This window comes from Adiantum capillus-veneris, chromosome 7, assembly GCF_014529385.1.
Source record: "Adiantum capillus-veneris isolate H3 chromosome 7, ASM1452938v2, whole genome shotgun sequence".
Taxonomy (NCBI): domain Eukaryota; kingdom Viridiplantae; phylum Streptophyta; class Polypodiopsida; order Polypodiales; family Pteridaceae; genus Adiantum; species Adiantum capillus-veneris.
The window spans coordinates 10,150,290-10,294,468 of NC_140937.1; the positions used below are offsets into that span (position 1 = coordinate 10,150,290).

Below are 144,179 nucleotides of genomic sequence, written 5' to 3' on the forward strand. Positions count from 1 at the left end.
GAGCATATTGAGGGTGCCTCTGTTCATACGGACACCCATTACCCATCCACGATAAGCTCTAGACCCTCAGCGGGGACACAAGGTAGCACCACCCAAGACCCTAAAATAGCCGCTAGTGATTCCTCCTCCGACTCAGAAATCATGGAAGCATACCCTACCCAAAACACTGAGAGAGAAGGCCATGCACCTCCTAAAGCTCCACAGCCTAGTACTAGTATGTTTAGCCGTTTCATGGAAACATTAGGTAGAGCTACTCGCTCGGAACCTGATGCAAATGAAGCACACGAAGGGGGTGGGGAAGTGGAATCTCCTTTCACATCGCACGTGGACCCCACACCCCCAAAGAGTGTCCATGTGGATATCCTACCAACTTCTTACCAAGAAGGCCCTGTTGAGCTGCCTCCTTCAGAAGTTCCCTCTAGAGTACCGTTGGTGACAAGTAAAACCACGGGGAGCAACACTGCTTCTACCTCACAAGAAACCGTTAACACGTCGACTCTAGAAGGATTGTTCATGAACGATCATTGGACATACGACCTCCACACTGAGGTGTTGACGGATCTACACTCTGGCCACGCCTACCATGTAGGATGGATAGAGATTGTACAATCCACCTCTAGTGCCACGAGCATCGAAGATCAATAGAAAATGATCTGTAATGTTATCCATGGCATTATTCAATCCGAAAGGCAAAACCGAGGGGTAAATATACTCTCAACTGGCCCCATGAGATTTCTGGATACAAGCAAGGCTCAACAGCCTACTCTATCACAAATGGAGACTCCTCTAATGAGCCCCATGGACCCATCTTACGTCATTTCACCTGGGGTCTCTATGCAATCTGAGCCTCCGAGCGAAAACTTTAGCTTCCCTAACTTGGCTCAACCCTCTATCAAGGAAAACACAGTGCTCACTCCAGGGATAAGCCTGACAGAGAATGTACCGATGACATCTACGGTTAGCGCAGTGCCACTACCTAGTGTCGTAGTACCTAATATGGGGCCTCGACCGTATGTGCCTCTAGCCCCATATGCACACATGGCCCCCACACCTCCAATTGTACCACTTGCTTATGCTCCTCGAGTGCCGCTCCCTAGCTCTTATCCGAGTGGACCTATGCCCGGCTATGTTCCATATCCTGCATCATCCACACATATGCCAAGACCGGTACCCGTCCCTCTCCCACATATGATTCCAAGAGTACCTCCACCGGCCCTGCCTCCTCACATAGGTGACTTGGCAGCGTTTGCTCAAACCATAGGTCGATCTATCGCGGAAAATATGCGTCACGCATCTGATAGAGAGCCTAGAAGTAAGGCAGTACAAATTGCCAAACTCACGCAAAAATTCAATGGGGACAAAGATACTAGAAAACACATTGAAGTGTTTGAACAAGTATGTGATTCCTTAGGGGAACGCAACGAACTACATAAGTGCAATGCCTTAAGCTTGACATTAAGTGGGAAGGTTGGAGATTGGTATAGGACCCTAAGGGTGGACGAGAAAACAATCTACCCTACCCTTCGAAGGTTGTTTCTAAAGGAGTACATACGAGAAGGTGTGCTTTGGGGTGTAGCATCTCAGCTACAGAAGGCCGAACGTAAGGAAGGAGAGTCAGTAAGGGACTTCATTAGTCGTCTAAAGCACTTAAACTCTCGCTGCCCTGTAAATGAGCGCTTCAACAATAACCAACTGCTTGATCGATTCATTCGAGGGTTGAAGAATGAAGGAATCTATAATGGACTAGTGATTAGAGGTATCACAACCTGGGAAGATGTCACTGCCAATGCAATCCAATTAGAGGACAACTTGATGATAGCAGGCATGAGGGTGTCTACTGACACGAGATCCACTAGCTCACAAGCCATTGAGTATGAACCCATGACTTCAAAGCCCATTGCCAATGAGCCAAAGGTATTTGAGACATTCTTGACAGACCTCATCAAGGCAATCCAAGAGTCTCTTAAGGATAATCGACCCCCTCAAAATAGTCACATGTATCCAAGAAGGGAGCAACAATGGTGTTCCATTTGCTTAGGTCCACATAGCACTAGTGAGTGCCCTACGTTTAGAGTAAAATTTAATGGAACTTGCAACGCATGTGGTAGGTATGGTCACCAAGCTAAGGATTGTTTAATGATCAAACGTATGATGGCAAATAGACCACCTGTAGCCTGGACGGATGCGCCTCGAGCTCCAGTATTGATGCCTACTCCACCTGTTGAGCAACTACCGCAACACATGGTCCCTAGATCTCAAAATGTTGTACAAGCTACACCGTTACCACCTCCTGTGCTAGGACCGCAGCCCCCGCATCCAAGAGTCGCCCCTATGAACCAAGTGGGTTGCGAGCCATCAAATGCTTATCCAAATGGCTGTGAGGAGGAAATAGACACTAGTATTGCATACGGACTTGATACATTGGAAGAGTGTCGTATATACTACATGGAAGATTGTTGGGGGCAAGTCAAGCCGGTTTATCAAGCTGCTGCTCTCGCATCTAGAGGTCAAAATATCAACACCCAGGCTAGGAGGCCACCTCTTCAATGCTACGAGTGTGGTGGACCACATCGAGCAGCGGAGTGCCCTATTAGGCTGCAAAAGAATGCTGCACAGATGCAAATGAATAAAGGGAGCACGTCTGCAATGCCAATACTCACATGTAATCGTTGTGGCATAGATCACTTGATTACCCAATGCCCCTATAACCCAAATGCGCCTAAAATCACACCCCTGAATTTGGTCGAAATTGCTAGTGTGACATCGCCAATACCACCCGTTGCACCCGCTTATGCGATTACACGGTCCATGCTTCAAGGGCCAGGCCATATCCTCGAAGAGAGAGATACCGCGTCAGTTATCCAAGCAAAGAAAAAGAAGACACGAAGGAAGAAGTCGCAGAATACGGAAAATTCAAAGCCAAGTTCCAAAACAAACATAGGAACAGGAGATGACCCCGTGTATATGAATGACCTCGAGGATGATTCAGATTCAGTCGAGACAATGGAGACTAGAACCAATACCACAAAGAGAAAGACCGACAAAGAAAACCGTAACATGGAACCAAATGAAAACCGAATAAGAGAAAACCATAAGGAGCCTCTGAAAACACCACAAGTGTTTCCAAATCCAATCCAAGACCCCCAAGATAAACCGCAGGGGCAAAAAGGGAAGAATCGTAAAAAGAAGATTGGGACGTACCCAAACCCAGTAGACGAGATTGAGCAGGTGAAACATCTAAGAGGTTTAGTGGAGGAGACTCAAGGGAAACTAGAACCAGAACCCATGCATGTCAAAATTCATGACACAGTGTTTCCCACGCAAGTTCATCCACCCCACATGAACCATAGACCGTTGGCCATATCTAGTATCATCCAAGAAGGGAGTGAGGACGGAACATCAGAAAGTGAGCATACACCCTTCTTGTTGGAAAGGATGTTTAACGAAGGAATACCTGATCCCATTGAGGAATATGAGATTCCATCCTCACCAGTTCCTAGTCAAGGACCTACACCCTGCAAAACGCCAATGAATGTTGCCAAACTAGTGGACTTCATGTCTTCTGAGGTCCGAACCACGATCATAGCAAAGCTGTATGGAGATCCTGAGTTATTCCTTGCACTTCGAGCATTCCTTAACGGAGAGCTACGAATGGGATTACCGCAGTTTGCGCAACCAAATAGGCCTGACTCGATTATGATTGATGAGGAAAATCATGTGCAATCACTTGACTTAGATGGACACGAGTTTGTGATCGAGGTACCCATTAACGAATTAGGGCAGTATTTTGAAGGCGACGAGTCTAATGCGACCCTACCCATCACTACCAAGGGATTAACTATAAAGGGAATTCTTGATGGTGGTGCGGGAGTTAGCATCGTTACAAAAGATTGTTGGGAATCCATGGGAAAACCCCGCCTCAGTGTTACTAACATTGTGGTAAAGATGGCAAATGGTACCATAGCCAAACCTATGGGGATGCTCAAGGATCTTAAGATCAAAGTTCTAGGACACAAGGTACGACATACGTTCATTGCAATGGATTTCTCTAAACACGTTATGTCATATGAAATGATTTTAGGACGACCATTCATGAGGGAAGCACAAATGGTTCACGATTGGTCTAAAAATCATGTCTATTTGCAATTCCAAGACTCTGTCCTTAGAGTGGATTTGGTGACTGGTAAGGTACACCCCTTAGGGAGTAAAACCATTATTGATCATCGCTCTGACACCACAGTTCACTCGGCCCCACTACAATATTGTTACACTTGTAAGAAGGATACAGACATTGGCCAAGATTCTCCTTATATGGATATCCTACCTGGGATGACTGAGTCGGACAATGTGGATTGGGTCCACCTAGCATCAACTATAGACACTTGGGGAAATAGGGGGACGACCTGGGTAACACCTGAGGGGGATGAAATGCCTATACCCTTAAATATGCTACAAGCAATGCATATCGCTTCCGACAAGACTCATCCTAATATAACAGAGAAAACATACAAGTGGGTCCCTAAAGCTTCTTTAGTGACCATAGCTAGTGCTAAAAAACAGAAGCCTTGTAAGAAACGTACCACTCGCTCCAAGAAAAGTAAGAAAATGTTGCGATGGATCCCTAAACGACTATTGGAAGCCCAAGGCTACTATCAAGGAAATTATCAAATCTGGGTGCCGAAACGTAGATTGTGCTCTTACCTAACACCTGATCCAAGTGAGCCCAATCCCGTAGCTCCAAAACGAATCAATGATCGTGGAAAGAAAAAAATCACAGAATGCTACACACCCGCTCCCGAGCTAGTTTGGGTACCAAAGAAAGAACGATTTGTTCCACCTAGCTCAGGAAGGGGGGAGTCCCATGAAGCTTCTAGCTCCTCATGTAATACATCCATAGAGGTAAAAGCTTCTACACAGCCTCCATCTATAGTAGTGGACCCCCATGAAGCTACAAAAGAATCCACACCTCCCAGTGATCAAGAATCACCTGATGAACCACTTCAAGTTCGATCCTGGGAGAGTACCTTACCACCCTTGCAACTTGACGAGGCACCTAGGGTAATAGAAAACTACTGGCAAAAATCCTCACCTATTACCAACTGGAACAATTGGTTTCAAAGGGTGACAAGCTCATTTCAAACGGTATGATTTACCCAAGGAAGGGGGGAGTGTTTGCTGACTGTCATCATTCATTTGTTTCCCTCTCAACCTTTCTCCCTGACCTCTTAATCTCCGATCTTAGGGAATGTACATATAAAGCTTTATACTCACAAAAAAAAAAACAAAACAAAACAAAACAAAAAAATAAAGAGCAAGAGCAATTAGCAAACGAGTATGCACATAAAAGTCAAAACATTGACTCAGACCTACACATGTCACATCTGGTACAGTGAAACAGAAACCTATGCCATAAAACACCTTTGATCCTCATCACTTGAGTGATGGAGGGTAGGTAAGATTAGTACGATAGGAGTGTTTCTGTTTTAGAGTTGAGAGATTAGCGAAGTCTCTTTTCCCACTAATGTGCCTCCTGGAGGTATTCCTTTTGTTTCCTAGTGTGTACAGGAGCGTGTTGCTATTGATAGGATTTGGACCTTCATGGAACCTTTCTCTCGTTCACACTTCAGATCAAGCGCGACCATCAACACAAACAGGTGTTTCTTGTCCATTAGCATTGCCCTTATCTTTTTGCATCCATGTTTGTCTGCTTTGATTGTGATTGGTAGCCTAATACTCAGCGCATTTGCTTACTATCAAACATTTAATTCAATGTAATGTTTTGTCATAATCACTTGTTTAGGTGTAAAAATCAAGCAGTCCGACTAAGCTAGTTTGACCAAGCTAGGTATTAGAAATCTTCTCTTAATACCATGGGGAATGCCTTCCTAATAAGCAATGGTTACTTAGGTTCTTAATCCGATTTAGGCAGCATTGTATGAAATGTACTAGGGCTTTCTAGTGGGCTTAACCCTAGTGACCTTTAGCTTAAGTATTATAAAGGGAGTTTACTAATGTGATGAGCCTGGGGAGGGTAACAATGTTATATGACCCCCCAAAGTTACAAAATTTAAATGCTGAAAATGAACAAACAAAAAATCAAAGTGCCACAATGTAAAATTTTAAGCTGGAAGAGAAATCTCAGCTTGAATTGGTACTTCACTCACATGTATCGCCTATGGTACTAGAGCCCTAGAGGTTCCCAGTGTGGGCGCTTTTCCTTGAAAAGCAAAAAACCCAAGGCATACAAAATAAGCACACACATCATAATTGAATCAATGTGAAAAGACTTTGGGGGGTCAAAGAAAAAGTAATCAGTCAGGCGATGATTTCATGAGAAATTCCTTTTATGGTAGCTTAACTACAAGGTTTTCTAGATATAGCCTCTAGTCAGCTCTCGAACATCAATACTTGGCTCTCGCGATTAAACAACTTAATTGACCACAGATAATTAAGAAGCTTACCCATGGTATTAATATTCGATCTCTAGTGCCTTTCGACCGTCAAATTAGCGACCCCAGACTTGTTTAATTTTCTACCTTTACATCTGTTTATGCATTTGATTACATTGCAATTTAATGTTCATTGCTACCAAATTGTTTGAAATTATTTTACCAATCAATTTGTCTACCTAAAACTGCATATGCTTTTTAAGAGAATGCAATTACTGTGCCAATGCTGTTTGATTTTGCACTGACTGAAGAAGGCTAAGGACATTCATCTCAAATGCTCTTCCACCTCGACGAACCAACTTCAACTCAATAGCTTCCGAGGACGGAATCTACATCAAGAAGGGGGGCATGTTAACCCTCACGGCACACGGACACCCTATGATCTATAAACGTTGTATTATTTAGAGTCAGGTACCGGGCTTGTCGGACCAATAGGAAAAGGGTAAGAGTGATCGCCGATGAGAGGCGCACTCTAACTGGGACATTCAAGGGATTAGTTGGTTAAGTATGGGCGCCCAAGTGTGAATGGGGTGAGCTCCTATAAAAGCCAACTAAACCTAATTTTTACTCATTCTCTCATTTGTGCAATAGAAGGGTGCTCTTGCTCCATCTCCATCTTCTTCTTCTTCTTCACCTCCTCGTGTGTGTGTGTGTGAGAGAGAGAGAGAGAGGGAGAGTGTGTGTGCGATCGAGCATTACGAAGGCACGACGGCGGCGAAGCGGTTGAGCGCGGCACGACTACAGCTTCTTCTTCATCGCGGCGAGGAATCCACCACGAAGGCGAGCGTAAAGCGGTGAGTGACACACCCTTTGTTCTCTTGAGCTTGCTAGTTTAGGCTTGTTGTGTGCTTGGAGCCGTTTGTGGCTCGCATACGGTGTATTGGCAAGTCCCTTGCTTCGATAGTGCGGCAAGGAGCGCACAACTGGTTCTAGATCCCTTTGGGTATCTTCTACCAAACTCCTTAATTGCTTAACTCGCTCGATCTCCTCTGTAGGGTTTGGATAAGTTCCTATCTTCTTCTTGGATCCCTGCCATTGTGGCTCATGAAGATCTTCCTTGTTGGTTTCTATCTTAGTGGTTGTTTTGGTCTCCATGGTTTCACCTGAATCAGAATCTTCTTCAGTGTCGTTCATATATACGGGGTCGTCACCAGTCCCTATGTTGGTCTTTGAATTGGGGTCTGACTTCGCTGCTTTTTGCGATCTCTTCCTTCGTGTTTTCTTCTTTTTCTGAGATTGGGAAATTGATGCCGTGTCTCTTTCCTCAAGAATATAATTTTGTTTTTGGAGCATCGATCGTGTGAGTACGTTTACCGGTACCACAGGTGTACTTTGTGATGGCTCCTCGGTAACTTCAATCAAGTTTAATGGCGTGACCTTTGGTGCATTTGGCTTGGGCTTGGGTCTGGGAGATATTCTCGATCCCAGTCCTACCTTTAATTTTTATTTTATTTTTAATTATTTTTTTTGGGATAAGGTCGCCGCGGCCTGCGCGCAAGCACACACACACTCTACCTACCTACTTGCAACTAATACACCTAATGTTACACACTAACACACTTCATTAGCTCTCATAGATCTACTTCCTACTTATTGTACTTTGAATTACACAGAACTAACAACCTTAATACTAACACCTTACACAGAGAAAAAACATAGTACCTTTGAAAACTCCATTAACAAATAAATACACAGTAGCAACACAAAATCTTTCTTCGCAACACACATCGCTCGACCCCATTGCAGTATTGTTACACGTGTAAAATGGACACTGATGTGGGGAAAGATTCTCTTTATATGGATGTTCTACCTGGGATAACTGAGTCTAACGATGTGGATTAGATCCACCTAGCAGCAACCATAGACACTTGGGGAAATAGGATAATAACCTAGGTAACACCTGAGGGGGATGAAATGCCACCACTTGTACCTTTAAATATGATAGGAGCAATGCATATAGCTTCTGATGACCTACCACATGAAGGCTTGATGGACATTGGAACCAGTAGCATCTAAAAAGACTAGAGCCCACGAGTCATTATCATCAATTGAAATTGACTCTAAGGACGAAGAATTTGAGTTAAATCTTGCTGCAAATGTGAGGACAAACCATTCAGGGCCTAGTGGTACCCGAGATGAAAATCTATCCGGGAAAGGAGAAGACACGAGTAGCAATTCATCTAGTGACTCTTCACTAGAGGAAGGTTGTAATTGAAAATAAGACAAGAAGAGTAAGAGATATAAGAGGCGAGGATATCAAGAAAATGTCCATGCTAGAGCAACAACACCCCACAGACTTACACCTTGCACCTGATCATTTCAAATCCTACACCACAGAGGAACGTAAGGTGGTGTATACAAAAGCCCAGAGAACACCTATCGACGGGAGCAATGGAGTCTATGATGATCCAACGATACTTAAGGAAATAGAGTTAGCAGACCCAAGTGAGGAGTCCAAACCTATTTTCATTGCCCAAGATATGACCGAGACTGAGGAATATGTACTCAAAAAGCTTCTCAAGGAATTCAAGGATATATTTGCTTGGACATATCATGATATGAAAGATGTTCCACCTTCTGTGGTGCAACACACAATTCCCATGAATAGCATGGCTAAACTAGTCCAGCAATGATCCTACCCAATGAATCCTAAGTATGCAAAGATTGTTCAAGGAGAGATGGAAAAGCTTGTCAAATGTGGATTCATATACCCTATTGAGCACTCCGAATGGGTGTCTCCAATATTTTGTGCCAAAAAAGAATGGGAAACTCAGAGTGTGCTTGGATCTCAAGAAGGTCAATGTCGCCACTAGGAGGGACCATTACCCCTTGCCATATTTTGAACTTGTTATTGAAAGAGTTGCAGGGAAGGAAGCTTATAGCTTTTTAGATGGGTACTCTGACTACAATCAAATCACAATTTCACTAGAGGACCAAGCTAAAACGGCTTTTATAAAAGAATTTGGAGTATTCGTATTTCGTGTTATGGCTTTTGGCTTAACCAATGCCCCTGCTACCTTCCAAAGATTGATAAACACTTCTTTTAGAGAATATTTGAGGGAGTTTTATGAAGCTTTCTTAGATGACCTTTGTGTTTATTCTTCTTGGAAGGAATATCTATCATGTTTACGAAAAGTGTTTGAAAAGTGCAGATTGTACCGCATCTCATTAAACCCTTTCAAATGCCAATTTTGGATTAAACATGGAGTCATTTTAGGACATATAGTGCCCAAAAATGGGATTTCCACAGATAAGAGCAAAATTAAAGCCATTTTCAATTTTCCACCACCTACAAACTATAAAGGAGTTCAAAGGTTCATGGGCCATGTTGATTATTACAAGCGGTTTATTTTAAACTTTGTCAAGATAGCTCGCCCTTTGTACAAGTTTCTTATTGAGTTCCATTGGACCGCGGAGTGTGACCATGCTTATGAGTCATTGAAAAAGACCTTGACCAATGCTCCCATTCTACGAGTGCCCGATTGGAATGTGATTTTCCATTTGCATATTGATGCATCTCAACATTTGCTATTGGGTATGTTCTAGCTCAACCAAGAGAATATAATTTGGACTACCCCATTAGCTTTGCAAGTCATCAATTAAATGATGCTGAGAGAAACTACACCACTACAGAGAGGGAAGGTTTAACTATGATTGATGCAGTGAAGAAATTTCTCTACAACCTTCTTGCCAACAAGTTTGTTTTCTATGTTGATCATAAAAAAGTATGGTATCTAGTAAATAAACCTTGTTCCACGGGAAGAATTATACGATGGTTGTTAGTTCTTCTTGAGTTTGATTTTATCGTTGTGGTCAGACTCGATAAAAGACATGATCATTTGTCTCGCATACCCAATGGTGAAGCCCCTATAGGAATCAATGATGAATTGACCGATACTTCCGTGTTCCTAGTAGAGACCATGCCTGAATGGAGTGAGAAGATTGTGAACTTTATAGTTCGGTTTTCCACCCAAGGAGCTTCGTAAGGATATAGCTCAAAAACTGTTAAAAGAATGTGAACCTTATTCTCTAATTGCAGGAACTCTCTACAAGATAGGGAAGGACAACATTCTTAGACGTTGTACTCGTGAGGATGAGTATTTATACATACTGCAAGAAGCCCACATGGGTATAGCCGAAGGACATTTCTCAGGGGAACTAATTGCTAGAAAGGTGTTGCAATCAGGCTATTTGGTGGCCTACCTTATTCAAGGATGCTTCACTTTTTGCAAAAGGATGTGATGAATGCCAACATTACAAGATCACACAACGAAAGGATAAGATGCCCTTACATCCTATTAACGTGACTCAACCATTTGAAAAATGGGGTTTAGACTTTATAGACCCAATCAGTCCGGCATTTCCTAACACTCAATCTCGATATATTATTGTTGCCACTGACTATGTGACAAAGTGGACGAAAGCCAGGGCGACACGCAAGGCTGATGCAAGGTCAACTACTAAGTTTTTCTTTGAGAACATTATTACAAGATTTGGTTGTCCCTTTGAAATTATGAGTGACAATGGTACTCATGGAGTGATAAAGGAACTCACAACAAACTTCGTGATAGCTCACCATAAGTCCACACTTTATTATCCACAAGCAAATGGCCAAGTTGAGAGCACTAACAAGACCTTAATTTCTATCTCGACCAAAATAGTGGAATCTCATTGCATAGATTGGGATTTGAAGCTCACTTCAGCTCTATGGGCTTATCGTACTTCTTACAAAGTGGCTATTAATTGTACACCATTCAAAATGGTGTATGGCCAAGAAGCAGTTATGCCATGGGAGTTTGTAATTCCTAATCTACGGGTAGCTTCACAAGAAGGTTGGGATGGTAACCTGTTTGTTGAATGTTTATACATCCTTTAGAGGTTAGATGAAGAAAGACAATTGGCTATGCAAAATGCACTTGTGGAGAAAGATAGGAGAAAAGGGAAAAGGACCATATAGAGTGTGCAAAATCACCCCACAAGGTACCATTCGTGTGGAAAGTCTTGATGGAGTTGAAACCATTGGATTCCTCAATGGAAGCAAATTTAAAAGATATTATGATCCTTTAAGCCAAGAGGAGATACGTGCCATCCATTAAAAAAAGGCAGCCAAGGCACAAGCAGAACTGAAGAAGATACAAGCTCAAGCTGAGGCTAAGGAGCGACAACAATGTATAAGATGCCAATGAGAGGCCAACCTTGGAGCTACACATGCATTCCACGTTGAAACAGAGGATGATTGGTTGGACTCTGACACACCTTTATGATACCCTATCGAGCTAAATAGCGCCTGTGGAAAAGTGCTATATAACACCTTATTGGACACGGGTGCTAAATGTAATATGCCATCATATGGGGTGTGGTGTCAATTAGGAAAGCCATCTCTATCTGAGAGTACTATCCAAGTCAAGGGTGTCGACAAGAAAAAAACTACGATTTTTGAAATCTGGCACACTTCTGTCAGTTATGACAACAGGGTTGTGGCTCAAGACTTTTTGGTCATGCCTGCTGGAGCTATGGAAGGCAATATAAACCTAGGACGTGCGTGGATGATAGCCACCAAATGCACTATTGATTGGGGGACTAGGAGTGTCACAACACAAAAACCAACTCTTAGCCCTGCCACTCAAGCGATAGTCCCTAAGATATCGAGTCTTGAGAAAATACAACCCAAAACAATGCATTTCCACGAGGTTGAACCATATGTCCCTATAGCCCAACTCTCTAGAGCTTCAACTTCTGTAGTTGAAACAAAAAATGAGTCACACAAGACCCATCACAATATAACTAAGAAAGCATACAAATGGGTCCCTAAAGTTTCTTTAGCGCCAATTTCTGATGCTAAAAAATAGGAGCATTGTAAGAGACGCCCCACTGACTCCAAGAAATGTAAGAAAACGTTGTGTTGGATTCCTAAAAGACTATTGAAAGCCCACGGCTACTATGAAGGGAATGATCAAATGTGGGTGCCAAAGGTAAATTGTGTTCTCACCTGTCACCTTACCCATGTGAGTCGAATCCTGTAACGATAAAGCCGATTGAAGGTCATGAGAAGGGAAAGATCACAAAACACACCGGATTCGGAGCTAGTATGGTTACCCAAGCAATAAAGGCTTGTTTTGCTCAATTCAAAAATAGAAAAAACAAATGAAGCTTCTTGCTCTTCATGTCGTTCATATACAAAAATAAAAGCTTCGACACAACCTCCACATACCATTGTACATATCCATACAAACAAGAAAGAATTTGCACCTCCCGTTGTAAGTTCACCACCTACAACAACATTGCAAATAAAATCATGGGAGAGTACCTTACCACCCTTGCAACTAGATGAAACACCTAGGGTGATTGAAAACTATTGGTCAAAGTCTTCACCCATAACAATTTGGAACAATTGGTTTCAAAAAGTGACGACATCGTTCCAAAAGGTATGATCTACCCAAGAAAGGGGGGAGTATTTGCTGACATCCATCATTCACTTGCACCCCTCTTAACCTTTCTCCCTAACCTCTCAATCTTTCAATCTTAGGGAATGTATATATATAGTATTATACTCACAAAAACAAAAAATAAAAAAGTAAAATAGCAAGAGCCACCAAACAAAAATCTAAAAACCTACAAATTCCAGTACATGACCCAAAATCATAAAAACACATTATGCACAAGGACACAACATTTTGACATGACCCTATAATATTTGCACTCTAACCATCATCTATATGTGTGTACAAATCTGGCTAGTATGCTAGAGTCATCCACTCCTACCTTGGGTGAGAGGTACCCTCTTTACTTTTCACAAGTGTTTCACATAGTCTACCCGGTGCTTGCCCATGAATAAGATTTGGTAGATACGCTAGCGTGTGAGAAGAATTTTGAGGAACTAGAATGGTTGATACATCTCTTGACCATGACTGATCCCTACTTAGTAGAGAGCGTCTCGGGCACAAGATTCTTCACAACGAAAGCATTGAGCGGTAAGTGACACATCCCTACCCCTTTGAGCTTGCTAGGATCTTCTAGTTGTGTGCTTGCAGCCTTTTGAGGCTCGCACACAGTGCACAAGCAAGTTCCCAGCCTCCAACACATGCGGCAAAGCGCACAATTGTGTCCGAAACAAAATCACCAAAAAACCCTTGAGGCTGACAAGTTTTTGGGCAAACTCAAAAAACATAGCAAAAAACAACTGAAAGACAAAAGTTGATGTTAAAAAATGAATGCAATAGTGAATACCATAATTCAAGACAAACGATTGTGGTGGAGAAACCAATGCGAGAGCCGAAAGAACCTAGGACATCATATAATGGGCCTGGAAATGTGAAGAGCGTTGATATGGTGGAACGTGGGGAAGAACCGAGACCAGCTTACATAGCCACATATCTCATCGAGGAAGAAGAGTAGTTGTTGATAGCTACCCTCAAGCAATATAGATATGTGTTTGTTTGGTCGTACATAGCTCTTAAGGGGGTATATCCAAGTATCTGCCAACACATTATATCTCTCAAGAGTGATGCTAAACCGCACTTACAACGTCCCTCCACCTATAATGAGACATTTGCGAGGAAAATCAAAGAAGAGATAGACACGCTTAAAGAGATCAATTTTAGCTATGAGATTGAACACACAAAGTGGGTGTCACCAATTGTAGTGGTGCCCAAAAAGAATGGTAAATCATGAGTGTGCATAAATCTAAAACAGGTGAACGATGCTACAATTCGAGACAACTATCCCTTGCTCATTACCCACCATGTGATTGAAAGAGTCGCTGTAAAGGAAGCCTACATCTTTTTCAATGATTTTTTGGGACATAACCCAGCTCACGATCAAGTTGGAAGATCAATACAAAACGGCCTTTGCAACATAATGAGGCATATTTTACATATTGGGTGGTGCCATTTGGTCTAACCAATGCACCTACCACATTCCAAAGGCTGATGAGTCATGCATTTAAGGAGTATCTAAGGAAATCTTAGAGATTCATGTGGATGACCTAGGTGTGCATTCTCTTCGTGTAGAAATGAACATGTCAAACACCTAAACAAGGTCTTTAAGAAATGTTGAACATATCGTATTTTTCAAAACCCTGAAAAATGTGTTTTTGTGGTAAGACAAAGAAAGATTCTGGGGCATATTGTGTCCAATATGGAATTCTTACTGATCTTGAGAAGATACAAATGATTGTTGCTCTCCGACATCAACCAAGTTAGAGAGGTGCAATCTTTTATGGGGCATTGTGGATATTATGGCAGATTTATCTACATGTATGCGGTACTTCCAAAACCTCTCTACGCATTCATCACTGAGTTTGAATGGAATGAGGAATGTGAGAAAGTGGTTCAATAATGGAAGCATACTTATTTTTCTTTGATTTTAAAAGCTCCTGACTGGAATAAGATTTTTCATGTCCATGTTGATGCATCAACTTATGCTATTGGATGTATCTTGGCTCAACCTGCGGAACACAAAATGGATTTCCCAATATGTTACTCCAATAGACAACTCAATAGCATAGAACGGAATTACACGACCACAGAAAGAGAGAGCTTGGGAATGATCTGTTCTATAGTTTAGACATTACCTTCTAGCAAACAAGTTCATATTCTTTGTGGATCATCAAGCGCTATTACTTAGTGAACAAACCATGCAACACGGGCCGCATCGTTCAATGGTTCCTAATATTGCTGAATTTGATTTCTAGTGGTCAAGAAAGGGACTACACATGGTCAATGCTAGGAGTAGACACAAGCATGGATATGTATGTTGATAGGTGCATAGCAGAGTGCTTCTTTACATTCTTTATAAATCTATTTCTTCTAAATTGAGAGTGTTAGGACCATTGATTGCAAAAACTTGTCTATCCTTGTTGCCCAACTTGGTTCCATTGCCATCATGTGAGCAATCTATTTGTCGAAAGCAAGCCCATCCCTCCATTCCTCAAGCTTGAAGATCTTCTATCTAACTTGGACTAGTTGAGTCTCAATCTACAAGCTACCTCTCTCATATCCATTAAAGAAAGTCCAAACCCCTCCTCTTTTGTTGCTCATGCTCTCAAACCTAAACAATTTGGTAAGGAAACTATTTTGAAAGACTCCGTGTTATATGGCAAAACATACACACATAGTATGTATGTGTTTGTGTGTGTGTGTGTGTTTCCTCTCTCTTATCTAAAAATGTGTGGGTGCATGTGCTTTATAGAAGAGAGATAGAGAGAGCATACACACACTATATATTTGTCTCGTGCTCTCTCTCTCTCTTTGTGAGTATACTATTAGACAAGTTTTGATTTTTGAAGACACAATTTGCATACTCTAGAGAGAGAGAGAGAGAGAGAGAGAGAGAGAGAGAGAGAGAGAGAGTATGCAAATTGCGTCTTCAAAAATCAAAACTTGTCTAATAGTCCTTCTATGTATATGTATACATAGAGAGAGAGAGTATGCAAATTGTGTCTTCAAAAATCAAAACTTGTCTAATAGTCCTTCTCAATAATAGAGAAGCGATCATATTTAAACATGTGGCAACCATGGGCAATGTGCAATTGGCATTGTTATGATTTTTAGAAAGACACTATCACTCATAGAACAAAGCAATGAGACAATTACACCAACGTTAGCCGAGAGATCTAGAAAGTGTGTGCATGAGAGAGAAATGATATATTCTTGGAGAGAATCATCATTTTGAGCTACAAAAATTGTACACAACAATCAAATAACCTATGACAATGTTGATACATAGCTAGCCGCTTCTCACATCTCTTGTGATCGAGCATGTATCCTCCTCTACTACCATCCTAGCATCTTGTAGCCATCCTTGTACATCTCCTTCATACAAGTGCTAGATCCTTTTTCCATTGGTGTGGAGAATAAGAGTAAGGGAGGAAGTAACAAGCTTGCATGGTCTCATTTATATTTGGCTCTCATCCATTGCAGTAGCTAACAAACATGCAATTATCATTTAGCAAATGCTACTTTCTTCTTTTTGACAGATGATAAATATGCAATCAAAAAATTGTGATTGGTACTCCCGTGCATCTTTCATCAAATTATAATCTTTCTTCTTGTGGCTACCATCTTTCCAACGTTTGGTTGACAAGTGAGGAAAGTTCTCTATTTTTGACAACACGAACACCTCTTGGAAAGGAAAGAGGACACATCTTCTCTACAATTTTTGGAGATCAAGACACCTATCAAAGGCAAATTTGGAGAAGGGAAAGGAATGTTTTTTGGGCATTGTTTAAGACCACCAAAGTGAAACACACAGAATATGAATGCATGTGACTAGAGCTCAAGAAGGGGTATCTTGTTTTCACACATTTGTCTCTTACATTTCTATGAGTCTGGTATGTGAAGATACTACTCTGTTAGAGGAATTGACTCACAAAACATTGAGCTTTATCAAGTGTCAGTTATTTCAAGGATATGCATATTGATGTAGTAGCCCAATCTCTCTCTCTCTCTCTCTCTCTCTCTCTCTCTCTCTCTCTCTCTCTCTCTCTCTCTCTCTCTCTCTCTCTCTCTCTCGTGTCTATCTAGATAACATACAATTATTTAGATGGAAATATTTTAATTTTGCACAATGAATTCACGCATCATGAAATCATGACCCTTCTTACCATTTTCTATTGGTAAAAAGAGGGAAAGAAAAAATAATTTATGTATTTAATTTTAATACTCAAAAGCATGGGTTTTTTTGAGCACTAACAACCATTTTTGATTTGTTTACTTGCCAACAATTTTCATTCTACTTTTAGGCTTCCTTTAGTAGGGTTAGTGTATCCTCAACCATATATATTAAAACTACATATTGAAAGTGAACAAAATAAAATGCCACAATGCCCTAAATAGAGGGTTGGTTGGAGCCACTACTCAATGTTCCTCTTTAAAATAACAAAACAAATGCCAACTATCTCTAGGAAAGGTGTATATACACATAGTAATGTGAGGCAAGGGTGTGTGGAACCCGATACTCCACCTAGACTACTTGTCTACTTTTATAGACATCCCCCATCCTAGTCCACACCTGGTCCTCGGCCTCACATTACTTCCCCCTCAGAGAAGTGTTTTCATCCTCAAAAACAAAAAGTAGGGTACTCTTTTTAAGAATACCAAGTGGCACCTTCTTCAGGTCTATCCACTTATCTAAAGCTTGACGCCGCACAAGATGATGAGTTCATAAATCATGGTAGTCAAGAATGCACTCGAGTTTATGCAACTGGGCTGGAGGTTAAATGTAATTGACCAAAACCTGATGGGTTGATTACGTTATCATTCCTATGCAAGCGTTTACATAAACGACTTACATGAAAAATCAGATGAATACAAGAATTTGCAGGTAGAAAAATTTTGTATGCCATATCACCAACTTGGGTGAACACGTAAGAATACCTCTTCTCCTTCCATGAAGGCTACTTGCTGATGTTTCTCATCAGCATATTTTTTGTATCGATCTTGTGCTTTGTCAAACATGTTGACGAGCAATTTTCAGCATATCCATATGATCTTAGATGAAGTCTTTGAGTTGCTCAAATTTTTCAGTAGCCAACCCCACTATAACTGGTGATCTAGGTTGAAACCCATACATAAGCATGAAATGACTAAAGCATGTTGCATCATGCTTAGCACTATTATAAGCAAAATTCAAAAGAGAGAGGTAATCTTCCCAATCAGATTCCTTCTTGCTAATGTATGCTTGTAGCATATCCTCTAGCACTCGGTGTGCGCTCCTTGTCGCACTGTCGAAGCAAGGGACTTGCCAATACACCGTATGCGAGCCACAAACGGCTCCAAGCACACAACAAGCCTAAACTAGCAAGCTCAAGAAAACAAAGGGTGTGTCACTCACCGCTCTACGCTCGCCTTCATGGTGGATTCCTCGCCGCGATGAAGAACAAGCTGCAGTCGTGCCGCGCTCAACCGCTTCGCCGCCGTCGTGCCTTCGTAATGCTCGATCGCACACACACTCTCCCTCTCTCTCTCTCTCTCACACACACACACACAAGGAGGTGAAGAAGAAGAAGATGGAGATGGAGCAAGAGCACTCTTCAATTGCACAAATGAGAGAATGAGTAAAAATTAGGTTTAGTTGGCTTTTATAGGAGCTCACCCCATTCACACTTGGGCGCCCATGCTTAACCAACTAATCCCTTGAATGTCCAAGTTAAAGTGCGCCTCTCATCGGCGATCACTCTACCTTTCCCTATTGGACCGACAAGCCCGGTACCTGACTCTACCAAATACATAATACGCGTCCATCGTAGGTGATGGGTGTCCGTGAGCCGTGAGGGTTAACATGCCCCCCTTCCTGATGTAGATTCCGTCCTCGGAAGCTATTGAGTTGAAGCTGGTTCGTCGAGGTGGAAGAGCATTTGAGATGAATGTCCTTAGCCTTCTTCAGCCACTGCAAAATCAAACAACATTGGCACAGTAATTGCATTCTCTTAAAAAGCATATGCAGTTTTAGGTAGACAAATTGATTGGTAAAAGAATTTCAAACAATTTGGTAGCAATGAACATTAAATTGCAATGTAATCAAATGCATAAACAGATGTAAAGGTAGAAAATTAAACAAGTATGGGGTCGCTAATTTGACGGTCGAAAAGCACTAGAGATCGAATATTAATACCATGGGTAAGCTTCTTAATTTTCTGTGGTCAATTAAGTTGTTTAATCGCGAGAGCCAAGTATTCATGTTCGAGGGCTGACTAGAGGCTATATCTAGAAAACTTTGTAGTTAAGCTACCATAAAAGGAATTTCTCATGAAATCATCGCCTGTCTGATTACTTTTTTCTTTGACCCCCCAAGGTCTTTTCACAGTGATTCAATTATGATGTGTGTGCTTATTTTGTATGCCTTGGGTTTTTTGCTTTTCAAGGAAAAGCGCCCACACTGGGAACCTCTAGGGCTCTAGTACCATAGGCGATACATGTGAGTGAAGTACCAAATCAAGCTGAGATTTCTCTTCCAGCGTAAGATTTTACATTGTGGCACTTTGATTTTTTGTTTGTTCATTTTCAACATTTAAATTTTGTAACTTTGGGGGGTCATATAACACTGTTACATTCCCCAGGCTCATCACATTAGTAAACTCCCTTTATAATACTTAAGCTAAAGGTCGATAGGGTTAAGCCCACTAGAAAGCCCTAGTACATTTCATACAATGCTGCCTAAATCGGATTAAGAACCTAAGTAACCATTGTTTATTAGGAAGGCATTCCCCATGGTATTAAGAGAAGATTTCTAATACCTAGCTTGGTCAAACTAGCTTAGTCGGACTGCTTGATTTTTACACCTAAACAAGTGATTATGACAAAACATTACATTGAATTAAATGTTGGATACTAAGCCAATGCACTGAATAGTATGCTACCAATCACAATCAAAGCAGACAAACATGGATGCAAAAAGATAAGGCCAATGCTAATGGACAAGAAACACCTGTTTGTGTTGATGGTCGCGCTTGATTTGAAGTGTGAACGAGAGAAAGGTTCCATGAAGGTCCAAATCCTATCAATAGCAACACGCTCCTATACACACTAGGAAACAAAAGGAATACCTCCAGGAGGCACATTAGTGGGAAAAGAGAACTTTGCTAATCTCTCAACTCTAAAACAGTAACACTCCTATCGTACTAATCTTACCTACCCTCCATCACTCAAGTGATGAGGATCAAAGGTTTTTTATGGCATAGGTTTCTGTTTCACTGTACCAGATGTGACATGTGTAGGTCTGAGTCAATGTTTTGACTTTTAAGGTGCATACTCGCTTGCTAATTGCTCTTGCTCTTTTTTTTTTTTTTGTGAGTATAAAGCTTTATATGTACATTCCCTAAGATTGGAATTGAGAGGTCAGGGAAAAAGGTTGAGAGGGAAGCAAGTGAATGATGACTGTCAGCAAACACTCCCCCCTTCCTTGGGTAGATCATACCGTTTGAAATGAGCTTGTCACCCTTTGAAACCAATTGTTCCAGTTGGTAATAGGTGAGGATTTTTGCCAGTAGTTTGTTATTACCCTAGGTGCCTTGTCAAGCTGCAAGGGTTGTAAGGTACTCTCCCAGGATCGAACTTGAAGTGGTTCATTAGGTGATTCTTGAACACTGGGAGGTGTGGATTCTTTTGTAGCTTCATGGAGGTCCACTACTATAGATGGAGGCTGTGTAGAAGCTTTTACCTCTATGGATGTATTACATGAGGAGCTAGAATCTTCATGGGACTCCCCCCTTCCTGAGCTAGGTGGAACAAATCGTTCTTTCTTTGGTACCCAAACTAGCTCGGGAGCGGGTGTGTAGCATTCTGTGATTTTTTTCTTTCCACGATCATTGATTCGTTTTGGAGCTACGGGATTGGGCTCACTTGGGTCAGGTGTTAGGTAAGAGCACAATCTACGTTTTGGCACCCAGATTTGATCATTTCCTTGATATATTCTTGGGCTTCCAATAGTCGTTTAGGGATCCATCGCAACATTTTCTTACTTTTCTTGGAGCGAGTGGTACGTTTCTTACAAGGCTTCTGTTTTTTAGCACTAGCTATGGTCACTAAAGAAGCTTTAGGGACCCACTTGTATGTTTTCTTCGTGACATTAGGATGAGTCTTGTCGGAAGCGATATGCATTGCTTGTAGCATATTTAAGGGTACAGGAATTTCATCCCCCTCAGGTGTTACCCAGGTCGTCCCCCTATTTCCCCAAGTGTCTATGGTTGATGCTAGGTGGACCCAGTCTACATTGTCTGATTCCGTCATACCCGGTAACACATCCATGTAAGGAGAATCTTGGCCAATGTCTGTATCCTTCTTACAAGTGTAACAATATTGTAGTGGGGCCGAGTGAACTGTGGTGTCAGAGCAATGATCAATAATGGTTTTACTCCCTAAGGGGTGTACCTTACCAGTCACCAAATCCACTCTAAGGACAGAGTCTTGGAATTGCAAATAGACATGATTTTTAGACCAATCCTAAACCATTTGTGCTTCCCTCATGAATGGTCGTCCTAAAATCATTTCATATGACATAAGGTGTTTAGAGAAATCCATTACAATGAACGTATGTCATACCTTGTGTCCTAGAACTTTGATCTTAAGATCCTTGAGCATCCCCATAGGTTTGGCTATGGTACCATTTGCCATCTTTACCACAATGTTAGTAACACTGAGGCGGGGTTTTCCCATGGATTCCCAACAATCTTTTGTAACGATGCTAACTCCCGCACCACCATCAAGAATTCCCTTTATAGTTAATCCCTTGGTAGTGATGGGTAGGGTCGCATTAGACTCGTCGCCTTCAAAATACTGCCCTAATTCGTTAATGGGTACCACGATCACAGACTCGTGTCCATCTAAGTCAAGTGATTGCACATGATTTTCCTCATCAATCATAATCGAGTCAGGCCTATTTGGTTGCGCAAACTGCGGTAATCTCGTTCGTAGCTCTCCGTTAAGGAATGCTCGAAGTGCAAGGAATAACTCAGGATCTCCATACAGCTTTGCTATGATCGTGGTTCGGACCTCAGAAGACATGAAGTCCACTAGTTTGGCAACATTCATTGGCGTTTTGCAGGGTGTAGGTCCTTGACTAGGAACTGGTGAGGATGGAATCTCATATTCCTCAATGGGATCAGGTATTCCTTCGTTAAACATCCTTTCCAACAAGAAGGGTGTATGCTCACTTTCTGATGTCCCGTCCTCACTCCCTTCTTGGATGATACTAGATATGGCTAACGGTCGATGGTTCATGTGGGGTGGATGAACTTGCGTGGGAAACACTGTGTCATGAATTTTGACATGCATGGGTTCTGGTTCTAGTTTCCTTTGAGTCTCCTCCACTAAACCTCTTAGATGTTTCACCTGCTTAATCTCGTCTACAGGGTTTGGGTACGTCCCAATCTTCTTTTTACGATTCTTCCCTTTTTGCCCCTGCGGTTTATCTTGGGGGTCTTGGATTGGATTTGGAAACACTTGTGGTGTTTTCAGAGGCTCTTTATGGTTTTCTCTTATTCGGTTTTCATTTGGTTCCATGTTACGGTTTTCTTTGTCGGTCTTTCCCTTTGTGGTATTGGTTCTAGTCTCCATTGTCTCGACTGAATCTGAATCATCCTCGAGGTCATTCATATACACGGGGTCATCTCCTGTTCCTATGTTTGTTTTGGAACTTGGCTTTGAATTTTCCGTATTCTGCGACTTCTTCCTTCGTGTCTTCTTTTTCTTTGCTTGGATAACTGACGTGGTATCTCTCTCTTCGAGGATATGGCCTGGCCCTTGAAGCATGGACCGTGTAATCGCATAAGCGGGTGCGACGGGTAGTATTGGCGATGTCACACTAGCAATTTCGACCAAATTCAGGGGTGTGATTTTAGGCGCATTTGGGTTATAGGGGCATTGGGCAATCAAGTGATCTATGCCGCAATGATTACATGTGAGTATTGGCATTGCAGACGTGCTCCCTTGATTCACTTGCATCTGTGCAGCATTCTTTTGCAGCCTAATAGGGCACTCCGCTACTCGATGTGGTCCACCACACTCGTAGCATTGAAGAGGTGGCCTCCTAGCCTGGGTGTTGATATTTTGACCTCTGGATGCGAGAGCAGCAGCTTGATAAACCGGCTTGACTTGCCCCCAACAATCTTCCATGTAGTATATAGGACACTCTTCCAATGTATCAAGTCCGTAGGCAATACTAGTGTCTATTTCCTCCTCACAGCCATCTGGATAAGCATTTGATGGCTCGCAACCCACTTGGTTCATAGGGGCGACTCTTGGATGCGGGGGCTGCGGTCCTAGCACAGGAGGTGGTAGCGGTGTAGCTTGTACAACATTTTGGGATCTAGGGACCATGTGTTGCGGTAGTTGCTCAACAGGTGGAGTAGGCATCAATACAGGAGCTCGAGGCGCATCCGTCCAGGCTACAGGTGGTGTATTTGCCATCACACGTTTGATCATTAAACAATCCTTAGCTTGGTGACCATACCTACCACATGCATTGCAAGTTCCATTAAATTTTACTCTAAACGTAGGGCACTCACTAGTGCTATGTGGACCTAAGCAAATGGAACACCATTGTTGCTCCCTTCTTGGATACATGTGACTATTTTGAGGGGGTCGATTATCCTTAAGAGACTCTTGGATTGCCTTGGTGAGGTCTGTCAAGAATGTCTCAAATACCTTTGGCTCATTGGCAATGGGCTTTGTAGTCATGGGTTCATACTCAATGGCTTGTGAGCTAGTGGATCTCGTGTCAGTAGACACCCTCATGCCTGCTATCATCAAGTTGTCCTCTAGTTGGATTGCATTGGCAGTGACATCTTCCCAGGTTGTGATACCTCTAATCACTAGTCCATTATAGATTCCTTCATTCCTCAACCCTCGAATGAATCGATCAAGTAGTTGGTTATTGTTGAAGCGCTCATTTACAGGGCAGCGAGAGTTTAAGTGCTTTAGACGACTAATGAAGTCCCTTACTGACTCTCCTTCCTTACGTTCGGCCTTCTGTAGCTGAGATGCTACACCCCAAAGCACACCTTCTCGTATGTACTCCTTTAGAAACAACCTTCGAAGGGTAGGGTAGATTGTTTTCTCGTCCACCCTTAGGGTCCTATACCAATCTCCAGCCTTCCCACTTAATGTCAAGCTTAAGGCATTGCACTTATGTAGTTCGTTGCGTTCCCCTAAGGAATCACATACTTGTTCAAACACTTCAATGTGTTTCCTAGCATCTTCGTCCCCATTGAATTTTTGCGTGAGTTTGGCAATTTGTACTGCCTTAATTCTAGGCTCTCTATCAAATGCATGACGCATATTTTCCGCGATAGATCGACCTATGGTTTGAGCAAACGCTGCCAAGTCACCTATGTGAGGAGGTAGGGCCGGTGGAGGTACTCTTGGAATCATATGTGGGAGAGGAACGGGTACCGGTCTTGGCATATGTGTAGATGATGCAGGATATGGAACATAACCGGGCATAGGTCCACTCGGATAAGAGCTAGGGAGCGGCACTCGAGGAGCATAAGCAAGTGGTACAATTGGAGGTGTGGGGGCCATGTGTGCATAAGGGGCTAGAGGCACATATGGTCGAGGCCCCATATTAGGTACTACGACACTAGGTAGTGGCACTGCGCTAACCGTAGATGTCATCGGTACATTCTTTGTCAGGCTTATCCCTGGAGTTAGCACTGGGTTTTCCTTAATAGAGGGTTGAGCCAAGTTAGGGAAGCTAAAGTTTTTGCTCGGAGGCTCAGATTGCATAGAGACCCCAGGTGAAATGACGTAAGATGGGTCCATGGGACTCATTAGAGGAGTCTCCATTTGTGATAGAGTAGGCTGTTGAGCCTTGCTCGTATCCAAAAATCTCATGGGGCCAGTTTAGAGTATATTTACCCCTCGGTTTTGCCTTTCTGATTGAATAATGCCATGGATAACATTACATATCATTTTCTGTTGATCTTCGATGCTCGTGGCACTAGAGGTGGATTGTACAATCTCTATCCATCCTACATGGTAGGCGTGGCCAGAGTGTAGATCCGTCAACACCTCAGTGTGGAGGTCGTATGTCCAATGATCATTAATGAACAATCCTTCTAGAGTCGACGTGTTAACGGTTTCTTGTGAGGTAGAAGCAATGTTGCTCCCCGTGGTTTTACTTGTCACCAACGGTACTCTAGAGGGAACTTCTGAAGGAGGCAGCTCAACAGGGCCTTCTTGGTAAGAAGTTGGTAGGATATCCACATGGACACTCTTTGGGGGTGTGGGGTCCACGTGCGATGTGAAAGGAGATTCCACTTCCCCACCCCCTTCGTGTGCTTCATTTGCATCAGGTTCCGAGCGAGTAGCTCTACCTAATGTTTCCATGAAACGGCTAAACATACTAGTACTAGGCTGTGGAGCTTCGGGAGGTGCATGGCCTTCTCTCTCAGTGTTTTGGGTAGGGTATGCTTCCATTATTTCTGAGTCGGAGGAGGAATCACTAGCGGCTATTTTAGGGTCTTGGTGGTGCTACCTTGTGTCCCCGCTGAGGGTCTAGAGCTTATCGTGGATGGGTAATGGGTGTCCGTATGAACAGAGGCACCCTCAATATGCTCGTGTTCTAACACTCGCCCAGAGCGTAAGTGCATGTGCTTTTGATACCCTAAGGTGTCAAAAAGCTGCTCTAGGAGGCCTTGTGACTAGTTTTTAGCGTGTTTTTTGTTTGTTTTTTTGCTAGATTTTTTAGAGCGTGTCGTGGAATGGGCCGTGTGATAGCTCGAAACGAGCGTATCGGTCAGAGGGTCGTGCCGTGCTTTACAGCCCTCCGTTTGGTCACTCTATGCCCTCGGAATCCCTAAAACTGTCAATTTCCAGTAGGGAACTAGGCCCAAACTAGAAAGTCTAAGGGTGCAAGTGGGAAGAGAAAGGAGGAGAGTGAAGGACTTGTCCCACATGCTCTCATTCTCTCTTGAGGGAGTAGGGTATATATATAAGAGTGAGTCTAGTATATATCATAGGACTGAGGCCTGGGCCTGGGCCTGGGCCTGGGCCTGGGCTTGGGCTTGGGCTTGGGAAAATGATCCCGATCCCGATCTATCTTTTATACAAACCAACCCGTACGTTTTAAGAGTCACGTTTTTTATTTTCGAAAAATTTCGCTCGCGTTTTTAATTTCCGATTTTTTTTATTTTATTTTTTTTTGGGTGCAGAAAATACAGAAATTGGAAAAACGCAGATATGCAGAAAATTGAAAAACGCAGAAATGCAGAAATTGCGAAAATTGCAGAAATTTAAAGAAACACAGAAATGCAGAAAACTGCAGAAATTGAAAACGCCGAACTTGAAAATGCAGAAATTGCGGAAATTGAAAAAACGCAGACAATAGCAGAAATTGAAACTTGACAGCAAACGCAGAAAACGCAAAAAACAGAAATCTCCACACACTCCTTCCCTGCCTTTCCTATGATAGAAATTGCACCACAAGGAAGCGTAAAGTGCTAACCGAGCTTAGTGTAGGGCATATCCCCGGCAACGGCGCCAAAAATGTGCGCTCCTTGCCGCACTGTCGAAGCAAGGGACTTACCAATACACCGTATGCGAGCCACAAACGGCTCCAAGCACACAACAAGCCTAAACTAGCAAGCTCAAGAAAACAAAGGGTGTGTCACTCACCGCTCTACGCTCGCCTTCGTGGTGGATTCCTCGCCGCGATGAAGAAGAAGCTGCAGTCGTGCCGCGCTCAACCGCTTCGCCGCCGTCGTGCCTTCGTAATGCTCGATCGCACACACACTCTCCCTCTCTCTCTCTCTCTCTCACACACACACACACACACAAGGAGGTGAAGAAGAAGAAGATGGAGATGGAGCAAGAGCACTCTTCAATTGCACAAATGAGAGAATGAGTAAAAATTAGGTTTAGTTGGCTTTTATAGGAGCTCACCCCATTCACACTTGGGCGCCCATGCTTAACCAACTAATCCCTTGAATGTCCAAGTTAAAGTGCGCCTCTCATCGGCGATCACTCTACCTTTCCCTATTGGACCGACAAGCCCGGTACTTGACTCTACCAAATACATAATACGCGTCCATCGTAGGTGATGGGTGTCCGTGAGCCGTGAGGGTTAACACTCGGTTAACTCATTTATTCATCTCTGCAATATTGATATTGTGTTGTGTTCCCATGCATTTTAAAACAGCCCTCCAAATGTGACTATTACTTCCCAATCAGATTCCTTCTTGCTAATGTATGCTTGTAGCATATCCTCTAGCACTCGGTTAACTCATTTATTCATCTCTGCAATATTGATATTGTGTTGTGTTCCCATGCATTTTAAAACAGCCCTCCAAATGTGACTATTAAATTTGGGATTACGATCACTGACAATGTTGTTGGGATTATCAACAAATAGTTTGGCTAATTCTAGAATTTTAATAGTGGAATTGGTGAGAATAAACTTACAAAATTTAGTTAACCTGTCTCTAACCACCCATACTGCGTCATGACCTTGGACAATAAAATACATAGAGATACTCTCCCATTTACCATTGGGAACCTCCAAAGGATGTAAGATACCTCTTGCCTTTAGGCGCTCTGCTTTATTAACTTGATATTTTTTGCAATGCAAGACATAGCCTTGAATATACCCATGTAAACTTGGCCAGTAAAACTGTCATGGTACAAGCGTATATGTTTTATTTATTCTTGGGTGGCCTGCACTGGAACTATCATGACATTCATAAAGATTTTGGCACCGAATGTCTGCATTTGTTGGTACACAAACTCTCCCCTTGTGGAGTAGGTATCCATCATCGATGGGAAAATTCTTCCATCTTTGCAGCTAATCACTCAAAAGAGGAGAATTGGGTGTGGAGGTAGTAGACACACTGCCAACATTAGAGTGAGAAGGATTCCTCCTTTCGACATGGCTCCACATCGTGGAGTATGCATCATCATGCTCATGCTGATAGTTGCAAAGTAATGAGGACCCCAAACCATGCGACCACTCACGAGTCAAAACCACATCTACCCTATCCATATTCATATCTTGAAAACAAGGATGTCTCATACCCCTAGATCTCAAGTGCGACCCCCTTGACTTGTGTATCCCACACCTCAACATCGTGTTTGTTTATTAGAGCTACCCTGTAGCGGTGGGTACTAGAGGTTTGCAATAGATTCAGACATGTCACTAGCTGATAGTTAATGAAATTGTGAGATGCACCATCACCTACAAGGATTCTCACCTTGTAACCCTTGAAAGACCCAAGAATTTGTGCAAGCTCATATGGAGAAAAAGTTGGTTGCCACATAGAGGCCATGATACAACACTCATGCACCGCTTCGGTGTGTGCTGTTTCCACCTTGGAATAGTGAAAAGAGGGCTCTAGACGAATTAATTGCACCATGTGCACATCTTTCTCTTTGCCTTGGACAACACATTTCCCCTTGGCACTTCCCAAGCAATTAAAACACAACTTATTTTTATAGTTTTTTCAAATTCCGACAGATGGCCGTGAGGCCCCTTGGAATTTTTAGACGCATCAAATGAGGCTACCACAAATTTTCTCTTATTATGATTCTGAGATGCACTTGCATTTTTAGTGTCATGTATGTGCATGCTGTGCAAATTTTTCTCATCTGGTCATCATGGATATGAGCTGCACTATCACTTCCTTGAGCGTTTTGAGATCCTGTGTTTTAACGTGCTTCATAAGCTTAGGATCTAGCCCAAAGATGAATCCTCTCACTTGTTAGAAGGGATCTAACCCCCAATTTTGAAAATAACATATATATAGTGCAAAATGTATTGAAGTAGTGTCTTATGCTTATGCATAGAACACTTATCCCATGTTGTCCAATTTTTTGTTCTTCTCATTAGTGGGAAAATTTTCTTTTCTAAGCACATCCTCAAAGGCAACCCATGAACGTGGCACGATGCCCTTCTCCTTGAGCAACATCCGCCACTTATAAGCTTCACCTTCTAGTGTGAGACTAGTTGCAGTGCCTTGACTACATATGGAGTTCGACACATATCATGAATACCATCGCAATTACTTAGAAAGAGATTCATTGCATCCTTGTTGTGTTCTTTTTCCTCCCCACAAAAGGTTGGTGGTTTCAAGTCTTTCAACATTCATCCACCTCTTTCTAGGTAAGAACAAATAAGGAATTGGGGTTGGAACCTTGCTTAAGAATGCCAGGGGTAGGCATAGAGCCTAAGGGACCCCCAGACCACTCACTAATAGGGCCCTTGGCCTATTGATACAAAAAATTCACTACAAAATCAGTAAGCTTTGTGACATTTCCATTCAATCATGCAAAATTTGTTTTGAGCAGCGAGACAGGAGCAATGAGAGGGTTAATGATGCTAGGATGGATGTGTTAGTGTAGCATTCATAGTTTGACTAGTACGTTAATTAATACTAATAATCAATTAGAGTGACTGAATGCTATTAACATAAGAGGTAGACAAAGTTATCAAGTTCTCATTGCATTAGGCTAGCATGTAGCTACAAAGGGTAGAGTGTGTTACAAATGCTCATAGAGAGGGCTCATTATATGAGAGAAGGAGTGGCATCTTGGGTGACATCATGTGTGAGGTGTGGTAGCAACTAGGGTTCATGCATTTGGGAGAAATTCTAGGGAAAATCTCGTATACACATTTTTAGGGCTACTTTTGACCTACTAAATGTGCATGTGTAGAGGGGCTAGAAAGCTCCATGGGTCACGGATATATCACAAGGCATCCTTCTATATCATCAAATCATCATGCAGAGCTAGGAAGAGGCTCTATATGGCTACCTAGGGTAATCTAGGGTTATCCCCAACATACACCCTCCTAAGCTTATATTAGTGATCATGTTATGGTGTCATAGTGTTTAGGTCTCTTGTTGAATACATCTACAAGGTTCTTGTGATATGTTGTGTCAGTTCTCATAGAATTTAACATTTCATGATTATCAATTGGATACATTGTGGTGATTCTCAGTGGATTCATCGACAATGGTTCGATCGAATACAACATGTAGGGTCTCATGAGATCCTACGTCTCATACAAAATTTCATATCAACGTCTCATGTGAAGAGGGAAGTGTCTCCTCTTCTCGTGTATCATGTCGTTGATGATGCCAGCCATGCTGTAGTCATCATCTTCATATTCATTGTTGTGGTTGATCTTCATATATGTCTTCATGGTTTTTGATTTCTTCATCTTCATTGTCCATAGCTTTATGTTGGTTGTCTTCTTTGTCTTCATGATTCTTCATATGCTCTTTCAAGTCAATGAACTCCTCTATGGTCATATAGTGGCCCTTGTAATCCTTATCCTCCTTCGTTAGGTGATTGATCTCAACTCCAAAGTTGTGGCTTATGTGAGTGCTCATTAGGTGTATGTGAAAGGTAGGTCTTGCCCTTGATCGGGTTGTGTCTAAATCTCTATGTGTAATTACAATGAGCATATAATCTTTGTCTTCATTATGAAGACACATTGTATACATATTGGTCAAAATGCAAAGATTTATATGGCTTAAAAGAGCAAAAAATTACTACTATGGAAGGCTCCTCTAAGTACTTGTGTGTGTGAAACTACCCTTGGGCACAAAAGAGTGCTAGAGGCTTTTGAGCTCAAAGGTGACCCGTGGGAAGTTTGGCTTTGCAAGATTCGAGACGGCTACGTGTGTGAGGGCGCAATTATCACATGCTTGCCTCAAAAGAACCAAAAATGGCATCAGCATGTGAAATCCTCTTATGGACCTGCCATATGCCATAGGCTACACATTGCATAGATTTGAAATCCGCCTTGTTGCCCAAAACTAGGGCATTCAATTCGACCCCACAACCTCCCACTACAAGGAATGAGGTGATTTGCGTAGACAATGCCGCCAATCTTATTTGCTTATCGAAAGTGCGACATCTTTAGGATCTATCCTCACTGCAATAGTGAGACAAAGAGCTTATGGGCTCAAATGAGCTCCAAATTGAGCTCAAGTGGGCTCAACTGGAAGATATTTTTGGGACTATTTTATGCACACACGAAAAACCTATGGTAATGGGCAATGAGAATGAGCTTAAACACACAATGCTATGAAGAGCTAATCTAAATGCAATGCGAGGAGTAATACAATTGCTCAATTGTTGAGCTTCTTGAGGCATACAAATGAAAATGCAAAGAAGGTTTGATTCAACCTCCAGGGCAAGAGAGAGAACCCTAATGAGCTAGCCTAGAAGGAGATTTATAGGCCAAGGTATGGAACATCGACTTTGGTGAGGGTTGATGATGCTAGGGTGGATGTGCTAGTGGAACATTCACGGTGACAAGTGATTAATGCTAATGACAAACAATAATGTAGGGTGGATGTGCTAGTGTAGCATTCATGGCGACTAATGCTAATGACAAACAATAGGCAAAGCAAGAGTATTAATGCAAAAATGAAATTCTCTTTGATATTTTATTTTGTAAAAGAGTCATTTCATTTAAGAGCCTCTTATGGTCATTTCATTAAATTGTTTTAGAATGTCAATATGACTCTTCACCTTGTACTTTTTATAGAATCATGTTTTGTTACAATGTCATTTGTCACATAATATCCAACATAACTTACGTAGAAGTCCTTCGATTGGTGTCTCTCTTACAAGAACAAGGAAGAAACAAGAAGGCTTGCAGGAGTTAAAGGGGATGAGAGATGTGGGGAGTAGGTATGAATGCGTGCCTCCAATCACTTGCCTTTTTTGTTGTGTTTTGATATAACAATGTATTATCCATTATACACACCATAGTCACAAATGCTTTATGTGCTGAGAAGGGCCTCACCTAAACAACAAGGTGAAAAGCTCACATTTGGCATTCTCACACAAGAATAAAACCAATAAAATAAATGAACCCATTGACAAACTTTTAATGCTTTCATAAGAAAAGATCGGTTTAATAAGCATAAAAAATAATAAAACAATTTAATGAAATGGACCGTGATGAAGTCCCCCTTAAATGAAGATTCTTTCACAAATTAAAAATATCAAAGAAAATTTCAACGTGTCAATATAACACATTATGTAATTAAACTCCTATGAATGCAATCCATTGTTCTCTGAGGCCTTTTTGAGCAAGCCAAGAAGGTTTGCCAATATCGTTAGCTTTTCATGTGTCACTCGTTGCAAAGCTTTATCCATGGTCCACAATTGCTCCCAAAAATTCCATGCTTTATTGAAGCCTTATGTAGCCCCAAAAGTTTGCCCTCACTACTTGCCATGTGGCACTATCTCGCCAATATTTATGCAATAGTCGTTTAATGCTTTACTAAGGCCTTATGTAGGCCAAAAAGTTATGTTGGCAATAAAGTTTGCTTGTTTGGACAATTAATGTATGATATCTTTCTTCGAGAGAATACATTAATTAATTAGATGACTAGATTCCCTTTCCCTTCGAATCTATCAATTTAAAAGCAAAACCTTGCTTTCTTCTTCTGCACCCCAGCGTCCCCTCGCCGCCATATCTATCTTCCTCTCTCTTCGTCTGCCATATCTGCCTCTCTGCCCATTCGGCCTCACATATTGCATATCATACACATTCTCCCTCATGGCCTTTGGACTAGCAGCTTGGCGCAAAGTGAAGCACTAATGATCCCCTTGCGAACCTGCACTAGTGAGAGGCTCTATCCGTGCACGCCTGAGAGAGAGAGAGAGATAGAGAGAGAGAGAGAGAGTGCGCAGTCCGAACCTCTAGTAGCGCACGCCTGAGAGAGAGAGAGAGAGACAGAGACAACAACCCTACGCACTATTGCGCTCTTGTCCTATTCGCGTCAGCTACTCGTCCTCCTACCCTATCCGCACCCTGTTGATCCTCACCTCCGTGTCAGTGCGCGCTTCCCAACTCTGCGAAACATCTCTCCCTTCGCGCTCTCTCCCTCCTCCATGTGTCGCTGTCAATTTGGGAAAATTCATTTTTGCACACACACAATTCCTTTCTTTGAACTTGTGAAGATCTCCAAAGCCTATGAAATTCTATTTTTAGCATTTTGGGAAAAATACCCCTCTAATTTGTGGAAATTCCCATAATACCCTTCAAATTTCAAAAATTCCCAAACACGTTCAATAAATTCCCAAAATGCCCTTCAAATTTTCCAAATTTCCCAAAAACCTCTGGTTGTGAAATTAAATTTCTCCAAAGTTTAAAAAATTTGTAGCTTTTCATAAGAAGACTCATTGCTTATCAATATAAGATGCTAAAGCCAGAACTTGAGTCAATCATGTAGGCCTTGAGTCAATCATGTAGGCTTTGGAGATGAATTGCTTCGTTATCTTTAGACATAATTGCCTTTTTTTGCGAGGTAATTTTGCGAATTTTTGAAATTTGAGGGGTATTTTGGTAATTTTCCCTAGCATTTTCTATTGATAGACAATCAATCTTCTCGTGAAAATATTTAATGTCACAAGCCGGGGCATTTTGGAAATTCATGAGAAAACAACGGGAATTTTTGAGATTTGAGGGATATTTCGGGAATTTTCACATATTAGAGGGATATTTTGTAAAATTTTCCTTTATAAAATCAAGCTTACTTTTTGGATTTTCACACTATTTTTCTCCTTTCCCCCTTGCGATCGATCAGTATTTTGGAAATTGAAAACAACATGATATTAAGCTGACACATTTTTCTCGAGCACTACTGCCCTCGGAAAAAATTTACTGCTTCTCTTTTGAACCCAGAGAAAATCTCTCTCTTTCCCTCTCTCTATTGAGTCAACACGCCATGTCCATGTGACAATCCCCCCCCCCCCCCCTTTCACTTCCTTTTGCTTTCATCCAAACTTTTAGAAAAGCATCTTCGTTGATTCTTATGAAAAGAAATGAAAAAAGGATTGTGGGACATTATACTCAATCAAAACTTTTGAAGTCAACGCCCTCCTCATGCTCAATACCCTTTTGCTAGAGACAAGACGCAAGGAAAACAGAAGAAGAATGGCGAATCATTGTATGCAATTATCATTAATAAAAAGTAAAATAGCTATTGCTGTTTTTGGATAAATAATCATCGAATTGTCTATTAATCTTTAAAGGGAATCTTCCCCATGCTTGCCAGCTATTGGCCAAAAGAAGACTAGTCTTTCTTAAGGTGGAAGGTGTAGGGAATGGTCGCCTACTGACCATTCCCGTTAATCATGGGCGATCGGCGGAGGCCGGGAGCCTTGATTATGGGAATGGTCAGCAAGCCACCATTCTCGGCCGTCAATGGTCGAGAGAAGGGGGGCCAATGATTATAGCGTGGTGAGTCACACAGTTGCACAGTCGCTTAGAGCTCACTCAGAGCTCGTGGCTAGTTTACGACGCCATTGATTGGCTGCATGATTATTGTTATGCAAGCTGAGGTGTCAACACCTCACAACATTCCGAGTGCTGACCTGTTGTTGCCCCATTGGAGGCTCACAGCTTGGATTCCGTGTGATGATGTGTCGTGCATCTGACGGCTGCAATAGAAATTTCGGGCCAGAATGACGTGCAGATGAACGATACAGATCAGCTGCCCCCCGACTCTCGACCTTGACGGTGATGGGGAGGGCTTGCCAACAACTTTTTCCTAACTAGAGAAAAAAGGGAACACCTTAGATGTCTCCCAATTAGGTTGGAATTTGAAGGATTTCTCGGTTTTCACTCAAGGATTTGTAAAATTTTACCAATTTTTTTTCAAAATAGGCTTAGAATCTAGCCTAGAGTTTGCAATTTTTGTTGGAAAGCCAACAAATAATGTCCTTCATGAGCACAATTGTTTTGAGGAAAAGGGAGAGAGAGAAGAAGATTCTAGATTGATTACACAGTATCATTGGAGTTTGCAGACTTGTCCAAATAATGGTGGTCAAAATTTGTATGGTGGGTAGGCTACAACATGCTACTACCGGGAAGAAATGAAGCAAAATTTGGGCTTCGTGCTCTCATTGGCTGTTAGCATATACCTAGAGAACACCATATTTTGGCAAGCTTAGACTCTTGTCCAAATCAATCTTACACACCATAAGAGAAAGACCTTCGACACATGTTTGATTCCTGTAATGGATAACCTTCTTGGAGAGGATGTAGACGCAAGTGTCTCCTAGCTTATTTGTCCGAGAAAAATACAAGTTTATATTAAAAGAAATGAAGCAAAATTTAGGTTTCATGTTCTCATTGGCTATTAACATATAGCACAAAGAACGCCATATTTGGGCGAGCTTAGACCCCTGTCTAGTTTTGTCTTGCATATGGCATTAATCTCGAATACAAAAAGGGAATGTTGTGCAGTGAAAATAACTGTGTAAACGTCGCGCTATCCATTCCTTACATCGTTTTTTTCTCACGTAAGCACTTCTTGTACGGGTTGGGTACACACTTTGGTGTGTAACCAACTTTAATGTCGTTGGACCACTCCAAAGAGGCCTATCGAGTCTTGAACTCAACACTTGTTACTCGAACAAAATGGGATGAGAAGTCTCACACGAGAGAGAGAGAGAGAGAGAGAGAGAGAGAGAGAGTTTTAACAAGTCCCTCTCTAGCTTTTAGAAACAACACAACATTTCGTAACTGTTTTGGCATTGCTCCAACTCCAAGCACAGATTTTCGTTCTTTCCTTCTGGAAGAGACTTGGATTTGGTCCTTGGGAAGCTCGAGAGGAAAACGGCGATGGTGCGATCGGTTCTGGTTCTCAACTCTGGGAGCTCGTCCCTCAAGTAACTCTCTCTCTCTCTCTCTCTCTCCAGAATTTCTTAACACTCTCAGGGTTTCATTTTCTGCTCTCCTTGTGCGTATACGTTTTGAATGAATAGCCCGTGTCTTACTTGGTGTGCTTAAGCACATTCTGCACAGCTTCCTGGAAATAGTTTGTGGGCATGCTATTTGCAGTGAGAAGACATCGAAGGGTTTTCCAGGTTGAAATGAACAGCATTTCACTCCTTGGTATTCCAAACTCTGCAACTTTGTACAGGCAAACAGATCAATTTCAAGTCACATCCGGCTGCATTCACTCTTTCCCAGTTTCAATCTTTTTCCTCTGCTTTACCATCTTTATTCCACCATTTGCACTTGCTCTGACTAAAGTGAGCTTCTTTGGTAGAGCATGATCAAGAGCACCTTATGTGTCTCCATTTAAGCATTTTAATAAGCCAATTCTGATTGTATAGGATTTTTGTTCACAATTTAGGGCATTTAATGTATCAGCTTCATTTGTAGGTTGCTGTATGGCTAACCAGAAAGCAATATTAACACATCAAGCATGTCTCAAAGGTGCATTACAGTGAATTGATGTTGACTGAAATCGCTTTGTTGTGCATCGGTCATGTTATTGGGTTGACTACTTGTCTTAATTTCATGGCTCTTAAAGCATGGTGCCCCTTTTCTTCATGAGCTTTGCGCAAGGTTGGCCCTCTCAGTGTGCTTTTTTTGATTGTAAGCACAGAATCATCTTTTCGTGCTGAAGTTTTGGCTCTTTGTACGGTGTAAAGCAACAGCATTTAGGGAGGTTCCTGAGTTATTTTCTGAAATGATGAAGGCTCTTTATTGTTTTTACTTCATTTGAAGAACATAGCCGGTTAGTTAATTGTAGTTGAGACACAAGAAGTGAGTTCTGGGTTGTTTAGACCGCATGCCACCAACTAACACGGTCTTTTGAAAGAAATTATACCTTCGTTTAAACTTTCTTGCTGTGTAGGTATGCTTTGTACAATCTCAAACAAAGTGCAATTTGCATATCCAAGGGAGTTATTGAGGGTATAGGCTCATCAAGATGCTCTATTTCTCATAAGAATTTGCAAGTTGGGCAGAATGTAAAGATGCAGGTGAGTCTTCTACTTTAGACATTTTTATGGTGTGGTTGTATTATGCTGGTGAATTGCATGAATGCTACTTGTCTTGAAGGTTAACTACATTGTGCATGAGTTTTTATTCATGTTTCATCTTCTCACATTGGATTGTGGCTTATTGTAGAACTAGTTGACCTGCCTTGGCCCTATACAAATGATGGTGTCCTGTTTTACTTGTGTTATAGTGTGTGCTTGACCATTATTAGCCACTCTCTTTCGTCTTCTTTTATGCATGCTCCTAGCATAGGACTCCCGTGTTTGGATTATTTCTACGAATGGTTCTTTCTCTCTCACTCATTGGGTGCTTCTTTTTTACCAAAGATGGTTCTTTTTTTTCTCATTGATTGGGTGTTTCAAATTTACACCAAAGAGTTCCTCACATCTTTCTAACGTGGCAGCATACCACAAAATGGTGATGTGGCATGCCTTGCCTGATTGGACAAAGTAGAGCCCACCACGAGCAAGATGGAAGCAGAATCCAGAGCCAAGTTTGAGCGTTGCTACCCGCGCAATTCATGACAGTTGTATGTGTCACAGGCTTGGCACCCCAAGTTGGGAATCTAACACGACACGAGAAAATCACTTAAAATACTTCACAACTTTAAAATCACAGTTCAATTTGGTCAACAAAACCGACGTAGTTCCATGGCCAGAGGTATTGGCCCCAAAGTTTGGCACCCTTTCGGTATTTCTCTTATATTAATGCTTGATCGAAGTACAGCTTCCGCGGGTCCTCGGATCTGAGGCTGTGCGTCCAGATGCCCTCAAGAGTGAGGCCCTTGGGCTCCTTCTATTCTTACGAGGGATGCCAAAAGTAGAGTCCCAAAAGCAGTTAAACTTAAAAGCTGGTCCTAAAAAAATGCCAAAAAAGCACGAGCACAAGTTGCGGAAATTCGTAAGGCTGCCACGTCATCAGCCAGCGCAAAAAGCGAGATTCCGTACAGTTTGCCACGTCAGCATGCCAACGCGATTTGTGGGGATCCGTACTGCTGCCACGTGGCATTTCTGTCGCAGGGTCACTGTGTGTGTCCAGGTGGGGTTGCCACGTCATCATTTTGTGACATACCCCTCTCTTGAAAGAATTGTAATCGCCCTCGATTACGCCTGCAAAATCAGACAGAAGCCATAAACCAGTTCAGTAGACACTGACTCTAAGAACTGATGCACTAGACGACACAAATCCAGCACATGTACAAAGACGACTATCACGCCACATCACATCACATGACAGATCAAATCAATCACAAAAAAATTCATTCCGAATCTCAGACCATGACTGCCAACAACGATCCATCCCGGACCTCACTGATGTCGAATTAACTAATCCTTATTGCGATCATGTCTATAGAGATTCCACTCATGCACTGTCGTGTGCGAGTTGTCATTTGCCTCAAGCACTGTCGTGTGCGAGTAATTATTTCCAGGAATCTGTCACGAGGATGTGGCAATGGCTAATTACTGTCACGAGGACGTGGCAATTGCTTGTTAAAGTCGGCGATGTGGAAGCGTAGAGACCAAGGGGAGTGAGCACGAGAGAGAGAGAGAGAGAGAGAGAGAGAGAGAGAGAGAGAGAGAGAGAGAGAGAGAGAGAGAGAGAGAGAGAGAGAGAGAGAGAGAGAGAGAGAGAGAGAGAGAGAGAGATTGATTTTATTTACGTCTTCAAAAGGCCAAAGAAAACTGGCCTATGAGAAAGATCCATGTACAAAAATGTGAATATCCTCTGGATATCTGGTATGTGCAAAATGATTGGGTAATAATGGCATCCGGTGTACAAAGTGTAGTGTGGTAAGTGACCGGGTCATAACAAAGCATCCGGTGTGTAGACGTGGGGGTGACCAAGTAATAACAAAACATCCGGTGTACATAAAGAGGCATGTATGTGTGTAGTGAGAGTGAGGGGAGGAGGGAGGGGGGTGGTGTGGTACATCAGCTCCATCTAGTAGTGATGTCAGGGTGTAGTATCTGGTACATCCATGAGCCTGATGTGAGGACTCTGCTTATGCCCGCCATGTCTAGTGTCTGCTCTGCCCTCTGAATATATGCTGTATGTCGATCCCTGATAGTCTGGACCTCTTGTTTGTGTCACTGAGAGGCCCTGGAGCGATATCCTGTTAGTCGTGGTCTCCGCCTAGCTTTGGCCTCCTCAGCTCGTATCAAAGTCATCCCCTGGTGTGTGGATGACTGTGGCTGCATGGGTACTCTAGCCTGGAAGTAGTCTGTAAGGTGTGTCTGCCTGTCCGATCCTCCACCTTCCCCCGTTTGGAGGGCTCTCTCTCTATGCTGGTGCATCTCCACCAAGAGTCTCCCAAGTAGTCTCTGATCTAATGATGTCATCACTGTCTGTAATGAGACCTCTGGCCTGTCAAATAGAGTGGGGTACCGTGATCTGATCTCCTCATAGTGAGGGCATCTGCATAAGAAGTGGCTCTCACACTCTACCTCATGCTTGCATAATCTGCATATCCTGGCCTCACGTGGGACCCGTGCTGCTCTGCCGGTCTCAATCTCAAGATGGTGGGATGATACTCTAAGCTGTCCGATGGCTACCCTCTTGCGATGTGGTAGATATATATCCATGTAGTGGGGCCTCTGTATGAACCTGTCCTCTGTGAGCATAAGGAAATGATCTCTGTAATATGCCATCTTCGTGGCCAATGGTCACGAAAGTGTGAGCCAAGTCTGCTCTACATGCCTCTGTATGAGCTCATATCTGATAACTGTGTTCCTTTCAGTGTGTGAGAGGGCCTGGCGTGGTGCATCTAGATCATACTGTGAGGGAGGCAATCTGTCCATAGAGTAGCCGTATGTCTGAAGCCCATCTAGTCACACTTGCGTACCATGATCTCTCATCCCAGAGTCTGCTAGTCCGCGGGAGGCCTCGAGCAAGGCGAGGTAGTCTATCTGCCCTCATGTCTCGCAGCTTGTGGAGGTGTCCCACTGTCTGAAATAGCGCCTCCACTACCATGGGTGGGGCACCGAACTCTGATCTCACAATATCATGTGGGATTGATGGCTTGCTCCGGATCATCCGGGCAAGCAGCAATATCTGTGGCCTCTCGAGTCTGCTCCAAGCCTGCTCTGATAATCCTGGGGCCCACACTGGGGCAGCGTATAGAAGAGCTGGTGTCACCAAAGTGTCAAATAGCCAACTCTTCGTGCGGGGCTTGTGGAAATGTGTCTGATGGCATCCCCTGCTGCATACGCTCGTGTGGTGCGATCTCGGGCTGCCTGTGCCTTAGAGAAGCAGCCAATCCTAGCTGTAAAGGTGATGCCCAAGTATACATATGACTCTACGTTGGTCTTGCCAAGGTTCACTGTCACTCCTCTCTTTGTACAAAATAAGTCTAGAGCTTGTATGTGGAGCTGGAGATCCTCTTGTGACTCTGCGAGTAAAATAATGTCATCAGCATATAGCATAATATGTACCTGAGTGCCTGATAGGTCGGCCCCTGCTCCTCCTCTCTGTCGGATGTAGGTCTCCATCTCATCTATGTACAGACCAAATAGAGTAGGGGAGAGTGGACACCCCTGCGTCACCCCGATGGTGCTAGTGATGCTATCTGATAGTCCTCCTGGGCATCTGACCTTGCCTGACACTCTCTCATACAAAGCATATATGGCCCATATCATGTCCGGGGGTATCCCAAGAGATATGAGTCGCTGTAGTAGTCTCTCTCTTTGGGACTGTGTCAAAGGCTTTGCGGAAGTCCACAAAGCAACAGTAGAGGCGTCTCCCTCGGCTCCGTGATTGCTCTATCAGGCATCTGAGAGTTAAGATGTGGTCCACAGTAGAGAATGGCGTTTGAAGCTTGCCTGTTCGGAGGCGCGTAGCCCCTCGGTCTCTGCATATCTGCTCAACTTTGACTCTAAAACTGCTCCATAAATCTTGGCCATCATATGACCAATCATGATAGTCCTGTAGTTGGCTGGATCCATGCGGTCTCCAGCCTTATGTAAAGGCACAATAGTATGCATAGTCCAGCTCTCTGGAAATCCCTCTGCCAATGCCTTGTTGAACAGGTGTGCAATCAATGGAGCAAAGTGTGTGTAGCGTATATAAAATGCTCACCCTGAAGCTCGGTGTGGTCCGTGGCTCGGCGGTGCTGTAGACTCTGAATGCCTCGTCTCACCATATCTATGGTAAAGAGAGTGGGAGCTGTAGATCGGGGAGCCACCGGGTGTGGAAGGGGGGGCTGAGCCGGCACCTGATAGAGTGTCTCTGCATATGCAAGGGAGGTGGTGTCGGTAAACTGGTCTTGAGAGAGAGGCTGAGATATGTATGATCCGCGCCGATGGGCCGTGGTGGTATGGTAAAGGAGCGTACAATATCCATGGCCCCTGTGGAGCCTAAGATGTAGTCCACTGTGCTCTGGCCTTTCCTGCCTCCCTGTCCTGTCTTGCCTCCCTTCTGGAAGCAAGTGTATCCACCTGACATCGGTCAACGGGACATCCCGTTGTAGATCAGGAGGTGGTGCGCTGATCCTAGTGCCAGTAAGTGTGATCCGTATCTGGTAGAGTCACTCCCTCTGTCCTCTGATGTCCTCCCTAGTCCCACATCCTCCGCCACTATGGTATGGAGTAGGGTGGAATCATCTCATCAAAGTCATACATCTCGCACTGTCGGATCTGTGTGCGGGCATTGAAATCACCTACAAGTAGGATCTCTCCCAATGCCGCGTAGTGTAGGAGGTCCTCCGAGAGGACCGAAAAGGGTGACTGTGACTGTGGTCCCTCCTCCTCCTCCTCTACCATACTCTCATCGGCATCCTCCTCTGGTGGCTCCTCCTCTGTCGTAGATGCTTGTCGTATCTCTGTATGGTCTGCGAAATGTGACCCGCGTGGGGGGAAGTAGCACAGTGCAACATGTATGATTTGTCTGGGGCTAGCTGTACCCTCACCCACATGAAGCGGGCCTCTACATCTCTGCTCACTACTGTGACCCTGTTTTGTAGCTCTCTCCTCACTAAAAGAGCAATCCCCCCTGATCCTCGTGATGTCCCCTGCCTCCCTGTGGATCGCCTGTATGTGGACTCCCAGTGATAGCCCCGGACATGTGGTAGATCTCTCTCCTGGCTCTCATGTGTCTCTGTCAGCATCACAATGTCTCTCCCCTCCATCACCTCCTCGAGTCTGCCTGGCTGAGTCCATAGGCATCCGTCACAATTCCATACTCTGAGTGTGATCTCATGTCGTGTCGCCTCCGTAGTGGTCTCTGTAGTCTCATAGGCCGCGAATCCCTATGCGATGGGTTTTCCATCTATGAAGATTGGCCCATCTCTATAGAAAGCCTTCTTGCCCTCTTTCCTTGCTTGCATGATTTTGGGCATACAAAGCTTTCGATGCTCCACTTGTGTCTTGGTGAGATCCTCATCAATGTAAATGGGGGCTCCTCCTAATCCTCTCAATGCAATCCTCTTCTTTAGGAAGGTGATTTTGTCCATGAGGTCTTTGAATTGTAGCATGAGCATCCTCTTTTGAGGGTCTTTCCCTACCTTCCATACTTTGGTGAAAGGGGTGTTGGTGTACCCAAGTTTGGCACACAATGTTCTCCCGTCACTTTCCGGTGATGATCCGTGCTCCTCTTTGATACCACTTACTCTTACATTGAGCATACGGGCTTCTCTCATCTTCTTCACCTCGAGGGTGGCATGCATCCATAGTGTCTCTTCATGCCGCTTCTCTTCCTTTACTTCCTTTGTGATTTTTTTACGCACGACATCCACCCATCCTTCCTTGGTGGCCTCCATCTTGACCTCCATGGCTTTGGTGAGCTCCTTGGTCATTTCCTCCTTGATGGCTTCCTTATCGGCCTCATGTATCTCCCCTTCTTCCTTGAGGTCTTTTGATGCCGCCACTTCTCCCTTCAAGACGTTGACCTCCTCTTTGAGTCCCATGATTTGCTTCTCTAGTTGCTTCCGCTCTTCCTCCATTTGCTTTATCTTCTCCACCATCTTGCGTACCTCGGCATTCAATGCCTTGTCGGCCTCCTTCTTGGCTTGTGTGACCGCCTTTGCAATCATCTCCTCCACTTCTCTCTTATCGAGAGGCGCCATGTCCGGTTTTTCTGTGTTGGCTTCCGGCAATTGTGTCCTGGTTGTCCCAAAGTCGTGAGAAAAAGCAGGGGGTGGAATCACTTCTTTCTCCCCATTGATTGCTAGGTCTGTTGCGGGTGTTAGGAGGGGGGCTCCACTACATCATCAGCTGGCTGTTACAGGCAGCAGTGATAGACCTGTTGAGGTGGGGTGGGGGGGTTTTGGGTTGAGCAACAGCACAACAGATGTGTGGGCTGGCGCAGGCAGGGTGGAGGGCAATCGGCAGGGGTGCCCTGTGTGCGATGATGGTGGACTACTGTGAGCTGCCCAATGATGGTTGGGGGGGGGGGGGGGGGGGGTTGAGGTGCTACGTGATGGTGGAGGCTGGGTGATGGTTGGCGGCAGGTGCTGCGCGAGCAGGCAGGGTGGCGGGCAGAGGCTACTCGATGGTGGAGGTTGGGCGATGGCTTGTGGGGGGGAGAGAGTAAGGTGCAGCGGAAGTGAATGTTGAACTTTGCTCAAGATGAGTGCTCCGAACTGTGCTCAAGGGTTCCTTTTACTTACGGAAGGGAGAGCCTGCTGTTCCTTTAGTGAGAGTGCAATGGACACAAACAAAGTGATGAACACTGTGAATGAAGGTGCTGAGACTGAGAGATAGAGAGAAAAATACGACACCAGAATGTTGTCAAACCCCTCCTTCGAAGGCCCCACTCTCTATGGCGAGAGCGGTCTACTATTGGTTGCACAAATCTCTACAATGCTTGGACTGGCCGACGACGTCGACGACGAGACGGGCTGAAACCTGAAATTGAAATGGCTGAAATTTGCAAATTTTGTATCTGCTGATTCTAACTCTATGTCAGCGACGATGTTGATGGCGACAATGCGACGATGCGTTTAAAATGCAGATGCTGAAATCTGCGTTTTCCGGGCTGAATTTGCAAACTATGCTGGATTTGACGGTGCGACGAGGATCTATTGCGGGATGGTGAGATTTGCGAGGTTATGGGACTTCTTCTGCGATGTCTGACTGCTGAAAACTGAAAACTCTGATGCTTCTTGGCGTTCCGTCGTGGTGAATCTGCAAAACGCTATGCTGATGCAAAAACGCTAGGGCTGAAAACTGTTATGCTGCGGGGAATTTGCTAACGCTAGGGCTGTTCTGTGGTCTTGCTGTCGCCAGGCTGCTGCAATGCAAAACGCTGGGCTGATCTTGGTCTTGTTGCAAAAATGCTAGGCTTTGCAGCTGGTGCAAAAACGCTAGGTCTGCTGGGGGGTTCCTGCTGAGAAGTTGCTTGTTGAACCGAAGTTCCTGCTGCCTCTTCTGCCAAAAAGTGCTAGCGCTGGGTTTCTTATGTCCTTGCTTATCAAAATTGCCCTACCTAGTTCCCAACAAAAGTCACTTAAAAATAATAAGTGAAAATTGGCTAAAATAGGGAAAATAGGTCTATGCATTGTAAATATGCTCCTGATGGGTTTTGATGGAAATCTGATGGTCATGCTGTGTGCAACTAGAGGATATGCATCTACTCTAAGTGTTTGGACATGCATGGTCTGCGAACAAACTCACAAAAGTGCCAGATCACTTCCTAATCTAACTGAACTGAACTGAACCCTTGTCATGAAGTAGCTTGTCTACGTACACATAGGGTTAGATGTGCACGTGACATCCCCTCCTTTTCAAAGTGAGGTACTCGTACTGAACTGTATGGCGTCGAGGGAGATCGCCAACAATGTCTTGATGAATCCTGGGAAAGACTCTTCACCGGCCCACTTTGATGTGTGGGTCGTGCGATACTTGAACTTCATAAAGGTCTGCAACGCTTGCTTCTTTGGGCCGCGCCGAAAGCGACACAAAGTCATGTGTGGCTCCTTCAATGCTTCAACTTCGTCCATAATCATGCGTCTACCTTCTTCAAGAATCTCCGAGGATGAAAATTCTTGAAACTACTCCTAACACAACAACATGAACATAACCATTTCATGTAAAGTGACTGGAAAAATATTATTCCTTTGAAAAAACTGTGCATGCAATGCAGATGAGCAGAGAACGGAGTGCCAAACCGTTTATCAAACACACGCAAACAATAGGGTCGAATCTTGACTTTCTGATTCAGATCAATCAACTATGGCAAATCACAGTGGAAATGCCTATGCTTGATGCTCAATCTTTCTTGTGCTCTTTCGGATACTGTGTCATGCCAAGGAAGAGACATGGAATGTGAATTCCTTGGGTGCAAACATTTCATCTTTTCATGAGGATTCCGCATACATCCGTGCTCATTCATGAGTGAATTGTGTTCATCGTACAATATGTCATGCCTATGAAAAGGGATCACATAAGGACGGTGACTAAAATACAGGAAAGCATCATGAATGAAACACTCGAACAATGTGTGCTGACTAATCATTCGTACACATAATACTTTCTGTGGGGATTCTTTGGACCTCGACTCGACAGTCAAGATCGGTTCTTCGTGATCAATCGAATCTGCAATGAGGTTAGTTTGACTAGACAAAGTATCAACTAAACCATCATCCTTGTGAACAATCACATCTTTTTCCTGCAAATCGTCATGCTTGTGAGTAATCACATCTTGATCATGATTCATGCAAATCATCATGCTTATCATTATCATGCAAATCATGTGTGTTATGCTTTGGAAAAGAAGAGACTGAGAGTTTCTCCTTCTCCTGATCCTTTGCAATTTGTGCGTGCACATTAGCAAAAAGTCGGAACAACTCTTGCATGTGTTGGGCTCTCTGTTTGGCCGCCAAGCGCGCTTGCTCGCGCTCACGATCCAATTCGGCTCTTCTTTCTTTGTGTTCACGTGCTATGGCTGCCATTCTTTCGTTGTGTTCTGCCTTTCTTTCTACTTTTCTTACTTCGCGCTCTAACTTCCTGTCCATCATCATCTTGTCGAAAAGCTCCATAGGAGTTAGTGCAATCCTTGGCGTAGATGGGAAAGGGGGAGGGTCAGAAAAACCTCCTGGTGGGGAAAACTCTTCTTTACCTTCTTCATGCTCATCACCTTCATGCAAAGTATCCATTCAGCTTCGGGTGATGACCATACACTGAGAGCTTTGGTTCTTAAGTTCACGAGGAACTTGGGTTCTTGTGGGTCTTGGGTTCTTGGGTTCTTGAGTTCTTGAGGTTCTTGAGGGTCTTGAGGTTCTGAGGTTCTTGAGGTTCTGGAGTCTTGAATTTCTTAAGATTGATGTTCAGCTTGTAATTTGTGTTAGAGAAGGATCTTCTCTTCACCCGAGCTTTACTCGTTCCGCGGGCGCACCCCTTGGCGGCCTTGCGCTCACACTAAGGTTGCTTTTCTCACCTCACGTCGATTGGTTGGCCGCTAAGTGCACGGTCCGCTCTCAATGAGTGAAAAGAGGCACAAGGGGAGGCTGGACAAGCCCTTCTTTCTTGGGTTTCCTGTCACTCTTCAAAAACACGACTAGGAATCGACACGCCCAAGAGGACTTGGGTTACGTGAGACCGCAACAAGTAAAAAAAATTCTTGTGGTTCTTTCCTTGAGTGATACAGAACACTGCCAAAGCTCAAATACCAATGTAAGGTGCAACAGAAGTGAATGTTGAACTTTGTTCAAGATGACTGCCCCGAACTGTGCTCAAGGGTTCCTTTTACTTACAGAAGGGAGAGCCTGCCGTTCCTTTAGTGAGAGAGTGCAATGGACACAAACAAAGTGATGAACACTGTGAAGGAAGGTGTTGAGACTAAGAGATAGAGAGAGAAGAATACGACATTAGAATGTTGTCAAACCCCTCCTCCGAAGGCCCCACTCTCTATGGCGAGAGCGGTCTACTATTGATTGCACAAACCTCTACAATGCTTGGACTTGCCGACGATGTCGACGACGATGACGAGACGGGCTGAAATCTGAAAACGCTAATGGCTGAAATCTGCAAATCTTGTCTCTGCTGAATTCTAACTCTATGTCGGTGACGATGTCGATGGTGACGATGCGATGACGACGCACTGAAAAGCAGATGCTGAAATCTGCGTTTTTCGGGTTGAATTTGCAACCTACGTTGGATCTGACCGTGCGACGAGGATCTGCTGCGGGATGGCGAGATCTGCGCGGTGTGGGACTTCTTCTGTGATGTCTGACTGCTGAAAACTGAAAACGTTGATGCTTCTTGGTGTTTTGTCGCGGTGAATCTGCAGAACGCTATGCTGATGCAAAAACGCTAGGGCTGTTCTGTGGTCTTGCAGTCGCCAGGCTGTTGCAATGCAAAAACACTGGGCTGATCTTGGTCTTGGTGCAAAAACGCTAGGGCTGTTCTGTGGTCTTGCCGTCGCCAGGCTGCTGCAATGCAAAAACACTGGGCTGATCTTGGTCTTGGTGCAAAAACGCTAGGTCTGCTGGGGGTGTTCTTGCTGAGAAGTTCCCTGTTGAACCGAAGTTTCTGCTGCCTCTTCTGCCAGAAAGTGCTAGCACTGGGTTTCTTATGTACTTGCTTATCAAAATCGCCCTACCTAGTTCCCAACAAGTCACTTAAAAATAATAAGTGAAAATTGGCTAAAATAGGGCAAATAGGTCTATGCACTATAAAAATGCTTCTGATGGGTTTTGATGGAAATCTGATGGTCATGTTGTGTGCAACCAGAGAATATGCATCTACTCTAAGTGTCTGGACATGCATGGTCTGCGAACAGACTCACAAAAGTGCCAGATCACTTCCTAATCTAACTGAATTGAACTGAACCCTTGTCATGAAGTAGCTTGTCCACGTACACAGGGTTAGAGAGAGAGAGAGAGAGAGAGAGAGAGAGAGAGAGAGAGAGAGAGAGAGAGAGAGAGAGAGAGAGAGAGAGAGAGAGAGTCTCCTGAACCAATCAACCTTGGCAATGAATAATTGAATATGTATACAATGGAGGCAAGGGGTTGCTTATATAGCAATCCTAGTAAATTGCCCTACCCAAGACTTTGACAAATAAGCAAAATAAATACCTAAAAGGCAAACTCAATAAATGGATCACATTGGGTAGTTCACTTGAGATGCCTAAACTTTAACACCCTCTACGTAGCTTATAGTGGACATCATTAGTGAAACCAAGTCGATGAAGAAGCTACCATGGACACCACAGTAGTAGCCACCAACTGGATACACCTCGGGGGTGTTGCTCTCCTCAACTTTGTACCTGAAAGTAATGCCATCTTGAGCATCGGTTGCCTTTATAGAAACTTTGAACTGTAGACCATACCACGTTCAATAATCCCCATTCGTGAACTATAAACTCATCACGTCCAAAATATAGAACTCCAAGATAATGAACTGTTGGAACACATCCTGTCCATAATCTGACCTACAACAATGGATTGGTGCACTCATCCAGAGTGTTTTTGTCACAAGACGGGCACCACGTGCCAATAGAAAAGAACAGACTGAATAGACTTTTAGCACTTCAATAACAACTGAATTGAAAGAGAGAGAGAGACGACACGCGACACGGAGTGGTGGAATTCCACCCCAGAGAGTATTGGCCCCAAAACCTTGGCGCCCCTTTCGGTATTTCTTTATATTGCATCAACATAGTACAAACCGGTACTCCAGACTCTGCATGTTAGGTGCAGCGGAATGAATGTCATATCTCAAGATTAGTGATCTTTATTGCTCAAGGTTCCTTTTAGTTCTTAGGGAAAGAGAGAGCTTTCCGTCTTATGGAGAGTGCTATGATCACGAACAAAGTGAGTGGATTGTGCGTGCAAGTGAATGAGAGTGAGAGAAAGAGAGAGAAGAGATACGATACCGAGAGGTTGTAAAAACCTCCTCCGAAGGCCCCACTCTTGTCGGCGAGAGTGGTCTACTTTGATTGCACAAAGGTGTACAATGCGAATGCAATGGACTGATGCAATGGGACTATGCCGATGACGACGACGATTCGATGGCTGAAATCTGAGATCTTCTAATCGCTGAATTTCGGGACTGTTTCGGTGGCTGAAAATGACTGTTTTGACTGCGTTTTTCGAGGCTAAACTTGGGGGTACTTTTGCAACTGAATGGGGGTTGATCTGCTATTGTTCTACTGCTGAAAACCTGCGTTTTCCAATGGCTGAACTGCAGATTCCCTAGCATTAGTAGATGGGGCTGAAAACGCTGGAGAAGCTGAAGGTCTTGCTGGCGTTTTTGCATCAAAAACGCTGGCTGAAAGTGGGGTGTCTTGGCAATGAAAACGCTGGCTGAATGGCCTGTGGGAAAGTCGCTAGGCAATGCCAATCGACGGCGAGATTGAATGCTGTGGAGAAAACGCCAAGGGAGGGATGGGGATGGCGAGGGTCTACTGCGGGGGGGGGGGGGGGGGGGGGGGAGGGGGGGTACTGCTGAGAAGTTGCCCGTTGAGCGGGAAGCTCCTGCTGCCTCTTCTGCCAGAAAGTGCTAACTTGGGTTTGCTTATATATTAACTTAGCAAAATTGCCCTACCTACTTTTGTTGGAAAGTCACTTAAAAATAATAAGTGAAAATACCAATAAATAGGAAATAGGCTAAATGCACTGGAAAATTCCCTTAACTGATGCTAATGGATTTTGATGGGAATTCCGATGATCATGTTGTGTGCAACCGGAGGATATGCATCTATGCTAAGTGACTGGGCATGCACGGTCTACGAATAGACTCACAAAAGTGCCAGATCACTGCTAATCTAGACTTGACTGAACTGATTGAACCCTGTTGTGGTGTAGATTGTCCACGGACACATAGGGTTGGGATGTGTCATGTGACATCCCCTCCTTTTCAAAGTGAGGTACTGGTACCGAACTGTATGGCGTCGAGGGAGATCGCCAATAGCATCTGGAATCCTGGAAGGGACTCTTCGCCGGCCCACTCTGATGTGTGGGTCGTGCGGTACTTGAACTTCATAAAGGTCTGCAACGCTTGCTTCTTTGGGCCGCGCCGAAAGCGACACGAAGTCGTTTGAATCTCCTTTCTTGCGTCAATTGCGTCTAGAGTCCTGCTTCTACCGTCTTCAAGAATCTCCATGGCTGAAAATTCTTGAAACCATCTCCAACACAAAACCATGAACATACCCATTCCATGTAAAGCGAAGGAAAAAAATCTCGTCTTTGCTAAAGACTGTGTATGCAATGTAGATGAACATAGAGACGGAGTGACAAACCGTTCATCAAATACATGCAAACAATGAGATCGAATCTTTTCTGTTTGATCGAAATCAATCAACTGTGGCAAATCACAATGGAAATGTCCATGCTTGGTGCTCATACTATCATGTGCTCTTTCGGAAACTGCGTCATGCCAAGGAAGAGACATGGAATGCGACTTCCTTACATACAAACTTTTCAGCTTTTCATGAACAATCCGCATACATTCGTGCTCATCCATGATAGAAACGTGCTGAACATACAATATGTCATGCCTAGGAAAAGGGATCACATAATGATGTTGACTAAAATACAGGAAATCGTCACGAATGAAACACTCGAACAATGCGTGCGTATCAATCATGCGAACACACAATACTTCTTGTGATGGTTTTTTGGACCAAGTCTCGAGAGCCAAGATCGGTGCTTCGAGATCTATCGAATTGTCTTGTGGGGAATCTGTGGACCTCGACTCGAAAGCCAAGATCGATTCTTGGTGATTGATCGAACCTACAACGAGGTTAGCTTCGCTAGAAAAAGCATCAACTAACACATCATCCTTGTAAACAATCACATCATCTTCATGCAACTCATCATGCTTGTGAGAAATCACATCTTGATCATGCAAATCATCATGCTTGTGAGAAATCACATCTTGATCATGCAAATCATCATGCTTGTCATTGTCATCCAAATCATTACGCAAATCATTGTCATCCAAATCATCATGCTTATCCTTGTCATTCAAATCATCATGCAAGTCATTGTCAATCCAATCATCATCATGCTTCACACAATCATGCAAATCCTGTGTGTCATGCTTGGGAGAAGAAGAGACTGAGCATCTGTGCGTGCATTCGAGAAAAGAGTCGCAACATCTCTTGCCTTATTGCTTTGTTCTCGCGATCAAACTTGGCTTGCATTTCTTTGTTCTCTCGATCAAATTCTGCTTCTCTTGCTTTGGCTTCCAAGAGTGCTTGCTCGCTCTCATGCGCTATGGCTGCCATTCTTTCTTGGTATTGGCGCTCTATGGCTGCCATGTCTTCTTCGTAGGCTTTTCTTTTGGCTTCTCTTTCTTGGTCTAACTCCTCCATAGGAGTTCGTGCAATCTTTGTCGTAGATGGAGAAGGGTCGGAAAAACCTCCTGGTGAGGAAAATTCTTCTTTGCCTCTCTCATGCTCGTCACCTCCAAGCGAAGTATCCATTCCGCTTCGAGTGATGACCATTCTGCAATCGTGGGTTCTTGTGGGTTCTTGTGGGATCTTGGGGGTCTTAGGTTCTTAAGTTCACGAGGAACTTGGGTTCTTGAGGGTCTTGAGGTTCTTGAGGTCCTTGATTCGTGAGAATCTTGGGTTCTTGAGGTTCTTGATTCGTGAGAATCTGAGGTTCTTGAGGTGTTCTTTCGCTTGCAAATCGCGTAGGAGAAGGATCTTCTCTTCACCCGAGTTCTACTCCTTTCTGTGGGCGCACCCCTTGGCGGCCTTGCGCTCACACCAAGGTTGCTTTTTCCCACCTCACGTCGATTGGCCGGCCGCTAAGTGCACGGTCCGCTCTCAATGAGTGAAAAGGGACACAAGGGGAGGCTGGACAAGCCCTTCTTTCTTGGGATTCCTGTCACTCTTCAACAAAACACGATTAGGGATCGCCATGCCCAAGTAAACTTGGGTTCGTGCGATCGCAACAAGCAAAAAAATTCTTGTGGTTCTTTCCTTGAGTAATGCAAAACACTTCCAAAGCTCTGATACCAATGTAAGGTGCAACGGAATGAATGTTATATTTTCTCAGGATTAGTGATCTTTATTGCTCAAGGTTCCTTTTAGTTCTTAGGGAAAGAGAGAGCTTTCCGTCTTATGGAGAGTGCTATGATCACGAACAAAGTGAGTGGATTGTGCGTGCAAGTGAATGAGAGTGAGAGAAAGAGAGAGAAGAGATACGACACCGAGAGGTTGTAAAACCCTCCCAGAAGGCCCCACTCTCGTCGGCGAGAGTGGTCTACTTTGATTGCACAAAGGTGTACAATGCGAATGCAATGGACTGATGCAATGGGACTATGCCAATGACGACGACGACGATGACGACGACTCGATGGCTGAAATCTGAGGTCTTCTAATCGCTGAATTTCGGGACTGTTTCGGTGGCTGAAAATGACTGTTTTGGCTGCGTTTTTCGAGGCTAAACTTGGGGGTACTTCTGCAACTGAATGGGGGTTGATCTGCTACTGTTCTACTGCTGAAAACCTGCGTTTTCCAATGGCTGAACTGCAGATTCCCTAGCGTTAGTAGATGGGGCTGAAAACGCTGGAGAAGCTGAAGGTCTTGCTGGCGTTTTTGCATCAAAAACGCTGGCTGAAAGTGGGGAGTCTTGGCAATGCAAACGTTGGCTGAATGGCATGTGGGAAAGTCGCTAGGCAATGCCAATCGACGGCGAGGCTGAATGCTGAGAAAACGCCAAGGGAGGGATGGGGATGGCGAGGGTCTACTGGGGGGGGGGGGGGGGGGGGGGGGGGGGGTCTGCTGAGAAGTTGCTTGTTGAGCGGGAAGCTCCTGCTGCTTCTTCTGCCAAAAAGTGCTAACTTGGGTTTGCTTATATATTAACTTAGCAAAATTGCCCTACCTACTTTTGTTGGAAAGTCACTTAAAAATAACAAGTGAAAATACCAATAAATAGGAAATAGGCTAAATGCATTGGAAAATTCCCTTAACTGATGCTAATGGATTTTGATGGGAATTCCGATGATCATGCTGTGTGCAATTGGAGGATATGCATCTATGCTAAGTGACTGGGCATGCACGATCTACGAATAGACTCACAAAAGTGCCAGATCACTGCTAATCTAGACTTGACTGAACTGATTGAACCCTGTTGTGGTGTAGCTTGTCCACGGACACATAGGGTTGGGATGTGTCACGTGACACTGCACCTTCTCTAAGAAGCATGCCAGAGAATGAGCCCTAAGCTCATATTTAAAGCATAGTTACCCGGAACGGGAACGAGAGGGTCCGGAACGGGACGCGAACAGGAGGAGGGGGGGGGGGGGGGGGGCGGAACGGGAACGGGGCCGGAACGGTCCACCTAGAGTAAGGCTTGAATTACCTCCATTCAACTTAGTCCCAAATAAACTCCTAAACAACCCCAAAACTGCCCCCAAATATGCCCGCTAACCTGCCCTCAAACTGCACCAAAAATGTTCCCCGAACAGCCCCAAATCTGTCCCCAAAAGCCCACTTTTTTTTCCCCAAATACCTACTTTTGCCCGTTCCGTCCCACGTTTGCCGTTACGCCTCATGTTCTACCTCGTTCCCCCCATTGTGGAACACCGTGGGAACACTGTTCCGGTTACACCCCGTTTCGGAATGAATTCCGTTCCCATCTCCGTTTCGGGAACGGGACTCGTCCGGAACGCCGTTTGGAACGTTTGGGTTGTGTTCCCCCCGTTCCCTGTTACACTGATTTAAAGGCCCTTGGCCTAAAAAGCAGTTTACAGTAAAAAGCCAAAAAGCTGCCAGCGTAATTTATGAAAATCCGTACAGCTTGCCACATTATCAGCCAACGCAAAACGCGGAATTCCGTACAGCTTGCCACGTCATCCTGCCAGCGCAATTTTCGAAAATCTGCTACGTCATCAGTTTTTTTGCGTGTGTGCGGGTCGTGCTTTATTTTAATCCTTTATGTCACTTGGGGCCCCATCGGACGGGGTCCCCATAAGTTGGGAGGACTTCTTCTATTACTTGTTCTTCTTAGGGTTAAGGCCCCTCGGCCGGCATCTGTAAGTTGGCTCCATTCTTTAGGCTTTGACACGTTAGCAGTTTGTGACAGTTTTAGACGTCTGATTGGGTCTCTGCCAGATGCATGTGCATTGAACTCCGACCTACGGGTCCAAACACCAATAACTTGAACTCCAACACAAGGGTCCAAATTAATTATAGGGAGCATTGCTTGCCCCTCTCTGCTACTCACAAGCCTCTCTCTGGCTGAAGCTAGTGTTGACATCGATCTTCGTGTGACTAGAAGGCAAGATTTTGTGCCAGTGTAGTCACCACCACACTAGCAGCCTCCTTGGTGTCCTTTGAGTCACTATCATTGCTTTCCTCCTGTTGCTTGCTTTTACCTTTGTCCTTTGTAGAATCTCTGTCTTTGCCTTTGGATTTGCAATCCTTGGCCAAATGACCACGCTTTCCACATTTGTAACAACGGTACTTTGTCCTCTTTCTAGAATCCGAAGCAGCAAGTGCTTCACCATGTGCTTTCATTGTCTCAAAAATCTGAATTTTGCCTTGAGTTACCAACACGTGTAAGGTGCAGCGGAATGAATGTTGAACTTTACTCAAGATGAGTGCTCCGATCTGTGCTCAAGGTTCCTTTTTCTTAGGGAAGGGAGAGCCTTCCGTTCTTTAATGAGAGAGTGCAATGGACACAAACAAAGTGAATGGACACTGTGCGTGAAGATGCATGAGACTGAGAGATAGAGAAGAGAGTACGACACCAGAGACGTTATAAAACCCTCCTCCAAGGGCCTCACTCTCCAGGGCGAGAGCGGTCTACTTATGATTGCACAAATCTCTACAATGCTTTGGACTTGCCGACGATGTCGACGACGATGAGGATGACGACGAGACGGGCTGAAATCTGAAAACTCTAAGGGCTGAAATCTGCAAATCTTTATCTGCTGAATTCTGACTCTATGTCGGTGACGATGTCGATGGCGACGATGCGACGACGACGCGCTGAAAACGCAGATGTTGAAATCTGCGTTTTCCGGGCTGAATCTGTAAACCTTGCGGAATCTGACCGTGCGGCGAGGATCTGCTACGGGAAGGTGAGATCTGCGAGGTTCGGGGAGTGCTAAAGGCTGAAAACTGAAAACGCTGGTCCTATGGCTGATTTTGTCGCGATGATCTGCAAAAACGCTAGGGTTGTTCTGCAAACCAAAAATGCTAGGGCTGAAAACTGACCTTATGGGGAAATGTGTTAACGCTAGGAAATCTGCTGTGTTGCTGTGGGAATCTGCTAACGCTAGGGCTGATCTGCTGTATACTGTCACCAGGAATCTGCAAGTGCAAAAACGCTGGCTGATCTGGTGCAAAAACGCTAGGCCTTCTATTGAGAGAAAACGCTAGAGTTGTCGCGGGGGTTGGTCTTGCTGAGAAGTTACCTGTTGAGCAAGGTGCTCTTGCTTGTGCTTCTGCCGCCTCTTCTACTAGAAAGTGCTAGCGCTAGGTTTGCTTATATACAAACTTAGCAAAATTGCCCTACCTACTTTCCAACAAAAGCCACTTAAAAATAATAAGTGAAAAATGTCAAAAATAGGGAAAATAGGTCTATGCACTATAAAAATGGTACTGATGGTTTCTGACTGGAATCTGATGGTCATGTTGTGTGCAACCAAAGGATATGCATCTAATCTAAGTGTTTGGACATGCACGGTCTATGAACAGACTCACAAAAGTGCCAAAACACTTCCTATTCTAGACTGACTTGACTGAACTAAACCCTGATCATGCTATAGCTTGTCCATGGACACATAGGGTTGGATGTGTCTAAGTGACATTCCCTCCTTTTCAAAGTGAGGTACTGGTACCAAACTGTATGGCGTCGAGGAAGATTGCCAACAGGGTCTGGAATCCTGGAAAGGACTCTTCGCCGGCCCACTCTGATGTGTGGGTCGTGCGATACTTGAACTTCATAAAGGTCTGCAACGCTTTCTTCTTTGGGTGCGTTGAAAGCGGCACAAAATCTTCTGAGTCTCCTTCCTTGCTTCAACTTCGTCTATGGACGTAGGTCCACCTTCTTCAAGAATCTCCAAGGCTGAAAATTCTTGAAACCACTTTCAACACAAAAACATGAACATACCTATTCCATGTAAAGTGAGTGGAAAAATTCTTGTCTTCTCTAAAGACTGTGCATGCAATGTAACATAGAGACGGAGTGTCCAACCGTTCATCAAACTCATGCAAACAATTAGATCGAATCTTTTCTTGCTGAAACGAACAAGGGGAATGAATCTCCTAGCTACAAGGACCGCCTACAGATACACGTCGGACGAACCACCCGACCATAGCCACCATCCGACAGCTCCCCCGTGCTTGGGCCAGTGTCTGAGGACGTAGGCGTGCACCTGTAAGACCGAGCGTCCCATACCATCCAGCCTCACCTCCTTGAGGTGACCTCGCGCACTCCTAGCCTCGCGGGCTAACCAGTGGCACTCTGCCAGTGGAGGTCGATAATTGTAAATGAGGCCTTGGCCTCCCTTTTATAATAATGGCCGGCCACACTGGCTGTGTTCACATTATGTCCGCCCGGACACTGGACGCCCATCTCGACGGTATCTGGGCTAGATCCCCTCTCCTGTGAGCGGGACATAACATACTTCCCCCCTTAAGAACCATTGATGTCCTTATCAATGAAGTGGGGATACTGAGCCTTCAAAGCTCTAACAGGTTCCCAAGTAGCAAACCTTTCAAATTGACCCTTCCATTTAATTAAGTACTCGTCATAAGCCTTTTGACGCGAATGACGGGTACGATGATCTAAAACGGCTTCTGGTTCTCGAGGAATATACTCAGTTTGCATATCTTGCCATACATTTTCCTCGATAGACACAACAACGTCGGCTTCGCCCAATTTCACTTTAAGGCGGCTGACATGAAACACTGGATGTACACTAACATCCGATGGAAGAGCCAGTTTGTAGGCAACTTGGCCAATTTTCTTTGTGATCAAGAACGGACCACAATATCTAGCTGAAAGCTTATAATGCTTTCCTGTTCGCATAGTCTTGGAATCCTTGGGTATCTTCAGATAGACCCATTGTCCCACATCTAGACTCCTTGGAGACCTCTTTTGATTAGCATAAGTAGTGACTCGATCACGAGCCGTTCTTATACTATCCTTTTGCCTTGTGTCAGAAAAGTTACATAGAGACATTACTATGTAAGTTTGGACTTGAGGATTGCAAACCTATTGCACTCCCATGGAAACAAGTTTGAAGTTGAGTCTACATGATGTTGGCAATCCTGCTGATGTCACTCTTTACCAAACTGCTGTTGGCTGCCTCATTTATGTATGCAACACGAGGCCAGATATTCAGTTTGCAGTCTCATAGGTCAGTAGATTCATGCATAGCCCAGGGTCTAAGCATTGGCAGGCTGTCAAGAGGATTTTCCGCTACCTTAGTGGCACTTTACACCTTGGCTTGTTTTATCCCAAGGGGGGATCATTCCCGCCAAACTTACATGCTTCTTCGGTGGAAGATACCTTTCCCAATCAGATTGCTTATGAGAGACATAGGCTCTTAACATGTCCTCTAACGTCTGATTCATCCTCTCAGTTTGTTCGTCGGACTCAGGATGGTTAGAAGACGACATACTCAACTTCATCTGAAGATGAGCAAACACATCTCGCCAAAATCAGCCAGTGAACTTAGTATCTCGATCACTGACGATATCCTCTGGCAGACCATACAACTTATAAAGCTGATCGACAAATAAAACCGCCAACTCATGGCTTTTTATTGTGGACTTCGTTGGTATAAACTTCGCCATTTTTGTGAGTCTATCGACCACAACCCAAATAGCGTCATTGCCCCGACTAGTATTTGGCAAACCAACGATGAAGTCCATGGAAATACGCTGCCACTTGGCATCTGGGATTTCCAATGGATGTAGTAGGCCAGCTTTCCTAAGGCGCTCTGCCTTATTGACCTGACACTGAGTGCATCTCTTCACATACTTCTCTATGCAAGAGCGCATTCTTAGCCAATAGAAATATCACTTGACCAAAGCCAAAGTTCTCTGGATGCCTGGGTGCCCAGCGCTAGGAACATCGTGGCATTCACACAAAATCCTTTGTCGAATTTCATTGATTTCCGGCACGCAGACTTTACCATTTCTGAACAATAGTCCACCTCTAATGGAATATTGTCGCTGTCTCGTCTCTCCAGCATGACTCACTTGGGTCTCCGGACCACACAAGCCTGTATGCGAGTCATGCTCCGCTTCGACCTCGTTCCATATCTTGCCAAAATGGCCATCGGAACGACATAGCCCTCGGAGAGAGATAGAAATCCGTCGAGATTTCAGCCATAGACAAGGCATTAACCTCAGGAATCCTGCTGAGTGCATCGACAACTCGATTGCTGGATCCTTTTCTATAACGGATCTCAAAGTCAAACTCTTGCATCAGCTCAACCCATCTAGCCTTCCGGCCTCTGAGATCACCCTGATCACAGATATAGCGCAAGGAATGATGATCTGTCCATGCAACAAACGTAGAGCTATACAAGTAGTGCCGCCATTTCCTCAGGGCGTGGACTACAACGTAAAGCTCCTTTTCATATGTTGGATAACGCATTTCAGCGTCGGAAAGCTTCTTACTTTCAAACGCAACAGGACGTCCATCCTGGTATAACGCCGCACCAATAGCATAATCACTAGCATCCGTTTCAACCACAAACGGTTTGCTAGGATCCACAATGTGCAATATTGGCGCAGTAGTCACCAAGTGCTTTAGTGTCCGAAAGCTCTCGTCGAGACGCTCATTCCAGACAACAGGGGGATTACCTTTACGATGAGGATCCGAAGTCTTCGGCCCTTTCACCCCTCCTTTTAAAAGTTGCGTAAGCGGAGCAGCAACTTTAGAGTAATCCTTGATAAACTTGCGAAAGAATCCAGTAAAGCCCAAAAAGGACTTTACTTGGCGTATATTCCTCAGAATGGGCCAATTTCGCACTTTATCCAACTTTTCAGGGTCAACGCGAATTCCATCGCGAGTAATGACGTGACCCAAGTACAGAAGTTCTTTCTTAAAGAATTCACACTTAGAAGCCTTAGCATAAAGCCTCTCAGTTCTCAGTACTTTGAGAATAGTGCGTATATGCACTAGGTGCTCAGACAAACTTCGGCTGTAGATCAAGATATCATCGAGAAATACAACAACAAAGTTGCCGAAAAATGGTCTCAGCATATCATTCATCAACTGCTGGAACGTAGCTGGAGCATTGGTCAAACCGAAAGGCAAGTCCAAAAACTCGTAGTGACCATAACGCGTATGGAAGCCTGTCTTAGGAATATCTTCCAGTTTGATCCGTATCTGATGATAACTTGATCGTAGGTCTATCTTTGTAAAATACAACGCTCCATGGAGCCGATCTATCAAATCGTCCATGCGCGGGAGCGGATACTTGTTCTTGACAGTGAGCTTATTCAACCCCTTGTAATCCACGCAGAAGCGCATAGTGTTATCCTTCTTTCGAGAAAGTAGCATTGGCGCTCCCCACCGGGATTTGCTAGGCCGAACAAAACCCCTGTCGAGATAATCCTTCAGCTGTCGTTGAATCTCGTCCTCCTCGGTTTCACTAAACCGATAGGGTTGCTTTGAGAAGGGCTGACTACCAGCCACCAACTCAATGCCATGATCTACTCCTCTCGAAGGTGGCAAGCCAGGAGGTAGATCATTAGGAAAAACATCCGTGAAATCAGTCATGATTTCTTAGATAAGATTGGATTCGTCGGAATCCCCAAGTTCAACATAAGAACATGAAACATTTCTTCGAAATTCAGTGACAGAAGTACTAAGCACTAATGAATCAAACCAAGGAGATGGTACACATTGATAAAAGTCAACATCAGAAGACTTTATTTCTTTATACATTTCCAAAGTAGTAACAACTGGTATTGCAAAACCATTATTTACAGACTTCTGATTACAAAGCGACACAGATACATGAGGCATGTTCTGCTTAACAAAAACAAGAGAGTAATGTACATAGTCTATATACAATGAGTCTTGTTTATCATAAAACCATGGAATCCTAAAATAACATCTGCTCTGTCTAGGCGCATGATGTGGAAATCCAGGTTCTCTTTGTAATCAGCTAGCTCGAGCGACAAGTCTGGAACCATCCGATTCTATACATCCGTATCCACGCCACGAGCCATCTTCACGCGATACTCATGGTCACTGTCCCGCGTGTGTAGGCTCAGTTTCTGCACCAATTTTGCATCCACAAAATTGTGTGAGCTTCCATTATCAAGGATACGGTCACGTCGTGACCATTGATCTTCCCGGGGAAACAGAGAAGATCGTGCTTATCAAACACTTTGGTGCTAAAAGTACAATTAGTGCATGAACTGTGCGCTAAATGATGGATTTCAACTTGAACAATATCAGAGTTACCTGAGATCTCGTGAATCTGAACCGAAGGATGACCTTGCGGTTTCTGCGTCTTCTTCTTCTTGGGGCAATCCCTGATTTGGTGACCCGTCTGACCACATCTGAAGGCTTTCTTCTTTTCCTGAGAAGATCTCGGCGGTGATTTGCACTTATGCTGGAATCGGGGTCGCTTCCTCGAAGCACCCTCACCGGATTGATGGTTTGCAATTCTTTTCTTTTTATAATTCGCTCCATTTATTAAATGTAACGTCTTGGCTTTTGCCACTGCATCCTCGACGTCAGTCGGGGCTTTATCCTTAATTAAGGCCCAACGGTAATCCTCATGCAATAAGGATAAAGGCCCAACGGTAATCCTCATGCAATCCCAACAGATACATGTGCACAACATGCATAGAATCCACCTTGCAGAAGGTGAGCGCCTCTTTGAAAGCTGTCGTATATTTATCAAAAGACAGAGTTTTCATCGAAAGACTCTGCAGTTTGGCATAAGCTTTCAAAGGGTCCATTTTGGCGAAACCCCTCTTGAATTTCACACAAAAGTCAGCCCACGTCGTAGACTTCTCTGTCATGTCACGCCACCAGGTAAGTGCCTTACTGCGCAGATAGAGAGGAATCGTCTGAATCCTCCGGTCATCATGCTCCCCATGGAGATCAAAGTACATGGTCCACTGGTGCAACCAATTATTTACGGCCAATTCCGTACACTCCTTCTCTTCACCTGAGAAATTTGTAGTTTTGTACGGAATTGTGGCAGTCGGACCACCCTGCGAACGCCCAAAAGCAGCAACTTGCATCCGCAATTGTTGGAGATGGGTTTCCCCCTCGGAAATACGTGCAGTCGTTGACTGGGCCATATTTTCGAGAGTGGAAAATTTGGAACTGAGTCCGTGCACGACCCCTTCGAGAGAGGCCAAGTGAAGGTTCGTTTGAACATTCGCGTTTTCCAGAGAGGTAACACGTTGGTCGAAACTCTGGAAAGTAGTTGTAATCCATGTATAGAGAGCATGCGTGAATGGAATTTGGATGTTACTTGGCGCGTCGTCACGCTGCACATTTGAGCTGGAGGAATCCATGTCAAAGTGCGTGAAAAACTAGAATTTTCACACGAAACCGGGCCTTTTCTGCACTTTTCGGTCGCGAAAAAGTGAAGTTCGAGGAGCTCCACGCGTCGGCGTGAGCGTCTGAAGGCGAGCAGGTGATGGCGGGAGCGCGGGAGTGCGAGCAGGTGGGAGAGAGCAGGCTCGGGAGAGAAGTAGGAGAGTCTAAAAACTCAATTCTCTGCAACTTACAGGTCTTTGTAAGTGAGTTTTTTAATATAACACAGGTTTCAAACTATACTTAAAAAAGTCTTGGCCATTTATATAAAAGGCCACTTGATTTAAATAAACCAGGCTTTAGTGACATAAAAAGAAAACCTCCAGCGTTGAATTAAAAAAAACGTTCGCTGATCTGCCAATAGGTGCCGCGTGGAGCGTGGGAGAGAGCACACGCACGTGAATGTGGGCAACTTGCGCTCGCATGAGTTGGGCACACGCTATGCTGCCAATTGGCACCACGTTGGAAAAAAAAAGCTACGCAACTTCCATTGCAGACTCAAGGCCCGCACAGAGAGTGGTAGTTCTCTCTCTTTCTCTCTCTCTCTCTCTCTTTCTCTCTCTTTCTCTCTCTCTGTGCTTCGCACAGAGAGACTTACAGAGAGATTTGAAAGCATACCATATGCTGAATTTTAATCATAAATCAGTAAATTAACAAAGAACTCCCTGATTTTCAGCATTCCCGCCTGTCAGGTTGCCGAATTTTATCGAAAAACAGCAAAGAAACATTAATTTTCACCTGCACGCACACTCATGAGAAGAAAAACGATTAATTAAATAACTTGTTCATTAAAAATTGCATGAAACAGATATTATCCGACTTAAATCAGTCTGTAGGTGTGCACACAGTCCTTCGTGCAGCCAAGCCGGCTCTGATACCATGAAATGAACAAGGGGAATGGATCTCACAGCTACAAGGACCGCCTATAGATACACGTCGGACGAACCACCCGACCATAGCCACCATCCGGCAGCTCCCCCGTGCTGAAGCCAGCGTCTGAGGACGCAGGCGTGCACCTGTAGGACCGAGCGTCCCATACCACCCAGCCTCACCTCCTCGAGGTGACCTCGCGCACTCCTAGCCTCGCGGGCTAACCATTGGCACTCTGCCAGTGGGGGTCGATAACTGTAAATGAGGCATTGGCCTCCCTTTTATAATAATGGCCGGCCACACTGGCCATGTTCACACTATGTCCGCCCGGCCACTGGACGCCCATCCCGATGGTATCTGGGCTAGATCCCCTCTCCTGTGAGCGGGACATAACACTTGCTGATCTAAATCAATCAATTGTTGCAATTCACAACACTCGAACAATGCGTGCTGACTAATCATTCGAACACATAATACTTCTTGTGGGGGTTCTCTGGACCTAGGCTCGAGAGCCAAGATCGGTTCTTCTTGAGGGATCGAAACTTCCTGAGGGGGTTCTTTGGACCTCGACTCGAGAGCCAAGATCGATTCTTCGTGATTGATCGAAACTGCAATCAGGTTAGCTTTACTAGAAAAAGTATCGACTAAACCATCATCCTTGTGAACAATCACGTCATCTTTCTGCAAATCATCATGCTTGTGATTGTCATCCATATCATCATGCTTATTCATCATTCAAATCATCATGCAAATCATGTGTGTCATGCTTTGGAGAAGAAGAGATTGAGAGAGTCTCCTTTTCTCGAATCTCTTGCATCTGTGCCTGCACTTGAGAAAAGAATCGGAACAAGGCGGCTTTTCTTTCGTTGTGCTCATGCTCTATGGCTGCCTCTTCGTGTTGACGTTGTATTGCTGCTTTTCTTTTTGCGGCCTCCAAGCGTGCTTGCTCGCACTCACGCTCAAAGTTGGCCTTTCTTTCTGCTTTTCGTGCTTCGCGTTCTAACTTCCTGTCCATCATCATCGTGTCGAAAGCCTCCATAGGAGTTAGTGCAATCCTTGTCGTAGATGGGGAAGGGGGAGGTCGGAAAAACCTCCTGGTGGGGAAAACTCTTCTTCGCCACTCCCATGCTCACCACCTCCATGCGAAGTATCCATTCCACTTCGGGTGATGACCATCCACTGAAGTCTTGGGTTCTTAAGTTCACGAGGAACTTGGGTTCTTGTGGGTCTTGGGTTCTTGAGGTTCTTGGGGTTCTTGAGTTCTTGAGGCTCTTCTTTCGCTTGCAATCTGTGTTAGAGAAGGATCTTCTCTTCACCCGAGTTCTGCTCTTTCCGCGGGCGCACCCCTTGGCGTCCTTCCGCTCACACCAAGGTTGCTTTTTCCCACCTCACGTCGATTGGCCGGCCGCTAAGTGCACGGTCCGCTCTCAATGAGTGAAAAGAGGCACAAGGGGAGGCTGGACAAGTCCTTCTTTCTTGGGTTTCCTGTCACACTTCAAAAACACGATTCGGAATCGACACGCCCAAGAGATCTGGGTTACATGCGACCTCAACAAGCACAAAAATTTTGTGGTTCTTTCCTTAAGTGATACAGAACACTGCCAAAGCTCTGATACCAATGTAAGGTGCAACGGAAATGAATATTGAACTTTGCTCAAGATGAGTGCTCTGAACTGTGCTCAAGGTTCCTTTTTCTTAGGGAAGGGAGACCCTTCCGTTCTTATCATTTTTCACTTATTATTTTTCACTTACCTACTTTCCAACAAAAGTCATTAAAAAATAATAAGTGAAAAATGTCAAAAATAGGAAAAATAGGTCTATGCAATGTAAAAATGCTACTGATGGTTTTTGACTTGAATCTGATGTTCATGTTGTGTGTAACCAGAGGATATGCATCTAATCTAAGCCAGAACACTTCCTATTCTAGACTGACTTGACTGAACTGAACCTTGATCATGCTGTAGCTTGTCCATGGACACATCGGGGTGGATGTGTCACGTGACAACACGACTTCCTCCTCAATGAGAAAAGAGATGAGATCATCAAATTCCAGCTTTTCTTTTGTGACTTTTAGTCGAAGTGTCCTAGCCACTGTTTCATACTCTTGAGGCAACTTCGTGAGAACCAAAGCAGCTAACTGTGTACTCGTCAGTGCACTCTTCATAGCCAATAGTTGATCATGAATAACTTTAGTCTTCATAAGAAATGCTTGCATGGAACTTTCGGGGAAAGTGGATGGCAAACAACTGTCCAAGAATGGTGACTGCTCGCATCGTAGAATCCCGATCAAACATACATACGAGCTTGAACCACATTTCGTTGGCAGTCTTCAAGGTCTGAATAGCTGGAGATAGGTCCTTTGTAAGAGATTCTGCAATGGCCGACATTGCATTCGCATTAGCCGCATCCCAATCGACACACTATTTGGTGTGCTCGTCATCTTGAAGGCGGGTGTACCTGTTGTGGGGATTCCTCGTGGGACGAGGCTCCGAGCCGTCGACGATATCCCATAACCCTTTCCGAGTAAACCAAAGCCGCATAATCAAATTCCAATGAGCGTAGTTGCCGCCGTTCAATTTGTCGTTGGCGCTCGAGCAAGGGGGAGCCATTGTGAAGTTGCGAAACTTGGTAAGCTCGTACCTTCTCGCACTCCAATAGGCCGCAGAAAAATAAAATAAAATCCCCAAGCCGCACAAATCTCCAAACTATCCCCCTCCACACCTCCCAAGCCGCTCCAAGCCTGGGCTCCGAAACCTTGTCTGCACCTTGGTTGACCATGCCGGAAAATGCACCTGCTGGCCAAGGGGAATTGTCCCCTAACCTCCTTTAAACAGTGTTAAAAAAAAACTCAAAACGCTGGTTCTGTGGGCTGCCTTGGCGTAGTGTTTCAAAACGCTCGAGGCTGGGGGGAGGGGCTGAGGGCACCACTGTCATTGGTGTCTCAAAACGCAGCAGGGCGGAGAGGTGGTCAGTAGTGGGAGCGTTTCAAAACGCAGGTGCAGTGTCCGTGCAGGTAGAGGCAGCAAGCAACATTTCAAAACGCTGCCAGCTCTGATGGTGCCGGCGAGATTGACTGGGGCAGTGCATGTAGGGCTGGAGAACACCTAGTGTTTTTGAAGACGCTGGGGCAGCGAGGTGTTTCTTGTGACAAGTTGGACAAGCGGGGTGGGGGGGCGATGGGTGCGTCCTCTTCTTCTTTGCTCCTCTGGGACAGTTCCTTCACCAAGGTCTTCGGTAGCCTTGTTCTGAATACCATGTCAAAGTCGGCGATGCGGAAGCGGGGAGAGAGAGAGAGAGAGAGAGAGAGAGAGAGAGAGAGAGAGAGAGTCTCTCCTGAACCAATCAACCTTGGCAATGAATAACTGAATATGTATACAATGGAGGCAAGGGGTTGCTTGTATAGCAATCCTAGTCCGAGAGAGGTCTATGCTATAGAATGCACAAATCTAGTACAATGGTCTAGATGCGATGGACTTGCCTACGATGTCGACGACAATGATGACGACGACAAGGACGGGCTGAAAACTGAAAACGCCAGGGCTGATCTGCTGAATTTTTGAAAACGCTGACTTTCTGTGTCACGTGACACAGCCAACCCTATGTGTCCGTGGACAAGCTACAATATGATCAGGGTTTAGTAGGATCAAGTCAGTCTAGAATAGGAATTGATCTGGCACTTTTGTGAGTCTGTTCGCAGACCGTGCATGTCCAGACACTTAGTGTAGATGCATATCCTCTAGTTGCACACAGCATGATCATAAGCATTCCCATCAGAATCCATCAGGATCCTTTAGGGGAATTTTCCAATGCATTTAGCCTATTTTACCTATTTTTGACATTTTTCACTTATTATTTTTAAGTGACTTTTGTTGGAAAGTAGGTAGGGCAAATTGAGTAAGCTTGTATATAAGCAAACCTAGACTAGCACTAAATGGCAGAAGAGGCAATAGGAGCCAAGCTCAGCAGGCAACTTCTCAACAAGACCCCTTGGCAGTTTCCCCCTCCAAGCAAGAAGAACCATCAGCATCCCCTTCCACAAGCATCCCTAGCATTTTGGATCATCATCGCCGTCGCTTCAAGCCATTGGCGTTTTCAACAAGAAGGTCATCGCCACAGAAGCTCAGCAACCTAGTGTTTTGGAAACCCATCCGCTAGCGTTTTTGGAAAGCTGCATCAGCATGGCGTTTTTGCCTCAGCATCATCGCCACAGAAACCCCATTAGCTAGCGTTTTTGCAAGCTACTCCCCTAGCATTTTTGCATATCCCAGCGTTTGTAGATTTGCAGCGTTTTCAGCCAGCGTTTTTCAGCCATGAAGTACCTGCAAGTTTAGCCCTAAAAGAGTAGCAGATTCAGCCCAGAAAGACCATCAGTTTTCAGCCCTTAAGAACCTCAGTTTTCAGCCCTAAACATGCAGATTTTCAGCGACAAAGACCCAGAGAAACAGCCCCCCAAATCAGCGTTTTTGGATTGTAGCAGATTTCAGCCCATAGCGTTTTTGGACAGCAGATACAAGATTGCAGATTTCAGCCCTTAGGTCGGTCTCGTCGTCCCCGTCGTCATCGCTGACATAGCCTAGACTTGTATCAGTCACATGCATTCAGTTTGTACCAGTTTGTGCAATCATAAGTAGACCACTCTCGCCGACGAGAGTGGGGCCTTCGGAGGAGGGTTTTTACAATGTCTCTGGTGTCGTATCTCTCTTCTCTCTCTCTCTTAGTCTCATACACTTGCACGCATAGTTATCATTCACTTTGTTTGTGATCATAGCACTCTCTCATTAAGAACGGAAGTCTCTACCTTCCATAAGAACAAAAGGAACCTTGAGCACAGTTCGGAGCACTCATCTTGAGCAAAGCGCAAACATTCATTCCGTTGCATCTTACATTGGTATCAGAGCTTTGGCAGTGTTCTGTATCACTCAAGGAAAGAACCACAAGAATCACAAGAATTTTTTTTGCTTGTTGAGGTTGCACGAAACCAAGTTCGCTTGGGCGTGTCGATTCCTAATCGTGTTTTTGAAGAGTGACAAGAATCCCAAGAAAGAAGGGCTTGTCCAGCCTCCCCTTGTGTCTCTTTTCACTCATTGGGAGCGGACCGTGCACTTAGCAGCCGGCCAATCGACGTGAGGTGGGAAAAAGCAACCTTGGTATGAGCGCAAGGCCGCCAAGAGGTGCGCTCGTGGAAAGGAGTAGAACTCGGGTGAAGGAAAGATCCTTCTCAAACACGGTTTGCAAGCGAAAGAAAACCTCAAGAACCTCAAGACCCTCAAGAACCTCAAGACCCTCAAGAACCCAAGTTCCTCGTGAACTTAAGAACCCAAGACCACAAGAAGCCACGACTTTAGAATGGTCATCACTCGAAGCGGGATGGATACTTCGCTTGGAGGTGATGAGCATGAGAGAGACGAAGAAGAATTTTACCCACTAGGAGGTTTTTCCGACCCTCCCCCTTCCCCATCTGCGCCAAGGGTTGCACTAACTCCTATGGAGGAGTTGAAGCAGTCGTTTATGGAAAGGAAGTTAGAACGCGAAGAAAGAGAAGCAGAAAGAAAGGCCGACGAAGAAGAAATGGCAGCCGTAGATCGTGACTACGAAGAAGAAATGGCAGCCATAGAGCGTCAGTACGACTTGGAAGAAAAAGAAAGTCAAGCAAGATTTGATCGCGAGAACAAAGCAAGAATGCAAGAGATGTTGCGACTCTTTTCTCAAGTGTAGGCACAGATGCAAGAGATTTAGGAAAAGGAGACTCTCTCAGTCTCGTCTGCTTCTTGAAAGCAAGACATACATGATTTGCATGATGATTTGAATGACAATGATTTGCATGGTGATTTGAATGATAATGATGAGCATGATGATTTGGATGACAATGACAAGCACGATGATTTGCATGATCAAGAGGTGGTTTCTTACAAGCATGATGAGTTGCATGAAGATATGTGATTGTTCACAAGGATGATGTGTTAGCGGATGCTTTTTCTAGCGAAGCTAACCTCGTTGTAGATTCGATCAATCACGAAGAACAGATCTCGGCTTTCGAGTCGAGGTCCAAAGAACCCCCTCAGGAAGAACCGATCTTGGCTCTCGAGCCTAGGGCTCAAGAACCCTCACAAGAAGTATTATGTGTTCGCATGATTGATACGCACGCATTGTTCGAGTGTTTCATTCGTGATCGTTTCTTGTATTTTATTCAACGTCTTTATGTGATCCCTTTTCCTAGGCATGACATATTGTACGTTGAGCACGTTTCACTCATGAATGAGCACGGATGTATGCGGATTGTTCATGAAAAGCTGAAAAGTATACATTCAAGAAAGTCGCATTCCATGTCTCTTCCTTGGCACGACACATTCGTAGAACGAACACATGAAAGTATGAGCACGAAGCATGGGCATTTCCGTTGTGAATTGCCAAAGTTGATTGATTTAAATTAGAAGAGAAAGATTCGATCTCATTGTTTGCGTGTGTGTGGTGAACCGTTTGGCACTCCGTCTATTTGTTCATCTACATTGCATGCACAGTCTTTGAGGAAGACAATATTTTTTCCAGTCACTTTACATGGAATAGGTATATTCATGTTTTTGTGTCGGAAGTGGTTTCAGGAATTTTCAGCCATGGAGATTCTTGAAGAAGAAAGAAGCATGACTCTCGACTAAGTTGAAGCATTGAAGGAGCCACAAAAGACTTTGTGTCGCTTTCGGCACGGCCCAAAGAAGCAAGCATTGTAGACCTTTATGAAGTTCAAGTACCGCACGACCCACACATCAGAGTGGGCCGGCGAAGAGTCTCTTCCAGGATTTTGGATGTTGTTGGCGATCTCTCTCGACGCAATACAGTTCGGTACCAGTACCTCACTTTGAAAAGGAGGGGGTGTCACGTGACACATCCAACCCTATGTGTCCGTGGACAAGCTACAACATGATCAGGGTTCAGTACGGTCAAGTTAGTCTAGAATAGGAAGTGATCTTGCACTTTTGTGAGTCTGTTCGCAGACCGTGCATGTCCAGACGCTTAGTGTAGATGCATATCCTCTGGTTGCACACAACATGATCATAAGCATTCCCATCAGAATCCATCAGAATCCTTCAGGGGAATTTTCCAGTGCATTTAGCCTATTTTACCTATTTTTGACATTTTTCACTTGTTATTTTTAAGTGACTTTTGTTGGAAAGTAGGTAGGGCAAATTGAGTAAGTTTGTATATAAGCAAACCTAAACTAGCACTAAATGGCAGAAGAGGCAACAGGAGCCAAGCTCAGCAGGCAACTTCTCAACAAGACCCGTTGGTGGTTTCCCCTCCAAGCAAGAAGAATCATCAGCATCCCCTAGCGTTTTCCTTCCACAAGCATCCCTAGATTTTGGATCATCATCGTCGTCGCTTCAAGCCATTGGCGTTTTCAACAAGAAGGTCATCGCCACAGAAGCTCAACAACCTAGCGTTTTGGAAACCCATCAGCTAGCGTTTTTGGAAAGCTTCATCATCCTGGCGTTTTTGCCTCAGCATCATCGCCACAGAAACCCCATTAGCTAGCGTTTTTGCAAGCTACTCCCCTAGCGTTTTTGCATATCCAAGCGTTTGTAGATTTGCAGCGTTTTCAGCCACAACAGTGCAACATTTTTCAGCCATGAAGTACCTGCAAGTTTAGCCCTAAAAGAGTAGCAGATTCAGCCTGGAAAGACCATCAGTTTTCAGCCCTTAAGAACCTTAGTTTTCAGCCCTAAACCTGTAGATTTTCAGCGACAAAGACCCAGAGAAACAGCCCCCCAAATCAGCGTTTTTGGATTGTAGCAGATTTCAGCCCATAGCGTTTTTGGACAGCAGATACAAGATAGCGTTTTTGGACAGCAGATACAAGATTGCAGATTTCAGCCCTTAGGTCGGTCTCGTCGTCCCTGTTGTTATCGCCGACATAGCCTAGACTTGCATCAGTCACATGCATTCAGTTTGTACCAGTTTGTGCAATCATAAGTAGACCACTCTCGCCGACGAGAGTGGGGCCTTTGGAGGAGGGTTTTTACAATGTCTCTGGTGTCGTATCTCTCTTCTCTCTCTATATGTCTTAGTCTCATACACTTGCACGCATAGTTATCATTCACTTTGTTTGTGATCATAGCACTCTCTCATTAAGAACGGAAGTCTCTACCTTCCATACAAACAAAAGGAACCTTGAGCACAGTTTGGAGCACTCATCTTGAGCAAAGCGCAAACATTCATTCCGCTGCACCTAACACTCTGCTGAAAACTGACACTATGTTGGCGAGGACGGCGATGGCGACGACGATGCGCCGAAAGCGCAGATACTGAAATCTGCAGACAGCGGGCTGAATTTGAAAACGTTGGCTAATCTGACTGTGAGGCGAGGATCTGCTGCGAGCAGGTGAAATCTGCGAAGCTAAGGGTTGGATCTGTAATGGCTAAGGCCTGAAAACTGAAAACGCAACTTGATCTGGCTGATTTGGTGAGGGAAAATGCAAAACGTTAGGAGGAACTGTTGGTGGAAATGTTGGGGCTGATCTGTAATTGAAAACGCTAGATGCTCTATAAGGATCCAAAAACGCTAGCTGTCCTAGCTGAAAACGCTAGGTCTTCTGCCGTCTTGCTGAGGAGAGAACACTGTAAGCCTGAGTTGCCCCCCCCCCCCCCCCCCCCCCCCCCCTCTACTTATATACCTGCCTCTACTTATATACCTGAACCGGGCTGGGGTGAGCAGTCTCCCCAATAGCCCATGACCTCATAGAATGGCATAATAAATAAATAAATAAAATAAAATGTGTGGAAAATGTTGTGTCCCAAAACTGACCGGAATTTGGACATGCTGCTTGGACAATGCATATGCTGGGTGGTACTGGGTTGTGCAATCAGAGGATATGCAACTACTCTAAGTGCTTGGACATGCACGGCTTGCTGTCACAAACTGCCGACGTGTCAAAGCCCTGAAGAATGGAGCCAATTTGTAGATCCCGGCCGAAGGGTCTAAACCCTAAAAAGAACAAGTAACAGAAGAAGAAATCCTACCAACTTATGGGGACCCTGTCTGATGGGGCCCGAGTGACATAAAGGAGTTAAAAAGTAGGACCCACACACAGACACCAAGAATTATGCAAAAGCTGATGACGTGGCAGCTATACGGACGCTCCAGATTTTTCGTTGACATGATGATGTGGCACTGTACGGATTTCCATGTTTTGTGTTGATTATTGACGTGACAGTTGTACGGAACTTCGTGATTTATGCTCGTCGCTGGTAGCTTTTTGGCATTGCTTTTTGGACTAAAAGCTTTTGAGTTTGAAGGCTTTTCATGTAAAACTGCTTTTGGGACCTAGGGCCTTTAAATATGAGTCCATGGGCTCATTCTCTGGCATGCTGCCTGGAGAAGGGGCAGAGTCTTGGAGTTTCCGCCACTCCGTGTCGCGTGTCGTCTCTCTCTCTCTCTCAGTTCATATGTTATTGAAGTGCTAAAAGTCTGTTCAGTCTGTTCTTTTGTATTTGACACGTGGTGCCCGTCTTGTGACAGTGGTATCAGAGCATCAGGCGTTTGCTTTTCTGAAAGCACACCGGTCTTACCAAAGAGCAGATAGAGCAAGATCGCATTTCCAAAGTTCATTGGAAATCTTAGCTTCGTACTCCGACCCCGGACTTATTAGCCAATCCCACCCTTCAACGCGCATCGGGTGTGCTCCCGTCTTCACCGCTCATGTCTTATAGGGCATAAGCCAAAAAGATCACTTGCAAGAGAAGGATCCAAGATTTGTTTGGAGTCACTGTTTTTCTCAAAAGTAGTGCCATGCAGATGTTGATGTCTATAGCTACCAAGCCGCACACTCCAAGGACTTGGCAAGCTTTCAAGAAAATTTTTTTCCCCGAAGTTATATGGTTTTTGACATCTTTCTTCGGAGTGCAACTTCTGGCAGAGTGGAGCAGATTATAACTTGAAATTTCTCGACATCCCTCACCAGGTGTCTCTTCTCAAGATGATAACCTTGGAGGTCCGGTGCGATTGTTGTCTTGGGACTACCATCGCCGCCAGAGGAACACTGTCTATCCAAGAGCTGATGGACCATGCTGTGGTTGTCTACGACCTTATGGAAGGAACCTAACCCTAATTTTTGGTGTAGATTTGAGGATGGAAAGTCAGCCGACTTTTCGAGCTCGACTTCGAGATTGCTTTTCAAGTTTGAGTTCTGTTTAAACTTGTTTGGTGATCCTGTTTGGAATTTGTTTGAAATAGATGGTATTTGTTTTGAACCTGTTTTGGTGCCGATTTGAAATGCTTGACTCTGGTTTTAATACTGGTTTCAATGATGGGTGATTTTACTCCCGAGTGTAGTAGTGAGAAATACTGTTTTGGTATTGTTTGAAAACCTCGGAACGACGCAGGCCGATGTCTAAGGAGCGTTCTGTTGTATGCTAGAAACCCTCCGAACGACGCTGGCCGATGCTTGGGGAGCGTTTGGTTATATGCTTGAAAAATATTGTTGTTGTTGCTCTCGGCCGACCTGGATGGTTATGCGGGAGGAGTATTAAGAAGTCTGAGCAGTGGTTACTCTCAGCACCTCCAAACGACGCTGGCTACGGTTTGGGGGGCGTTTGGTTGTAAAAGGCGTCTATATCTCCCGGCCCGGACCTTTTTTAGGTTATGCCAGAGGACTGATGAGGGAGTCGTTGAATATCTCCCGGCCCGGACCTTGTTAGGTTATGTGGGAGGAGTGTCCATCGGCGACTTTATGTTTCTATGTCTTGTAACATGCATATGTGAGCATTTGTGTTGCATTGTGATGTGCCAACCACTGAATATTCCTAATTGGATGAGATTGCTTGGGTATGTAATTTTAGTGCATCAAGACACCCGTGGAAGATCAGTGCGGTCTGGGTGTGATGGCTAATTTTACTACGCCGGAATATCAAGAGTTCCGATCTGGACGAAAGAAGAAGCGAACTCCTTGATCAAAAGAGGCGAAAGGAGAAGCCAACTCCTTAACAACAAAAAAGAGCAAATAGATTGTCCCTCGGAAATTTTTTGAGCTAACTTGAGTTGTTTTGCAGATATACTGTAATCGTGGACGATTACTTTCTTTCAAGAAGAGGGCATGTGTCACAAAGTGATGACGTGGCTGCCCGCTCTGTTGAAACCCTAATCCTAAAAATCTAAAACCCTAATTCTGTTGAAACCCTAACCCTAAAATCAGAAACCCTAATTCTGCCCTAATCCTAACCCTGACCTAACCTTAATCCTGAATTTTGCTGACGTGGCAGTTGTATGGATCTCCGTGATTTGAGGCGTGAATTGCGCTAGTAGCTTTTTGACAGTTTTTGAGCCATGCTTTTTCCACGCAATTGTTGAGAGAGAAAGAGGGAACCTCTTTGCTTTAATTGACTAAGCAAGAGAGAGAGAAAGAGAAAAGCCTCTTTGCTTTATTTTAGCAAGAGAAAGAGAAACTGCTTTATTTTTGCAAAGCTTTTGAGCTTTTGATTTTCAGCTTTTGGGGCTCTGCTTTTGGCATCCCTTGTACTCTTTAAATAAGTGGGTAGGCCACTCACAATTGAGAGCATCTGGACGCGGAGTCTGAGTGTGAGCGCCTGCCCGCACTCTTGTACTTTGAACTCAGATAAATACAAAAAGAAATACCAAAAGGGGGCACCGGTCATTGGGGCCAAAAGCTCTAGGCACCGAACTCCGCCGGGCCAGTGTCGAATTAAATTGTAACTGTAACTGTTTTGAAGTGGTTATTTGGTGCTGTCATGGTAGATTCTTGACTTGGAGTGTCCAAGTCTGTTACAGTGGTATCAGAGCACGGTCGATTTCTCTCCTACGGGAAATTCGATCCCAATTTTTTTCCGCGGCACCTATGGCTTCAAGCAAGGATCAGTCGACTCCCTCTGTATCCGGAGATGCGGCAAGGGATCACAACGAAGATTCCGGCAAGGAGTATGGCCTGCCTCGGCCTGCTCAGGTGGAGCGTCGAGAGATGGAGCATCATCAATTGATCAGCGATGCAACAAAGATGATGCTCAATTTTGCGAAGGACCCAAAATTTGGAAAATATATGAGCGAGACTTCTTTTCAAGAAGTGCATGCGCAGTGGCAGAAAACCACACCACCACCCCCAAAACCGGTTCTCATGGAACCTTCTGCTCACAAGAAATATTCAGAGAAGGAATTAGAAGAGGTGGTTGATGCACGGATTGCTCAGCTTTTTGACGAGCAAAACCCGTCTAAAAAGCACGGCAAAAAGCAGAAGAAAGGCACTGACTTCCGGGGCTGTTTGGGTCGTCAGTCGACATTTGAAAAGGCAAAGAAACAGAAGAAGCGTGTTCGATTTGAAGAAGTACCCAATTCTTCTTTTTCTTCTTCTTCTTAGACAGTTCTTCTAGCTCATTTGACTCGAGCGAAGAAGACCGCAAAGGCAAAAAGCGAAGCAAGAAACAACGCTTCGGAAAGGGCAAGAAAAAGGCAAAGAAGTAGTCTAAATCTCTGTTAGGTGCAGCGGAATGATTGTTTGCGCTTTGCTCAAGATGAGTGCTCCGAACTGTGCTCAAGGTTCCTTTTTGTTCTTATGGAAGGTAGAGCCTTCCGTTCTTAATGAGAGAATGCTATGATTACAAACAAAGTGAATGGACATTGTGCGTGCAAGTGTATGAGACTGAGAGATAGAGAGAGAAGAGAGATATGACACCAAAGACGTAAAACCCTCCTCCGAAGGCCCCACTCTCGTCCGCGAGAGTGGTCTACTATTGATTGCACAAACTGGTACAAACTGAATGCATGTGACTGATGCAAGTATAGGCTATGTCGACGATCACGACGGTGATGACGAAGTCGACCTAAGGGCTGAAATCTGCAATCTTTCTACTGCTGTCCAAAAACGCTATGGGCTGAAATCTGCTAATCTTCTATCTGCTGAATTCTAACTCTATGCCGGTGACGACGTCGATGACGACGATGCGACGACGACGCGCTGAAAACGCAGATGCTGAAATCTGCGTTTTCCGGGCTGAAACTGTAAACCTTGCGGAAATTGACCATGCGGCGAGGAACTGCTGCGGGAAGGTGAGATCTACGAGGTTTGGGACTTGATCTGCGAAGTCCTAACTGCTGAAAACTGAAAACGCTGATGGTTCCGGAGTTTCCGTCGCGATGATGGTACAAAACGCCAGGGCTGATCTGCAACCAAAAACGCTAGGACTGAATTCTGGTGTTTCTGTCTCGCCGGGATTCTGCAGATGCAAAAACGCTAGGCCGATCTGCTGTGGTCCTGTCGTCGTGGCTCTGCAAATGCAAAACGCTGGCTGGTCTGCGGTGGTTTGATCCAAAAACGCTAGACTGTTGCTTGGGGGCAAAAACGCTAGGTCACTTGGGGGGTTTTGCGGGGGTTTTGTTGAGAAGGTGTCTATTGAGCATGTGCTCCTGCTCCCTCTTCTACCATTTAGTGCTAACTTGGGTTTGCTGATATATTAACTTAGCAAAATTGCCCTACCTACTTTTGTTGGAAAGTCACTTAAAAATAATAAGTGAAAAATGTCAAAAATAGGAAAAATAGGCTAAATGCACTGGAAAATTCCCCTGATTGATTCTAATGGATTCTGATGATCATGCTGTGTGCAACCAGAGGATATGCATGTACACTAAGTGATTGGGCATGCACGGTCTACGAATAGACTCACAAAAGTGCCAGATCACTTCTAATCTAGACTGACTAGATTGACTGAACCCTGATGATGCTGTAGCTTGTCCATGGACACATAGGGCTGGATGTGCCATGTGACATCCCCTCCTTTTCAAAGTGAGGTACTGGTACCGAACTGTATGGCGTCGAGGGAGATCGCCAATAGCCATCCGGAATCCTGGAAGGGACTCTTCGCCGGCCCACTCTGATGTGTGGGTCGTGCGGTACTTGAACTTCATAAAGGTCTGCAACGCTTGCTTCTTTGGGCCGCGCCGAAAGCTACACAAAGTCTTTTGTGGCTCCTTCGATGCTTCAACTTCGTCGAGTGTCATGCTTCTTTCTTCTTCAAGAATCTCCATGGCTGAAAATTCTTGAAACCACTTCCAACACAAAACCATGAACATACCCATTCCATGTAAAGCGAAGGGAAAAATCTTGTCTTCTCTAAAGACTGTGCATGCAATATAGATGAACAAATAGACGGAGTACCAAACTGCTCACCACACACACGCAAACAATTAGAGCGAATCTTTCTCTTCTGATCTAAAGCAATCAACTGTGGCAATTCACAATGGAAATGCCCATGCTTGGTGCTCATACTTTTATGTGTTGTTTCTTCAAATGTGTCGTGCCAAGGAAGAGACATGGAATGTGACTTCCTTACACGTATACTTTTCATCTTTTCATGAAAAATCTGCATACCTTTGTGCTCATCCATGAGAGAAACGTGCTCAACATACAATATGTCATGCCTAGGAAAAGGGATCACATAACGATGCTGACTAAAATACAGGAAACGATCACGAATGAAACACTCAAACAATGCGTGTTGGTCAATCATGCGAACACATAATACTTCCTGTGAGGGATCCTTGGACCTAGGCTCGAGAGCCAAGATCGGTTCTTCCCGAGTGATCGAATCGTCCTGTGGGGGTTCTTTGGACCTCGACTCGAAAGCCAAGATCGGTTCTTTGTGATTGATTGAATCTATAATGAGGTTAGCTTCGCTAGAAAAAGCATTCACTAACACATCATCCTTGTGAACAATCACATCATCTTCATGCAACTCATCATGCTTGTGAGAATTCACATCTTGATCATGCAAATCATCATGCTTGTCATTGGCATCCAAATCATCATGCTTATCTTTGTCATCCAAATCATCATGCTTATCATCATCATTCAAATCATTGTGCTTATCATTGTCAATCAAAACATCATGCAAATCATTGTCAATCAAAACATCATGCAAATCATTGTCAATCAATTCATCATCATGCTTCACACAATCATGCAAATCCTGTGTGTCTTGCTTTGGAGAAGAAGAGACTGAGAGAGTCGCCTTTTCCCGATCCTGTTGAATCTCTGCCTACATTTGAGAAAAGAGTCGCAACATCGCTTGCATTCTTGCTGTGGTCTCGCGGTCATATTCTGCTTGTCTTGCTTTGGCTTCCAAGCATGCTTGCTGGCTCTCACGCGCTATGGCTGCCATTCTTTCTTGGTATTGGCGCTCTATGGCTGCCATGTCTTCTTCGTAGGCTTTTCTTTCTGCCTATCGTTCGGCATCTCTTGCTTTGTCTTATAACTTCTTGGCCATCATCCTCTTGTCGAAAGCCTTCATAGGAGTTAGTGCAATCGGTGTCGTAGATGTGGAAAGGGGAGGGTCGGAAAAACCTCCCGGTGGGGAAAATTCTTCTTCGTCTCTCTCATGCTCATCACGTCCAAGCGAAGTATCCATGCCGCTTCGAGTGATGACCATTCTGAAGTCGTGGGTTCTTGAGATCTTGGGTTCTCAACTTCATGAGGAACTTGGGTTCTTGCGGTTCTTGAGGTTCTTGAGGTTTTCTTTCGCTTGCAAATCGTGTTGGAGAAGGATCTTCTCTTCACCCGAGCTCTACTCGTTCCTGCGGGCGCACCCCTTAGCGGCCTTGCGCTCGCACCAAGGTTGCTTTTTCCCACCTCATGTCGATTGGCCGGCTGCTAAGTGCACGGTCCGCTCTCAATGAGTGAAAAGAGACACAAGGGGAGGCTGGACAAGCCCTTCTTTCTTGGGTTCCTGTCACTCTTCAACAAAACACGATTAGGAATTGAAACGCCCAAGCGAACTTGGGTTCGTGCGACCTCAACAGTCAAAAAAAAATCTTGTGCTTCTTTCCGTGAGTGATACAGAACATTGCCAAAGCTTTGATACCAATGTTAGGTCTGCGGAATGATTGTTTGGGCTTTGCTCAAGATGAGTGCTCCAAACTGTGCTCAAGGTTCCTTTTTGTTCTTATGGAAGGTAGAGCCTTCCGTTCTTAATGAGAGAATGCTATGATTGCAAACAAAGTGAATGGACATTGTGCGTGCAAGTGTATGAGATTGAGAGATAGAGAGAGAAGAGAGATACGACACCAGAGACGTTGTAAAACCCTCCTCCGAAGGCCCCACTCCCGTCGGCAAGAGTGGTCTACTATTGATTGCACAAACTGGTACAAACTGAATGCATGTGACTGATGCAAGTCTAGGCTATGTCGACGATGACGCCGGTGATGATGAAGTCGACCTAAGGGCTGAAATCTGCAATCTTTCTACTGCTTTCCAAAAACGCTATGGGCTGAAATCTGCTAGTCTTCTATTTGCTGAATTCTGACTCTATGTCGGTGACGATGTCGATGACGACGATGCGACGACGACGCGCTGAAAACGCAGATGCTGAAATCTGCGTTTTGCGGGCTGAAACTGTAAACCTTGCGGAAACTGACCGTGCTGCGAGGAACTGCTGCGGGAAGGTGAGATCTGCGAGGTTCGGGACTTGATCTGCGAAGTCTAACTGCTGAAAACTGAAAACGCTGATGGTTTTGGGGTTTCCGTCGCGATGATGGTACAAAACGCCGGGGCTGATCTGCAACCAAAAACTCTAGGGCTGAATTCTGGTGTTTCTGTCTCGTCGGGATTCTGCAGATGCAAAAACGCTAGGCTGACCTGCTGTGGTCTTGTCGCCGTGGCTCTGCAAATGCAAAACGCTGGCTGGTCTGCGGTGGTTTGATCCAAAAATGCTAGGCTGTTGCTTGGGGGCAAAAACGCTAGGGGTTTTGCAGGGGTTTTGCTGAGAAGGTGCCTGTTGAGCATGTGCTCCTGATGCCTCTTCTGCCATTTAGTGCTAACTTGGGTTTGCTTATATATTAACTTAGCAAAATTGCCCTACCTACTTTTGTTGGAAAGTCACTTAAAAATAAGAAGTGAAAAATGTCAAAAATAGGAAAAATAGGCTAAATGCATCGGAAAATTCCCCTGACTGATTCTATAATGGATTCTGATGGGAATTCTGATGATCATGCTGCGTGCAACCAGAGGATATGCATCTACACTAAGTGACTGGGCATGCACGGTCTACAAATAGACTCACAAAAGTGCCAGATCACTTCTAATCTAGACTGCCTGGACTGACTGAATCCTGATCATGCTGTAGCTTGTCCACGGACACATAGGGCTGGATGTGTCACGTGACAATCTCGCCCAGTGAGAGACAGTTTTACAGAGGACTCGTCTATAGACAGTTCAGACTCTGACGACAGCAACTTTTATGCAAAGAAGAAGAATTTTTATAAAGCCAACCAGTATGACTTTCTAGAAGACAAAAGCAAGAAAGTTCGATAGTTTAAGGAAGGTGGACAATCAATTAAATTTGACATGTTTTCGGGATATAGAGATGCTTCGAAGGCTTTGTCTTTTGTACAGCAGTTTGACATCGCTTTCGTGGGAGGACGCTACTCAGAGCACTCTAAGGTTTGGAGAGCTGCCTCTTACTTTAAGGGGAAATTTAAGAAGCTTTTTATTTCTTCTTGGCTGACTTGAGAGTATGAAAGCTTTTTAACAAGACTGCGCCAGTTAAATGGCTGAAATTTAAGAAGCTTTTTATTTCTTCTTGGCTGACTTGAGAGTATGAACGCGATATTCGAGCTGGATGACCAAGAAAGATTCAGTGGACGCTTATTGCGAGAGATTTCGGAGCTCTTTTCTACCCGCCTCTTCATTCAAGAAGATCTCGTTCAAAGAACAGATTGAGCGGTTTACCTTGGGTCTACCTACAGAGATCCGAGATCACTGATTGGAACAGAAGTCAGCTTCTATTCAGGAGTTGATGAGTCATGCGAAACGAGGTTTTGCCATTCACTCTGGCAGTCTGACCTACCCCACCGATGAGGTCATGACACAAAGAGCCGAACAGACTTCAGCAAATGGAAGTAGAAAGAGAAAGGACAACCCAGAAAAGAAGGATACATGACCCCAGCTTACTCCTTAGGAGCGGGCTCGCTTCATTAGGGAAGGGAAGTGCTTTGGATGCGGGGAAACAAGACTTATCTCTGCGAAGTGCCCTAAAATGGCACAGAAAGAACATAACAACAAGGATGACGAAAGGCCTGAGAGTTGGAGAGCAGCTAAGGAACGTGGAAGAAAAGGCAAGATGAAAATAGGACTGGTTCCAGATTGTGGGGGTACCGATCCCAGCACGATGGATGAGAGTACAGAACTTTGCCGAGCTTGGGGCAAAGTAGCCTTGATCTTCTTTGATGGAGAAGCCAAGGCCAACTTCATTTCACTGGAATTGGCGGCACGGCTCGAGATCACTCCCGATCGGATGGGACCAATTGCGGAGGCAGTTCTAGCGGCACCGGGCAGGGACGTAGACATTACACCTGTCATTGGCAAACTTCGGTTGCATTGTCAGGGGTATTTGGGGCATGAGGACTTTTTACATAATGCCTTTGGAAGGTTTTGATGTTCTCTTGGGAATTCCCTGGTACCACAAGAACAATGCCGTGGTTGACTATCGGGCGAGGAAAGCGACATTGACCACAGAGAAGGGCAGAACCATTGTACTTGACATTAAACTGAAGGGCGAGCTTGTCCCTATTGTATCGGCTTCGGCTATTTCTAAATTAATGAAATCCAGTTTGTTTATGTACTCGATCTTTATGAAAGAGTTGAGTGATGAGGATAGGACAAATATGTTTGAACTTGATAAAGAACGCCAAGATTTTCTCCACTCTCATGCCGATTGCTTCTCAGAGGGCCTCCCAGGCGAGTTACCACCTGCTCGTCCCGAAGGTCACACCATTGATCTGATTCCTGGAAGCACACCACCGAACCGGCCACCTTACCGTGTGAGCCTTGCACAAAATGAAGAGATTATGAACCACGTGAAAGACCTCTTGGAAAGGGTCTTGTCCAGCCTAGTACGTCACCGTATTGCTCTCCAATTTTGTTGGTTTTGAAGAAAGACGGATCTTGGAGAATGTGCATCGATTATAGAGCTCTCAACAAAATCACCATCAAGAACAGATTTCCGATTCCTAAATCGATGATATACTTGACAGATTACAGGGATCCTCGTGCTTTAAAGCACAGGGACTGTTACAGCCTTTGCCCATACCTTTCAGATTACATGGCATGCCTGAGACGATTGTCTCCGATAGGGACCCCAGATTTACGAGTTTGTTTTGGAAGGCAATTTGGGAGAACATTGGCACGCGGTTGCAGTTCTCGTCATCGTTCCGACCGCAGACGGATGGGCAATCTGAGATTGCCAATTCAGTGGTTTTAGATTTATTGAAGTCTTATATCTCGGATCAGAAGACTCAATGGGAAAAGTATCTACCTTTGGTGGAATTTGCCTACAATAACACGATACACTCTTCAATGGGGAAGGCGCCATTTGAGATTGTTGAATCCACCCTTCCTAAGCACGAAAGATAAGATTTTTGAAGCGGATGAGTATATGCTCGACTAGGACACGGTTTTTGCCAAGGTCCGCGAGGCTTTGCAGAAATCTCAAGAATAACAGAAAAAGGAAGCAGATCGCCATCGTCGCGATTTGAAATTGAAGGAGGATGATTGGGTGCTCTTACGTTTTGAGAAGGCACGCCTAAGAAAGAAAAAGGGAAAGGAGAGGCTTTTTCCAAAGCTTAGTATGAGATACTACGGACCTTTCCATGTCTCCGAAAAGATCAATGATGTCTCCTTCCGATTGAAACTGCTTGACACTTGGAGGATTCACAATGCATTTCATGTGAGTCTCTTGAAACCTTTTAAAGGTGATGTGCATGATGATGGGGAGCTCGATGAGCAACCCGAAGTGGAAGAAAACGAGGAGATCCTTGTTCCTGAACAGATTTTGGCACATAAGGACACAAAGAATAAAGGTAAAGTCCGAAGGCGGTTCTTGGTTAAACTCAAGAACTATCCTGCATTGGATGCAAAGTGGATGGAGGAGAAGGACCTAGCAGATACTCCTCAAATTGTGAAACTTTACCTCGAAGCTTTTGGTTTAGCATAGTCTATTCCAAATGGAACCCAGAATTCAGCTTGGCCGGAGATCTGGTGCAGTGGGATGCACAAGAGGGGAGTTACTCCGCTCCTTTGTCAACAGATGCCTTGAGTTTAGAATACTAGAGTCGTTGATGTCTCTTTGAGCCTTAGGGATATTGAGAGCCGATAGTATTCTATTGTATGACACTATGAAATGGAATTCCGGAATATGAAACTGATTTGTTCTTGACTTGTTTTAAAGTCGTGAACTGATAGACGAAATGACTGTAGCATTTTGGTCTAATTGATCTCGAATAGACATGGTTGCAATAGGGGTTAGTCAATCGGACATCTATGAGGTCCCGACTAGATCTAGATGCGATTGCTAGCTCATTCCCGCGGGCGCACCCCTTGGCGGCCTTGCGCTCACACCAAGGTTTCTTTTCCCAACCTCACGTCGATTGGCCGGCCCCTAAGTGCACGGTCCGCTCTCAATGAGTGAAAAGAGACACAAGGGGAGGGTGGACAAGCCCTTCTTTCCTGGGATTCCTATCACTCTTCAAAAACACGATTAGGAATCGACACGCCCAAGCGAACTTGGGTTCGTGCGACCGCAACAAGCAAAAAAAATTCTTGTGGTTCTTGTGGTTCTTTCCTTGAGTAATGCAGAACACTTCCAAAGCTCTGATACCAATGTAAGGTGCAGCGGAATGAATGTTTGAACTTTGCTCAAGATGAGTGCTCCGAACTGTGCTCAAGGATTCCTTTTACTTACGGAAGGGAGAGCCTTCCGTCCCTTTAGTGAGAGAGTGCAGTGGACACAAACAAAGTGAATGGACACTGTGAATGGAAATGCATGAGACTAAGAGATAGAGAAGAGAATATGACACCAGAGACGTTGTAAAACCCTTCTCCGAAGGTCCCACTCTCTATGGCGAGAGCGGTCTACTTATGATTGCACAAATCTCTACAATGCTTGGACTCGTCGATGATGAGGACGACGACGAGATGGGCTGAAATCTGAAAACGCTAAGGGCTGAAATCTGCAAATCTTGTATCTACTGAATTTTGACTCTATGTCGATGACGATGTCGATGGCGATGATGCGACGCCGACCCGCTGAAAACGCAGATGCTGAAATCTGCGTTTTCCGGGCTGAAACTGTAAACCTTGCGAAAACTGACTGTGCGGCGAGGAACTGCTGCGGGAAGGTGAGATTTGCGAGGTTCGGGACTTGATCTGCGGTGTCTAAGGGCTGAAAACTGAAAACTTGATCTGTGGTGTCTAAGGGCTGAAAACTGAAAACGCTGGTGGTTCGTGATGTTCCGTTGCGATGATCTGCAAAAACACTGAGATTGTGATGCAAACCAAAAACGCTAGGGCTGAAATTGTCTCCTGCTGTCGCCGGGTTGATGCAGCTACAAAAACGTTGGCTGATCCTTGATCTTGTCCAAAAAACGCTAGCTTGCTGCAGTGATGCAAAAACGCTAGGCCTCTTGGGTTCTATTGAGAAGTTGCCTGTTGAGCTTGTGCTCCTGCTGCCTCTTCTGCCAGAAAGTGCTAGCTCTGGTTTGCTTATATACAAACTTACTCAATTTGCCCTACCTACTTTCCAACAAACGTCACTTAAAAATAATAAGTGAAAAATGTCAAAAATAGGAAAAATAGGTTAAATGCACTGGAAAATTCCCTTGAAGGATTTTGATGGGAATGCTTATGATCATGCTGTGTGCAACCAGAGGATATGCATCTACACTAAGTGTCTGGGCATGCACGGTCTGCGAACATACTCACAAAAGTGCCATATCACTTGCTAATCTAGATTGACTGGACTGACGGAACCCTTGTTATGAAGTAGCTTGTCCACGGACCCATAGGGTTGGATGTGTCATGTGACATCCCCTCCTTTTCAAAGTGAGGTACTGGTACCGAACTATATGGTGTCGACGGAGATCGCCAATAATATCCGGAATCCTGGAAGGGACTCTTTGCCGGCCCACTCTGATGTGTGGGTTGTGCGGTACTTGAACTTCATAAAGGTCTGCAATGCTTGCTTCTTTGGGCCACGCCAAAAGCGACACAAAGTTTCCTGTGGCTCTTTCAATGCTTCAACTTCGTCTAGAGTCATGCTTCTTTCTTCTTCAAGAATCTCCATGGCTGAAATTCCTGAACCCATTTCCAACACAAAACCATGAACATACCTATTCCATGTAAAGTGAGTGGAAAAAATCTTGTCTTCCTAAAAGACCGTGCATGCAATGTAGATGAACAAAGAGACGGAGTGCCAAGCCATTCATCCAAGACATGCAAACAATGAGATCGAATCTTTTCTTTCTGATCTAAATCAATCAACTGTGGCAATTCACAACGGAAATGCCCATGCTTGGTGCTCATACTTTCATGTGCTCTCTCTACAACTGTGTCATGCCAAGGAAGAGACATGGAAGGTGACTCCCTTGAATGCATACTTTGCAGCTTTTCATGGACAATCCGCATACATTCGTGCTCATCCATGAGTGAAACGGGCTCAACGTACAATATGTCATGCCTAGGAAAAGGGATCACATAAAGGTGCTGACGAAAATACAGGAAACGATCACGAATGAAACACTCGATCAATGCGTGCGTACTAATCATGCGAACACATAATATTTCCTGTAAGGGTTCTTTGGACCTAGGCTTGAGAGCCAAGATCGGAGCTTCGTGATTGATCGTCTCTGCAATGAGGTTAGCTTCACTAGGGAAAGTATCAACTAACACATTATCCTTGTGAACAATCACATCATCTTCATGCAAATCATCATGCTTGTGAGAAATCACATCTTGATCATGCAAATCATCATGCTCATCGTTAACCTCCAAATCATCATGCTTATCATTGTCATTCAAATCAACATCATGCAAATCATGTGTGTCATGCTTGGGAGAAGAAGAGACTGAGAGAGTCTCCTTCTCCTGAATCCGTTCAATCTTCGCCTGCACATTAGCAGTGAGAGATGGAGAATGAACAACTTGCTCTCTACGATGACAATGGGAGAGTCACTTTTGGCATTGAAAATGAACGCATTTTCCGCCCAATCAATGAGGGGGTTATGCTCACGAAACCATCGAGTGCCCAAAATCATCACATCCCGAGAGAGGAGAGACAAAAAATTTTCTATGGAAAGCAGCTTGTTGAACTGTAAACAACACATCAAGGCACTCTTTCGTGATGAGAGAGTCCATATCTGGAGCAAAGCCAGAGACCTGGAGAGGAGATTTTTGACTATCCTCTAGGCGGCTTTCTCAACAAGAAAGGGACTGATCACACCATGCATACTGCCTGGGTCAAACAATATGACAAAACGTTGCCCCGTCATATGACCATAACATTTAATGAGAGACTCATCAATGGGAGGGTCAAGAGAAACTTGGGGCACACTCGTGTGGTCATTGATTGCATTGACAGAGGAAGTGGGTTCTGTGGATTCTGTAGATGCATTAGAGTCAAGCTTAGGACATGTTCTTTTTATGTGACCCTTAATTTGACAATGAAAACAACGACCTTCCTTAGAATAAGTGCTTTGCTCTTTCGACGTGATGTATCCTCCTAAAATTCCTTGTGCTACCTTTTCATCTGGAGTAAGCTTAGGTTTAGCAATTGTGTTAGCCTTACCCTTAGGTTCATTGGAATAGTTCTTTTCTGAGAGACTGTTGGAAGATTGGTTAGAAGAGTTACCGTTCTTACCATTCTGAGGATTCTGAGAAATCTGGGAGGTACTTGTCGAAGTCTTGTTCTCCTTAGGCTTTCCCTTGTTGTGCTTCATCTCCTGGGCGAGAGCAATCGCTACCGCCTTGTTGAGATCGATTGGATCGAGTACCTCGACATCGTACTTGATATACTCGTTCAATTCATAAAGGAATGCCTCCTTGCGCTCATCATCCGACTTGCGTAATTGGGTGCCTAGCTGCAAAACACGATTAGAGAAAGACATAACTGGCATACCATTTTGCTTGAGAGTGCGCCAATTGTCCTTCAATCGTGCGAGGTACTGAGGTGGCATAAACCGCGCCTTAAGCTTGTCTTGGAAATCACTCCAATTGAAGGAAAGGGGCGTGAATTCGTTGGCTTCCTCTAGGTGCGCGGCTAACTGTGCCTCTTGCCATGCGTGGTACCAATTGATGGCATCACCGACAAGGTACATAACTGCCGTCAAAACCTTGCTATTGCCTGTCTTCTTAGTTGTCGCAAAACAAGCATTAAATTGATGCAACCAAGAATGAATAACCGTAGCATCCATCTTACCATCATACTTACTGAAAGTCAACTTCTCTGTGACTGGGTTGTTGAAGTCCGCATCCCGGCTTGCGCCACTTGAGGAACTACCAACATCTTTGGCTGGTTCAGACTTTGAGGCAAGAACTTGTCGAACCAATTCTTGAGTGCGGAGGTCCCTTTGAACCTCTCGATCGGCCTCGAAGGCCGCTCGTCTTGCTTCGGCTTCCAAGCACATTTGCTCACGCTCACGCTCCATAGCCGCTTTTCTGTCTGCTTTTCTTTCTTTGCGTTCATCGCGCTCGCGTTCCCTGTCCATGCGATTCGCTTCTTGTCGTGCCATCATGTCCAACATCGACTTGACTATCGCCTCCATAGGATTTGATACAACTCGTGGCGTAGATGGAGAAGGGAGAGGGTCGGAAAAACCTCCTGGTGGGAAAAATTCTTCGTCGCCTCTCTCATGCTCATCACCTGTATACAATGTATCCATTCCGCTTCGGGTGATGACCATGCACTATGATCTTTGGTACTTAAGTTCACGAGGAACTTGGGTTCTTGCGGGTCTTGGGTTCTTGGGTTCTTCAGGGTCTTGAGGTCTTGAGGTTCTTCTTTTTGCTTGCAATTCGTGTTAGAGAAGGATCTTCTCTTCACCCGAGTTCTGCTTTTTCCCACCTCACGTTGATTGGCCGGCCGCTAAGTGCACGGTCCGCTCTCAATGAGTGAAAAGAGACACAAGGGAGGGCTGGACAAGCCCTTCTTTCCTGGGATTCCTGTCACTCTTCAAAAACACGATTAGGAATCGACACGCCCAAGCGAACTTGGGTTCGTGTGACCGCAACACGCAAATGGTACCAATGTAAGGTGTAGCGGAATGAATGTTTGAACTTTGCTCAAGATGAGTGCTCCGAACTGTGCTCAAGGATTCCTTTTACTTACGGAAGGGAGAGCCTTCCGTCCCTTTAGTGAGAGAGTGCAATGGACACAAACAAAGTGAATGGACACTGTGAATGGAAGTGCATGAGACTAAGAGATAGAGAAGAGAATACGACACCAGAGACGTTGTAAAACCCTTCTCCGAAGGTCCCACTCTCTATGGCGAGAGCGGTCTACTTATGATTGCACAAATCTCTACAATGCTTGGACTCGTCGCGATGAGGATGACGACGAGACGGGCTGAAATCTGAAAACGCTAAGGTCTGAAATCTGCAAACCTTGTATCTGCTGAATTCTGACTCTATGTCGATGACGATGTCGATGGCGACGATGCGACGCCGACGCGCTGAAAACGCAGATGCTGAAATCTGCGTTTTCTGGGCTGAAACTGTGAACCTTGCAGAAACTGACCGTGCGGCGAGGAACTACTGCAGGAAGGTGAGATCTGCGAGGTTCGGGACTTGATCTGCGGTGTCTAAGGGCTGAAAACTGAAAACGCTGGTGGTTCTTGATGTTCCGTTGCGACGATCTACAAAAACAGTGAGATTGTGACGCAAACCAAAAACGCTAGGGCTGAAATTGTCTCCTGCTGTCGCCGGGTTGATGCAGATACAAAAACGTTGGCTGATCCTTGATCTTGTCCAAAAAACGCTAGCTTGCTGCAGTGATGCAAAAACGCTAGGCCTCTTGGGTTCTGCTGAGAAGTTGCCTGTTGAGCTTATGCTCCTGTTGCCTCTTCTGCCAGAAAGTGCTAGCTCTGGTTTGCTTATATTGACTTTACACGGGATTTCTCATGCGGAAAGAGTGATTCAAGCCTCACGTGTACAAGTCAAACAGCATGATACAGTGGATTATGAAACGAATATGATCCCCGATGCAGATGCAGATATTATTATTAATGGATTTTTGAATTCATTAAATTCTCCCGAATCAATTGATGAAAACAAAGATAAAGATATAGTTGCAGATTCCGAGTCTGAAGACGACTATGCTTTCTTTGATTCTTTACTGGATAATGATATGCCAATTACAAGTCATGAAGTTACAGTTCTAGAAGATGATTCTGAAGAATTTTGGGATTCATTATTGGAAGATGATTACAGTCTTAAGCCAAAATCCTCTCTAGTGATTCATAAAGTTGAAGTTACCCCATCTGAAGAGTACCTTGAGAAGATTTCCTATTCCCCAAATATTTCACAGTTATTGGAAGATTTTGAACCAGAAGGCTTACATCACACGCAGGATTTTGAAGATCAACCTTTTGTTGCAGTCAACCTAATTAAGCCAGATTCCTCTAAAAAGTCTTTGAACAATGCAATGATATGGGACTTAGCAGTCAAAGCAAAAAGGTTTCGCAAGAAACAAAGGTTCAAGACAAAGGTTTCCGATAACTCAAAGATTGAAGATTTTCGAAGATTCAATGCTTTTCCAGAGTTCTATCAACACAGAAGTCATTTCTTTGACATGGGCTCTCATTTTAAATGGGAGGGAATGTCACGATTGTGACTATGTTAACAACAATACATCTACTCCTAGTTGCAGATACGCGAAGTGCCATGCCAAGGAGGACTATGTTAACAGCAATACATCTACTCCTAGTTGCAGATACGCGAAGTGCCATGCCAAGGAGGACCCCTGCGCTTGGATGGTCACACCCCTTCACCCAAAGGACGTGTCTCTTCGCCAAAAACCACACTCCTTCGACGACTGGTCACACCCCTTCGCGCCCAATTGTTGCAGCTCTTCGCCGAAAGGATGTGTCTTTATGTCTAAAGTCGTGTCTCTTCACAAAGAGACGTGTCTTTTCATTTATGTCTCTTCGTCTCCTATATAAGGAGCCCTTGTATCACACATTCAATCAATCAAACAGAGAGTCTTCTAAGTCTTGTCTCGAGTACAATTCAAGTTTCTTAAGTCTTAATCATGAGTTTAAGTACTTAATTAAGGATTAGCATCTAGAATCCTTACACAGCCCTCAATTACGTAGCCATCACATCTAGATCTCACCGATCTCTAACAGATGTCTAGATGTACTAAATTCAAATCATTCATCAGACAAAATGTTGCAGATATTTCATCTTTCTCTTCATGTCTCTAACAATACACACATGAAAGAGCACATGTTTTTAGTTCAATCAAGGAAATTTCCAATTCAGTTCACATAGTTCATAAAGTCATTCCACAAAATATTGTCAGCCCGTTAGTACCCTAAAATCTCTGTAATATTTTTTTAGCTACGGCTATATATAAATGAAAAAGATTTTTGTGGACGCAGAATGAATTTATGAATTTATTGGTACCAATTATGAACGGGTAAATTTTCCGATGCAATGCGCTATCTGGAAATTTATCCGTGTCCGGATAGTATAATGGTCAGACGTAATGCATAATAGTTTAGAAAAAGCACGTGAATATGATGGTGTCCCCAGTTTGTTGAGAAAAGCTATAATTTATTAGTTTTGCGATGACCGCCCAAGAAAGTGGCCGATTGGACACAGTGGAAATACGACCCTGCGGGAGGTGGTAGATTGAGTTGGGAATGACATGAAGTGGGGCGGGTTACTTACGCTCCAGATTGTTCAAAAAACAGGTTTTAATATCCGTTTTGAAGTGTAAAGGTTAAAAACCTTTTAAACTCAATGACCGGCCAGTTTGAACACGACCATAATTAAGGAGCCCTATAAGGAGGCCGGCTTTGAACAAACACGTGGATACCTGCTGCAGCTCAATAGGAGCACTATAGTGAATAGAAAGGAGGAGAGAATGCTGGCTCTCGCGAGAGTAGGGGGGCTTAAACTGGCTGATAGTTACATGCGCGGACACAGCATTTGCACGCTGTGCTCCCAATTAGAGAGTCGTTCGCTTTCGCATTTGCTGATGAGTTGTTCGGCGGTAGATGAAGCTAGGGGTCGCTGGCTAAACCGATTCAACTCCACCTTCAACGTAATCGACCCTTCGTTGGACCCTGAAGAAAGGACCGTTATCCTCCTTGGTGGGGAGGCTTGTAGGAAGCGGATGCCCTTCTGGGTACGCCGTGATCCGCACTCGAGGGACGGAACCGCAGGGCATGTGCCTGTGGCTAAGTTCCTCGGTGAAGTTGTACCCCGGTATTTGGGTGCTCTGCATAGGCGGATGGGGAGATAATGCTCCTAACAGTTCAGAAATTAATAAACATCTCCTTAAGGGGGGGGGGGATCAGCCCATCTTCTAGTCCCTAGTGCTGTGACGATTTTCTGCATTGTTTTTCTCAATTTTATGTTGTGCATAATTCCACGTGAAATAGTAAAATAGTTTTAAAGTATGAAGTACACGCTTCCGTTTCTGTGACAGTGGTATCAAAGCAAGGTCCTCTCATTTCTTTCCTTTAGGAGAGATGGTCCTTGGCAGAAAAAAAATACCCGTCATGGAAGGGCAAATGTCACGTGCTCACTTTTTTTGCGCCACGTGGACATGCTTCTACCATAGTCTAGCGTGAGTCTTAGCGTAGGACCTAGCTTGGCACGTTGTGAGCCTCTAGTAGGACGTGCATGCCTAGGCCGGTCACACTTGCATACCCTCTCTTGCACAATACAGTCATTTCAGCATGAGCATTTTCTATCGCGTGAACCACCTCTTATATGTCATATATTTATAAGTGACTTTTGGAATTCTTTTTAAAAATCACGAGTTTGTTGGAAAAGTAGGTAGGGTAAATTGCTAAAGAGCTATAAAAGAAACCATTGGGCACTCTGTAGAAGTAGAAGAAGTAGGACACAGAAGAGCAGGCATGCACCCACAGGTTCCAGCATTTTCTCAAGGATCAGCCCAGCGTTCTCAGCCTCCAGCAATCAGCGTTTTCAGCCATCAGCCACCAGCGTTTTCAGTTTCAGCCCTTAGCCTCGCGAGAACCCGCTCCCACTCGGTTGCAGATCCTCGCCAGATTCCTCATCTACATGCAGATCAGCCTAGCGTTTTCAGAATTCAGTTGATCAGCCAGTGTTTTCAGATTTCAGCCAAGACAGCGTGGCGTTTTTGCATTTCAGCATTAGTGCGACTCGGCGGTTGTAGATCCAAGCCGCAGTGCCGTAGCAGTAGCAGATCCCCATCAGAAAGTCTAGAGTTTTCAGTTTTCAGCCTTGACGCCGTCGTCGTCATCGACATCATCATCGTCATCACAGATCCCTATCTTGACGACGACACCTTCGTCATCGTCATTGCACATCTCTATCTTGACAGATCCCTATCTTGACGACGACACCTTCGTCATCGTCATCGCAGATCTCTATCTTGACGACGACACCTTCGTCATCGTCATCGCAATCCCGGACTTGACGATGATACCATCGTCGTCATCGTCATAGTCACCATCGTCGTCGTCGTCGACATCATCGTCGTCGACATAGACCAACAGTAGCTGTCGTCGACTTCATCATCTTCGACACAGTACCGTCGTCGACAAAGACCCTTAGTACCTCGTCGTCGACTTCATCATCTTCGACATAGACCTCGTCGTCGACCTCATCGTCTTCGACATAGACCCCTTCAGTACCTCAGTATCATCAGTACTCTTGAACATCAGCATCATTGTAGTCCCATTTGTGCAAGAATAAAGAAAGTACTTGCTCTGGCAACAGAGCAAGGGGGCCCTTGAGGGTTGGGACCTAACATCCGTGTGTCATCTCTTTTCTCTCTCTCTCGTCTCTCTTTCTTTCAGTTCAGTTCAGTTCTTTCAAGTGAAGTAAAGTTTCCCTTGTGTTTGTGTGCGGGGCGGAGTACTAGATCCGAGCAAATCCTTATTCTCTTCCGTTGCACCTGATAGCAAACAGAAGAGCTTGAGCGGCTTAGACAACAGATGGCAAAATTGCGAGCTGCTCTTGCTCAGCCAGAAATGTAGGAAGTGCTTAAGACCCTTGAAAAAGGGAAGCAAAGATGATGGAAGAGACACCTTAGAACCCCCTAGTACCACCTCAGGGAATACTTTAGACTGGGGCTCCGACACGGTCTCATAGGGATCATGCAGTAGGAACGTCTTGACAACACGAAGAAGAAGAAATCCCTCTGCCGAATTACTCTTTCATGAAGAACGTGGATAATATCATTTTTGATGAGGAACTTGAGTTGCCCCCAGACGAGGCTGTAGATGAACCACCAAAAGCAGAAAAGCAAGACAAGGATCATAGGAAGAGTCGGCACAGAATTCCGGTGGACAAGGATTTCAAAGCCATCTCCAAGAAGCGGTCCTGACACCACAAGAAGAAGTAGAAGACGTTCGAAGCTGGAGATAAAGATGTTAAATTCGAATGTTATAATGGAAACAGGATTGATATGAAGGCTCTCGCTTTTATTTGACAATGCGAGGTGGCCTTTGTAGAAGGTAATTTCTCAGATGCCCCCATCTGCCATAGTTTTGTAGTGGTAGAGTGTCCAGGATATGCGTTAGTACATGCATTTTTGCAGCTGCACATTCAGCCATCAGGATCTGCAGGTCTCAGACCCCAGATCTGAGTTAGAAGAGTAGCCTCAAGAACCTTTCACAAAAAAGATGAGCCCAGTAGGTCTCTGTTTTCAGCTGATTGCGAGGGCATTTTAAGTCAGGTAGTAGTAAGTACCCGGGAGGCTGACACTCGTCTCACTTAGCCTGGCTACAAAGTTGGTTTAGTGTTCATGTGAGTGCGTGCTTCATCTTCCTCCATGTTCCTCTGTATGTAGCTTGTACATAGCTTGAAGGGCAGTGCAGCATTCTATGAGAAGGTGATGGAGTTCATGGGCCGTCCACCTCTGTGCTCGACCATCCCCAAACCTTGTGTGTACTACAATACAATCTTGGTCCTTCTAGTTTGATACTAATTTGGCTCCCTTTCACACGCAAGGCTGAGCCCTGGCCGCTATGTGCTTTCTCAGTTCATTAGTATAGCAGAGTATATTCTTGTTCAACTTGCCTTGATTGGAGATTGATCATTGCTGGAACCTGTGCTAGGACTCGTACATGGTGTTTCAGGATTGTGCTGGACTTCAAAGCTTTGGTCTCCTTCCCCGTAAATTGATACACCATAAATTGTGCACTAGTCCAATGCTCTGACCAATGCCAAACCAACAATCTAATTTGTACGGGCTCTATGCCACCAGTGCATCAGAGAACTTACTAAGACGTGCTTAGCTTATTAACTATGGAGTTTGTTGACTTGTTTACGAGAACAGTTGTTGTCAATATCGTCTTTTTTAATTCATTCTAGATTGTGCATAAGAACAATCTAGAATGTGTAATTTTCTAACCTTAAAAGACTAATTTTACTCAGGGTAAAGGGTGAGAAACACTGCAGGGAAATGCTGTTGTGGATCATTCGAGTGGTTTGAAGAAAGTATTGGAACTACTTCATCTGGACAAGGGCCACACAGACAATGTTTATGCTGTTGGTCACAGAGTTGTTCATGGCGGGGAGCAGCTCACAAAGCCAGTGCTTGTTACTAATGATGTAAAGAAAGCAATTGAAAAGGCTGTTCCTCTTGCTCCCCTTCATAATCCTTCCAACCTTGAGGTCTGTCAGCTTCTCATTCTTAAGTTGTTTTTGTGTTTCATTTCTGTTTTTTAAGGGTGACTTTGCATTGATGTTTACCTGTAGGGCATTCGAGTAGCTGAGGAGCTATTAGCATGTCCTCAAGTTGCGGTTTTTGATACAGCATTTCATTCTACTCTTCCTCCTCATGCTTACATGTATGCCCTTCCTTACAGCTACTACAAAGAGTTGGGCCTCAGGAGGTATGGATTTCATGGAACTAACTACGACTATATTCTGGGTCAAGTGGCTGAGCACCTCGCAAAGCCAAAGGGGGAGCTCAATGTCATTGCTTGCCACCTTGGGGCTGGGGCCAGCTTAGCTGCGATCAAAGATGGTGCTTGCATTGACACGTCAATGGGTGTTACACCTCTAGAGGGCTTGGTAATGGCGACACGGTCTGGTGACATAGATCCGGCTATTTTTGAGATTCTTGAGTCTTCCAAGGGCATGAGTATAAGCCAAATAAGCAATATGTTGAACAAGGAAAGTGGGATTTATGGCATTTGTGGGGAGAAGGATATGAGAACGGTGATAGAGCTCTCAGAGGCAGGTAGTGAAAAGCACAAATTGGCTCTGCAGGTGTATGTACATCGCATCAGGAAGTATCTAGGAGCTTATTATCTCAATCTTGGTGGTAGAGTTGATGCTCTCCTCTTCAGTGGAGGAGTCGGAGAAAAGTCCTCAAGTGTGCGACAGATGGTTTGTTCCGATCTTGAGATGCTAGGCTTGATTGTTGATCAAAGCTTGAATCAGGCTGGGGGGAATGGCCTGCGAGAGATACAAGCAGAAACCTCAAGGATTAAGGTGTTGATAGTGCCAGCAGATGAAGAGTTGGCCATTGCGCAACAAACTCTGGAAGTCGTGCAAGGATCTACTTTAGCTAAAGATGGAAAGAGAGAAAACACAGCACCAGCATCGAGCTAACGTTGTTTTCTTGAACACGACTTGAGAATCAGAGTGTGTAAATACTTTTACGAGGTGTGTGCATTGTTCTTTGCCAAATATAGCAGTTTTTTTGGGCGCCTTTTTGCTGTACACCTTCAGGGTTGCATGCTTGTAGTGCTTTGTTTGTATCTGAGCAAGCCTTAGTAGGTGGTGGGTTGTTCCATTTGTGGGCCTTTGTGAGGCAGAAATAAGTACACATTTACTATTGTGTTCATATGTTAGTGTCACTATTATGTCCTTGTTTGACTCACATCGGAAAAGTTTATATCACAAATGGGAGTCCTAAAAGTTTTACGTGGAACCTGCTCAATTAAACCTGCAGGACCTGTTGGAGCTGCTCATACATTTTTGAGGTTTTGGATCTCTTCCTTCAAAACATTTGTGTTCTTTTCGAATCCTTTGTGTAAAAGATTATAAAGATGTATAAAAAGTTGTTTGTTAGGAATCTCTAGTTAGGCTTGTCAAAGACACCTCTGCAAATAAATTACTATGATTCTTCAACCTGTACGATTCTAATTAAAGAGTGTCAAAATGCTTGTGGTGATCATTCTGGTGCTTTTCGTTTGTAGCTAATGTGAAGGTATTTACTGTGTTTTGTGCCCAAAAGAAGTGAGGGCTTAAGTAAGAGTGGATTAAGTTCAAGTGTCCTCTTTGATGCAGTGTTTATACATACATATGTGTATGTGGGTGTACGAGATGCTTGCGGTGGGTGCTCTAGAGGGCGTGGAGAGTACACCACACATGTTGTACTCCAAATCGTGGAAAATGGGTGGCTCATGTTGAAACTGCTTTGGAATTTGTTTGGTTTGGCACATCATTAAGATAGTTTGGATTTGGGACTAAATACTTGAAATGCAAAGATTGTTTAACCCAAGGGAAGCCTAAGAAATCTCCTTATGAGAAACCTAAGGAAGCCCTTTGTAACAAGCCTAAGGAAGCCTTTTTGGTGGTGGAAGACAATGCATGCTTGCAATGGTGAATGCTCACTGTATCAGACTTGGTGCTCTCAAGTGTATGCAATGGTGAATGTGGCTACAATCAAGGGGAAAGTAGAGCTCAGTGAAGACAAAACTTAGTGAAAGTGTCTTTGGCCTTGAAGATTTTTGCTCCATGGTATAAACTCTGTTATTTTGTAATTTTAGTAAGTACCTGCAAAGGTCGAATTTTAGGCCCTGGTTGCATTACTTACAAAGATATTCTTTCAAAAATTGCTAAAACTAGCTTTGAGGGCTCTAAACGACTTGGCTTACTTCCAAACTATACGGTTTGGGGTAGAGTCTAAACATTTACAAATGCAGGTCATCACTTCCTTTAGGAAACTATGGGCTTCATTTCCTATGCATTAACTTCCTTGCTTTTTGAGAGTCTAGAGGATTCTGATGGTGGTGCACATTCTTGATTCGCATTAGGTGCAGCCATCACTTCCCTTAGGAAACTATGGGCTTCATTTCCTATGCATTAACTTCCTTCCCTTTTGAGAATCTAGAGGATTTTGATGGTGGTGCACATTCTTGATCTGTATTAGGTGCATATACATCATGGAAGCACATTTTGAGTATGTGCGTGATGATATTGGTGCTTTGATTATAGGGTGGTCTTACCAAAAGATATGGTTTGTTCTCACCGTGAGTGTAAGCTACATGCTTACCTCAGCATATGATTCGTGCGTGCATGTGTGCGTGCGTGTGTGTGTGTGTGTGTGTGTGTGTGTGTGAGAGAGAGAGAGAGAGAGAGAGAGAGAGAGAGAGATGTTCCACACTATTTGGGTTACAAAGCAATGTCACTACATACCACGCGGTCTTAATGACCCCAAGATGGTGGGATCAATGGTGTATGACTTCCATGCGCACGGATCTCAAGGTTGATAAGCTCTTCAAAAAGAAGTCAATGGGTTGATCATCTGCTCGTGCTCGGGTTTTGAATCCACAACCTCACGCTTAGCAAGCTGCTGCTGTAACCACATGCTTACATGGAATTCCATGCTCCTTAAGCCACTTCACTTAGTAATAAAGTAAAGCCAGAGAGGAAGGGGGGGGGGGGGGGGGGGGGGGGGGGGTAATATGACCAAATGGCATTCGAGCTTTATGAAAAATTTGCTCGACTTTAGCATCGTCGATCCCATAGCCTAGAATTCATTCAATACTTTGTGGTATTTAGTCGTGAGGGTTGCAAAGTGCCCCCCCAAGAGTGGGGTAGATGAAACAATAGGTGGGCTCACATATGGAAAAAGCAAGATAACCTACCTAGTCACCATGGCCTATGTAAGATAATGCGTAGTTAGTGCGCCTTAAATGCCCAAGTTAATAAAACGAAAGGAAAAAGGGAAATGGCACAAACTATAGACCATATATAGTGAGTGTCATACAAAACTTTCCACAATGAATACAAGGATTTTTGTTGAAGTAGTGCTCGATTTGATGATTGTTGCGCCCACAGATTGCATAAGGTCTAGTGCTGATAGTAGGTCTGGTTGAAACTGCAGTCGAAGTGTAACCGCTGGCCACATATGTAGTGGGAAGTGTGGCAGAACTAGAGCCTGGTACTTGTTTCTCTTCTTCCTGCAATGAATTAACAATACCGTCTACAGATGGCAACGAATCCTTCTCCTGTAAAATAGTTACAATTTGACAAATTTTTTTAGGTAAGCTAGTAAGGAAAGTAGCTATAAGATTTTCATATGGAACAAGGGCCTCAACATGCTTTCATCATCACGCATGGTAAGAGAATATAACTCCACTTTAAGGCTCATTTTTGAGTATTTTTCTTTGGGACAAAAAACTTCTACTAATTCGATCATCCAAGTAATGAATAAGGTCATCTTCCGGAGATGTGAGAATAATACCTAATGCTTGCTCGTCCCGCGTTGTTGCTTGGAAGATAACACTTTGGTAATTGCTGCCGATGTGCCTGGTGCCTCGATTTAAAGGGGTTTCACGACACTCTACAAATTCTTCCGCATAAGATAGCCTTTTACATTTATTTACCAAGTATGGAAGTCGGTTCCATTGAACTTGTTGACTTTCAATGCCATATTGAATCCTTTAATGAAGGTTATTGTTGGTTACCGTCTTTGTCTTCGTCTTTGTGTTGCACATGTAGCTCAAAAGGAGGGCGTTTCAATATGCACAAAAATTACCAACAAGCTCAACCAACTGCCAGTACAGTTTGGATATGATGTTCTATGCTTATGCAGCACCCACTCTCGTGTATGAATGCAACCCTTATCGTCGTCCACCATACCTAGCATCGTTTTGAGATGCCATTCGACAACTTGCAACCTTGCTGGCCATTTGCGTCAAGTAGCATTTTGAAACGCTCTATCTACTGCATCACCATGGCGAAGCTGCATCAAGCGGAGTTTTGAAACAATATCTTGCCTAGGAGACCTAGGAGTTGCCTGCCTGCCTACAATGCCTATCTCCTGCAATGACCGATTGGGGCTCTATGACGACAACATTTTAGAATGCTGCAACCAACGTTTGGGGCTGATACCAGTGTTGGGGTATGCAAGGCTATGGAGGATGGAAGCGAGGAGCCATGGTGACCTTACAGAGGTGGGTGCAGAGCAAGAGGAAAAGGTGAAAGAGAGAGAGAGAGAGAGAGAGAGAGAGAGAGAGAGAGAGAGAGAGAGAGAGAGAGAGAGAGAGAGAGAGAGAGAGAGAGAATCGACACACTCAGAGAAATGACGCTATTACTTTTTGATTGATTCAAAAAACTTAGCATATATAGGAAAAAGTTGCCATGCAAGACTCCACTAAACTAGAGGTAGCTCTACATGCTTCACGAGCAATCTCCCACGAGTACAACTTACTAAACCAGACTTAATTTCCAATGCTCGAAGTTTGAACCATCAAACATCGTACGGAAATGCATAAACTTCAACAATGATGTACTTGCCAAATCCATGTGATAACCTGTGAACAAGATCAAGCACAAATCGATCAATTGACAATAAACAAAGCTTGGCTAACTCATACATCAAGCAAGTCAAAGTAAAACATACATTTAGGTATAAGATGTCCAAGAGAACCATCAGCAAATATGGAGATCAATGTAATGAGACAAGTGAGCAAATCCGCTCAAATGATGCCAAAAACCTGCTCTAAAAAAATCACATCATTCATGAGTATTGTATGCCATAGTGAAATCATTCCAAATGAGCATAGCATTAGGTGGACCATATTTGAGCAAATGTTTAGGCAAAAGCCTAGGTAAAAGCCAAAGCCTAGGTAAAAGCCAGATTTTGGATGAGCTCAACCTTAGGTAGACTATATTAGAGCTTAGTGTCAAAAATTTTTAAGACCACTAGAGTAGATTGGAGTTAGCACAATAGGAAGGTCAAAATGGAGCAAGTGACATACATACAACACAATCCTCTAATCCAAGAGCACTATGCAATAATGGATGAATCTATCATCAACAATCTCCCTCCTAAAGAGATTACCGCATGCATGTCAAATGACATAATCCACCAGTGAGAAAACACTCTCACAATGTGATGCCAAAATATGATGGCAAAGCAACCACCGAGTGCCAAAATGCAATCAAATGCACTGCAAACCATGCACATGAACACACAAAAGTACAAAAAAAATCCGACAGAGTTTTGGCAATATTCCGGCTATCTAACCATAATAACCATACATGCCATAAACATGCTCAAAACCATGAGCAAATCAAGCGTAAAATCCGCACTCAAGTATACATGAGTTGCCCTAAAGTCTCAACTCTTTGAACCTAGAAAACAATCCTGTAATACGAAACACAAAGTGCATCAACCACACTCTCTGCAATCGAGGCAATGACTAGCAAGAATTTGGATACAAAAACAAGCTAAAATATGACACAAATTGATGCTAAAAAACAATTGAAAATCAAGCCACAAAGTGCATCCGAATCAGCTAAAAAATCATCTCACAATCATGCCAAAATTCTTGCAATTTTTTTTTGCAAATTTGTGCATCACACTCTCTAAAATCGGCTCATTCACACATTTCAATGCGCATAACCTGTGATGAATCCACTCTTGAATCCTAAGTGTCCACAAGGGTGCTTACATCCACCAAATATTCTCAACTTATGCACATAAATTTGCTGAAATTTTCAGCCCACACTCTCTTCACAAAGAGAAACCCATAAATGCACAAAGCAAAGAGAATAACCAAGCTCAATCCGACCTCTCCGGATGTAGAAAATCAGCTAAAAAAGCACTCTAAATCATCACAATATACATAGATCATATGCATATTAACCTACAAGTGTATATCTGAATATGCATATAGGTACACACGCTAAAAGAAACTCCTGCAATGCAAAGGACTTGTATGCAAAAGAACCTACAAAAGTAGTCCACCTTGCTGTTTGAAGTAGATAACTCCCAAACCTTGTGGAATTTGCAAAAATTTCCTTTTGCAAAGTTGTAGAGCACGCAAAAACAGTTTGTAAGTTTGAGAATTGACCTGAAACACGGATTCTAACAAGGAGAAATCTAATTTGCAAAATCTACAGTCTGTCCCTACACGACCTTCAGTCAGTCTAAGCGGCGTAGCTCAAAATCAGTGAGAATTCTGAGAATTTTTTTTTTGCAAAGTCAAAGAGCACAAAAAAGTGGTCAAGAATTGTGGGAATCAGCATGAACAGAAACCTCTTGATAGACCAAAATAGATCTGCAAAAACATTGTCCTGTAGCTCTGCTTCCATGTTAAGAAAAAGACTAAAGGGATGCAAGTTAAGCTTCTTTGAAGCCTATGTGTTTATTGATCAGTGATCAGGGCTTGATAACAAGCCAGGTCAATGCTAAATGTATGTTAGATGCGGATTTAAAGGGCCAAATACTGTCTTGTTGATGCTGAAATTTAAGTGTTATTATAGCTGTTTACTTGGTGTAGTGCATCTGGTCTATTTTTTTTTTCCCCATAGTGAGTATCCCGATGCTGACCGGCTCACCTCGTTACCCCATTATCCCCCACAATGTGTTCAATTTTTTGTTGCTTCCCCGCTTACTTTCCTATCGAGCTCCAATGGTGCTCTCCAATCCTGAAGCTCTGATACCAGTTGAAGTGCACGAGCTACAGCATGTATGTGTGTGTGTGCATCAATGAAGAAGAGAGAAGAAGAGGAGACCTATGTTTGCAAGGGCAACAACTCACTATGAATATGTGAGCCCCCTTATTCTATTATGTATATAATGAATAAGTATAGTGGGTGAGCGCCTGGCCTAATCGGCCACATGGGGCTTTACCCCAACACCAATCACAAGGCATACCATGTTGAAGTGCAACGTTGAACATATCACACATCCAGTGATGTGATGACTCTTCATCCATTTAATCAAATTTTGTGGCTTGATACCTTGAAGATCTCCAACTTTGGGAGTGACTAACATTTTATGTCTACCGCATATATCTTCAATACTAAAAGAGTGCATACATGGGAGTGAACCACAAAATTGCATCTTTCCTGCATTTGATTGCTCAAATAGTTGCTTTATCCATAACACTCAAGCTACCAAAACTCTCAATCCGCTTGCTCGTTGGGTTTCAACAAAATCTTCCACCTACACCTCCTTTTCTTGGACTATAAAAAGTTGCTGATTGATGTCCTATCTTCTTCTCTTATTTTGAATTAGTGCCTTGTATGCAGGCAAATGACCTTGATGGTTATCTTTGTTCTTAGCTACATCTAGCTTTCTCAGGAACTTTTGAGCAGCTTGACAGTCTTTATCAAACCACCTCTTGCATTATCTACCATTCCTGAAAACTTTGACATGCTTTAATATGTATCTCAAACGAGCTCTTTTAATAATTGGTGCATAGTCTCTATCACCACCACAACCACCTGGCACCTTGCTCTAGTTAACTATGTGTGTGTGTGTGTGTGTGTGTGTGTGTGAGAGAGAGAGAGAGAGAGAGAGAGAGAGAGAGAGAGAGAGAGAGAGAGAGAGAGAGAGAGAGAGAGAGAGAGAGAGAGAGTTATGTACCCATGTTTAAAGAAATGGATAGTTCATGGTTTGTACTAGCTAATCCATCTAGTTAGACTTTTTTCTATTTCAATATTTCATAATGTCTATTCTCAAAAGATAAATTGTAGGGATGCTAACGATTTTCTTAGATCAATAAAGCACAAAGGAAAGATAGCTTGGCACACACAAATAAATAGGATAAAGTGATATATACCAATGAGAGAATGATAAAATGTACTGAGTCTCTACTTAGCTCATCAAGAAAAGAAGAAAAGATACAACTTTGAGATTTATGGCCATAGACAACAATGTGAGATGGGGTGGGCGAGCACATGGGGTACAATTGGGGGTTCAATCATTTTAGATCTTGTGAGATCATAGAGTCAACCTCATACCTCTCTATTATGTGTGTCTACATTTGTACATGTGGATGTGTCAGAGATCTAATGCATACTTTTAGATTCATGGGAATTTAACTATGAAAGGAGAGAGTCTTCCTCAAGAGAAAGATAGCAAGGAGATTATAGGTTGTGTCAGGTTGATTCTTTACACAATTAAGCATTAAAAACACCATAATCATGCATATAATTCAATGAGAATACCCAATTAAGATTGAAAACTCATGAATATCAGATTTTCTTGGAGCCGGTCTCCCCTCCAAAAAGACTTGTATTATAATCCTCTCAAAAGAGAGGTTTGTTACAATACATATTTGTTCTCTTGTATAGATTTTCTTGAATCAAGAAGATAGTGTTCTGCAAGATTGCATGGTATAACCCTCCTTCCCAAACTCTGAATACCCCATCAGGGAGAAAAGAACTGCGGGGAAAGAGGAAGATGAGGGCAAAATGAAGTATTTTTCAAGGAAGATAATTCATACTCTAGGTACGTTTTCTCATGGAAAAACTCTTAGCATAGCTTATATAGTAGAATAGTAGAGATAGAGAAGAAGAAACTTTCATGGGCTTAGATTTGCATCCGTAGCCAAGAGCTTGAGCATAGAGTTTGTCTCTAGAGCTCCCATGAGAGAGGGAGAGGTGAGGGAGAGAGAGATTTATTTGCTATCTTGGGCACTTGAGAGAGCGTGTGAGAGGAGGAAGAGAGCCAAAAATCCAACGAGCCCCTCCTTATATGCTTGTGCAAGTGTGCAACTAGTCTTCAATTAGAATGCCTAGCCAAGCTTAGTAAACAAAGACTAGAGTCAAATTACAAAATGAGGAAGGAATGATATAACCTTAGTCTTTAGATTTTCCCTCTCATTTATTAAAAACCATAAACTTACCCTTTTATTAATTTGCTGGGGTGTAGACCTTTGCACAAATCTTGGAGACTTATGAAGCTGACCCAAGGCTACAACCAACCCTGCTAATTTAAGGTTTGCTTTAGGATAAACTTTAGTAAACATAAAACTCACCCTTTGGGCTTTAAAACTTTCACCTCCTGTGAAAAACCTTAGCACAATGCTTTGGAGGTGCCGCCAAGCTGCTCCCAAAACTTGCTAGATTTAGACCTACTAAATTTTAGAAGTTCATCCTAAGGATTTCCAAACTTCATACTGGGAGTCTAAAGAGTTATTTTAATGACTTGAGCTTAGCCAAGTCATTTTATATTTTTAGACTCCTATAATTGCTCTCAATCATTTTTTTTGTCCTATCCCTTTGATCAAAGTTGCTCGGGATACATTTATCCTTCCTTGACCTGGACCTATGACTGAGTTAACTAGCTAGCAATTATTCTTGCTCTTTTTCCCTTTTGGTCCCAAGCCTTGACTTGTTGGTCATTAGCACTTAATCAATTTTACTTGTTCTCTTTCTATTTTTTCTTGACTTTAGTAGCCAATTTAAGTTGGAAAATACTTTTAAAAGGTTAGAAATTAATATTCATGACATTACCTCTCCCTTGAAATCATGGTCGTCCTCAACTTTGAGGTGGAGAAAGTAAAGTCATAGCTAGTCTTGTAGCTTTGGATAGAATATCCCTTTTTACTCATCGACATTCTTCCATAGTGATGGCTAACTCCACTTGGTGCTTAGAAGGCTTAGCTATTGCAAGTATGCATTTACTTAGCCCTAATCACCTTTCATAGTAGATCGGCAAGGTATACAGATGATTGAGAGACTACACTGCCGCAAGCTTGATTCTTGGTATACATACAATTAAAACCTATGAACATTAAAAATAAATCTAAGAGTAAAAACAAGACAAAATTCTTTAGAGGATATACTTGTTCATACCTGATTCTTACCTTTAACATGAGTCATTGTAAGTGTTTACATGGATTACCTTATCCTTTAGCTGGATGTCTTGCATCCACCGTGCATCTTCAAAAGGATAATTCTTAAATTTGACAGGATATTGTCATATAGTCTTATCACTTAAAACCTTGTCTTCATGTTGTAGGATGCTTTCTGCTTGCAAAATCTCTTCTTGTCCCTCAAACTCATGTGGTTCTTCAATTATTATTGGGGGTGACCTACCCTTGTAAGGTTTCAAGAGGCTCACATGAAAGGCATTATGAATGAGCAAGGTACTTGGAAACCTTAATTTATAAGCTACTTCATTAATAGTCTTAAGAATTTAGAATGGGCCATAATATCTTTTTGCTAACTTAGCATAATATTTCTGGTGACCCATTGGGCGTCCTTGTGTTCCATTGCCCGTGGTGTAGCTTAGGAGTGCTTCTGGAAACTTGAGAAATACCCAATCATTTTCTTTGAAGGTCAAGACTTGTATATGCGTATTAGTAGTAGCCTTTTGCTTCTGTCGCGTGATGGACATAGCTTCTTTGATCTTTTGAAAAGATTCTTTAAGATCTTTGCTATACTCATAAAAAGAATATATGTTCCCAAGTGTCTTGACTATCAAAGGGAGCTTGGGTCTTCCTTCAATTGCCTCAAAGGGTGCCTTTCCTATAAAAGTATGGACACTGGTATTGTACGCATACTCTACTAGGGTTTAATACTTTTTGCATTGATCTTTTTTATCTACTTTTGTAACATAGTGTGCACTTTTCCGAACGTGTCGAAGGCTGGGAACTTGCCTATGCACTGTGTGCGAGCCACGAATGGCTGCAAGCACACAACTAGAAGATCCTAGCAAGCTCAAAGGGGCAAATGTGTGTCACTCACCGCTCAATGCTTCCGTCGTGAAGGATCCTGTGCCGCAACGAAGAAGGAGCCGCCGCTGTCGTCGCTGCACTCAACCGCCTTACCGCCGTTGATGCTGCCGCAATGCTCGATCACACATACACACACACACTCTCTCTCTCTCTCTCTCTCTCTCTCTCTCTCTCAAGCATACATACATATACACACATACACATGTGAGCACACGAAGGAGGAGAAGATAGAGATGGAGCAAGAGCACTTCTTAGTTTACACCTCAGAGAAAGAGGATTTTTAGGTCAAATGGACCTTTTATAAGAGTTTAACCCATTCACACATGGGCGCCCACAGTGGCCGGTCGTTGCAAAACCACTGTAAAAATAAGATAAGTGGTGCACCTCTCATCGGTGATCACCTACACACCTATTGGACCGACAAGCCCAGTCCATAGATCAATCAAATAAATAATAAGGTGTCTGTCAAAGGTGATAGGGTGTCTGTGAGGGTTAACATGCTCCCCTTCCTAATTTAGATTCCGTCTTGGAAAGCTATCAAGATGAAGCCCATTCATCGAGGTGGAAGAGCATCCGAGATTGAATGTCCTCAGCCTTCTTCAATCACTGCAAAATCAATCAAAATTGGCACAATAATTGCATTCTCATATACAATTAAAAAGAATATGCAATTGTAGGTATACAAATTGATTGGTAATAGGATATTAAACAATTTGTCAGCAGTAAACATTAAACTGTAATATAATCAAATGCATAAGCAATTGTGAAGGTTAAAAACTAAAGAAGTCTGGGGTCACTAATTTAACGATCGAAAGGCACTAGAGGTCAACTATTAATACCATGGGCAAGCTCTCAATTCTCTCTGGTCATTTAAGTTGTTTAATCGCGAGAGCAAAATATTTCATGTCCGAAGGCTGACTAGAGGCTATACCTAGAAGACTTTTTAGTTAAGCTACAATAAAAGGAATTTCTTATGAAATCATCGCCTGGATTATTCCCTTTGTTTGCCCCCCCAAAATTTTTTCACATTGATTGAATTTTGATGTGTGTGCTTATTTTGTATGCCTTGGGCTTTTGCTTTTCAAGAAAAAGCACCCACACTGGGAACCTTTAGGGCTCTAGTACCATAGGCAATACATGTGAGTGAAGTACCAAATCAAGCTGGGATTTCTCTTCCAACTTAAGATTTTACATTGTGACACTTTTGATTTTTTTGTTTGTTCATTTTCAGTATTTCACTTTTGTAACTTTGGGGGGTCATATGACACTATTACCCTCCCCAGGCTTTAGAAACTCCCTTTATAATAGTTAAGCTAAAGGTCAATAGGGACTAAGCCCTCTAAAAACCCCTAGTACATTGCACACAATGCTGCCTAAACATTGATTATTAGGAAGGCATTTCCCATGGTATTAATAGAAGGTCTCTAATGCCTAACTTGGTCAAGCTAGCTTAGTTAGACTGCTTGATTCTTAAACCTAAACAAGGGATTATGATAGAAAATTATATTGAATCGAATTTTTAATTGAAGCAAATGTGCTAAATATTGTGTTACCAATCACATTTACAGCAGACAAACATGGATGCAAAAAAAGACAAGAGGCAATGCTAATGGACAAGAAACACCTGCTCGTGTTGATGATTGCACACGATTTAAAGAGTGAACAAGAGAAAGATTCGATGAATTTCAAAATCCTAACAACGGCAACACGTTCCTATACACACTAGAAAACACAAGGAATACCTCTAGGAGGCACATCATTGGAAAGAGGCACCAACCTTTATTGAACACAATCAAACAACATAAGGAACCCTAACCTAATTATTTGCACCCCCCTAGAGAGTCAAGGTAACAGGATATTGAATAGATGGACGGGTTGCCCTAGGTCTAAACCCCTATCCTTGTCATCGTCAAGAAAAACAAAGTCATCATCTGTGAGACCATATATGCCATCCGTGTAATCATGTAACTCTTCCTCATCATTCGAGGCACAAATGTTCATTAAGAACGTCACTAGACGTCTATAATCATCTTGGTCAAATAGGTAAGCTTGTGCAATCGGAGAGACGCTCTCTACAAAGTAGAGATCAATCGTGGTCAAGTGACGTATCAGCCATTCTAGTTCCTCAAAATTCTTCTCACATGCTAGCGTATCTACCAAATCCCATATGTGATACACTTGTGAAAAGTAAAGAGGGTACGTCTCACCCAAGGTAAGGAGTGGATGACTATAGTGTACTAGCCATGTCTGTACACATAGATAGATGATGGTTAGTGTGAAAATATTAGAAGGGTCATGTCAAAAGGTTGTGTTCTTGTGCATAATGTTATTTTATGATTTTGTATCATGTACTAGAACTTGTAGGTTTCTAGCCTTTTGTTTGGTGGCTCTTGCTCTTTTAATTTTTAATTTTTGTTTTTTTTTTTGAGTATAGGACTATATATATACATTCCATACAATTGGGAAATTGAGAGGTTAGGGAGGAAGGTTAAGAGGGGAGTAAGTGAATGATGGATGTCAGCAAACACTCCCCCTTCCTTGGATAGATCATACCTTTTGGAACGATGTCGTCACCTTTTGAAACCAATTGTCTTCAATCGGATTTATTGTTACAGGATTTGACTCCCATGGGTCAGGTGACATGTCAGAACACAACTTATTAGGAAAAATATGAACCCTCTAGGGGACCTTTGGGATTAAGGTTAATTAGAAGCCAGCCAATGAGAAGAGAGTGGTGGACACACTCTATGCCCTCAAAAATGTAAGGGGACAAAGTAGTCTTACACTTCTTAAATGGGCTCTTACCTAGTGAGAAGGTGGGGTGGGGGGGGGGGGGGGGGGGGGCATATGGAACCTCCAACTTCTCTCCTTTTTGATCCGGTTTTGAAAAAATCCCAAAAATTTAAAAATTTTCAAAACTCAAATTTCATCTTCTTAAAACCCCCCTAAAACTATTTTATGGTCAAAAAATACTCAAAAAGTCAAAACGTGCACCCAAAAACCCTAAAATTCAAAAATTTTTAAAAACTTTTGAAAAATCTTTTTTTGCTATCCAGAGCTCCCCCAAAAGTAGTTCTTAGGCAAAAAGTGATTTTCTCTCTCTAGAACCCCTTTTCCAACCCCTCCTTGGTTGCAACCATCACACTCATCCTCTACTCCAACACTCTCTCTGTCTACACCATCTCCATTGCTGCAGCAAGGAAGCTCCTCTCTCCTCCCCTACCACCTTCCATTGCCACACCAAGCAAGGGTTATCCACCTTCTCCTCCCATTGCCACAAGGGTTAATCACCTTCTCATATCACTTTATCCCACCTACATTGTAGCAACAAGCAAGGTCCTTCTCCTCCTTCTAGTTTTCTTTGCTCAACCATGGCCAACTCTACTTCCCAAAGGCGGCCAAAGGATGAGGTCACAGCACTTGCATGCCACAACACTAGAGGTATAGATGATGAGTGGGTGCCACAAGAGTTCACCAAAGGTGCTTGGGTATACATGCAACCATCTGCTATTGGCCCTCATCGTGTGCGGAATCGTGCAAACTTGGATCTTCATTGGAAAGGAAAGCTCCTCGGCTTTAAGAACCGCAAAGACAAGGGGACCGTAGCCATTGTGCAACATGTTTTCTCAATGCCAACCATGCATTTGCAACAAACACCTCAATTTCCAACACATTGTAAGTACATGTTTTGAGAATACAAAGCTAGGTGTGAAATCACAGTGTAATGTTATTATGGATTCATACTTAAGATTTGTCATTCATTTATAGTCATATTTCCATCCACGTTGGTGGAGGAGCAGCCACTACATAGTCTCTCCGGCACATTCAATGCTATACATGCAGATATTGGAGCAATAATGTTCCCACATCTTTGCCCAACCAAACTGGTTCAAAGAAGGATTTTCTTCTATTCTCACTCCTATACTGTCCCTACTTCTACACAAGCGTTTGGAACGCTTGAACCCATCAAAGTAACTTCCTTATTAAGTATGGAGTGGCTGGTGCCAGATTTGTGGTCGGTAGCATCTTTCAAGCAAAAGATGATAATGGATGTCCAAAACTCTTTGAAATACTCTAAAGCTTCTAGGTCTGTGGGCTTGAGTTGGTGTTTGCCTATTCATTGTTTTGTGCACATTTTTAAAGAGTTTGGATTTGTGGAGACTACCACAATGCTTGTAAGTAAAGATGCGCATTACAAGGAATTAGGAAGGCTTTTAGAAGAGGACTGGGGTTTTGTGGAGGGCATGCACAACGGGGACCGGTACCGTTGGAAGGTTGGAGCTTCAGGTATTGGAATGCGCTATTTGATATCCCGCACCTCCTTGTACATACGATTTCACTATGATCGTTGGGATGTGCAAGCTTGGAGTGTGGACTCCCTTACAAAGTATAGACGGCGCTATTGCAAGCTTTGACATTGCAGTGAAGATGCCAAACGATGCTTTGGAGGCAGTCCAAGTGAACAAGCATTGCGAAGGAGTATGAGCGAAAGTGTGACGCGAGAGAGAGTGCGAGAAGAAGAGCACGACGATATGGTGAACTCGCTCTACTGTAATGTGTAGAGCATAGTGAGTTCTTATTAGGTTTTTACAAAAGAATATGTGTACATACCTGGCGGCCCGCCCACTTACCTGGGCGACCACATTGGGCTTTATACCCCAACAACCTCCCACTTAAAGTCCAATGTGGTACTTTAAGAGTGAGAGAAGCTACTATACAAGCTAATATACAAGAGATGTAGAGAAGTGATGTACTACCCTACACCTAATTGCTTGCGAAAATGCACAAAGCTCTATGAGGGAAGTCCTTTTGTAAGTAGATCAGCAGGATTTTCTGTGGTCTGAACTTTGACAAGCTGAAGTTGCTTATCCTCGAGCATTTCCCTGATGAAATGATACTTCATATCCACATGCTTTGTCTTTGAGTGATAAACTGGATTGCGAGCCAATTGTATAGCACTTTGACTATCACAATATAACACAGGCATCTCTTCTTTGATTCCCAAATCTGTTACTAGTCGATTAAGCCAAATTGATTCTTTGCATGCCTCTGATGCTGCAACATATTCAGCCTCTGTAGTAGACTGAGTAACACAATCTTGTAATCTAGAACGCCATGATACTGCTCCACCAGCCAATGCAAAGACATACCCTGACGTAGACCTTCGGTTGTCTAAGTCACCTGCATAATCTGAGTTTATAAAACCCTTTACACTTAGCTCCTGACTCCCATAGCATATACGCATACTCTTTGTAGCTTTCAGGTATCTCAATATTCCTTTCACTGCCTCCCAATGTTTCTTGCCTGGGTTTGACATGTATCGACTTACTACTCCCACTGCAAATGCAATGTTTGGGCGAGTAGCAATCATTGCATACATCAAACTACCCACTACAGACGCATATGGAATCTTATCCATTTCAGCCTGTTCTTCCTCAGACACAGGACAATCTTGTTTGCTAAGTTTCACATATGGTGGCAATGGAACACTCAATGCCTTTCCCTTCTCCATATTGAAACGTTGCAAAACCTTGTCAATATACTCTGTTTGAGATAACCAAATCAAATTCTTTGATCTGTCTCTCTCAATGCGCATACCAAGTATATGACTTGCCTCACCCATGTCTTTCATGTCAAACGATTTTTCCATCTTTGACTTCAAAGCTGAAATTTCTTCCAAGTGCTTGCCAGCAATCAACATGTCATCCACATACAAAATAAGGATCAACCAACTGCCATCCTTAGCCTTCTTTGTATATAGACAGTGATCGAATTCACTACGTTTGTAGCCTTGAGAAAGCATAAACTTGTGGAACTTATGGTACCATGCCCTCGGTGATTGTTTTAAGCCATAAAGACTCTTTAACAACTGGCATACCAAGTCTTCCTTGCCTCTCAACAAACCCTTCTGGCTGCTGCATGTAAATGTCCACATCTAAATCACCATGCAAGAACGCTGTCTTGACATCCATTTGGTGCAACACCAAATCTAATATGGCAACCAATGCAAGAAAGCATCTCAATGTAGTCATCTTGACCACCGGAGAGAAGATTTCATCAAAGTCAATGCCTTGTTCTTGCTTAAAGCCCTTGGCAACAAGCCTTGCTTTGTACTTTGGCTGACTATCATGAGCGGTAATCTTATACCTGTAAACCCATTTACAAGATAGAGCCTTTTTGCCCCGTGGTAATTTAACTAGCTTCCATGTCTGGTTTTTATGCAGAGCTGTCATCTATGACTGCATGGCCAATTGCCAATTCCCGGAGTCCTTCATTTGCACTGCTTCCTTGTAACATGAAGGCTCATTGCAATCAGTCAACATGACATAGTTCATAGATGGAACAAACCTATCAGGAGGTCGTGTGATACGTCCAGATCTACGCACAATAGGTGGCTCAGGCTTAGCCACAACCTGTGGTTCCACTCTATCCTGTCGTTGCTCCTCTTGAGCCCTGACATTTTGTCTTGCATGTGCAGGTCCATCTTCTTGGAAGACAACTCTTTTAATCTCCTCAACCCTCTCTGGTTTAGAATGATATTTGGATTCATTAAAGTGAACATCATTGCTGCGGACAACCTTTCTGGATTCGGGATCCCAAAGTCTATACCCCATCTCACCAGAATTACCATAGCCTAGAAAGATGCACTTTCTACTCTTTGGCTCAAGTTTGTTCCTAAATTCCTTTGGAACGTGAGTATATGCCTCACAACCAAAGACTCTGAGATGCTTGTATGAGGGCATTTTGCATGACCATACCATCTCTGGCACTGAATCCTTCTGCAAAACCTTGCTAGGAGATCTATTTACAAGATGAACAGCTGTTGATACAGCTTCAGCCCAAAACCCATTTGGCAGCTGTGCATTAGACAACATACTTCCGACCTTCTCTTGTATGGTCCTATTCATCCTCTCAGCAACACCATTTTGAGGAGGATTGTAAGGAGCAGTAAGTTCACGTTTTATACCTTTTGACTCACAAAAGTCCTGAAGGCCTTTGAAACATACTCTCCACCATTGTCAGTGCGTAAGCATTTAAGCTTCTTGCCACTCTGATTCTCCACAAGTGTCACAAACGTTTTGAAAACACTAAACGCTTCATCCTTGTGCTTGAGAAAGTAAACCCATACTTTCCTCGAGTAATCATCTATAAATGTCATAAAGTAAGAAGCTCCCCCTAGAGATAGGTTAGGCATAGGTCCACACAAATCACTACGAACAAGTGCCAACTGTGTATCTCTTCTACTGCTTCTATGCTTATGTGGCTGCTGTGTTTGCTTACTATACAGACAATGTTCACAGAATTCAAAATCATTAAATGACAAGCCAGGAAAATAACCAGAACGAGACAAGATTTCCATTCCCTTCTTGGACATATGTCCTAACCGGCTATGCCACAAAGAAACGTTTGGCTGCTCGGTTACATTGATTACATTTTTAGAGACATTTGATACATAAATCATGTAAAGTCCTCCAGACTTTACTCCATGTGCTACTGTCATAGAACCCTTGGATATCTTCCACATGTTTTGTCCAAAAGTGGTAACGTAGCCAGCATCATCAAGTAAACCTGTGCTGATCAAGCTCTTTGTAATTGTGGGAACATGTCTCACATTCTTCAGCGTGAAAGAAGAGCCATTTTGAAACTTCAATTGAACATCTCCAACACCTAAGATCTCACATGTCTGCCCATTTCCTAGCCGAACATGATCTTTAGTGGTCACATAAGAGGTAAACCACTCCTTGTTTGGAGACACATGAAGTGATGCCCCTGAGTCTATAATCCAGTCACTCAGTGTAAGAAGAGCTGAGTCCATTGTATTCTTCAAGAAGTAGATGTCTCCTGACACTAGACTGTCATCCTCTGCAACAGTGTTTGTCACATTTATTTCTTGAATCTTCACTAAGGACTTGTTCTTCTCACCATGGTCTTCAGCTCTCTCTTTGACTTTTTCTACTTTCCATTCTCTGCAGTCTCTTTTCATGTGACCCTTCTTGCCACAATGGTAGCATTTTATGTCACTCTTGCCTTTAGCACTGCGGGACTTGCTACGAGACCGATTCCTCTTTCCACCTTTGTACTTTTCTTTGGTCCTTCACCTGACAACTAAGGCTGTTCCTTTGCCTTTGTCCATTGTCTTTCTATTGGTTTCTTCAGTAAGCAGACTTCCTTCTACACCTGCTATGTTCAAACCATTTGGAGGTGCAGAATTACTCAAAGCTGTGCGAAAAGTGTGCCAAGTTTCCGGCAATGTGATCAACAGGAACATAGCTCTAACAGGTTCATCAAACTTGACACCTTGAGCTGACAATTGACTGTAGATTGTGTTGAATTCATTCAGATGATTGGACATAGGTGTCCCTTCTTTCATCTTCAAGTCAACAAGCTTCTTAAGCCAGTATACCTGTGAAGCTGCACTTTGCTTCTCATAAAGATCACTCAGCTTTATCCATGCTTGATAAGCCGACATCTCGTCTGCTACATTGAAGTAAACGCTTTCTGCCAAAGTCAGCATAATGGTAGAAAGAGCCAATTCATCCATTTCGCTCCATTCATCTTCGTCCATATCTTCTGGTTTTATCCCCTTGAGCTTTATAGGTTTTATCTGCTTCTTTTGTACCAACACATGCCAAATCTGCTTCTTCCACAATGGGGAATTGGTTCCATCTAGCTTCTTGATATTGTAAAGAGCAGTGCCCTGTGATCCAGCCATAGCTACGCTTCACAGTAGTTTACTTTCCTGGGAAAAATTCGGCAGAGTTTCCCCTGTAAACTAACCTCTGAACCAATATCAACCTGTCAAATGAACCAAGAAAGCTTCAGATTGTGCATAAATTTCGGCAGAGTCTCCTTTGTAAAATGGCTCTGGTGTACTAAAAAACAGACCAAAAAACAACTCAAAAAACCACTGTCTCTCTAACACTGTAAGCTGTGGGTAAACCTGTCCTGCACCTGTACTGTCTCTCGCTGTCCTGTCATTGTCCTGTAAGCATAGACTGCGACAACGCCTCAACGGCAGTAAAGCAAAGATGCAATCCCAACTGTCTAACTCACAGTTAATACATCCTAGCTGCCTATCTAAGGGTGCTCGAGGGATCGCTCCAAGACCTGTATCACCGAAAGGATCTCAACATTCGAGAATCCCCCAGCTCAATAAAACCTCACTCGACCCTCAACAAAGGCTGCAGTAAATCTGACAGTACATAGACTTCCCACAAAGTCATACATCCACAAATTTCCCACTATGCTGTAACCGCTGTTGCGGTTGTTTGCTGCGTGACTCACAGCCAGCAAACCCTCAACAGACATACATCATCTCTGACAATACATCCCATGTGGAAGTACCTGCAATGTCAGAATGAAATCTGGAATATCAAGCAGCAAACACAAGCTACGTGATGAACTAGTGAATGTCGCCTACAGTCTGTGTGTAGATGCGCCCATGTCGTATGTGACATGCCTCCTAGAACTGTGAGCCATCCTTCGATGTGTAGACAGCTACAAATCAACACTTTGGGAGTGCCGATATCCTCAGCACCTGAAGTCGTAGGCCGAAACCCCAAATTTGCAGAGTCGGATCTACACCCGCTGAGACCACGTAGTCGAAAATGGCCTGCGCAGAACTTTGTCGAAGCCGAACGGTGGCCGAGATGACCTCAGAACGAAATTCTGAGAACACCAATCCCTTCGAGCTCTCCCACAAGATTTGGGGCCGTGTGTTTGCCTGTCGAATCTCACTCCAATATGAGCAGGTGACTCTGGCTACCTGCAAATGCTGCTCCGAGCCTCGATCTGAGCTCTGATACCAGTTGAAGGAGTACGAGCGGAAGTGTGACGCGAGAGAGAGTGCGAGAAGAAGAGCACGACGATATGGTGAACTCGCTCTACTGTAATGTGTAGAGCATAGTGAGTTCTTATTAGGTTTTTACAAAAGAATATGTGTACATACCTGGCGGCCCGCCCACTTACCTGGGCGACCACATTGGGATTTATACCCCAACACATTGGACTCTCAGTAATGTTCGAGAACATTTGGTTATTATGGGTTTTGAGGCCCTTCAACAAGCACAATTTCGTTTACAAGGTCATAAGGTGAGAATCCTTCCACCACATTTTCAATACATCATGGTTTGTCGATCATTGGATGCTTATTGTAATGAATGTCCGCAGATTGGGAAGAGAATGGAAGACAAATTGAAGGTCGAGAAGGACTAGGGGATGAATGGAACTATGCTATCGATCTTATGACTTTGTAACTCTTGCAATTTTCAAACTGATCCCCGCTGTAATCAACATGATTTGCTTCGGCAAATCATGCCTTTGAATATAATTTTTTGCATTGGGATGAGAAATCATTTTTTGGTGAAAGTGCCTTTTTTTTTAATGTCTTTAAAAAAGGGTCCATTTTAAAAGGGGGGCCACCTAACTCATTCACTATTTTCACTTTTGCAACTCTTGAGCTCCTCCACTCTCTATCTACAGCCCAGGCTAGACATGGATGCTTCCACAGCCTCTGCATCTGCAGCCACATCCACCCCTTTGTCATGCTTCATCCTCTTCCTCGAGGACACCAAATACAAAGGGAAGTTGGACCTCCACACCTTTTTTACTCGTCTCCCTGACCTTGACGCCACATTTGCCCTTCACATGGATGCATTTGCTGAGATTTTTGCGTTCATGGAGGAGCACATCATAAAATATTCTGTATCTATCCCCCCACATGCAGGGATTTGGGTGCCTTGCGATCTTTTGCGCTATATACACAAAGGTGATCGCCCATTCTCCAAGAGGTTGCAACGATTCCAAGAAATTGAAACCGATGCAGGCCATTACTTGGACGAGCAAGCCCCAGGGGTGTCAGCACTCAAGAAGTGCAAGTTGGGGGTGAAGTACCTTTCTCGGCTCCCAACATTTATCTTCTTGGTGAGCGAGGAACCTGATTTGGAGGAGATCCGCTTACCACACCTTCAGGTTGGGTCCTTTATCAAGGACACCAAGGAGCAGTAGGTTATCCCCATGAACCCTGCAGCGGAAGGAAAGGCACACCGGCTTGAGTACCCTAGGGGTCTTGAGGAAGTGGTTGAGAAATCCATAGTTGCGGCTGGCCCTAGTGACACTCCAGTGCCACTACTACTGATGGATGTGTCTATCCCAGAGGTAGAAATCAGACGCTTCTCCTCAGTGTTAGTGGATGGGGAGGAGTATGTGTTGCTGCATGATTTGGAGAAAGCATTTGGCCTGCGCATGGATGAATGCTTGAGCGTGCTATGCAACAGCACCAAATGTCCCTTAGACAATATGCCAGATGCCCTAGAAAGCAAGATCTTGCCAGATGGGGACTCTGTTGCTGACACTATTGTAGTTGTATGTGCGGAGGTCCTAGAAGCATGGCAGTTGCACGTGGCTGATGAAGAATTCCAAGCCACGCAAGCCAAGGTTGAGGCTGCTAGGATGCCTATGCCATTATGCAACATCCCATCTGATGATCCAAAGCTCGTATCTGTGGTGCATGGGACATTGACTTGGATGCAAAGGACAACAGGGAGGAGGACGACAAGGAGCAGGAGGTAAACTGTATCCTAAGTTCATGTTACTATTTTATCCTTCATTGTCTTTTTTCTCAACCTTCATCGGTTTATGACAGGATGTCGTGGAGGTTGATGATTTTGCTGCAAGGACGGGTGGCAAGCGGACGGGCTTTGGACCTCAAGCTTCCCTTGCGCATTACCTAGGACAACTCCCCCCTGGCGATGTGGCCATTATCCATAATGAATTTACTCCCCAAGCCCATTTTATGACTTGGTCGTTAAAAGCTTTGAGCAAGTCTTTGTGTTTGAGCACCATTGCTCAAACTGTGCATCAAGTGTTCCTAGTGCGTAGATCCCTTGTATGCACAGTGTTTGGCACTGGCTTTCATGGTAAAGTGCTTGCCCAGATAGGGATACATGCTTCCATTGGCTCAACTGACCCAAAGGCCATAGCAGAGGCCCTCTTGACTGGGGAGTTGCCTTACGCGCAAAATAGGCACCAGGAAATGGTCAAAAAAATTATGAACTCCTCAGATACATGATGTAAAATCACCGTTTTGGAAGTAATAAAAAATATTTGAAATTGTCTCTCTATCTTGCAAATTCTTTTGAATGTGATTTGTTAATCTTGAAAATTGTTTTGATTGGTGACTTTGTAATTTCAAGTTCTGTATGTAATTTCAGTCAATTTAGGTATTTTATGTTCCCTAGGGGGTAGATAAGCCTACCAAGGGCCAAAAAAAGCCTGGCCACAAGGACGCGCAAAAGGCCCATCCATCAGTTTTGGATGGGCTATTTGCGCGCCCTTGTGGCCAGGCTTTTTTTTCCCCCTGGTAGGCTTATCTACCCCCTAAGATACTTACAAAGCACAAATTTATTGAAATGAATTGGTTTTGCATCATTAATTTAGATGCACCCTTTTTATGGCAATTCCAGCATATGTTCACACTCAAGGACACTAGAAAAGGTGAAATCAATTATGAAATGAAGTTTCCAGCACACTATCACCTGCTTTAGCTCTACCTAGTACACCCTTGCACCAAAAAGTCCAATTACATTGGACATTTGAAAAATCCAAATTAATGTTGCATAGACACTTGGTTTCACAATATGTTATTTTTTTTGATATCCTATAGGGAATTCAAAGCTTGAAATTGCCAAAAAAGGGTGTCCACGAGGATCCATATAACATAATGTTGCAAAACCAATAGGTTTTAGTAAATTTGTGCTTTTTAAGTACCCTTGGGGGTAGATAAGTCTACAAGGGGCAAAAAAAAGCCTGGCCACAAGGGCGCGCAAATGGCTCATCCAAATCTTGCATCATTAATTTAGATGGATGAGCTGCATATCTTTTGGCTGTATTGTCACTCGCCCTGCATTAATGGCGCATAGGTTGGTATCTTCCAACACCGAAATGATGTGGGCCTCTGCAGCTTCTTGAATAGCCTCTAGCGCTATTGCTTGCATTCTATACTGATTTCCATAGCTTTGAAGCACCTCCTTCATAGTGAGAGCAAAGAGGGCGCGTCGAATCAAAAGCTCCGTCATCTTCTGGTAGTGGCGGATTTTTGCAAATGCCCTTGCTATTTTTCTGCGCCGCTGCGGTTGTCTTGGGGGCACTTGCACATTTGCTGGCGGGCGACGTTTAGGCTTCTTGAAAAACTTAAACTTGCGCCTGTTTACATGCTTAAGGGCTGGTTTTGCAACCTCTTCTCATTCTTCCTCTTCCCTTGGCTGCCGATCTTGTCATGTGGGGAGAGCTCCCTGGCCTCGAGGCAATGTCTTCCCCCCAACGGCCACCCGGTGTGTACGCGGTATTTTATCTCGCAGCCATGGTGGCTCACTCTCTGATTCAGTGTCTGTATGGACCACCCAAGTCCTGGATGGTCCTGCTTGTGATTCGTGGCGCGACGGCTGCTCCCTATCGGACTCTATTGTTTGTTGGCCCTCTTCTTCTCTCCAGCGCTGGGCACGTTGCTTCATTCTCTTTCTAAGTGTTATATCTTGAGGAGGTGGAGATTCAACAGTCCTTGATGACTCTCGTGCCCTACCACCGTGCCCACTACCAGAAGAATTCCTGGAACGGCCAGGTGTTCGTGGTCGTTTTCTTGTGCCTTTAAGCCCTTTAAGCCATGACGGCTTCTCACATCCTTGGAGGGTGTTTTTGTTGCAGGCGGATGCTCTTTCGCGGTTTGTTTGATGCGCGCCATTTCGTTGGTAAGAGCTCACCTGTTCTTAAGAAATGAGTGGTTTATGAGAGCATGCAATATTTATAAGGGCCCATTTAAAAAGGGCCCTATTCACACTATTTTTTTTTTTAAAAGTATTATTTTTAAAATAAACATGTCGCTAAAAGTTGGACCCTGCGTTCACGTTCAGTGACTTGCACAGTATCCACTTTGATCCTTGTCGCACTGTGCATCGCCGCCATGCAACATGCTTGGTGGGACCTTGCGACATTTGCCACTTGTTGCTATGCTCTTGACGACTCCATTTCCGCACTTCAATAGCAATCTTGGATTGTCGCGCACGCTCCATTGTGAGCTTACGAGCAAATGTTGTGCGAAAAAACCAGTTGAACATCTCCTCCAAATAATTGGATTGCACCATTCCACCACCATGTCGAGTATTTTTGAAGTGCACTCCCCTTGCTGGATAATGGGAGTCCTCCATGCCTTGAGTGCTAAAATTTTCAAGCGATCCATACTTGTGCATAAAAAATGCACCATGCGCAAACAAGATATCCACATTATTAAATAAAAATAATCCCTTGTAATGAATACACCATGTAAAATGACTTACCTTGTAATGTGTGATGTTATTTTCACCCCAAGAAAGGGTGAAGACCTTGGTAAAATCCGCCAAGGCTTCTTGAAATGATTGGCGTTGTTCTTCTGTTGTGATGTTAAGGCCCATAAGCTTGACCATTTTATCAAAATGTGCCCAAACTTGCTTGCGCTTGTTTGCAAGCTCACCATTTGAATCATTGTCAGTAGTAGCTTTGCATAACTCCTTCCAAAGCTCCCAAAGGTTACCTGCCTACTGGTTGGAGCTGTTTTGAGCATCATACCGACTTGGCTTTCCTTGGGAAACTTTCTTCAAAAGTGTCTAGCTTTTTGTCCACTCATTGACACTTGTTGAGCAATTTCATGGGCCTCCCTGTGTTCTTTGCAGCAACGATAGACACATTTCCACCGTGACAGCCAATGGAATTCAAGAGTACCTCCACTCTTTCGATCGCTTCCTGGGACTTTTCCAACGGTTTCATTGTGAAAGCATAGTCAATGTGGAGCTTCAATAGCCTATCAAAAATGCGCATGAATGCGTGTAATGTACAAAAATAAACATTCGATAGAGGAAATCGAAAGATTGGATTCCAAGCATGGTCCTTTTGATCACGGTCTGGGGCATTGAGCATGGGACATCTTAGAATAGACGCTTCCCATTCTCTACCTTCATCTCCGACATCACGACAATCTAACCCTTGTTCTCCATGCCCTTGCCATGGAAGCATGGAACCGACCTTTGCAGTGCTCTTATGTGATTTTTGTCCATTAGGTTTGTACCCTCGAGTGCAAAATGGACAAGGCATGAGAGAAGAAGCCCTTTGTTTGTAGCCAAGCACACACTTTATGGTCTTCAAATCCCCACCTAAGTGCCACTCCACATCATAACTACCAAAACCATCAATCTCCAACTTCTGACCTGCAATTTGGGAGTGTATTACTTCTGTGATCCATGGATTTCTCTCAAAAATCCATGAAAGTACTCCATTGGTCTCTTTGGGCACCTCAATAGCACCCAACCACCAAGTGTCTTTCTCTGATTGCACGCTAAAAGATGGGGTGGGAGATGGCTCGGCTGAATCCCTTCGCTTGGTTTGCAGAAGGGCCTCGTTCATTAGAGTGACACTTAGCCTCTCTAACCTTCAGCCTTTCACTATTTGACACTCATCGAGTTTCAGCACAAAAGCGACTTTTGTGCCAAGCACTACAAAATAAATAGTGCTAAGACCTTAAACTTCAGAGTCTATGATAAGAATAATACCAAAGAAAAAAGTAAATTGTGTCACCTTCTTCAGGTAACTCGTAAAATCTAAGCATGGCTTCTTGAAGCCTTCTAAGATCCATGAAAATATTGTTCCACATTGTGTAAGGAAAGCCCTTCTCCGAAGGTCTTATGGATTGTTTCTTGCCTTTTTCCCTTGTCTTTGTTACGCACGAAGCATGAAGGGAAGTTGGCATTGTGTCCTCAATGTGTAGGTATGTCTCAATGCGGGAGAACACATCTTCGTTTGTGGCTTTCTTTGCGAGCTTGACCTTGTGAGGAACGGGAAATAGGTTTTCCACAATGCCATGTTCTTTGAGGGCATCCTTTAGGAGTTGGAAAATAGCCCGATAGGCTTTGGTGCTGATTCCAGCCTCATCACAAGCTTGTTGAACGTCATCATCACTAACCACATTTCTTAATTTACGCATAAGGTCCTTGGCGTCTACATCCTTAATGTGCTTACCTCCAGGTGATTTTAAGATAGAAATCATGTCTTGGGTATTGAGACAACTAGTGAGAAGGTTGACTCGATCATCTTGGCTTGTTCCACCGCATGCCTCCTGGATGAAGTTTCTAACAACAAATAAACATAAATATTAGAAAATAGTGTGAAGTAAGAATGCATTATGCAAGTAAAGACCAAATCACCTTGTGGCTGTAACTCGTCGTTTGCGTGCTCCTCTCGAATGTGCAAGAGCTTCAATGGATGAATACGTACGTTTGCATTCCCTTGCACCAAGGGGTGTTTCTTTCAAGTATGTGATGGTGTTGGTAAGCTTCTGGATGTGGGACTCCTTTTCTTGCATTTGTTGTTCAAGAGTTTTAACTACTCTCTCCGAAGAGGCAACACTCTCTTGTAATGCCGTTGTCTTGAGGTGAAGAGCTTGACATTCGTGCATCCACATATGCAAAGAAGCACCTGCACCCATACACAACCGCTTGCAATAGTCTAACAAGCCTGCTTCTCCCCTCCCAAGAAATTGAAGAAATGTGGAAAGGCTATTAAACGGTGGATGGAAGTGGCTAATAGTATCGTAAGGGTACAAATGGACATCCACCCAAATGTCAACATTGGTCTCACAAGCTGTGTGACGTTCTTGTGATGACCTCAGTGATCACCCTCACTAGTGGTCTTCGGTGCAAATGCCGTGGGTAAGCGAATATGTATGCTTTTGGTGTGTAGAGTACGTGGTGGTGGAAGCAAACCGTTTGTGATGTCCGTGAGCACCATGGAAGCTGTTGCGTGAGGAAGCAAATGATGAAAAGATAGAGGGGGAAGGGTAGAGAGGTTGAGGAAGATGGGAGGAGAGAAGGAGGGAGGGGGGGGGAGGGAGAGATTGGGAAGGAGGAGTAAGGTAGGGGCAGGGAGGGAGAGGGAGAGAGGAGGGAGGAGGGAGGAGGAGGAGAGAACAAAATGTTAATTACTTTTTGGGGTTTTTTTTTTGAAAAAATGGACTTTCTAAGCTTGTGGGTTTAAAAAATGGGTCAAAAAATGATTTTTGGATATGTATATATGTTGGGAGGGAGTTTTAAGTAAAAAACCAGTAAAATTGATTTTTTTTAAAAAAAGTCAAATTTTGACTCTTTGTGACCCACGTTTTTGCTGATGTGAACACACCCCTATGCTTCCTTCACTTGAAAAAAAGCTAGAGAGAGAAAGTAACCCTTTAGATCCACATCCTACATTTGTCTAAAAAAAAGGCTAGAAAAGCCTACTCAAAACTACCTTCTTCAATGCCCTTGCCCCCTAAACCCCACACAACATTAGCCTTAATCCCTAAAAATTAGGATTCCTTACAAGGCCCATGCAAGGTTCATATTTCTCCTAATGTTACCTTTTGACACCCAGATTTGATCATTTCCTTCATAGTATCTTTGGGCTTCCAATGGTTGTTTAGGAATCCAATGCAACAATTTCTTACATTTTTGGGAGTGAGTGGAGCGTCTCTTACAAGGCTCCTATTTTTTAGCATCAATAATGGTCGGTCGCTAAAGAAGATTTAGGGACCCATTTGTATGTTTTTTTTGTTATATCACAATGGGTCTTATGTCTCTTATTTTTTGTTTCAACTACAGAATTTGAAGCTCTAGAGAGTTGGGCTATAGGGACATATGATTCAACCTCCTGAACATGCAATGTTTTGGGTTTTATTTCCTCAGGAGGTAATATCTCAGGGACTATGGATTGAGTGGTGAGGCTAAGAGTTGGTTTTTGCATTGTGGCACTCCCAGTCCCCCAATCAATAGTGCATTTGGTCGCTATCATCCACGTGCGTCCTAAGTTTATATTGCTTCCATCAGCAGGCATGACCAAAAAGTCTTGAGCTATAACTCTGTTGTTATATAACTGACAAAAGTGTGCTAGATTCCAAAAACCACAGTGTTTTTTCTTATTGATACCCTTGACTTGGATAGTACTCTCAGATAGAGATGGATTTCCCAATTGACACCACACTCCATATGACAACAGATTATATTTAGCACTTGTGTCCAATAAGGCATTATATGGAACTTTCCCATAGGCGCTATTTAGCTCAATAAGGTATCGTTGAGGTGTGTCAAAGTCCAACCAATCATCCTCTATTTAACCGTGAAATGCATGTGTAACTCCAAGTTTGGCCTCTCGTTGGCATCTTATACATTATTGTCGCTCCTTAGCCTCAGCTTGAGCTTGTATCTTCTTCAATTTTGCTTGTGTCTTGGCTGCCTTTTTCTAATGGATGGCACGTAGCTCCTCTTGGCCTAAAGGATCATAATATATTTTAAATTTTCTTTCATTGAGGAATCTAATGGTTTCAACTCCATCAAGAGTTTACACACAAATGGTACTTTGTGGGTTGATTTCGCATACTCTATATGGTCCTTTTTTCGCATATTTCAACTTTTTCTTCTCGTTATGCACTCCATACATAAGGAATTTATCCCCAACCTTGATATCCTTGTTCTTTAGATGATGGTCAAACCATTTCTTCCTCATATCTTTCTCCACAAGTGCATTTTGCACAGCCAATTGTCATTCTTTGTCTAACCTCTCAAGGATATATAAATGCTCAACTAAAGGGTTACCATCCCAACTTTCTTGTGAAGCTACCCACGTAGACTAGGAATTACAAAGTCCCATGGCATAACTGCTTCTTGGCCATATACCATTTTGAATGGTGTACAATTAATAGCCACTTTCTAAGAAGTATGATAAGCCCATAGAGCTGATGTCCACTTCAAATCCCAATCTGTGCGACGAGCTTCCACTATTTTGGTCAAGATAGAAATTGAGGTCTTGTTAGTGCTCTCAGCTTGACCATTTGCTTGTGGACAATAAGGCGTGGACTTATGGTGGGCTATCATGAAGTTTTTCGTGAGTTCCTTTATCACTCCATTTATAAAATGAGTACCATTGTCACTCAAAATCTCAAAGGGACAACCAAAATTTCTTGTAATGTTCTCAAAGAGAGACTTGATGGTTGACCTTGCATCAAACTTGCATGTTGCCCTGGCTTCCATCCACTTTGTCACATAGTCAGTGACAACAATAATATATCGATATTGAGTGTTACGAGCTGCCGAACTAATTGGGCCTACAAAGATTAAACCCCACTTTTCAAATGGTTGAGTCACTTTAATAGGATGTAAGGGCATCTTATCCTTTCATTGTGTGATCTTGTAACGTTGGCATTCATCACATCCTTTTGCAAAAAGTGATGCATCTTTGAATAAGGTAGGCCACCAATAGCCTGATTGCAACACCTTTCTAGCAGTTGGTTCCCCTGAGAAATGTCCTCCGGCTATACCCATGTGGGATTCTTGCAGTATGTATAAATACTCATCCTCACAAGAACAATGTCTAAGAATATCATCCTTCCCTAGCTTGTAGAGAGGTCTTGCAATTAGAGAATAAGTTTCACATTCTTTTAGCAATTTTTGAGCTATATCCTTACGAAGCTCTTTGGCTAGGAAACCGTTAACTAAAAAGTCACAATTTTCTCACTCCATTTAGGCATGGTCTCTACTAGGAATAGGAAAGTATCGGGCAATTCATCATCAATTCTAGTAGGGGCTTCATCATTGGGTATGCGAGACAAATGGTCCACCATGATATGTCTTTTACCGGGTCTCACCACAATGGTAAAATCAAACTTAAGAAGAATTAACAACCATCGTGTAATTCTTCCCAGGGAACAAGGTTTATTTACTAGATACAACAATGCTTGATGATCAACATAGAAAACAAACTTGTTAGCAAGAAGATAGTAGCAAAACTTATTCACTTCATAAATCATAGCTAAACCTTCTCGCTCTGTAGTGGTGTAGTTTCTCTCAACATCATTTAATTGACGACTTGCAAAGCTAATGGGGTAGTCCAATTTATGTTCTCCTGGTTGAGCTAGAACACACCCAATAGCAAAGTTCGATGCATCAATATGCACATGGAAAATTATATTCCCATTGGACACTTGTAGGGGAGAATGGTTAAGATCTTTTTTAATATCTCATAAGCATGGTCACACTCCGTGGTCTAGTGAAACTCAATAAGAAGTTTGTACAATGGACGAGCTATCTTAGTAAAGTTTAAAATAAACCGCTGGTAATAACCAACATGGCCCATGAATCTTTGAACCCCCTTATAGTTTGTACGTGGTGGCAAACTGGAAATGGCCTTGATTTTTCTCTCATCTGTGGAAATCCCATTTTTGGACACTAATATGCTCTAAAATGACTCACTGTTTAACCCAAAATTGGCATTTGAAAGGGTTTAAGGAGATGCGATACAAACTGCACTTCTCAAATACTTTTTGTAAACATGATAGATATTCCTTCCAAGAAGAATAAACACAAAGGTCATCTAAGAAAGCTTCGCAAAACTCCCTCAAATATTCTCTAAAACCAGTGTTAATTAATATTTGGAAGGTAGCAGGGGCATTGGTTAAGCAAAAGCTATAGCACAAAATGTGAACACTCAAAATTTGGTTATAAAAGTAGTTTTAGCTTGGTTCTCTAGTGAAATTGTGATTTGATTGTATCCAGAGTGCCCATCTAGAAAGCTATAAGGGTCTAAGCATGTATTCGTGGTACCACTATTTCACTTTTTGGGGTACCACCGAGAGACTACTCTGGAAAGGAATTTGTGATAAATTCAAAAAAGAAAAGGGGAATTTTAAACTTTTAATGACCGTAGTAGTTGGAAGGGGCCGGGCGTCTCCATCATTTCAAGGTATGCGTGATGTGACTTGTCATAGGGCGACGTCGACATCAACTTTTGACAGATTCTTCCCGTGTGTCAGGTGATCTCCCTGAGCTTCAAAATAAACGCTTGTCTCATTCACTCTCACCTTTGTTCTGTCAAACTGAGAAGGTAAACCCTACTACCATTTTGAACTGCTAAGGTTTGCAGACATCTCATTCACTCTCGTCTCTGCTCTACTGGACTGAGAAGGTTAAATGTAGTGCCATTTTGAACTGCTGAGGTTTCCATGTCTGCATGTGCCGTTTTTCTATTGCTTTTGTAGTGAAACTTTGCATGCATCATGAATACTGTAGCACTTGGAGCTAAAGGTATGCATGCATTAGTCTTTCTCCTCACGCTCATAAGACATGCATCCTTTCTGCAAACAGAGGTCGCCAGCAGTGATCATAAACAATTTTGAACTGTTGAGGCTTGCATGTCTGCATGTCCCGTTTTTCCTGTCTACTTTACAAAGTCAAGCTTTGCATGCATCACATTGTAGCACTTAGAGCTATAGGCATTAGTCTCTATCTACGTGCTCATAAGCTCATCCTCTTTACTGTTGTACAATCAAGCTGTAGGCTGCAAGATGAAGTCACCTACATGCGGTTTACCAAGGCACAAGACCGAGAAGGGCACAATGTCTGAACCTAAACTTCAAGATCAAACCCCTCCAACCAATGAGCTCGCGACACGAAGCAGTCCATCAAAAGTGGAGGTAAAGGCTATGCGTGGCACTTTGGAATGCGTTGCATCCAACTCAAAGCCGTCAACAAAGTCATCAAAAGGTATGCATGTGTATGTTTTGCATTGTTTTTTTCCATTGCTTCAGTGTTTGCAAAGCTGGGCTTTCAAAAATCTTTGTTTTTTGGTGCTTGCAGCATTGGAGTACCCGTGGCTATCAAGATTTTGCTTCTCGATCGAGGAACTACATGAGGAGTACAGGCTCAGCGTAGAGAGGAAGTTGCCTAAAGAGATCACAGATAAAGATATCCCTATTGAGAAGTGGCTGAGTGGCTTGCACAAGAAAAGCACAAAGCTATTTCTCAACCATGTGAGGGATGAGTTTGTTGATGAGTGCCGGCTTTTGTACCAAAAGGTATATCAAGCAACCCCATCCAATGGTGAGCTGCTAGAAAAATTTGCACGGGGTTTTGTGTATGAGAGGTGTCCAACAATAGCGAGTGGTCTGGCTGGACATCATATTGGATGGGCAAGGTTTGGTGGCAGTGTCCTTGAAAACTGCAAGATGCAAAAAGGGGGTTTGGAGCGGAAGATCAACAAGTTCCGCATCAATTATGGCTTGACATGTGTCATTCAAATAGAAGCATCTACCTATGATGGTGCCTTGTCATCAATACCATCAATCTCAGCAAGCAAGTTGCAGCCATTTCAGGCAGTAGAGAGATGCCAATGTATATTCAGCTAGTGCTTCGCATGGCTGAGGGACTTAGTGGGCCTGAAGAATGAACCAAAAAGGCTATTGGGCGAGGTGAAAGTGTAGCTGCATGAAAAGAGGGACCCGTGGCTTAGAAATGAAGGGCATTTTTATGCTTACAGTGACTTCTACATGACATTGGACCAACTAAACAAGGAGTTGGAGGTGCTCAAGACCTCACCTGATTCAGTCCACGAGAGGTAGACCGCAAAGAGGTAGAGGTCACAACTATCACCAAGATGCTATCCAAGGCAGGTGTCACTACTGATTTAGGGCGGCTTAAAGAAGATTTGGACTCCTTGCAAGTCAGCTTGCTACTAAAAGTGCCTAGAAGTTCTTTGTGATAAATTCAAATTGCTCAACAGATAAGGAGAATGTGCTGACCAAGTGGTTGGACTTAAGACTGAAAGTGCTTCATGTTATGAAGTGCTTTGAGATAGGTGTAAACTGCTTGCTTGGAGTAGGAAGTACTGACCAAGTGGTTAGAAAAAGCTTCATAATGCTCACAAGTGCCTAGAAAGTGCTAATAAATGCCTTAAAAGCACCTAAAAGTGCTTTGAAGTGCTCAATGGTGCCTACAATATGCTTGAAAATGCTTGATAGGTGGTAATAATAAAGTGTTTCAAAGTGCTGAAAGGGTCCTTCAAAGTACTTTGAACTACTTTGATATAGCTCTATACTGCTTTCTAAGTGGTTATGAAGTTTTGACCAAGTGGTAAGGATTGAGTGGAGAGACTTCTTTAAAGTGCTCCACAATGCTGAATGGTGCAAAGAAAGTACTTCAAAGTGCTTTCAAGGAAGTGATCCGAACTTTGAAGCACTTAAACTGCTCTCACAAGGAGCACTATGTGGTGTGACTAGGTGGTAAGAAAGTTCTTTGAAGTGCTCAATGTCGCTTAATAGGTGGTCAGAAAGCGATTTTAAATGCTTTATGGTGCAAAGAAAATGGTAACCAGGTGGTTAGAAAGTGCTCCACAATACTGAATGGTGCTTAGAAGTTACTTCAAAGTGCTTTCAAGGAACCAATCTGCAATCTGAAGCACTTTAACTGCTCACAAGGAGTAAAAGTGGTGACTAGGTGGTAAGAAAGTGCTTTTAAGTGCTTACTATTGATCAATAGGTGTCAAAAAGTGATTTAAAATTCTTTTTGGTGCCAAGAAAGTGGTAACCAGGTGCTTTGAAAGTGCTTTGAAGTGCTTACTGTTGACCAATAGGTGGTCAGAAAGTGATTTGAAATGCTTTTTGGTGCCAAGCAAGTGGTAACCAGGTGCTTTGAAAGTTCTCTGAAGGTGCTTTGAAAGTGGTGACCAGGTGGTTAGAAAGTTCTCTGAAGTGCTCAACGGTGCTCAATAGGTGGTTAAAAAAAGCTAAACAAGTTGTGAAAGCGCTATAAATGATTAGAAGGCATTTTGATAAGATTTGTCAAGCATTTTTAAATTTGCTTTGAATTCTTTAGAAGAAGTTGAATAGAAGCATTCAAGCTTGAGCACTTAAGTTCATTCAAGCATAACATGATCTTACTCTCCACTGTTGTTTATGCTATGGTTGGCAGCAAAGGAATATGGCTTTGGAATTTAAATTAGAAGCTTTGACGTCTCGAAGAGCATTTATGGATACAACCATCCAATATATCCAGGAAAAGGGTAGAAGCATCATTGTCCCTTCACCGCCAACTAAAGCCTCTGTTTTGAAACCATTTGTGTGTATTGGGGGTGACTGCGTTGCATGTGGGAAACTCCTCTCAGCTAGCCACATGGCAGGGTTCTTCTCGCTGGAATGTCAACACAAATATCACCCATTTTGCTTTGCAATCCTATGTGGCACTATGGCAGCGTACACTCACCCATTGTGCACAGTAAAGATTCCAAAAATTTCCAAGTGCTCGGAACTTGAAATTGAGTACACAGAGCCGGAGGGTGGGTTCACTATACTCAACTTAAATCCACTTGTCATGAGATAAGTCCCTTAACATGATTTCTTTTCTTCACAGAAACCAATGCTGACAAAAGTTCTCGCCTGCTTGAGCTTGACGAGAACAATACAGAACTGTCTGAACTTGACGAGCACAACATAGAGATATCTGAGGGTTTTTAGCATGGCAAGGTTGTTATAAAAAGTTGGGATAGAGTGGAGGACCCAGAGGCTGAACCCTTTGTGGTTGAGAACCATGGCAAGGAAACCATTAGACATGACTCCAACAAGCTCTCAATCGACAAAAACCAAGAAGGTAATGAAGTGCATATATGTAGTGTTTCATTTTTGTTCGAGCAGATTTTGGTTTTTTCCCCTAAACCTTATTGTGATCCCAGAGGATAAAGTGGAGGACGCAGAGGATGTGGAGACATTACTAGTAATTGCAAATACCTTGAGGAAGAAACGCAAGTGACAGTAAGAGGAAGGAGTGCATCATCCAAATCCAAAGAAAAGTACTAATCAAGACCCCCCCAAAACCCACGCACATCGGAAACTTTAAGTTCTATGTGCTTTTTGTGCTATTTACTTATTTTGATATAATATATATATTTTTCTCATGGTGTCAATGTTCACTACAATTTACTGGGTGTGGTTTTTTTGGGTGCTGTAGTAAAAATACAAGTGATTGGTAATGTTGGGCACCAGCATCGTGCTACCTTTCTTGTCGACAATGCCTTGGAGTTTTTTTGCTTCAAGAAGGGCATAACATAGCATACAAAAGTACGAGATTGGATAACCAAGAAAGGAATCTAGGAATATATGAAAAAGAGTTGCTAGCTATCTTACATGCCCTAGATGCATGGAAGCATTATCTCATAGGCACTCTATTTATTTTGTGCACAGATCATCAAAGTTTTAAATACTTTTTGACGCAAACTAAATTAAGTGACAAATAAATGAGGTGATAAAACAATCTTTCACACTTCAATTATTTGGTAAGCACAACCAAGTGGCTGATGCACTTTCAAGAAGGCCAAAAGTGAATGTTGTATCAATAGATACTCATAATGATCTATCCTCTATGATAGATGAGTACGGTAGGGATCTAGACTTCAAAGATGTAATGTTATCTATTGCACTAGGGAATAAAGAGAAACCAAGCAATGTACAAGATGGTTATCTTCTCTACGGCAATAGGCTATATGTTACACATAGTTTACATGCAAAGGTTATGTACGAATATCATGTTCCACTTAGCTAAAAGAATGTCTCCTATCTTTGCAACAGTCATCTCCCTCCATCATCACTACTTTATCAAGGGAAGATCCATCTATGACAATATGCTGGTAGCCATGGTTGGAATGGAATTTGCCAAATTCTCAAAGCTGCAATGGCCTCTTTGTACACACTGGATGACCCGTATCCAAAGGATATGTCAGGGTTTGATGTATTTTGTTAAGTTAATGCAATTCAAGCTCACACGAGGATGATTAAAAAAAAAAAAACTCAAGTGAGTGTCTTACATCTTCTAATTTCCAAATTGTAGTGACAATTAGCTTCCTAAGGTTATTGAATGGCTTGAACTTCATTTGTAGCTCAAACTTTTGACAATTTTCTTGAGAATAAAGATGAATCCAATTGTTGAGCTTTCCTCTCCATCTTCTATAATCATATCCTGAGATTGGGGATTGATAAAAAAATTTGATAGGAAATAGACATAGAATTTTAACTTATCCTACACTTAATAGTGTCACCAATTTGAAAAGCCTCTCTAGAACTCTAGCCCTCTTTTACGACATTGTCCACTTTGACTACTAGTAGTCTCCAAGCACATTGTCCACTTTGACTATTAGTAGTCTTCGGTGTAAGGCAGTCCACCAAAAATGTGCGCTTTGCCGCACGTGTCGAAGGATGGGAACTTGCATGTGCATTGTGTGCGAGCCTCGAAAGGCTGCAAGCACACAACTAGACAGTCCTAGCAAGTTCAAAGAAACAATGGTGTGTCACTCACCCCTCAATGCTTCCGTCGTGAAGGATCTTGTGCTGCGAAGAAGAAGAAGCCGCCACCACCAATGCCGCGCTCAACCACCTCACCGCCATCGATGCCTCCACAATGCTCGATCACTCTCTCTCTCTCTCTCTCATGGTGACTTGTACCAAACTGATAAGATTTATTTATACAAAATCATGCTATCTAAAGTTTGTTTTGTATAATAAACCTTGTATTTATCTGGGTACCTTGGTCTTCGCTTAAGATTATGGTTATGGCTTTGGAGTCATGTTATGGAATTTCTCTTTGGTTGTGGTTTTGGAATAGTGTTATGGTTTTGGAATCATGTCATGGTTATGGTTTTGGATTTTCTTAAGGTTATGGTAATGGTTTTGGAGTCATGTTATGGTCATTGCTGTGGAATTGCTATAATTATGGTTATGGTTTCAAAAGCTTGTGATGGCTATGGTTAAGGTTTTGATGTCATGCTATGGTCATGGTTATGGTTAGAGAAATTGATTATGGTATCTGTTGGGGAACAAGACATAGCTAAGTAGATAATTGAGTAGTTTACTTAAAGATTAGAGAGAAAGAGAGAGTACACACGGTATACGTGGCTCACCCAATGTGGGCTACGTCCACGGGAAAATAGCCACTCAATGGCTTTAGTACTTCAAACAAGAAGTAAGCTACAAAGGGATTATACCCTTTTGGAGCTCCCACATTGCTTCACTCTCACCACCTCACGTCCACCTTGTTGCATCAACTTCACAATGCTTCACCTCTTAATCTGTTTTTGTGTGTAGAAAAGGACTCCTTTTATAGGCCAAAAGGGCTGCCCTCTCTCATGAGAGGCAGCCGTGTGTAGCCGCCCTTGTGTAGACAAGTCTGATTTGAATTCTCTCATGAGCCCATCTGTGGCCGCCCTTGAGAAGACAAGTCAAAATCTTGTGGCACAAACAGAGGCTAAGGTACAATTGAGAGAATGCTCACAGTATATCATCATATACCAAGCCAATATTGTTGTCGTTATATTCGTCCAAATCTTCAGTTGTGGCAAGGTTGATTTTTTCTTTTGTTTTATCTTTGAAATGCTCTTTCTGATTGGTAACCTGTGAAGATTTATCTTTGAGTCTACAATATTTGGCAGCATGGTTATCGTTGCTACAAATGCGACAAGGATTGACTTTATAACAATCCTTTGAAAGATGATTTGTTCTGCCACAACATGTGCACTTTAAGTTCCTTTCGTGACTGTGGTTGTAGCGGTTGGATGAGACTACAAAAATGTCATTTGACTGTTGTTGACTGCCTGTGAGTTTCTTTTCATGCTCTTGAAGAGAGTTTATTACATGTTCAATTTTAGGGATTGGGTCTTTCTCTTTAAGCATTGTTACAATTTGTCCACAATTTTTCATTTGGGCAACAAAAGGTAGGGCAAAATAGAGACCAATTAATACTATTTATTTGATAATTAACAAAGAAATGAACCGATAGGGGTTCAATTACCACAATTAATTAGTGCATGAAGCAAAACTAGGCTATAATGCGTATTTATTTAGCCCAAAACCTATTGCAATCACTTATGTAAGGGTAGTGGCTCTAGGAATTAAGCCATGAACTTGCCCAAAACAGAAGCAATTAGCAAATAGATTAGAGATAATCTACATGCAAATGCATAAGAAATTGATTCAATCTTGTGAGCAAGAAGGAGACCCATAAAATCTAGCATAGAAGGGAATGCCTAGGATCTAATTAGATTAGGAAATGCTAATCTAAACAATGCTCTGATACCAATTGTAGGTTAGGTGGGTAGATTAGTGTGCCATTCATGCTAATGGCATGCTTTGGAGAGGTTAGTCTAGAGCTTGATGTTGGAATTAGGGTTGGACAGAAACACACACAGCTTGGAGAAGACGAAGGAAGCTCAAGGCACACAATAGAGAGTGTGTTACTTAGTGTGCAATGGAAAGATAGATAGCCCTAGAGTGATGGGCGTATATACAATGCACGGGGGAAAAAACCTCCTAAAGAGGGAAAAAATGCCCCGGTGGTCCTAGTGTGTTCACACACATCACTACCACATGTATATGGTAACAAATCCCCCCTGGAGTGATGCGGTGAACGAGAGCTAGCACATGAGTAAAGGGAAGTGCCATGCCCTGAGGACATGATCAGTCCACAAAGGGGAGTAAGCCCAAAGCTTTGCGGAAAGCTTCAAGCTTCTCACGAGACAATGCCTTTGTGAAAAGATCTGCAAGGTTGTCCTGTGTTGGCACATAAGCCAAGCTGATCTCTTGTGGTCAGAGCCTCTCCCTGACATAGTGGTAATGCACCTCAATGTGCTTTGTGCGAGCATGAAAAACTGGGTTCCTCGCAACTGCCAATGCGCTCTGATTGTCAGTGTAGATAGTGTTGGCAGTGTCCTGTCCAACACCCAAATCAGCCATAAGGCGTCTGAGCCATACACACTCAACCGTAGCTGTGAAGATTGCCCTTTACTCAGCCTCACAACTCGAAGTGGCCACAGTAGGTTGCTTCCTGCTCAACCATGATATACATGAACCGCCAAGCATGAAACAAAAACCACATGTGGACACTCGCGTGTCAAAACAACCAGCCCAATCTGAGTCCGAAAAAGCATGTAAGTCTGGCGGCAACGATCCCCCCTTGGGATAAAACAAGCCAAGATGTAAAGTGCCACTAAGGTAGCGGAAAGTCCTCTTGACAGCCTGCCAATGCTTAGACCCTGAGCTATGCATAAATCTGTTGACCTGTGAGACTACAAGCTGAATATCCGGCCTCGTGTTGCATACATAAATGAGGCAGCCAATAGCAACTTGATAAAGAGTGACATCAGCAGGATCGCCAGCATCATGTAGACTCAACTTCAAACCTGTTTCCATGGGAGTGGAAATAGGTTTGCAATTCTCAAGTCCAAACTTACATAGCAATGTCTCTATGTAACTTTTCTGACACAAGGCAATACCACCATCACACTGCTTAAACTGTATACCCAAGTAATGATGTAACATCCCCAAATCTTTCATCTTGAAAGTAGCATTCAAATCAGCCTTAGCTTCAGCAATATGTCACTCATTTGGTCCAGTGATCAGCAAATCATCAACATAAAGAACCACAATGAGAAGTACATCACCGTCGCGCTTTACATACAATGTGCTTTCTGTTGGAATCTTACGAAAGCCTTGTTTGACCAAATGAGTGTCAGCTTTCTCATACCAAGCACGAGGAGATTGCTTCAACCCATACAAAGCCTTGTTACATTTTCACACTTTGTCCTCTTGTCCTTTTATGACAAAAACGCGAGGCTGCATTACATAAACTTCCTCAAATATGTCACCATTCAAGAAAGCAGTAAAAATGTCTGATTGATGTACATCCCAACCAAAATGAGCTGCCAATGCACATAGAAAACGCACATTAGTCATACGACAAGTGGGAGCAAAAGTCTCTTCATAATCTATGCCTTTTTGCTATGCATAACCCTTTGCAACAAGTCGAGCCTTATGGCGATCGATCTCACCATCCGGCTTGCATTTCAACTTGTAAACCCACTTCGTACCAATGGCCTTTTTGCCAGGAGGCAAATCACATAAAGTCCATGTGTCATTTTCTATAAGTGCATCATATTCTGATTGCATGGCAGCCATCCAATTTTCTGAATTTTGTGCTTCATCAAAAGTCAGAGGCTCCTCAACATCATGTAAGCTAGACATAGCCAAAGCATAACAATCTGATGCATAAGATGCATGGAGAGAGCTTGAACGAGTACGACTAGACAAAGGTGCATCCAATTTACTGTCACGCAAAGTGTGCACCAGCCATTTTGGCATACCTCTAGCCTGCTCATTTTCAGCCCTTTCCTCATCAAGTACATCATGTACATCTGCATCAGTAATAGGCTGATCTAAAAAAAATTCAGAAACCCCCATAGGCTGTATATTTCCCTCATTGGAACTTACATTCGTATTTCCACCACTGAAAAGAGGCAACAAAGTGTCATAAATGTCCTGTGAGCTTACATTACTGTCTCTAGTACATGACAGCAAGGGCTGAACAGAATCTTCCACAAAAACTACATCCCGAGAAACCAGAATACGTTTTGTTTGCGGATGATACAACCTATAACCTTTGCTTTCAGCACTATAACCAACAAAAATACATTTGACAGCCTTATCATCGAATTTTCTGCGCTGCACTTGTAATGCGGCAAAAAGAATTGTTTGCCAAAAAGAATGCGGCACAGCTTGACTTTTGACAATAAATCGTGCCATTTCCGTTAGTGACCTGTTTTTCCTCTCAGCAACACCATTTTGCTGAGGTGTATAAGGCACTGTACATTGGTGTTTTATCCCACGACTAGCAAGAAATGCATTAAATTCATGAGACATATACTCCCCCCCTCGATCGGAACGGAGGGTTCTCATAGTACATTTCGAGACATTTTCAGCCATAGCCACAAATTGTTTGAGGCACATAAAAACTTCGGACTTCGCTTTAAGCGGAAATACCCATGCATGCCTGGAGTAATCATCAATGAAAGTCACGAAGTACAGGTAATTGCCCAAGGACGGAGTTTGCATGGGCCCACAAACATCACTATGCACAAGCTGCAACCTGCATGTGGCCCGAACTGAACCATCCTTTGGAAACTTAGAACGTTGCATCTTACCCAAAATACAGCCTTCACAAACATGTTTGATAGGTGCTTCAAGAGGCGGCAAAGAAGCAACCATATCAGATTTCTGCAAACGCAGCAAAATGGCAAAATTCAGATGACCAAAACGTGCATGCCAATGTTTTGCATCTAAAATAGCCCTTGAATCTGCAACATCATTTGCAAATTTTTGTCCACACTTGTCATACAAAGTGAGCTTATACAGCCCACGGCACAAAAGGCCAGATGCAACAATTTCATCACCAAAGGTGAGATCATGAACTGTACATCTGTCATCCACAAATTTGACTACAAGTCCAAGTCTAGCAAGTGCGGATACAGACAAGAGATTCTTCTTGATCCCAAGTACATAAAGTGCATCAACAAGTATGAAGGAACTGCCATTAGCAGCAGTGAGCACAATTTTTCCAACTCCCTGAACTGGATAAGAGGCGTTGTTGGCACAAGTGGCTGAATTCCCATGAGGGACAGACTCGAGAGAGGTAAACAATTCACGATGTGAGGTAATGTGCTTTGTAGCACCACTGTCGAAATACCACACATGTGAATCTGCAGCAACTGACAAGCATGCATCATGGACAATAGGATTGTAAATGCACTCTGCGCTAAAAGCCCATTCTGCATCAACATCAACAACACAGTCTCCTTTCACAAAAGACTCAACAATGGCTGCATTTGCAGTGGAACCAACATTTGCAGTGGAACCACCCTCTTTCTTCTTAGCCTCTTTGGCCTTCAACTTAGGACACGACTTGATCAAGTGATGATTAGCTTTACAATAATGGCAACGCATCTTCTTTTTGCCCTTATCACGAGAATTTCCAGATGAAGTACTGCCAGCAGAAGCATTAGGAACAGAATTTTTGCCACTCGCAGCAGAACCATAAGTAGTGGCTGCATTACTGTTACCACCCTTTCTTTGAGAAGCAATAAAAGCCTGTTCAACTGTACGCTACCTAGTCCTGTTTTTCTAGAAAGTGACTCTTGCAACAGCAATGTGCATAATGCATCAAACTTGACAACTTCAGGATTTCCTTGGGTCATCATTCTCCAAGTACTAGCAAAAGTCTGGTAGGAATCTGGTAAGGCATCAAGAACAGTCTGCACAAGGGAACTGTTTGAAATGACTTCACCTGCAGAAATAAGTTGCTCATTGATATCTTTGACACTAGCAAGGAAAGTGTCCATATCATCTTCCTCATGCATAATTTTCGACTCCAGCTCTTTACGCAGCAAAGCAATTTTAGCCTCATTGCGGCTTGCATAAAGACCTGCTAGAATATCCCAAGCCTGTTTTGCAGATTTTGCTGAACGGATGTGAGGAACAATGGTGCGCTTCATAGACAACGCAATCAATGCATGAGCCTGCGCATCCTTAACATCCCAACGAGCTTGTTCTATCATAGGCAATCCTTGCAGCAAGACCTGCAACATCCTCAACATCGCCTACATCCTCAGAACCAAGACGTTCATCAATGCCCTGCACAATGTTCTAGACACCCTTTGACACAAGAACATGTTGCATCATATAAGCCCACATAGGGTAGTTTTCCCCATCCAACCCGTCCTCAGCAGCAAACATCTTGAACACATCTGTGTTGTTGTTGTCAGCCATGGTAAATGCTCCCCCTGATGTGAAAACTGTCTGAAAATAGGAGAAACGTAGCGGGAATAACCTGTGCTATATAGCACAAACCGTAGAAGACTATAAGGCACCTGTTATGCAGAAAATGGCACTGACAGAAATTCTGCACAAAATGACAAAATAGCATGTGCAGTACTGCCTGTAGTGGAAACGGAGGCCGAAATGAGTCCAAATCAAAATTCTGAGCAGACCAAGCTCTTCGAGCTTGCCCAAAATTTTTGTCGACCTGCGAACGCTCGCCAAAGCTCACTGAAATCGGAGAAAGTGAGCAGGTGTGTGCTGGAGCAGTTGGCGACTAAGCCCGGGAGGACGTGACCTGCTCTGATACCAATTGTTGGAATTAGGGTTGCAAAGAAACACACACAGCTTGGAGAAGATGAAGGAAGCTCAAGGCACACAATAGAGAGTGTGTTACTTAGTGTGCAATGGAAAGATAGATAGCCCTAGAGTGATGGGCGTATATACAATGCACGGGAGAAAAAACCTCCTAAAGAGGGAAAAAATGCCCCGGCGGTCCTAGTGTGTTCACACACATCACTACCATATGTATATGGTAACACTTGAGAGATAGACTATTGCACAATACAATAGAGTATAATTGCAAATGATAAAACTTACGTTTATTCAGCAAAATGTGCCTCTATATAGGCTTATACAAAAGAGACAACCTTTTGACACATGGACACAAGATGTGGTTGCCTATGCACAAACACAAGTGCCTTTTTTTTACACATTCTTCACATGGGTTATTGACACATGACACTTTTCTAGATAGAAGAGATTGTTCACACAAGAGATGCAACAAAACGTCGCATTGCAACACGAATATTTTTGGAGGTCTACTTGCTCTTGTAGATCTTTGGGGAATAGTTTGCAACTCCTCATTTCGTTGACGTTGTTGCACATTGTCACCGTTTGCAGTCCTTGAGTCTTCCCCGTCCTAAAGCTCCATGTACTCATCACGTGTTTCTTTTGTTTGTTTTCTTTTCAAGTAATCTTTGTACATATTTTGTTCGTTAAAGATTACATCCCTACTCCTAAAGATTTTACCATCTTCAAGATTCCATAGGCGATACCCAAAGTCACCTTCTCCATAGCCGATGAAGAAACACTTTTTGGACTTTGCATCTAGCTTTGACCTCAGGCTTCTATCTATGTGCATGAACGCGTCCTAAAGCTCCATGTACTCATCACCTATTTCTTTTGTTTGTTTTCTTTCCAAGTAATCTTTGTACATATTTTGTTCGTCAAAGATTACATCCCTGTTAAGTATGGAGCCTGATTTACCCTTGTAATTTTCTGTGGTAAAAGCACACATTTGTAAGGCCCCCATTATGAGGAGAAGCCATCATGCATGAAGGAAAATCACTCACCGGAAACCAAAATTTTAACGGACAAGAATCAGGAATATTCCTTTTCGCAGGAATATTATGGCCGGACGGCGGCCGGAAAGTGGTCGGAAAACAACCGGTCGGTTGGCCGGTGGCCGGTAGTCAATGGCCGATGGCCGGTGGTCGGAAGTCAATGGCCGGTGGCCGGTGGCCGAATTCAAAAGAGGACTTGTCTTCTCAAGGGCGGCCACACATGGGCGGTTGGAGGGTCCGATTTGGACTTATTCGCACAAGGGCGGCTACACATGGGCGGTTGGAGGGTCCGATTTGGACTTATTCGCACAAGGGCGGCTACACATGGTTGTCTCTTATAAGAGAGGGCAGCCCTTTTGGCCTATAAAAGGAGGCCATTTCTACACACATTTCATAGTGTGAAGTTGATGCAACAAGGTGAGTGTGAAGGTGGTGAGAGTGAAGCAAGGCGGGAGCTCTATCAAGGGTTTAATCCCTTTGTAAACTACTTCTTCTTTTGAAGTGCTAAAGCCATTGAGTGGCTGCTTTCCCGTGGACGTAGCCCACATTGGGTGAACCACGTATATCATGTGTACTCTCTCTCTCTCTCTCTCTACTCTATAATCTCTTGTGTGTGAAATCTATCTCTCTCCATTAAGTAATCTACTCAAAAATCTATTTAGCTACGTCTTATTTTCTAACAATCCCTACTCCTAAAGATTTTACCATCTTCAAGATTCCATAGGCGATACCCAAAGTCACCTTCTCCATAGCCGATGAAGAAACACTTTTTGGACTTTGCATTTAGCTTTAATCTTAGGCTTCTATCTATGTGCATGAAAGCCTCATACCCAAACACTTTGAGAAATGAATAATTACTGGTTTACCTGTCCATGCCTCCTCTGGAACTCCTCCATCCAATTTCGTTGAGGGTGACCGGCTGATTAAGTACACAGACGTACTTACTGCTCATGCCCAAAGCTCAAGCGGTAAGCCTGCATGTAGCCGCATGCTTTATGCTCGCTCCATGATTTTTCTGTTCATCCTTTTAAAAATTCCATTTTGTTGAGTGGTCCTTGAGGTTGTCCTTTGCCTCCGAATGCCATTGCTAGCACAAAAGATTTCAAAAGCTTTGCTGCAATACTCGCCTCCATTGTTGGATCTGAGGCATTTAACTTTGGTACCTGTTTCATTCTCCACAAAGGATTTCCACCTTTGAAATATGGAGAACACATCGGATTTATACTTCATTACATAAAACCATGTTTTCTTAGTTGCATTGTCTATGAATGTTACATAGTGCAATGAGCCACCAAGGGATGGTGTACTTGCATGACCTCAAACATTAGAATGAATCAATACAAGTTTTGTATTTTTCCTTTTATTTTCTTCTTTTAGAAATTTTACCCTCTTTTGTTTACCATAAAAACAATCTTCACAAAACTCTAAGTCCACTTCTTTCAAACTTGGTAGAAGCTTCTTTGATTGAAGGATTTGCATTCCTTTGGCACTCATATGCCCAAGCCGGTAGCGCCACACCGCACTATCGACTTCTATAGTTGTTTCACAAGCTGAAGGTTTTGTGATGACAGTACACAAGTAAAGTGTACCAACCTTTGGCAACCACCAAAAATCCCTTTGAGATCTTTTACCGTTTGTTTACGAATGCAATGCTGTGACCTTCATCGTCCTATTGTCCTATAGTAGAGATCAAGCTTTTGCAAAGAGAAGGAACATGCCTAACATCTTTAAGCTTCCATTTATTTCCATTACCAGTTTTGATACAAACTGTACCTTTACCAACAATTTCACAAGACTCATCATCTCCCAAGTATACATACCCAAAATTACCTTTGGTGTAATCTTGGAAATTTTGCTTGTGCGGTGTTGCATGGAATGAAGCCCCGGAGTCTACTATCCAAGAATTAGACACATTATCTAATGAGAAAATTAGAGCCTGTTGCTCTAGTTTACCTGCCACATTGGCCTCCGATGTTGGTTTGTTGTCTTGAGATTCTGACTCCTTCTTCTTCTTGGACCAGCAATCCTTCTTGACGTGGCCCTTCTTGACACAGTTCCAACATTCAAGAATTGACTTTATACGTGACCTACTCTGCCTTGAGCGATCACGAACCTTTTGGTTTTTGAACCTCTCCTTAGGCCTTCCTCTTGTTTCCACTAACAGTGTAACACTTGATGATTCACCTATGCTTCTCCTTTGCATTTCCTCGCTTAGGAGAATACCTTCAACATCATCAAACTTAAGAGTATTTGTGCTAGAGATAGAGTAACAACCATCACAAGGCTATCCCAACTATCCGGTAGAGATGATAATATAAGGAGAGCTCGCACTTCGTCATCAAAACTGACTTTCACCAATTGAAGTTGACTTATGCTGGTGTTAAATTCATTTAGGTATTCTGCAAATGAACCATTCTTTGCCATCTTTAGATTGAACAAGCACTTCATAAGAAAGACCTTATTGGATGCTGATGGTATCTTGTAGAGGCTGTCAAGTGACTTCATTAAGTCTTTCATGGTCTTCATCTCCAAAACGTTGAAGGACACCGTTGACGCCAAGCTTAACCCGATTTTTCCTAGTGCCTTTAGGTCAAGGACAATCCATGATTCATCTGCCATCATTGTAGGTTTATTTGCAAGATCGCCTAGTGGAAAATAGAGGTCCTTCTGGTAGAGATAGTCTTCAATCTACATCTTCTAGTGTTGGTAGTTGTTGCCGTTGAAATTCTCAATCTTGAGCTTCCCTTCCTCCGCCACATTACTCCCACTCAATTCAAGGAATCCTTTCCATTAGAAACTTTAGCTATGAGCAAACCTTGCTCTGATACCAGTTGTTGGGGAATAAGACATAGCTAAGTAGATAATTGAGTAGTTTACTTAATGGAGAGAGATAATTTTCACACATGAGAGATTATAGAGTAGAGAGAAAGAGAGATCACACACGATATACGTGGTTCATCCAATGTGGGCTACGTCCACAGGAAAGCAGCTACTCAATGGCTTTAGTACTTCAAACAAAAAGGAAGTTACAAAGGGATTAGACCCTTTTGGAGCTCCCCGCTCCCGCCTTGCTTCACTCTCCCCACCTCACGTCCACATTGTTGCATCAACTTCACAATGCTTCACCTCTTCAATCCATTTTTGTATATAGAAAATGTAATGGAAATGGCCTATGAATTTAGAGAATAGAGGAATTAAGAGAATTAGAGTGAGCAACTTTGAGAGCATAGAGGGTGAACTTAATTGGTAGTAGCAACTTAATCATAACACTTAATTAACTAGGCATGAGCAATAATTTCGCAAGAGAGAGAGAGAGAGAGAGTTTAGAGAACATGACAACAGTTGAGGATCGGATTTATGTGGAGCCAGTCCCCCCTCCAAAAGGCATTTGTATTATAGATTCTCTCATTAAGAGAGACTTGGTACAATACAATCTTTGTGTTCCTTGAGACCTCTTTGGCAGCATGGAGATGGAAGCTTCATACATCAAGCTTTTGCATAATATCAACAATCAATCTTAGCTTGAAAACAATCAAGAACTTGTGAACATCATTAGTCTTTGTGTTCCCTAAATCATTTGAGTGCATGAAGATGTATACTTTTATGCATCAACTTGTGCCTAAAGCAACAATTAATCTACCTTGCAATACAATTAATCTACTTGCATTAAGTAACTAATCTACTTGCAATAAACCATTAGCCTTATTGCAATAAGCATAACATGCACTTTGTAGAAATCATTAACTATCCCAAGCCTCAGTCCCAAGACCTCAAACACCTTCGAAGGTGGAGAGAGCTAGCAGGGAATGAGGGGTAGGGAAGAGGAAGAAGAAGTGTTCCATAGGAGAAAGAAATAATTCCTCACTTATCATCACTCTTCTTGCTTAGCATACATAATAGCATAGTAATGAAGATGGAGAATATGGAAAGCTTAAACATTGAAGCATAGCTCTTGGTTGGATTTGCATTCCATAGCCAAGAGTGTTGGTGTAGGCTCTCAACTTCTCAAGGAGCTTGGAGAAGGAGATGGAGCTCTTGCACCTTGCCTAGCACACAATGAGAGTGTTTGTGAGTGTGTGTGGGTGAGTATACCCCCTAAGCAATCCCCTAGCTTGCTTGGGTCGACCCCCCCTTGTAGCTCATGCTTGAAGCTCATTGGACCCCTCCAGGCCTAGCCAATCACAAGCAGGAGGCATTACAAGCAGCAAGAGTAGCCCTAGGACAAGTGTCCCCCTTTACCCTTTGAGAGAGAGGACTTGATAAATGCAAAATAAATTAATTAAATCTCCTAAATTATCATTGGACCCCTTGGGTGACCAACCAATAGGCTTTAGGCACACCATGAGGGCAACATGAGGAGGAACTTGACAAGTGTCCCTTTTGCTATCTTTGTACCATGCATGCCTTGTGTGAGTGTGTGGGTGTTCTCTATCATCCCCCCTCATGTAGGGCTCGCCCCCTCCTTGTAGGGATTGAATATTTGACGTTTTGACACCTCAACCCTTCATGCATAGGCCCAGTTCCCACCACAAGCTTGGCCCTTAAGCACTTTAAGCTTGGACTGGGTTCTTGCCTCAAATACAGCCCTAGTATCTCAAGCATGTCAAGCACGTCAAGCATCTCAAGCACCTCAATCATCAAGCACCTCAAGCACCTTAGTCATCAAGCATGACAAGCAGAACAAGCACCTCGAGCTGGGTCGGGTTCCCGCCTCAAGCTCAACCCTAGCTTACCTAAGGTCAAAGGACTTTTACACACATTATTGGAGGTCTTCAATGAAGCTAACCCTAAGGTTTTATGCTCCATTGGTTAACCTTTCTCTTTGATAGACTATCTCTCATTTGGGCCCCTTTACCATTGGCCCCATGTTGAGATAGATCTATAAGCACGTGTCTATATCTTAACCCTTATTCCCGTGTATTCTCCCACATTAAGTGATCAGTTTAATATGAGAAAATCATTTGGGTTGGTTAGATATTAATTTTTATGACATTACCTCTCTCTTGAAATCATAGTCGATCTCGACTATGAGGTAGAGATGGTAAAGTCTCACCCATTAGTCCATTGGTCTTAGCGGGTAGAGGATCCATTTTTACCCTACGACATCATTCCAGAGTGGATGACTAATCCACTTGGTGCTTGAGAGACTTGTCTGCCCCAAGCATGTCTGCTCTTTTTAGTCCATATCATACTTCCAAAGTAGAGTGACAAGTTCTACTTGGTGTTTGGGAGACGTAGTCACCACAAACATGATCCTAAGTATGCATCCTTCTTAAAATTTGTGCACAAAACATAAAAAGAGTCTTATAAGACAAAAACACGGATCATTTAAAATGCATTTCTTTTACATTTGCTTACTCTTCTGTGTTATTGTAAGCATCATTAACAAGGTTCATATTATCCTTAAGCTATGTTCTTTGCATGTATTTAGCATCTTTGAAAGGATAACTCTTCACTTAAATAAGATACTGTCAGTAATCTTACCATTTCTTAATACCTTGTGTTCCTGTCGAAGGATGAACTTGGGTTGGAGCTCGTTTGCTTCATCCTCGATCTTTGGTGGATCTTCATTTATAGACCCTATTGGTGGCTCTCCTTAATAAGGCGCTCCAATAGGCTCTCATGAAAAATGATA

The 144,179-nt window shown here is 43.5% G+C and overlaps 1 protein-coding gene across 1 annotated transcript; it reads left to right on the forward strand.

Annotated features, from left to right (window-relative positions):
- Positions 1-35,408: 35,408 nt before the first annotated feature.
- Positions 35,409-94,890, forward strand: LOC147453421 (uncharacterized). Its single transcript, XM_086515606.1, has 4 exons — positions 35,409-35,578; positions 36,556-36,682; positions 93,435-93,650; positions 93,735-94,890. Exons 1-4 carry the CDS (start codon positions 35,532-35,534, stop codon positions 94,593-94,595), a joined length of 1,251 nt encoding a protein of 416 aa, XP_086371732.1. The 5' UTR covers positions 35,409-35,531; the 3' UTR covers positions 94,596-94,890.
- Positions 94,891-144,179: the final 49,289 nt, after the last annotated feature.

What these genes read in the sequence shown, in the direction of transcription:
- LOC147453421 (XM_086515606.1), top strand. Translation starts at nt 35,532, where the DNA reads ATGGTGCGATCGGTTCTGGTTCTCAACTCTGGGAGCTCGTCCCTCAA. An exon ending in TCTGGGAGCTCGTCCCTCAA is followed by an intron (nt 35,579 to 36,555) that starts GTAACTCTCTCT and finishes CTTGCTGTGTAG; the next exon opens with GTATGCTTTGTACAATCTCA. An exon ending in ATAATCCTTCCAACCTTGAG is followed by an intron (nt 93,651 to 93,734) that starts GTCTGTCAGCTT and finishes GTTTACCTGTAG; the next exon opens with GGCATTCGAGTAGCTGAGGA.